The 119,732-nt window shown below is 41.8% G+C and overlaps 2 protein-coding genes across 5 annotated transcripts; both read left to right on the top strand.

The window, feature by feature from the left end:
• The first annotated feature begins 9,222 nt into the window (after positions 1 to 9,222).
• Positions 9,223 to 85,348, top strand: CBFB (core-binding factor subunit beta). Of its 3 annotated transcripts, none has more exons than XM_036275604.1 (6): positions 9,223 to 9,512; positions 9,730 to 9,816; positions 16,082 to 16,198; positions 40,303 to 40,419; positions 61,866 to 61,961; positions 83,153 to 85,348. In XM_036275604.1, the coding sequence occupies exons 1-6, from the start codon at positions 9,435 to 9,437 to the stop codon at positions 83,219 to 83,221; spliced, it is 564 nt and encodes a 187-aa protein (XP_036131497.1). In that variant the 5' UTR covers positions 9,223 to 9,434; the 3' UTR covers positions 83,222 to 85,348. The 3 variants fall into 3 exon arrangements, with proteins under 3 accessions (XP_036131497.1, XP_036131498.1, XP_036131499.1); XM_036275605.1 differs by having other exon boundaries at positions 61,866 to 61,992; XM_036275606.1 differs by lacking the exon at positions 16,082 to 16,198.
• A 7,100-nt stretch (positions 85,349 to 92,448) lies between these two features.
• On the top strand, positions 92,449 to 119,432 carry CUNH16orf70 (chromosome unknown C16orf70 homolog). 2 transcript variants are annotated; one of them, XM_036275107.1, is made up of 16 exons: positions 92,449 to 92,732; positions 97,844 to 97,926; positions 102,051 to 102,134; positions 106,915 to 106,958; positions 108,220 to 108,299; positions 108,583 to 108,677; positions 109,193 to 109,290; positions 109,372 to 109,481; positions 113,697 to 113,830; positions 114,214 to 114,297; positions 116,044 to 116,126; positions 116,950 to 116,993; positions 117,512 to 117,555; positions 117,694 to 117,752; positions 118,323 to 118,395; positions 119,075 to 119,432. In XM_036275107.1, exons 1-16 carry the CDS (start codon positions 92,519 to 92,521, stop codon positions 119,159 to 119,161), a joined length of 1,416 nt encoding a protein of 471 aa, XP_036131000.1. In that variant the 5' UTR covers positions 92,449 to 92,518; the 3' UTR covers positions 119,162 to 119,432. The 2 variants fall into 2 exon arrangements, with proteins under 2 accessions (XP_036131000.1, XP_036131001.1); XM_036275108.1 differs by lacking the exon at positions 102,051 to 102,134.
• Positions 119,433 to 119,732: the final 300 nt, after the last annotated feature.

Below are 119,732 nucleotides of genomic sequence, written 5' to 3'. Positions count from 1 at the left end.
TACAACTGTTCCCACTGCTGTGTGATCTCAGACATTCAGTTGGCCTCTCCCATCCTCCCTGCCAGAAGAAACCCTGACATTGCCTAGCTTCTAGGTAACTAATATATCTACAAAACTCAGCAGATCTTTTTCTGAGAGTGAGGATGCAACCATACCCAAACAAACCTTGGTAGTGGAGTCTAATGGGAAAAGCAGGGAAACTGCCTGGATATGGAACCCATCATCCTGGGTGGCACATGCCTCCTTCTTATAGCACCCAGATATGGCAGGGAGAAGAGCTGTTGCAGCGCCACTGCACCCCTTACATTGTTTACAGTGTGAATGAGCCCCTGAGTATAACATGAATTCCACGACCTGCCTCCTCTGGGTTTGCCACCTACACACACATTTATACCATGCATGCCTCAGTGATTAGGTGATTGCTAGGTCACAACCTAACTCACAACATCATGTTGGGCAGTCTTCACAGCCCAGTGTATTCCCTCCAGCTTATTCATGGCATCTTTGTGTCCATCTCAATCTCCAACACTACCTAAGTTGCAAAGGCATGCTGGGAGCTCCCCTTGGGCAGGAGGGAGCAAGATGAAGTTAGCATAAGGTGAGGATAGGGAAGCTACCAAGACTGTGGGGTGCCTTTGAGGAGGTTGGTTCAGTCTCTAGGGCAGGCATTGATGAGGAGATTCTGTGGGTCAATCATTCTGCCCAGTACAGTAGAGAGAGACTTCTCAGAGGCCTCTAGACCCACACTTAATGAAAAAGTATGAATTTGTCTAGCTGAGAAAGAGGAAAGAAGCAAGCTAGACAGAGGAAGCTAGCCAGGGCTGAAACTGAACTCCTTGCCTATTCATAAAAGTCTATGAGAGACAAACTGATGACATTGCTGAAAAGTAAGATTTCAAGTACTTATTGTTTGCCTTATTAATTGTTCTTGTGTATTTAGAGGAAAGGCAGGCTGTTGAGGTGGTCATAGGTTAGTAATTCTTATGGCCTGTTTACAAGCCAATATTACAGCATGATGGGAAACCTGATCTGCCAGGATGGTTAGAGCTTGGGAAATTTGGGAAAGAATCCAAGAACAGGGCAGGGTGTCAAGGTATCATCAGCAGGGAGACAAGAGGAGAAAAGGTAAAAGAGGAGGCATTTGGCTTCAAGAGTCAATAATGAGCTAGAAATGAATGTTGAATTATTCAACCTCCTTTATTGATCCATTGATCTCTATCTGCAGGTCTTGGTTGGCATTTCCTGTGTCTGAAATGCTGAGAAGAGCAATGTGGGGAGAAGAGAACTGATTTTTTTTTTATCCTCACCCGAGGACATTTTTTCCATTTTTTGTTCAGATAGAGTGGGAGGGAGGGAGAGAGAGAGAGAGAGAGAGAGAGAGAGAAACATCAACGTGAAAGGGACACATCCAGTGGTTGCCACCCGCACGACCCAACCAGGGCCGGGGACAAACTGCAACTGAGGTACGTGACCTTTGCGGGAACAGAACCCGGGTCTCTCTGGACCGCAGGCCGACACTCTTATCTGCTAAGCCAAACTGGCCAGGGCGAGAACTGATTTTTAAGACACAAGAAAAGAGAAATTTGGCAACAGTTATCAAGAACCTTTAAATGCCTGGTTCCAGAAGTAGTGGTTCTACTTCCTTTATAGTGGTTCTACTTCTGGAACCACTATTCAAAACTTTTAAGAGAAAGCCTTAAGCACTATGCTGTTCACAGAAGCCTATGTTGTAACAGTGAATAACAGGAAACAACCAAAATAAATGCCCAACAATAAGTGATTGGTCAAGATACCATTAGGAGTTTTATATGATTACATATAAAAATATTTATGCCATAGGGTTAGGATAATGGAGCATTCAAAACTGAACCTATAGTATGTCATAACTATGTGAGGAAATGTGGATGGAAGGAGGCCAAAGAAAATATACTGAAATGTTAGCAATGATTGTTTTGAGGTAATAGGACTCTCTTCTTTTCCTATATTTCCTAAAGTTTCCACCAAAAACATACACAAGTTTTAAATAATTAAAACAAATTCAGAGACACTCCTATGAAGACTGCACAGTAGTAAAATCAACACAAATTAGTGGGGAGCCAAATCCTCCCAGAACCCAGGGTGTTGCAGTGTTTTAGGTGTGCTGACCATCTCCCTGGCATATTGTATGGACCTAAATGATAGAATAAGGGGATGCTGTGGGGCAGTCACTCTGTGGAAGACAATCAAAGGCCCCTGAACTTATATTTAAAGAAAATGTATGATTTTTCCCAGCAGAGAAACAGGAAAAAGTCATGCTAGATAGAGAGAGCAGTAAAAGCAAAGGCCCTGAGGCATGTGGGAAATGCAAGCAGGCCAGTATGACTGGATTGCAGGGTGTCGTCGGGAGAAATGATGGGAGATGGGATTGGAAAGGAAAATATGACCGTCAGGGGTCATGAATGCTGAGCTGAAGGACTTTGCTTTCTGACACAGGCAAATTGGAGACTTGGGGGAGGGGGCTTAGGGAGGAGGGCAGTGTGGTTAGCGCTCACCACTGTCATTCTCTAGTCCCCTGGTCTAGTCTGTTTCTCATCACCCACCAGAAACTTAAGGGAAAGGAGAGTAGTCCAAAGCAACCCTCAAAGACGGTCAGCCAGGCCTCCTGACCCAGCCTGGCCTTCTTCCCACCACACCAGGCTCAGTCCCCATCCCCAGGCACCCAGACAAACATCTCGCCTCTCATGACAAAGAGGCTCATTTGGAGCCTGGGCAAGATTTGCAAATGTCAAACTTGTAATTACAAGGATGAAATCATCTGGTTCCTTTTAAGCAAACGGGTTTATTGATCCCAACGCTGAAAAAATGTTATTCTGGGGAAACTTGCTCCTCTTCCCTTTCCTCTCTCTCTGGAATGGCTTAGCTTGTGGGGGAGGGTGGCAGGGGAGCTAAGAAGGGGGAGAACCTCCTGGAAGGGAAATTCTTAAGGGCCTAAGGGTGAATTTTATGTAAATTATATCTCAGAAAAGAATTCCTTAGGGCTCAGGAAACTGCCTCATTCAGACAGATGACACCTCATCCTGGACATAGGCCCACCTCCATCCAGAAACTAGAAGATAGGTAGAGTTAGGGCTTTAGGTGCTCTGGCAGCCACTAATTTCCCTTCTCTCCCACCCCCTTCAGGTCTCATTTGTGGCTTCAGATCTTATTTCAAATCAAGATGGTACAATATTTTCTCAGTAACTGAAAGGAAATTGTTTCCTTAGAGAAAACGGACCTGAGTCATGGGGACCTAGGAGGACCTCACTCCCTTTTCAAGGACACCAGACCTGGATAAAGCCAATCTTTCTACTGGACTTGGGGTAGCAGGACATCTAGGCCTTGAACTTCCAAGTCAAAAAGGGACAAACAATTGGGCTGGGGAACAGGAATGCACCACCATCAAGGGCAAGAACCACATCTTGCCACAAGGCCCACAATAGGACCCCTTCATTCAACCTTTGGGGACTCTTTGGGAGCATGCTTGGGTGCTCCAGGAATGACCCCAGCCACAGCCCTCCAGGAGCTCACAGTTTAGCTAATGAGAAAAGCAAGACTTTAGTTGGGTTTTTTTTTATCCTTACCCGAGGACATTTTCGCACTTACCTTCAGACAGAGTGCGAGGGAGAGAGGAAGGAAGAGAAAGAGAGAAACATCGATGTGAGAGAGACACATTGACTGGTTGCCACCCACACAACCCCAACCGGGGCTGGGGACAAACTGCAACCAAGGTATGTACCCTTAATGGGAACTGAACCGGGATCTCTCTGGTCTGCAGGCCAACGCTCTAACCGCTGAGCCAGACCGGCCAGGGCGAAAAGCAGGACTTTTGGCATCTCCACCAGCAAAAGCCTTAGAGTGGAATAGTTAAGAGCATGACCCTGGGATCATCAGCTCCTCTGAGCCTCAATTTCTTCATCTGTAGAATAGGGTGAATAATACCAAACTTGCAGGGTTATGGTGAAAAGTGAACAGAGATAATATACTCCAGTGTTAGGCTGTTTTGTTATCTCTAATGTGTCAGGGTCTTGTCACTGTCCTAAGGTCACTTATTTACTTTTTCAGAGTCTCTATTTCCTCATTTGTCAAATGGGAACAAGAAGACCTGTCTTAGAAGGTGATTGTATGAATTAAGTGAGATAGGGTACATGTAAGCACCCAATTCAGAGCTTCACCGTTGGGCCAGATGACTGAGGGTTCCCATCCCTTGTTCAGTGTTATTGCACATTCCCACCCACCCACTCAAGATCAGTCTGGGAATCCTTCAGGAGCAGCTGCCCACCCAAGAAGGTAAGGAAGAGGAGGCCCTGGGCAGGCTGAATCCTTAGATTCAGAAAGGCTCCAAGCACAGGGGCTTCAGATAATTCAGCCAGATTTGGAGAGTGAGGAAGGTATTTCTAGGTATAAACAGATACCCTCAGGCTTCCATATTTGGGCCCAACCATAGCTGGCTCTTAGTAAATCCCTCTTTGGGGTAGTGCCTAGACCAGTCCAAACCCAGCTGGATAGAGCACAGAGCTAAACATGGGTGAAACTTTCCTTTATTGATTTCCTTTAATTCAGTTTTAAAAATAAGTGAAAAAAATTTTAACAACAACAACAACAAAAAGGCATGCAGAGGTCAGTTGAGGAGATGGCTTCCTTCAGCCTGTGGCTTGTTTCCCCTGGTCCTTGCCGGTTGGATGCCAGACAATGCCAAGTGTGGGTTACCCTGTGGCCTGGAGTTGCCAAAGGCTGTCTGTGGTGTTGCTGTTCTGGGTCAGCCTGCAGGCTTTCTCATTCCTTTCCCTCGGGACATCATTTCCCATTCCCATGAGGCTGACAGAGTACTCCGCCCTGCTCTGTACTCCCACCCCTCCTCTCCAGCTCCCTTGAACCTAAAAAGATTTGTCTTGACCTTGACCTTTTCCTTGTTAAAGCTCGTGGTGTCTGTCTGGGCATCTTAGCTACTCTTGTGATATTTCAACTTTTATTTATTCTATATTTTCCATGGCAGAAACAATTATTTATTTATTTATTTAATCCTTACCCGAGGACATTTTTCCATTTTATGTTCAGATAGAATGAGAGGGAGAGAGGGAGAGAGAAACATTGACGTGAAAGGGACACATCAAGTGGCTGCCACCCGCATGACCCAACCAGGGCCGGGGACAAACTGCAACCAAGGTACATGCCCTTAGCAGGAACCGAACCTGGGTCTCTCTGGACCGCGGGCCAATGCTCTAATCACTGAGCAAAACCGGCCAGGGCAGCAGAAACAATTATTACTAGAGTCTAAAGACCAGGATCAGCTGCAGGTCTCTGAGCCCCACTTGGACCTATTGTGGATTAAGAGTGCTGCCTTATTCATTTTTTAGAGACAGAAATGGAAAGTTTTACACAAAAGTCTACCTAAACAGAATATGGTGGTGTTGAATGATATCACAGATGATATATATTTTTTCCTACCATAGAGGCCAATAGCAGAAACTGCTTTCCTGATCTCTGGCCTTCAGACAGCTCTTGTAAATTATCTTCCTTTAATTTAGTCAATGGCTATGTTGCCCTAGTGTCCAAAGGTCTTAGCCAAATTGGGAAGACTTGAGGTAGAAGCAGCAGATGAATGAAAGTTTCTATTACAGTGATACCTCGGTTCTCGAACATAATTCGTTCCAGGAGGACGGTCGAGAACCGAATTGTTCGAGAACCGAAGCAATGAAACCAATAGGAAAGCGTGACTCCACAAAGCGTGACTCTCTCTCTGCACTCACACTGATGACGCAAGCAAGGCGCGCTGGGCCGAATGAACGCCATTCGGCTCAACTCGGCTCATCTCGGAAGTTCGAGTTCCAAATATTTGTTCGGATTCCGAGACAAAAGTTTCTCGAATCTCTGGTCGAATACCGATTTGGTCGAAAACCGAGGGGTTCGAGAACCGAGGTATCACTGTACTGTGAGTGACTTAGTCTGCCTTGGTGCCTTGGGGGTAGAGGTTGCTTCACCCACCTCTCAAAATAAGTTGCAGATGTTTTAAGGCTGGGTTTGTCTGCACTTTGCCTGTGCTGATGTGGAGTTTCCCCCTCCAGTTTTACCAGAGCCTTTAGGCAGAAAAATAAAAATGATATGCTTTGCCAGACGTAGCTGATACAAATTTTTTAGTGGACCCACAAGGCACACCCACACCTTCCTTTCGGTGAAATTGCTCTTTCCTTCTTTCAACCCTGAGGTTCTCTCTGAGGCTGTCAATCCCAGGCCCCCAATCCCAGATGGGAGAGCATGTGACATAAACTGGCCTATGTCATTACATTAGCCTGGACTTAGTGATTTGGTAGCTGGGAAAGTTTGTGACCCAGACTGGGCCAATCAAAATCCTTCCCAGGAATTTTATGACTTGGAGATGGAGAAATGGCTGCTCCCATCCTTTGCCAGGAAATTAATGCCATCAAGAGGGCTTGAGAGAATTAAGGAGTGAGAAGAAATGGAGAAACGGAAATAAAAGAGACTATTTGTCTCTGTGATTTATTTACTGAAAATAAAATGGACCCCTTTTTAGCTGTTTGCTTGAATTGGGTTTCTGTCACTTGCAATTGAAAAAGACCCAAGTCCAGCTCATGTGGCTCAGTGGTTGAGCGTCAACCCACACACTAAGAGGTCGCCAGTTTGCCCTGGCTGGTTTGGCTCAGCAATTAGAGCGTCGGCCTGCCCTGCGGTCCAGAGACACCCAGGTTCAGTTCCCACTAAGGGCACGTACCTCAGTTGCAGTTTGTCCCCAGCCCTGGTTGGGTCGTGTGGGTAGCAACCACTGGATGTGTCCCTTTCACGTCGATGTTTCTCTCTCTCTCTCCCTCCCACTCTATCTGAACAAAATATCAAAAAAAAAAAAAGTCCTCGGGTGAGGTTTAAAAAAAAGAAAAAGAGGTTGCCGGTTTGATTCCCGGTCAGGACACATGCCCAGGTTGTGGGCCCAATCCCCAGTGGGGGGACATGCAGGAGGCTGCGAATTGATGTTCTCTCTCATTGATGTTTCTATCTCTCTCTCTCTAAAATCAATAAAGGAAAAAAATTAAAAAAGAAAAAGACCCGAGAGGCCTGGCCAGTGTGGCTTAGTGGATTGAGCATTGTCCCATGGACTGAGTGCTCCTGGTTCAATTCCCAGTCATGGGGATTCCCAGAAAGATAGAGCCAGGGTTTCGGGGAGCCAGGGTTTCGGGGTCCATCCCCAGTGGGAGTTGTGTGGGGAGCAGCCCATCGATGCCTCTCTTTTACACAGATGTTTCTATCTCTCTCTCTCTAAAAAAAAAAAAAACAATTAAAAGTATTTTAAAAAAGAAAGAAAGAAAACGATCTGAGAGGAAGAGCCTTAGATAAAGGGAGGCCCAACAATAGTCATTGGTGACATCCATATCTATATCCTATCTGTTCGATAGCCTGGGGACTGTGCCAGGCAAAGTGCTCGACCATTGTCTCGCTTGCTCAGCCTTGCCTCCTACCCTGAACGGCTTGCCTAGAGCTTGTAGATTAACTCCCATCTTGCTCTTATCGATTCACATTCCAGAGGCTCCATGCATAGCCCCCCGTAGGGCCAAACCCTAAGGGACAAATTCCAGCTACAACAGGCAGATATAAAAGACACAAGCTCCTACATTGAGCGCGGCTTCTAGGACTCGACCCCCGGAGTCTGTGAACCCGCCCGGAATGTACCCAAACGGAGTGTACCCAATAAAGCCTGATCCCTGTTTATTCGGCTGATTGGCTCTCCAGTCTCTTCTCTGTTTTATTCGGCGGCGCCCCCGATTCCTTACACTATCTATTTGTGTACACATATACATTCATTGACACAGGCTTGGTGTGGAGAGGGGAGCATGCTCTTGGAAGGAATTGATTCTGTGTTTGCTATTCAGAAAGAGTGTGTTTGTTAAAACCACCAGCCTACAGGTTTGACTTTGCTGGAGATTCCCTGTGACCATGGGTGATGGATCACTCTTTGGACCTTGGCTAGGGTTACCAACCATACCATTTTGCCAGGGACTGGGTGATGTGATTTCCAGGGACATGGGAGTTGGCTAAAATAGAACAACTTCAGGAAAACCAGAACAGTTGGTCACCCTAGCTAGTACTATATCTGTAAAAATGAGACAGGACTAGACAGGGGTGGGAAATTCGTCTAAACTCTGCATTCACACAGACATTGCCAATTCTCCTGGGCACTAATTCCTGTGAATTTAGGTGTATCTTCACAATCCTTTGCAATATGGCCAGCTACTGTTGTCAATCAGAGTTGGCACCACTTACCATCCTTGGACTGAATTTTTGACAAGCTGCAATTTTAAGAATCAGAATTTATTGAGGATCAACTTTGAGTCCAGCTCTGTCATAAATCTAATGTCAGACTCTCTCCAGCTTGGGCTAAATTACTTTCCTAGAACTTGGGAAGTTTTTAAGGATTTGATTACATATTTGGATAAATACATGGACTGGCTATTAGGATATATTTATAAATTCAGCTTGTTATTCTTTAAATTAATTGAGTGCTCATTATGTGTTAGACCTACATAAAGGCTCTCATGCTAACACTGTGGGCTTGTTTGAATTTTGGAAATAAGCAAATTGAGGCTTAGCGGTCCAGTGCTTGTTCTCATCTAGGGCCGGTCTGACATCAACAGCTCCGACCTTTCCATCATGATACGGATTCACCGGGATGCTTTGGTCTATTTCCACCTTTAGTCTTTGATGTGCTCAGCTTACACCCATCCCCATCGGTTTGGGGACGCAGAGTCCCCAAGGACTTAAATTTCCTGGCATTCAGGTCACAATGTTGGGTTACTCCGCGCGACTGGGAAGCCCAAAAGTTCAAGACTATCGAAAGAAAGGACCCACTCGGGCAGCTCCAACTCCAAGGTCCCAGCAGATCCTCACAGGGAGGTTCCACAGTGAATGGCCCCTGACCCGCATGGGGAAGAGGGCCGCGCCGCGGTAGGAGTTAGGGTTCACTGCACTCGCGCTGCCCCGCAAGCGGGAGGATGGCGCATGCGCAGCGCGGGTCAAGGAGTTGTGAATGGTGCGTTTTGTTTGCTGGAGTTTGGGGCGGGAGGGCGAGCAAGGAGGGGTGGGGCCGACGGGGGCGGAGCCGACGGGCCAGCGAGGTGGGCGGTGAGAGGAAGTGGTGGCGGCGACATTGACGGCGGCCGGGGGGCGGCGAGCTCTGGGTCCGCGCGGGCGGTAGGGAGCGGCTGAGGCGGCAGCGACGGCGTGGGCTGGGCTGGAGTGTACCGCGGCACCTCAGATTCCTGGGAACGGGAGCCCACGCGGGCGGGCTCCTGAAACAAAGAGAAGCGAGAGTCAGGGCGCCGCGGGTGGGCGGTCAGTCGGTCAGTGGGGAGCCGGCCAGCGGGTGCCCGCGCAAGCCCGGAGCCCGGCCGGCCCGGTCGCAGGGCGGGAAGATGCCTCGTGTCGTGCCCGACCAGAGAAGCAAGTTCGAGAACGAGGAGTTCTTCAGGAAGCTAAGCCGCGAATGTGAGGTGAGGCGGCCGAGCGGCGCGGAGGCCGCGGCGCGCCCCGAGTGGGCCCGGGCGGAGAAAAGTTTGGGCGTCGCGGTGCCCGTGGAGGGGCAATCTCGCTCGGGCAGGCGTCTGCCCGCAGACTCTGCTAGTCCTTATCGGCACCGCGCGGGGCGGGCGGGCGCGCGAGCAGCGCGGCGGATTTGGCTCCTGATTTGGTGCGGTCTCTGCCTTGCAGATTAAGTACACGGGCTTCAGGGACCGGCCCCACGAAGAGCGCCAGGCACGCTTCCAGAACGCCTGCCGCGACGGCCGCTCGGAAATCGTAAGTCGGCGGGGCTGGGGGCGCGGGGCGCTGGGCACCGAGGCGCGCGCGGGTTACTTGTTGCGCGGGGACTGCCGCGGCCCAGGTCGGTTCCGGACGCCGCAGCTCCCGGAACTGAGCGGGCGCCGTCTCACTTCCTACTCGGGATTCAAAATGAGAAAGCAGATACTGGCTGGCCGCGCGTCCTCGCGCAGAGACGCTTCCCTGTGATCCTTGGTGGGTGGGCATGTTTCCCAGACACTACCCGGCAGTTTGTAGTCTGGAACTCAAACCGAAGGCCAACTAAACAAGGAGAGGTTATTGTGTAGGCTGTGACCCGACTAAGGGATCAAGTATTTATAAGGAAGAAAACACTAATTCGGAAAAATAATTGGGTTTCATTCAAGGATCTAACTCCTAGGCGATAGTTTGTTGGTAAGTCTATATGTGACGCCCGACTCACTCCCAGTATAGTTGAGAATAATAAATCTTTACTCCAGTTATCTATTGTCCTTATAGAGAAAAAAAATGCCCTAAAGAATGTGTAGTATTCTTTTCTTAGAATGGATGGATTTGCGAAAACCACAGTTGATATTCAGGCTGTGTTTTAGGTGATAGATTTGGTGCTTTGCCCCCACCAAACGTGATGTTAAAAAAAAAAAATTAAAGTGTCCTAGTTCCCCTTAATCACCTTTTGGTTTGTCCCGTGGAGGTGTTAATGGGGGAATGAAGAAGCCAAACAGTGGGTAGGAAGAAACGAAAGCACGGTTGATTATAAATTAAAAAGAAAAGAAAAGAAAAATGCTGTGTAATGGAATTCAATTATCTACTCCGAGATTGGGCCCATTGTATTTGAAGAGACTTGAAGCTGCTATGCAGTTTGAATTTGGGTTAACAATAGGAAGACATATTGGTACATTTACTTCTTCCACCTTCTTTATAATCTACATATTTTTATTGAAATATAATCCACATACCATAAAATTCTCCTATTTCATCACCAAAACCAAATTTATTTTTAAAGAATATTTCAGTATTTAAAATGAAGTTTTTTTTAGAATCATTACAGATGAGAAGATACTAGCTAGCTTTATCAGGGGCTTTAGAATAGTTGATTATTATTGCATGTTATGAAAGAAAATCTCCAGCTTTTAGCCCACTGCCAAATTTCTTGAAATTTGAAAGTTGTAGAAATCATATGATTAAAATGTGTAAGACAAATATTTTTGGTTATGGCCTTGAGTGGTAAAATAATCATGTATTAGTTGGTCCAGTAATTACATCATCCTTTGCCTGGGTTTCCTTTGGCAAAAGGTAATGGTATACCTGCCCTGGCTGGTTTGGCTCAGCGGTTAGAGCGTCCACCTGCGGTCCGGAGAGACCCAGGTTCGGTTCCCGCTAAGGGCATGTACCTCGGTTGCAGTTTGTCCCTGGCCCTGGTTGGTCGAGCGGGTGGCAGCCACTCGATGTGTCCCTTCCCGTCGATGTTTCTCTCTCTCTCTCTTTCTCTCTCTCCCTCCCACTCTATCTGAACAAAAAATGTCCTCGGGTGAGGATAAAAAAAAAAAAAAAAAAAGGTAATGGTACTGTATACCTAAACAATGGATTTCCTGGAGATAATTGATGTTAGTATAAAAGATGAGATACAGAGTGCTGTAAGGATTTTTTTAAAGCTGAGGGTTTTTTCGGTAACCAAGTAAAGAATAGCATTAGAATTTTTCTGTCATATCAGACTTGACTGTATATAATTATGAACTGGGAATATAATTTAACTCTGTATATCTGAGTTGCTGTACTATAATATTGCCGTAGTATTTTATAGGCTGCTTGCATTTGTCATAAAATTCTTTACAGGGATAAATCAGACAGCTGTTCTAGGTCTTCCTCTCCAAATATCTGATACTACAATTTTTTTTTTTTATCCACCCGCGGACATTTTTCCATTTTTTGTACAGATAGAGTGGGAGGGAGAGAGAGGAAGAGAGAGAGAGAGAAACATCGACGTGAAGGAACACATCGAGTGGGTGCCACCCGCACGACCAACCAGGGCTGGGGACAAACTGCAACCGAGGTACATGCCCTTAGCGGGAACCGAACCCGGGTCTCTCTGGACCGCTGGCGGACACTCTAACCGCTGAGCCAAACCGGCCAGGGCCAAATTTTTTTTTTTTTGTATGTGCCCCTAGCGGGAACCAAACCCAGGACTCTCTGGTCTATAGGCCGATGCTCCAACCACTGAGCAAAACTGGCCAGGGCTGATACTACAAATTTTAATAAATTCTTAATATTTGACAAGTATTAAAAGTTGAAGGTACATTGAATTTTGTGTAAGATTTGTTCTTAAAACAGTGTATGTGTCTTAATTTGTTTAATAATGTAGCTATTAGTATTTGGGAAGGAATTTCACATTATTCTTTTTTTCTAGTTTCCAGCCTTTAATTCAGTGTTCTCCACATTTAAATTACAGTGTTCTTATCTCCTAAAGGGTGGAGGATGTACTTGATTAGTTAAATTTAGAGATTACTTAATATAATGCCTACATTTGATCTTTTGACTTATAAACTGGCAATGGCTTTTGCTTATTTGGTTATGGAGAATAAATGTGGAAAAGGCATTCTTTGGCCTGTATTTTGACAACAGTTATATACGATAAAAAATATATGTATGGCCCTGGCCAGTTTGGCTCAGCGGTTAGAGCGTCGGCCTGCAGTCCGGAGAGACCCGGGTTCGGTTCCCGCTAAGGGCACGTACTGCGGTTGCAGTTTGTCCCCGGCCCTGGTTGGTCGTGCGGGTGGCAGCCACTCGATGTGTTCCTTCACGTCGATGTTTCTCTCTCTCTCTCCCTTCCTCTCTCTCCCTCCCACTCTATCTGTACAAAAAAATGGAAAAATATCCTCGGGTGAGGATAAAAAAAAATATATATATATATATATATATATATGTATGTCCCAAAATTATTTCCAGTTTTTTTATTCTTTTTTTTTTTAATCCTCACCCGAGGACATTTTTCCATTTTTTGTTCAGATAGAGTGGGAGGGAGAGAGAGAGAGAAACATCGACGTGAAAGGGACACATCGAGTGGTTGCCACCCGCACGACCCAACCAGGGCCGGGGACAAACTGCAACCAAGTTACATGCCCTTAGCGGGAACCGAACCCGGGTCTCTCCGGACCGCAGGCTAACGCTCCAACCGCTGAGCCAAACCGGCCAGGGCTCTTTTTTTTTTTTTTAATCCTCACCTGAGGACATTTTTCCATTTTTTGTACAGATAGAGTGGGAGGGAGAGAGAGGAAGAGAGAGAGAGAGGGAAACATCGATGTGAAAGGGACACATCGAGTGGCTGCCACCCACACGACCAACCAGGGCCGGGGACAAACTGCAACCGAGGTACATGCCCTTAGCGGGAATCGAACCCGGGTCTCTCCGGACCGCAGGCCGACGCTCTAACCGCTGAGCCAAACCGGCCAGGGCCTTTTTATTCTTTTTATATTGAATATCTCTTTAATGTATCAGTAAGATTAATGAAGAATTTATTTTGTATTTAGATGTGAAACAATTTAAAGATTGCGATGCTCATCTCTTCTTAACGATAAAACTTACCCAGGTTTTATCATAGCATGAATAAAAGTGGTTATGGGTGAAGGATAGAATCTATTTGGTAAACTGATTTATTCCTTGGATAAGTTCTTAGGGTAGTAAAAGTGTTGAAGATATCTTCAACACCAATGATTAATAAAAGAAAAAAATACTTGAGACAAGTCTGCTGACTCTACTGGGAGAACAGTAAAAATCATATATTAAAAAAAAATTTTTTTTAATCCTCACACGACATTTTTTTCATTTTTTGTTCAGACCGAGCGGGAGGGAGAGAGAGGAAGAGAGAGAGAGAAACATCGACGAGAAAGGTACACATCGAGTGGCTGCCACTCAGGCGACCCAACCAGGGCTGGGGAGAAACTGCAACCGAGGTACTTGCCCTTAGCGGGAACCAAACCCGGGTCTCTCTGGACTCTAACCGCTGAGCCAGACCGGCCAGGGCAAAACCATATATTTTTAATCCTGAAAATGGAAGGATAAAAGCTATGTTGGAGTATCACAGTGTGTACTGTTTATGAAACCTATAAAATATGGTTGAGACAATCTGGAAATCTTACATATAGACAGGGATACCAGTGTAGCATTTTTATGTTTTGGAACATAATTTTCCCAACTTATGTATGTGTAGGTATTCCATTAAAGAGTTCTGTGGTCAAATAAAATTGGGAAATATTATTCTAGAATGATTCATTTTTTTATCACTTCTCCTATCTCAGAGAAAGATCTTGATGAGATAATGGGCATAAAGTGACAAAGTAGGAAATCTCTTTTGAGGTTGGCCTTTAGACAGGAGGTGAGATAATAAGATCTGTAGACTGTTTTTACTGAGCACAGAGCTGATTTGGGGTACACTGGGGATGGAAGGATTTGTTGCTAGATGAATACATGCTTGGGGTGTTTTGACACAGGGCATTCATTTCATGGGCTGAATCTCTTACCTGCTGCCACCATTCTGCTCTGAGAATTTCATGATTTGAGGGTGGAAAAAGTTAGCTCAAAATTATTTCTCTTATTTTATTTAGCAGATACTTACATAGCATTTGGTTGGTACTGTTCTAAGCACTTTACAAATATTAATTTGTGAGGAAACTGAGTTAAGTAACATGCCTCAGGTCACACAGCCGAGGCAGTCTGCTTTTCATTTGAACTATTGTTCATTTCATTTCACTTGATAATTTTTTAAACTCAGGCTAATAATGGGATAAGATATATTTTTAAGTTAATATTGTAATGAGGTTTGTTCAGTGTCTGTTCATAGAAAGGGTAGCCCATTTGATTAGGGAAATGCTATCAAAACTAGAAATTTAGCAGTTAGGTTGACAATTGTATCTAATGGTACCGGTAATAGAAGTAGGAGGTATAGATTTTAACCTCTAAAGAATTTAAGCTGTTAATCATCAGGGGAACTAGAAGATAGTTGAATCAACTAAAGGCTTTAAACAAATTGCCAAAATGTGAACCCCTTGCTTTCAGATGAAGACTGTACTTGCTGGAAAACTTTGTGCTTTAGAACTTTAAGTAGTAAAATAAAACAAAAACATTCTATTGTGATTAGTAAAAGAAAAAATTTCAACAAAGAATAGTTTACATTTAGATGATAAAAAATGTGTTTATTTCAAATTGCTTTTTACTTTTTTACTTCTTAATTTCCCTTGGGAAGAGGGACAGTGTTATTTCCATTTTTTTAATTGGGGGAAATACAGTTAAATTGCTCAGGGCCTACACATGACACTTTATTGAAATGGATTTAGATTGTTCTATCTGTTGAGCTGTGCCATCCAAATATTTTATAAATATTGGATGAATACTCTTTTTTTTTAAATCCTCACCCGAGGACATTTTTCCATATTTTGTTCAGATAGAGTGGGAGGGGGAGAGAGAGAGAGAGAGAGAGAGAGAGAGAGAGAGAGAGAGAGAAACATCGACATGAAAGGGACACATCGAGTGGTTGCCACCCGCGCAACCCAACCAGGGCCGGGGACAAACTGCAACCGAGGAACGTGCCCTTAGCGGGAACCAAACCTGAGTCTCTCTGGACCCCAGGCCGACGCTCTAACTGCTGAGCCAAACCTGCCAGGGCAGATGAATACTTTTTTGTTACAGTCAGATTCAGGTACTCTAAAGTCAAATTTTAGAAAAAATTTTCATCACCCAAGGTTTTAGAGAGAATGGGAAGTGCTGTGACAGCACATGCTAATGTATGATTTAACAGAAGAGAGAGAGTCCCGTGCATTTTGAACATGGGTTTTAGAGCATAGTGTTTTCTTGAACAAGAGAAATCAAGAAAAATTAAAATGTTTCATTTACACAACTTTTAAGTTGTGGTATGTTTTAAATTCAATATGTTTAGATCTTCAGTGAGTTTCACATTTAAAAATGTAAGTTTTTAAATTCAGGGATAGTGGCTTCTGGTTAGACATTAGCAATGCACGATCCTAACGTCAGCAAAAACTGATCTGAAAGAAAGTATTGATTTTATATTTAAGCAGCCAATGGCAAATGTCCTCAAAATGGAATCAGATGTTTGTAACTTAATACTTAAGAAAAATGATGAGTGCATGTTTTTTACTTTTAAGTATTCTCTGTGCTGCTTGGCTTAAGACAGAAACTGATGTAAAAATAAATGACTGCCTGCATAATTTATGTAATGTCCTGCTTCTGATCCTGTTTGTATTGATTTTTCTAAAAGGCTTTTGTGGCCACAGGAACCAATCTGTCTCTGCAGTTTTTTCCGGCCAGCTGGCAGGGAGAACAACGACAAACACCTAGCCGGGAATATGTCGACTTAGAAAGAGAAGCAGGCAAGGTAGGAAACATTACTTTGCAATTTGAAATACTGTGGATTGTTTTATTAGAAATTATCTGATGATTTATATTATTAAAGAGACCAAAGTTCTGATTATACAGGGGTATGGTCAGATTTGTTTTCATATTGAAAGAATGTAGTACAGTTTTTTTTGTTGTTTTTTTTTTCCACTTTTTGTTCAGGTAGAGTAGGGGGGAGAGAGAGGAACAGAGAGAGAGAGAGAAACATCGATGTGAAAGGGACACATCGAGTGGCTGCCACCCGCACAACCGACCAGGGCCGGGGACAAACTGCAACCGAGGTATATGCCCTTAGCGGGAACCGAACCCGGGTCTCTCGGGACCACAGGCCGACGCTCTAACCGCTGAGCCAAACTGGCTAGGGCTGTAGTACAGTTTTTAAAAGTCAAACTTTTTTTTTTATATCATTCCATGACTGAGTTCGTGTGTATTAACATTCACCATAGAAAGTTCTAGCCTTTAAAGAGAGTAGTTTACTTCTTTTTTAAATATTTTTTTTCTTTATTGATTTTAGAAAGAGAGGAAGGGAGAAGGAGAGAGAGATAGAAACATCGATGAGAGAACATCAGTTGGCTGCTTCCTGCATGCCCCCCACTGGGGATCAGGCCCACAACCCGGACATGTGCCCTGACCAGGAATCGAACTGGCGAACTCTTGGTGCATGGGTCGAGATGCTCAACCAGTGAGCCACACCGCCCTGGCATAGTAGTATACTTGCTTACATATAACATTTAAAACTTAATTCCTTTAAAAGTGTTGATGGAATTTTTTTTTTACTAAAATGTGTGTGACTACAGTGCTGTAAAAAAGAAATCAAGACAAAAATGAGAAAAGGCTCTAAATTGAATAATCCTTAGAAGTAGCTCATGGGTAACTTTCTAATTCTGTTAATAATTTAATTTTGAAAAAACTATGAAAATTTTAACTTGGAAGTAATTTCTTTGTTTTGAGAAAAAGCTTCCGAGAAAACAAATATATGTTTAGGTTGAAGATGAAAAATGTAAGTGGAAATGTGTAAGCTAAGAGCCCTGTTAAAATCTGTTAATGCCCTGCCCAGTGTGCTCAGTGGTTAGAGTGTCGCTGAAGGGTCTAAAGTTTGATTCCCAGTCCAGGGTATGTATCTTGGTTGCAGGTTCTGTCCCAGGCCCCAGTTGGGGCACGTGCAGGAGGCAGCTAATTGATGTCTCTCTCTCACATTGATTGATGTTTCTCTTTCTCTTCCTCTACCCCCCTTTTCACTCTCTCTAAAAATCATTGGAAAAAATATACTTGGATGAGGATAAACAAAACAAAACAAAAATCTAAGTTGCCCGGCCAGTGTGGCTGAGTGATTAAGCATTGACCCATGCACCAAGAGGTCGTTGGTTCGATTCCCAGTCAGGGCACATGCCCAGGTTGTGGGACCAATTCCCATTGGGGGGCATGCAGGAGGCGGCCAGTAAATGTTCTCTCTCATTGATGTTCCTATCTCTTTCTCTCTTCCTCTCTAAAATCAATAAAGAAAAAAAAATTTTTTTAAATCTAAGTTAAATGTATTATATGATTTTGGTGAAATTTTAATGACTAATATCTTGGATTGGTTCATCTTTTATGAAGAAGTTGACTTCAATAAAATATTTTAGAGAAAGAAATTTTTAACCTTTTATACTTAATTTTTCTCCTGTTTCCTTTGCAGTGTTTCCATACCTGTTTTTATCAACTTGCTAAATTACTTAGAAGTGTTGTCATCAATAACATAACCTCTCACTTCATTTGCAAAACATTGGAAACATGTAAATATTCCTTTGAGGAACTTAAAAAAAATTTGTATTAGGATGTGTTATATAGGAAAAGGATTTCTGGTCTGTATATACAATGAAGATTTTTTTTGTTTAATTTAATGAAATAAGGTTTGATCTTTTGTCTGGGACAAACCAACAAATCTTTGGAAAGGGAGAGTGAAAATAGATTACAGAATGTTAAAAATTAGTAATAAGTAATTTGCTTTTCTATGTGTTAACTTGTATGCTTGGAAGAGTAAATGCAAATGTTCCAGCCCTGGCCACTTTGGTTCAGCAGTTAGAGCATTGGCCCGTGGACCGCAGGGTTGCGGGTTCAGTTCCCAATCAAGGGCATGTACCAGGGTTGCAGGTTTGATCCCCAGCCTCGGTTGGGGTCATGCAGGAGGTAACCAATCTACGGGTCTTTCTCACATCAGTGTTTGTCTCTCTCGCTCTCTCCCTCTTCCCCCTTTTCCCTCCCTCCCTCCCTTCCTTCCATTCTGTCTGAAAAAAAAAAAAAATCAGTGGAAATAATATCTTCAGTTGAGGATTAACCAAAAAAAAAAAAAAGCAGATGTTCCAGATCTTACTGTTTGGTAATTTTTATATATGAGAGAGTAGTTTTAAAGTCATTATAAGATGATTGCTTTTTTTTCTTTTTTCTGTCGATTCGATACATGTATGTGTGAATAAAAAAATTAGCTTTCCTTGTTCAAAATACTTTCTTACAGTTTGTTTAATATGGTAGCTCAGATACGACAGATATAGACCAAAAATAAATTTTTTCCTTTCAACTTTAATGCTGTTTTGACTTCAAAATTGACATCTTAATGTTACTGAAGTCTTCCAGTGTTTAACAACTATTAAATGGGTGTTAACTCTACTAAGAAGTAGGTTTGCTTGAATTAATTTAATGATATCTGTTTACTAGGTTGAAGACCATATTATCCTTGGATTTAGCCTTTGAGATGTTTTTAGTTATATGACCAACAATAACAGAAATGTTTTAATGGCGTATTCTAATATTTAGAGGATGTGTTTTCAAATATATCAGGAAAAGTAATAAAACTGATGTAAGGTATCAGGAAACTTGCATTTTATTAATGTTTGTTTTAGAAGTATTTTTTCTGTAAAGGGCCAGATAGTAAATATTTTCAGTTTTAACAGGCATATGCTCTCTGTTGAAACTACTTAGTTCTGCTGTTCGAATGTGAAAGGGGCTATAGACAACATGTAAGGAAATGAGTGTGGTTGTGTTCCAAGAATGGTAACACTGGCCAAAAAATCAGTTATCTTCATATTTAAATCTGTAAATGCTTATGTATTTCTTAAATATAATTTTGTCAACACCTGTACTATGCCAGTAGAATCTAGAGGGGGAAAAAACATTTTAAAACAAAAACAAACAAATAAACTGCTCATATTACTCCATACTACTGGGATAAAGTATGCCAGTGAAGTTGGAAAAAAGATACTGACCAATGTTTTCTCATCCATGGAGTTCAGGCTATGGGATCTTTTTCTCTTTCTCCTTTTTTATGGTGTCTTTCTGCTAACCATTAGCTTCTATTTCTGTCTCAACAGGGCTAGGACTAGAAGCAAGGAAAAACAGAAGGAAATGTCCTCAAATGTTAATTATTTTTCTCTGCTCCTTATATTGGATCACAAATCAGTGTGTTTTCTTCCACATACTCTGAACCAGGGTACTTCCTGAAGCAGCTTAGTTCTCTCTTCCCATTCACACCCAGTTTTGAGAAAACGTTGGGCAAATTATTTAATCTTATGGTTCTCAATTATAAAATTGAGGATTGCCCTAGTGATTGAAATAGTGAATATAAAGTGCTTAGCCCAGTACCTGACACGGTTATTCAAAAATTCATTCAGAAGATATTTCTTGAACACCTGTTATATCTACTGAACACTGCCCTAGGTATTTGTGATACATCAGTAAGCAAAACAAAGATCCTGCCCTGTTTGCAGTTTTAAATAGGATGGTCTTGGTAAAGAAGGTTATATTTGAGTAGAAACCTGAAGGGGTTTAGAAACTGATGAGCCAGGCACAAATGGAGAAAGGTGTTGGAGAGAGATGACAGTCATTGTAAAGGTCCCAGAGTGGAAGCAGTGTGTTTGATAAACAGTATGCAGGTCACTGTGGCTGAAGTAGACTGAGCAAGGAGAGTAGTAGGAGATGAGATGGGGGAGATAACCAGTTTGTGTGACCATGGTAGCCAATGTTAATGAGATAGACTTTGAGTGAAATGGGGAGTGACTTCAGGTTTTTGAGGGGATGAATGATATGATCTGCCATAGGATTTGAATTTTCTTTTTTCTTTATTGATTTATAGAGAGAGGAAGGGAGAGAGATGGATAGAAACATTGATGAGAGAGAACATCATCTGGCCAGCTCCTGCTTGCCCCTCACTGGGGATCAGGCCCACAACCTGGACATATGCCCTGATCAGGAATCGAACTGGCACGCTCTTGGTGCATGGGGTCAACACTCAACCACTGAGCCATACTTTTAGGATTTGAAAGTATCACTGGCTGCTATAACAATAGACTATAGGGGCAAGAGTGAAGCAAGGAGACCGGTTTGGCTATTTTAGTAATCTTGGTGAGAGACAACAGTGGTAGCAGTGGAGGTAGTACGAAGTTGTAATAGTATGCATGTATTTTGAGATGGAGCAAATAGGATTTGCTTATGGATTGGATGTGGATGTGAGAGTCAAGAATGATGCTAACATTTTTGGCTAGAGCAACTGAGGTATGGGATTGCTGTCATTTGAGATGGCAAAGGCTGTGGGTGGAACAATTTTGAGGAGTTTAGGACATGTGAGTTTGTGGTGGTAGCTTGTTACTACAGTTTCTGTTTTGTCACCAACTACCCTTAAGTCTTGGCACTGATTTTTTGTAAGTGACCCTTTGCTTATCTCAAGAATTCAGTGGCCTTTTAAAAAGAATTTTACTGAACTATAGTTTACATAAAATAAATAAAATGCACCCACTTTAAGTGTATAATTTGAGTTTTAACAAACCTAACCTACACACCCATGTGAAAACCTCCCACAATCAAGATAATGTTTCAGTCATTCCCAAAAGTTCCTTCATGCCCTTTTACAGGAATCTGGGAATGGCTTGGCTGGATGGTTCTGGCTCAGGGTTGGGACCGTGCAGTCTCTGAAGACTTGACTAAGGCTGAATGAAGGATCCACTACCAAGTTCAACTCATATGACTTTAGTAGGTGGCTTCAGTGGCTTCAGTTTGTAGTCATGTGTGTTGCTCCATGGAGAGAAAAAACCTGAAGTTACCCTGATTTTTTTATTTTATTTTTTAAGTTTTATTTTTGTTAATCTTCACCCGAAGATATTTTTCCATTGATTTTTTTTTTTTTTTTTAGATAGAGTGGAAGAGAGGGAGAGGAGAGAGAGAGAAATATCATCGATTAGTTGCCTCCTGCACAGTCCTGGGGCCAGGGATCGAATTTGCAACCCAGGTATGTGCCCTTAACTGGGAATCAAACCCAAGACCTTTGGGTCTGCAGGCTGACACTCTAACTGCTGAGCCAAACTGGTCAGGGTTTACCCTGCTTTTTATGACCTATTTTTCCATCACTTGTGTCTTTCTTACTCTGTTCATTGGAAGCAAGTCACTAAGTTTAGCCCTCATACTCTAGCTCACACTCAGCAGGGAGGGGGGAGATTTATTCACATACTTGGGTGTGAATACCAGGAGGCTGGGATTATTGGGGCCATCTTGAAGACTGGCTACTACAATATCTACTTAGATACAGTGACTTCAGAAAAAATTTGAATGTTAATATCAAACAGAAGCTTCATATTCTCTCTGACTTGAAATAATAACTTTATGATTTAAGAAAATAGGTTCAGTGAAATCAGTTCTTTTATTGCAGGAATATTTTCAAACCAAATGTCTTTAATAAGGAAGATTTGTTAAGGGATAACTGACTATAAATAGGTACTTTGTGTTCAATCAAGTCAGAGCACACAGTTTTATAATCTGCCTATCAAATATAGTTGGAGCTTTTGTACCCTGGTTGTCTAGTGAGCTGTTTTTGTTTTTGTTTTTTGTTTTATCCTCACCCGAGGACATTTTTCCATTTCTTGTACAGAGAGAGTGGGAGGGAGAGAGAGGAAGAGAGAGAGAGGGAAACATCGATGTGAAAGAGACACATCGAATGGCTGCCACCCGCTCGACCAACCAGGGCTGGGGACAAACTGCAACCGAGGTACATGCCCTTAGTGGGAACCGAACCGGGTCTCTCCGGACCGCAGGCGGACGCTCCAACTGCTGAGCCAAACCGGCCAGGGCTCTAGTGAGCTGTTTTTATTGGCTCTTAATAAGGGTCTTTCTCAGAAGGTTTAAAATAATACATTGTAGCCCTGGCTGGTTTGGCTCAATGGTTGTTAGAGCGTCGACCCATGGACCAAAGAGTTGTGGGTTCGATTCTGGTCAAGGGCAGTACCTCAGTTGCGGTTCGTTCTCTGTTCCTGGTCGGGGTCGTGTGGGAGGCAACTATTCGATGTGTCTCTCTCACGTAGATGTTTCTTTCTCCCTCCCTCTTTCCACCCCTCCCACTGTATCTGAAGATAAATGGAAAAGTATCCTTGGGTAAGGATTAAAAATAATAATAATAATACAGTATAGTGGAAAGAGCTTTGGATTTGAGTCAGAAGACAATCATAACCATTTTCCTTACCTGTAAATGGGAATCAGAATGCCTGCCTTATTCATATACCTCATGTATATGAGGATTAAATGAGGTGCCAGAATATGTGAAAACGCCTTTTAAATTATGACATTCTGTTCAGAGTTAGTCTCTTTGATGGTTTTGTTGGGTGAGAGTACAGATAACTTAATCATGGAGTTTTAGTGCTATAGCTTGCCTTTAGGTTATCTTCACTTCAGGTAGCTGTACAGTATTGGAACACCACATCTTTCCCAAGTGGTCCATTATGGTGCCTTAATAAACCCCAAAGCAAAAATGTTCTTAATTATTCCTTAATCTAAACTACTTTCCTCTAATTTAGCTGTCAGAGGACAAGGAAAGCAACTGATCAGAATTTAAATCATTCTTACATTAAATGTTTGTAGACCAGGCTACTCCAGTTCTTTTGATCTTTCCTCCTAGGACCCATTTCTAATTACTTTTTATTTCAAACAAATTCAATTATTATGGTTGACCAAAACTTGTTAGTCTGGAGTGGTAAGATTAATGGTTTTTGCATGCATTCTGTGTTTTATAAAGCCTCATTTGGGATTTTGAATTAATGATTGTATATCCGTACTACATAATCCTAATTTTTGAGTAAAAATAAAGGATATGAAAAATATAAAATGGAAAAAAAATGAACTTTACAGTACACTGTTTACTATTCTGTGGAAGTTGCATATACTTCTAGTGTTACTACATTGGCCCCAAAAAGAGAAAGCTTAAACTCTTTTTACAGTTGTTACATTCCTACTTATAACTTATGATTTTAATTGATAGTCAACAACATGTACCAGACATTGAGAAATAGTTATAAAGTATATGTCATTAGAGTAGATACTTTTTATTTTTATTTTTTTGTTAATATTTATTTTTTTGTTAATCCTCACCCCAGGATATTTTTTCATTGATTTTTAGAGAGAGAGTAGAAAGGGTGAGGGGGAGAAAGAGAGAGAAAAAGAGGGAAGGAAGGAAGGAATAATCTGCGATGTGAGACAGACAAACCGGCAACCCTTCAGTGCCTGATCCGATGCTCTAACCACTGAATTACACTGGCCAGGGCATAGACTAGGTACTTTTTAAATAAATGTTTTGTTTTGTTTTTCTTTTATTGATTTTTAGAGAGAGAGGAAGGGAGAAGGAGAGAAATAGAAACATCGATGAGAGAGAACATTGATTGGCTGCCTCCTGTAGGGCTCCCACCGGGGACCAGGCCCATGACCTGGGTACGTACATGCCCTGACTGGCAATCGAACCAGTGACCTCTTGGTGCATGAGTCGATGCTCAACCACTGAGCCACGATGGCTGCGCTAAATAAATGTTTTTATAAACTTTTTCTGTTCTGAACTTTTATACTTAAAACAAAAAAGGTTTTATTCTTATTCATGAGCATCAAATAAAGCAAAATTTAACAGCATTTGATTTAATGAATGAGGACAGACTTTTGTTTTAAATGACTTCTCAAAGATCTGTGACTGCTTCTTCTGGATCATTTTGTTTACTTGCCTGCAGGATCTTTGTCCCAAAATAAACATTGTGTCTGTTTATATACCATTCACAATTTGGCAGAGTTTGGAGGATTCCTTGATATTAGCTTTGAGAAATCCTATTCAAGTTCAACTAGTTCCTTCTCCGGACTCTGGCAGCCCAGTCACTCCAAATAAAAGATATCTGTGGTAAAGCTTTGGAATGTGATTTTCCTCTAGAGAAACTGAAGCAAGTCTACAACTAGCTTGTCAGATCTAAATTCTAAGTGTTTCAGTTCAGCTAAAATATGAAGTATATTTTCCAGCACTTAACAGGTTAGTGCATTAAAATAAATAATCTGGTTATTAAAACCATGTTTTAAGTATCCTATAGTAACTGAATTAGAAAATTTAGAATTGGAGGTCTTATGCTTATATTTTTAAAGAAAAGCTTTTATTTCAATACTTTTTGACTTCATGAATGACTAAGAATGTTTAAAATTAGGATGTCATGTCATAATACCTATGATAACTGTACGTCTGAAGTATTTGAAAGTTGGATGTTCTCCTTTTCCCTTCTTTTGAATTTCATTTTTGCCTGGATTTACCTTTTAGCATAAAGGTAAATTTTATGCTAACTGAAAAGGTACATTTTCAGTTTTGGCCCTATCTAAATGATATTTTCCAAGTTAAAGAAGGTAGATATAATAAGTCTGAGAGGAACATCTTAATCCCCCCCCCCCCCCTTGCTTCTACTCTCTACCCCAATATTTTTGTAATGGTTAATACAAGCACTGCAAGGATTAAGACCTTTGAAATGTTATCAACTGGCCCTGGCCGGTTTGGCTCAGTGTTTAAAGTGTTGGCCCGCGGCCCTGGCCGGTTTGGCTCAGCGGTTAAAGCGTCGGCCTGCGGTCCGGAGAGACCCGGGTTCGGTTCCCGCTAAGGGCATGTACCTCGGTTGCGGTTTGTCCCCGGCCCTGGTTGGGTCATGCGGGTGGCGGCAGCTCGATGTGTCCCTTTCACATCGATGTTTCTCTCTCTCTCTCTCTCCCTCCTGCTCTATCTGAACAAAGAATGAAAAAATGTCCTCGGGTGAGGAATAAATAAATAAATAAATAAAGTGTTGGCCCACGGACCAGAGTTGTGGGTTCTATTCCAGTCAAGGGCATGCAGTTCATCCCCAGCCCTTGTCGGGGTCATGTGGGAGGTAACTAGTCGATGTGTCCCTCTCACATTGATGTTTCTCTCTCTCTTCCTCCTTTTCTCCCTCCCGCTCTATCTGAAGATAAATGCAAAAGTGTCCTCGGGTGAGGATAAAAAAAAAAAATAGAGTGTGCAGTTCAGTGGGTTTTAATATAGTCACAGTGTGCAACCTTCACTACTGTCTAATTCTAAAACATTTTTAGAACTCTGGATCATTTTAAATTAATTTGGCAATCTGCAAACAAAATTTTCTTGTGATTACCATTACCAGGCACTGTGCTAGATGATTTATATTATTATTTATTTAATTTTAGAACATATTTTCTAATAGCTTGATTTTACAGCTGAGGAGATTAAATAAATCTTCAAAAGTCATGTAATCTGTTTCCTAGGTAGACCCAGGTCTTTTTTACCCCCGAGTCCGTGTTCTTTGCAGTATACTACATTGCTGCTAACAAATAAATTTTAGGTAAGTTGCCAGAAATTCCACATAACACCCTCCAAAGCCCTATATTAAGTTACTTTGGCCCACCAAGTAACTGTTACCATTAAAGTGAATAACCATAAATGTATTTTTTTATTGATATTTGTTTATTTATTTGTTAATCTTCACTTGAGGATATTTTTCCATTGATTTTTAGATAGAGTGGAGAGGTGGGGGAGGGAGGGAGAAAAGGGGAGAGAGAAAGAGAAATATAGAAACATAAACATTGATGTGTGAGAGATGCATCGATTGGTTGCCTCCCGCCTGACCATGACTGTGGAGGAGATTGAACCTGCAACTCAGATCTGTGCCCTTGACCAGGAATCAAACCCGAGACCCTTTGGTTCGAGGGCTGACACTCTAACCAAACTGTCCAGGGTTTTTTATTGATTTTTAGAGAGATAGGGAGGGGGAAAAGGGGGAGGAGGAGAAAGAGAGAGATGAGAAAGAAACATAGATGGGTTTCCTCCTGCAGAAGCCCAACCAGGGATTGAACCCCTGCCACCTAAGTGTGTGCCCTGACCAGGAATTGAACCAGGACCTCTCAGTCCATGGGATGACACTCAATCCACTAAACCACACTGGCTGGGCTAGTATTTGTTTTTTTATGACTGGTTTATTTCATTTAGCATAATATTCTCAAGAGTCATTCATGTAGCATATTGCAGAATTTCTTTCCTTAAAAGGCTGAATAACATTCCATTGTATGTGTGCGCCACATTTTGCTTATCTAGTCATCTGTTAGTGGACACTTAGGTTGTTTCCATGTTTCAGCTATGGCAAATAAAGTTACTGTCAACATGGGTGTACAAATATGTCTTTGAGATCTTGCCTTCATTTCTTTTGGATATATATCCAGCAGTGGACTTATTGGATCATATGGTAATTATTTTAAATTTTTTAAACATACTGTTTTCCACAATGGGTGTACTCTTTTACATTCCCACTAGCAGTGCATAAGAGTTCTAATTTCTCATCATTGCTAACACTTGCAGTTTCTGTTTTTTGGTAGTAGCCATCCTGATGGATGTGAGGTGTTATCCCATTGTAGTTTTGGCTTGCATTTCCCTAATGATTAGTGATGAACATCTTTTCATATGCTTATTGGCCATTTATATGTCTTCTTTGGGAAAATATCTATTCATGTCATTTGTCCTTTTTTTTTTTTTTAACTTACCTGAGGACATTTTTCCATTTATCTTGAGATAGAGTGGGAGGTAGGGGGAGAGAGGGAGAGGGAGAGGGAGGGAGAGAAAGAGAGAGAGAGAAAGGAGAGAAACCTTGATGTGATAGAGACACATTGACTAGTTGCCTTCTGCACAACCCCAATCAGGGCTGGGGACAAACTGCAACTGAGGCATGTGCCCTTGATCAGAATTAAACCCGTGACTCATTGGTCCAAGGGCCGACGCTTAAACCTCTGACCCAAACCAGCCAGGGCCCTTTGTCCATTTTTTAAATTGAGTTTTTTGTTGTTGAGTTTGTGGAGTTCTCCATATTAATGTTAAGTTTTGGATATTTATCCCTTAACGAGTGTATGAGTTACAAATATTTTCCACTCTGTGAGTTGCCTTTTTACCCTGTTGATAGTGTCTCGATGTATAAACTTAAAAAAATTTCATGGCCCTGGCCAGTTTGGCTCAGCGGTTGGAGTGTTGGCCCGTGGACCAGAGAGTCCCAGGTTCGGTTCCTGCTAGGGGCGCATACCAAAAATAAATAAATGAATGAATGAATAAATAAAAATTTTTAAAATTTCATGAAGTCCAATTGTGTATTTTTTAAAATTTTTACTTGTATCTTGGTATTATCTCCAAGAAATTATTGTTAAATCCAGTGTCATCAAGCCTTTATCCTTTGTTTACTTCTAAAAGTTTTACAGTTTTAGGTCTTTGATTCATTTTGAATTAATTAAAAAAAAAATTTTTTTAAAATTCTCACTCGACATTTTTTCATTTTTTGTTCAGATAGAGTGGGAGGGGGAGAGAGGAACGAGAGATAGAAACATCAACGTCAAAGGGACACATTGAGTGGCTGCCACCCACACCACCAACCAGGGCTGGGGTCAAACTACCACTGAGGTAAGTGCCCTTAGCGGAAACCGAACCCGGGTGTCTCAACCCTAGGTCTCTGTGGACCGCAGGTCGACGCTCTAACTGCTGAGCCAAACTGGCCAGGGCTAAATTTTTTTTTTTTTTCCTCACATTGATGTGAGAAAGAAACATTGATTGGCTGCCTCTTGCACACACCCTACTGGGGATCAAGCCTGAAACCCAGGCATGTGCCCTGACTGGGAATTGAACCTGGACCTCAGTCCATGGGATGACACTCAATCCACTGAGCCCTACCAGCTAGGCTTGAGTTAAATTTTTAATATGATGTTAGATAAGGGTCTTTTATTCTTTTGCATGTTCATATCTACTTTCCCACTACCAGTTGTTGAAAAGACTGATCTTTTCCTATTGAATGGTCTTGGCACCCTTGACAAAATTATTTCACTATATATGTGAGGGTTTATTTCTTGGATTTCTAGTCTGTTCCATGGGTCTATATTTTGTCTTTATGCTAATACTACATCATCATCATTATTATTATTGTCATTATTATTGTCTGGCTGGTGTGGCTCATTAGTTGAGCGGGGGTCCATGCACCAAGGAGGTTCAATTCCCAGTCAGGGCACATGCCCAAGCTGTGGGCCCAATCCCCAGTGGGGGGCATGCAGGAGGCGGCCATGGATGTTCTCTCTCATCGATGTTTCTATATCTCTTCCTCTCCCTTCTTCTCTCTCTAAAATCAATGAAGGAACAAAACAAATAAGCAGCCAACATTATTATTATTATTATTAATCCTCACTCAAGGATATCTTTTCATTGCTTTTTAGCGAGTGGAAGGGATGGGGTGAGAGAGAGAGAGAAACATCAGTGTGAGAGAAGATGCATTGATTAATAGCCTCCCACATGACAATCCTAACCAGGGCCAGGGAATGAACCTGCAACCCAGGTATGCGCCCTTGACTGAATCGAACCTGCAAACCTTTGGTCCTCGGGCCAACACTCTAACCACTGAGCAAAACTGGCCAGGGCTAATACTACACTCTTGATTTTGTAGCTTTGTAGTAAGTTTTATTTTTAGCATAAATTTTCGCACAAGGGGAATTTTACTTATAACACTATTTACTTCCCTCCCCAAAAGACCAGTTGTAACTACATGAAGTGAACATAGCCTTAAGATTTTATTGTCACATAATAAAACAAAATATCATGCTTAGAACTGGATAACTTGGCCCTTTCTTTTCCTATCTCCTCCAAGTTCAAAATGCTTGCATCTCTTAATATCCTAGATCTGCATTTGGGCTCAACACATTCAAGCCTCAGCACAATCTTCTTTGTAGTTTTAGCCTTTAGCCTTTTTACAGAAAATCAGCTTAGTCTGCCCATCATAGCCACTCTGCCTGCTTCCTGTCTTAATGCCAATTTCCCTATGCATACAGAGAATCTTTGTTCTTGTACTGTGTTACTTTGTGGGGGTTGATGCTTATTAGTCCAACAGGTTTTAGGAACGATCACTGTTTTCGAGAGTATCAGTACAGAAAGTGTAGTAAGTTTTGAAGTCAGAAAGTGTGAGTCCTCAAGTTTCGTTCTTTTTCTTTCTATTTTTTTTATCCTCACCCAAGGACATTTTTTCATTTTTTGTTCGGATAGAGTGGGAGGGGGAGAGAGGGGGAGAGAGAGAGAGAGAGAGAGACATCGACGTGAAAGGTACACATTGAGTGGCTGCCACCCGCATGACCCAACCAGGGCCAGGGACAAACTGCAACTGAGGTACATGCCCTTAGTGGGAACCAAACCTGGGTCTCTCTGGACCATAGGCCGATGCTCTAACTGCTGAGCCAAACCGGCCAAGGCAAGTTTTGTTCTTTTTCAAGATTATTTTGATTATTCACAGTCCTTTGAGATCCATATGAATTTTAGGATTTTTTTTGTTGTTATTTGGTTAATACATCAGTTAATTGAGTAGGTGTGTATACACACACACACACACAATCAAGTTCCAGGTACATTCTGTATTTATGTTATTTTTTTTAATCTTCACCCGAGGATATTTTTAAAAATATCTTCAGACAGAGTGGGAGGGGGGAGAGAGAGAAAGATCTACTGGCTGCCTCCTGCATGACCCCGACCAGGGCTGGGGACGAACTGCAACCAAGGTACATGCTTTTGCTCAGAATTGAACCCATGACTCTCTAGTCCGTGGGCCGACGCTCTAACCCGTGGGCTGACGCTCTAACCGCTGAACCATACTGGCCAGGGCTGTTAAGATTTTTGAACTATAGGAAGTAGATTGGTCCATTACATTAAATCACTGTAGCTATTTTTTTACACTTACATGCAACCCACTATGATTCAGAGGCAAATGAGATTGAATGACTGACTGTAGTGATTATCCAACAGGTGAGCAGCTGACAGTGCATTTATGAATGGGAAGAGCATGTGGCTAAAAGAGGATTAAGTCACAACCAAGTATCTTCTAAAGGAATCTGTTAAATAGACTATAGAAATGATTACAACTAAAAAGCAAGATATATTCTTCCGTAATGGAATGTTTTATATTCCTGGGTGCCCATGGTCATCCCAGTATCATTGTCTGCTTGTTTATTGATGGGGACATCTGTTCATTGTCTTGAAAAATTGGTTTCTTTCCCTTGGAAAGAAGTTACTGTATAAAATATTGGTGGAGCCCAGCTAGTGTAGCTTAGTGGATTGAACTTGTTCAATTCTCAGACAGGGCACATGCCCGGGTTGAGGGCTTGATCTCTGATCTCTGGTGGGAGGCATGCAAGAGGTAGCGGATTGATGTCTCTCTCACATCAGTGTTTTTATCTCTGTCCCTTCCCCTCTCTCTCTAAAAAAAAAAATCAAAAACATTTGTGTAAGCAATCAGTGTTTCTGTAGTATTCTATGTGGTTAATAAATTTTATGTAAGTTGACTTAAATTAATTTTTATTATCATCTATCGAAGAGGCATTGTTTAGGCCTGGTTTTAAAACTTTTTTTTTTGGTACGTGCCCCTAGCAGGACCCGAATCTGGGTCTCTCTGGTCCACAGGCTGATGCTCCAACCACTGAGCCAAACCAGCCAGGGCTAGCCCTGGTTTTATATGTGAGGAATCTGAGGCTTATTAGCAAACTTTAATAATTTGTATCAGACACACTGATAGAGCTACAATTTAAACCCAGGTTTTATCTGATTCTATGCACGTGGTGACTACACATATAGTTTTACACAGAATTCAGTAGGTTTCTGGTCTTGAAATGTATCCATAGCCCAAACTGCTCTAGGTTCTCTGAATTGCAGACTTTAGAACTCCTGCCTTAAATAAAAGCATTGCTGCCCTGGATGGTTTTGCTCAGTGGTTAGAGCATCAACCTGCGGTCCCGAGAGACCCGGGTTCGGTTCCCGCTAAGGGCCCATACCTCGGTTGCAGTTTGTCTCTGGCCGGTTGTGCGGGTGGCAGCCACTTGATAATGTACCTTTCACATCGATGTTTCGCTCTCTCTCTTTGTTCCTCTCTCTCCCTCCCACTCTACCTGAACAAAAAATGGAAAAATGTCCTCGGGTGAGGATAAAAAACAAACAAACAAACAAACAAACAAGCAAATAAATAAATAAAAGCGTTGCTAAAAGTTACGAGTGCCATAAGATCTCATAACATAATAGATATCTAAGTCATCCAACAAAGGGGAAATTTTTACTTGGGGACTTGTAACTTAACCTTTAGTTCTTAGGCTCTTTACATGTTTTTTTCTTTTTTTACTGACTATTCATAGTATGCTCTGCTGGATTCCTTTCTGCTACCCAGCATCTAAAAGTTTGATTTTTTTAGGGTTCTTCCTGGGTCCTTCCCTTTTTCTCCTACTTACTGCTTGGGAAATCTCTTCCTTTCACCGGGAGTTAAATACCACTGTATTGTTGATGGCTGTCAGACTTACATCATCACCCATATCTTTTCTCAGAGTGCTAGAATCCCATTTGCAACTGCCTTCTCAGAAATCTCCCATTTACATATCTCATAGGTGTCATTTATGTAACAGATAAAAGCTATTGCAATATTTTTTATGTTTTATCCTCACCAGAGGATTTTTTTTTTGCATTTATCTTCAGATAGAGCTGAAGGGAGAGAGGGAGGATGAGAGAGAGAGAAACATTGACATGAGAGAGACACAGATTAGTTGCCACCCACACAACCCCAACCGGGGCCAGGGATGAACTGTAACCGAGGTACATGCCCTTAGCAGGAATTGAATCCGGGATTCCCTGGTCTGTGGGCTGACAATTCAGCCTCAATTTGCATTTCTTTGGCCCATCTGGGTGGGGTTGAATCTCTGAGGGAGGGGCCACCTCCTCTTCCCAGAGCCCTGGGAAGGAGTAAGATTGCCACCATCCTGCGTGGCCACAACTCAGCCAAAGCTCTGTGTGCCCTCCAAATCCTGAGTGTACCCACACGGTTCCAGTCTAGTCCACCCTCCCTGTGCCAGAGCCCAAGGTGAGTGGCTGTAGCCAGTCTACTGCTCTAGTCCTCAACGCTGTGGAGCCCGCTTGGGATTTTAACCTGAGGGTGCTGTTCACAGCTAAAACCACTGCTGTTCATGGGTTCCCAGCCACCCTCTCACGCCTCCGCAGTCCTACCAGGATTGATTCAGTGTCCCTGGTTATATGGTCCTCCCAAGCTGCTTTTCTGTTGCTTTTTCCTGACAATTTGTCTTTATTTTAGTTTTAATTCCAGTTTGGTCCTGGGAGATGGTCTGTGTAGCTTCCAGTCACTCTGCCACCATTTTGTAATTCCTCACCACTCTAATTTCAAAACATTTCTCCCTGGCTGGTTTGGCTCAGCGGTTAGAGCGTTGGCCCATGGATCAATGAGACCTGGGTTCATTTCTGGCCAAGGGCATGTACCTCGGTTGCAGTTCGTCTCTGGCCCTGGTCGCGGTCACATGGGGGGCAGCCAGTTGATGTGTCTCTCTCCCATTGATGTTTCTCTCTCTCTTCTTTCCCTCTCTCCCTTTCTTCTAATCTGTCTAAAAATACATGGAAAAATTCCTAGGGTGAGGATAAAAAACAAAACAAAACATTTTCATCTATCCCTGAAAGAAATCCTGTATCGCCTGCCTGGTGTGACTCAGTGGTTGAGCGTCAACCCATGCACCAAGAGGTCACCAGTTTGATTCCTAGTCAGGACACATGCCCAGGTTGTGGGCCTGATCCCCAGTGAGGGGTATGCAGGCGGCTGCCAATCGATGTTTTCTCTTATTGATGTTTCTCTCTCTCTCACCCTCTAACTTCCTCTCTCTCTAAAACCAATAAAGGAAAAAAAAATTAAAAGAGTTATTAGAATAAAGATATTTTTAAAAATAAAATAGCCCTGGCCGATTTGGGTCAGCGGTTAGAGCGTCGGCCTGCGGTACAGAGAGACCCGGGTTCGGTTCCCGCTAAGGGCACGTACCTCGGTTGCAGTTTGTCCCCGGCCCTGGTTGGTCGTGCGGGTGGCAACCACTCGATGTGTCCCTTCACATCGATGTTTCTCTCTCTCTCTCTTCCTCTCTCTCCCTCCCACTCTGTCTGAACATAAAAAATAAAAAATAAAAAAAAAATAAAATAAAGAGAAAATACTTTTTTTAAAAAATAAAAAAATAAAGAAATCCTGTACCTGCTAGCAGTCACTCCTTTTTTCTCCCTCCCTTCAGCCCCTGGCAACTACTAATCTCCTTTCTGTCTCTCTGTATTTGCCTATTCTGTTTTATTTTATTTTTTATCCTCTCCCAAGGACATTTTTGCATTTATCTTCAGATAGAGTGGGAGGGAGGGAGGGAAAGAGAGAGAGAGAAACATGGATGTGAGAGAGACACATCGATTGGTTGCCATCCACACAATCCCAGCCGGAGTGGAGACAAACTGCAACCAAGGTATGTGCCCTTAGCAGGAACCGAACCTGGGACTCTCTGGTCCACAGGCCGACGCTCTAACCGCTGAGCCAAACCGGCCAGGGCTGTATTTGCCTATTCTGGACATTTCCTATAAATGGAATCATATAATATATGTTCTTTTTCTGGTGTTGTTTACTTAGCATTATGTTTTCAAGATTCATCCATGTTGTGGCATGTATGAATATTTCATTTCTTATTACAGCCAAATAATATTTCATTGTATGGCTAATGCCGCAGCTGATGGTGCATACATGTTTTTCTGAAGCTCTACTGCTACAGTGGTATGGAATTTAAAGCTACAGAATAGGAACATTAATTGGTATCGTATGTAATTTGGATTAACTATAACATCGCAAATACAGATATTTAGAGTTTGAGTTGATTAAAATTTGTGTGATACTAACTTTTGCATTATTTCTGAAAAAACACAAAAATGTGAGGCTATAGTCACTTGTAACTTTCTGTGAAGTATCAAACACATTTTCTGATATTTTACTTTTGGAAAGATAGCAGGCCTTTTTGTTGTAGTTTTGTGTATAATTTGCTTAATCTATTTAACCATTTTAAAGGCTTCAGAGAATTCATTTTGTATAATGTTATTGTTATTAGGACAATGGGTTTAATTCCTAGGTCATATTTTAATAAATTTTCTTTTCATAATATGAATTTTAAAAAATCATTATTTTCAGTGAAAAATGTCTTAGTGTTTCAATGACATTATTGAATTATATTACAAAATGCTAAACTGGTGAGGGACAGAATTTTGTTTTCTTCGTACTTTGAGGTTTGGTATTCATGAATGTATGAAAGTGGCAAACATTTACTTTGAAGGTCTACACGTAAAACTATTTATTTGAATGTGAACATCTAAATAAATCACCAGGGCCATGGCTGGTTGGCTCAGCAGTTAGAGCATCAGCCCACAGACTGAAGGGTTGTGAGTTCGTTTCCAGTCAACGGCATATACCTGAGCCTAGTCAGGGTCCTGCAGGAGGCAACCATTTGATGTGTCACTCTTCATATTGATGTTTCTCTCTACTCTTCCTCCCTCCCTTCCACTCTATCTAAAACTCAGTGGAAAAATGTCCGTGGGTGATGATTAAGAAAAAATAAATAAGTCACCAGGATCATTTAAATAGTATTATTGTTATTTAAAAATTTTTTTAAGTCCTCACCCAAGGATATATTTTCATTTATCTTCAGATAGGGGTGGGGGGGAGTGGGAAGGGAAAAGAGAGAGAGAGAGAGAGAGAGAGAGAGAGAGAGAGAGAAACATTGATGTGAGAGAGACACATCATCTGGTTGCCTGCCACACGATCTGACCAGGGCCAGGGACCAAACTGCCACTGGGGTTGTACCCTTGACCAGAATCTCACCCGTGGCTCTTTGGTCTGCATGTCAACACTTTAACCACTGAGCAAAACTGGACAGGGAAATAAGTTTTTAAAATTTATTTGAGAGAGAGAGAGAGAGAGATAGCAACATCAAAGAGAGAAACATCAACATTGATCGACTGCCTCTTGCACACCCCTGCTGAGGATCAAGCCTACAACCTGGGTATGTGCCCTGACCGAGAATCACACCGAAGACCTCTTTGTCATGGGTCAACCATTGAGCCATATTAGCCAAGCTAAATATTATTTTAAATTATGATTTTGTACACTGCACTAGCCTTAATGAAGAACCATAGCCATGTTCTGAACCTCTTTAGGAATTTCCCAAAACAGATCAGTGGTTTTCTTTGTCATGAGAGAACTTTTATAAAGAAGTAATAGTTTTGCCCTGGCTGGTTTGGCTCAGTAATTGGAGCATTGGCCTGCAGACCAATGAGTCATGGGTTCGATTCCATTAAAGGCACATGCTTTGGTTATGGTTTGTCCCCAGCCCTGGTCGGGAGGCAACCAGTTGATGTGTCTCTCTCACATCAGTGTCTCTCTCTCTCTCTCTCTCTCCCTCCCTCCCCTCCTCTCTCCTTCCTTCCCTCCCACTCTATCTGTTGATAAAATAGAAAAATGTCCTTGGGTAAGGATTAAAAATAAATAAACTATTTTTTTTTTAAAAGTAATAGCCTTTAGCTTTTGGCTCGGAGGAGGCTTATGTGCAACTTTTCCTTTGGTCGTCTTGAATCCGGATTCCTCAAACACCGGCTGCCTCCACCATGCCCTTGAAGTTTGGCCCCAATGAGATCAAAATTGTATACCTGAGGTGCACTGGTGGGGAAGTTGGTGCCACATCTTCCCTGGCTCCCAAGATTGGCCACTGGGTCTGATCCCCCCCCCCCCAAAAAAAAGTTGATGATGAAATAGCTAAAGTGTCTGGTGATTGGAAGGGTCTGATCATTCAGAACAAAAGAACAGACAAGCTCAGATGGGGTAGTAACTCCTTTGTTTACCCTGATGATAAAAGCCCTCAATAACCGCTAAGAGACAGAAAGAAGCAAAAACATTAATAAGCACAGTTGGAAATACCAGTTTTGGTGAGATTGTCAACATTGCCGTACAGATGCAACACCAATATTCAGCGATAAAACTCTCTGGAACCATTAAAGAGATCCTGGGGGTTGCCCAGACTGTGGGCTGCCAATGTTGATGACTGCCACCCTCATGACATCAACAGTGGTGCAGTGGAATGCCCAGCTAGTTAAATACTACAAAGAAAAGTATTTTAATTAAAAATTATTTGACAACTCCCTCCCCCCCCCAAAAAGAAGAAGCATTAAATGGGCTTTTAAAAAATCTAGTAATTTCTTGCCCTGGCTGGTTTGGCTCAGCGGTTAGAGCGTAGGCCTGTGGACTGGAGAGTCCTGGGTTGTGTTCCTACTAAGGGCATGTACTGGTTGGGGTCATGTGGGTGGCGAGCACTTGATGTGTCTCTCACATTGATGTTTCTCTCTCTCTTCCTCCCTCTCTCCCTTCCGCTCTATCTGAAGATAAATGCAAAAATATCCTCGGGTGAGGATTAAAAAAAAGAAAAAAAATCTAGTAATTTCTTAAAGAAAATTGGCTGTGGAAGTTAATATGAATAAGCTACATTTATGGAATCTTTTATTCTAAAAGATATAGACTCACTGATAAATATAGAATCAGATCATGAAGTTGACCTTTCTCTGCCATTAGAATTCTCTTTATGATTAGTATGAGAAGTTAAAATAGTGAGGTTATACTCCTCAGTGTGTAGCACTCTCCCCATTAGAAAGAGTAGGTGGAAATCTTGATTAGAAAATATAGTAAGTCAAGTTATATTGATAGGCAGTAGAGAGGGGTATTGTTTTTAGGTTTTGTGAGGTGTCAAATATGAGATCATAGTAACTTGTTTGACTTAGTTACATATCAGTGGAGTTTTAAAGGGAATGAGCACTTATCAGAACAGAAGGAAATGTGTGGTTAAACGGCTTCAGCTATAACTGTGGACTCTTTCCCTTTGTCCAAATGGGAGGAGAAATGGAACTCTGTGTTTTTGGCTTTTTTCAGATATAAGTAGAAATTGGTTCAGCATGGTTGATTGGAGTCCTTAACAGGAAAAACGGTTGTGTTTAGTAGTGGAGGGGAATTACACGAATGAATATGTATTAAAAAGGCATAAGTCCTATAGGTTTTATTTTGTAGGTGTCTTATAATTTTTCTAGCATATTTATAATTAGTGACAGTCAGTTATTTTTTTCAAATATATTTTTATTGATTTTTAAAAATTCTTTTATTTTTTTATCCTCACCTAAGGATATTTTTGCATTTATTTTCAGATAGAGTGGGAGGGAGAGAGGGGGGAAGAGAGAGAGAGAGAGAAACATTGATGTGAGAGAGACACATCCACTGGTTGCCAGCCACACGACCCCAACTGGGACCTGGGACAAACTGCAACTGAGGTACGTGCCCTTAGTGGGAATTGAACCCGGAACTCTCTGGTCTGTGGGCAGACACTCTAACCGCAGAACCAAACTGGCCAAGGCTGTTTTCATTAATGTTTTTTTAGAGAGAGCGGAGGGGAGAGATAGAAACATCGACATGAGAGAAACATCAGTTAGCTGCCTCCTGCCTTCCCCCTACTGGGAATTGAACCAATACCTTTCAATCCATGGGGTGATGCTCAGTCCATTGAGCCAAACCAGCTGGGCAAATTTACTTTCTTTTTTTTTTTTTTAATCCTCACACAAGGATACTTTTCCATTTATTTTTAGACAGAGTGGGAGGGAGAGATAGAGAGAAACATTGTTTTGAGAGAAAGACATTGATAAGTTGCCTCCCGCATGACCCTGACCAGGGCCAGAGACTGAACCGCAACCAAGGTGCGTGCCCTTGACAGGAATTGAACCCATGACTCTTTGGTCCACAGCCCGATGCTCTAACTGCTGAGCCTAACTGGCTAGGGTTATTCTTATTAAATTTCTATAAAAACAAGAATACCCCAAGATTCTTTGTTGAAGAAACTGATAAATTGAGTAAAGGAAAAGTTAATGTTTCCAGATTTTTCCTCAAAATGAGAACTTGTTTTACTGATTTTATATAATTACAGGTAATAAATAATGCAAAATTTAGCTCAGAAAAGCACTGAGATTATTCATAGAAAATATATTTGGTTTAGGCAAAGAACCTTATTTATAAAGATATATTTAATACCTAGAGTTTTGAAAATTCTTTTAAGTCTTGCTTCCTCTGTAGGACTTTAAAAATCTTGTTAAGGCAGTTAATGGTTTAAAAAAATCTGTGCTGAATTTTGTTTAGAAGCTTGAGTTAAATGAGGTAGTGAAGACCTAAAATAATATCACTCGGGGATATTTTTCCATTGATTTTTAGATAGAATGGAAGGGAGGGAGAGAGAGAGAGAAACATTGATGTGAGAGACACATGGATTGGTTGCCTCTCACATGACTCTGACTGGGTCTGGGAATTGAGCCTGCAACCCAGGTATGTGCCCTTGACTGAGATCAAACCTGAGACCCTTTAGTCAGTGGGCCGACACTCTAACTGCTGAGCGAAATTGGCCAGGGCCATAAAATGTTTTTTAACCGAAAATAAAGTTTTTAAAAGTTAATAAATTTTTTTCTAAATATTTTTTACTGCATCACAATAAAATACTCACCTTAAGATCATAGCATTAGAACCTTTCCTTTTTTGATGGATCTTTAATTGCTCTTGAGAACAATGATAGCTTCAGGCAATATAAGAATTAATTCGGTGATTGAAAATGAAAGTGATCTGAATTTGGAAATCATACCTAAAGTGACTTTTGTTCTAGGGTTAAAATAAATGTTGTTAGTTATGCTTCTTTGCTTAGAAGCAGGAGAAATCAACTCTGGCTAACTTAAGTTAAAAAAGAAAAGCAGCATTACCTACTTGACTTGGAGTGGTGAATACACAATACAACATATAGATGATATAGAATTGTACACCTGAAACATGTAATTTTATTCACTACTGTCACCAACAATACATTTAAAAGAAATTAAAAAGCAACATTACTTATCAAGAAACTACGAAGCCCTGGCTGGTTTGGCTCAGTGGTTTGAGCGTTGGCCTGCCGATCAGAGAGACCCAGGTTTGGTTCCCGCTAAGGGTGTATACCTCGGTTGCCCCAGTTGGGATTGTGTGGGTGGCAACCAGTTGATGTGTCTCTCTCACATCGATGTTTGTCTCTTTCTCTTCCTTCCTCTCTCCCTTCTGCTCTGTCTGAAGATAGATGCAAATTGGATGAGGATAAAAAAAAAAAAGAAGCTATGAAGTTGCTTATAAAACTGAAAGAAGCCCTGGTCGGTTTGGCTCAGCGGTTAGAGCGTCCGCCTGCGGTCCAGAGAGACCCGGGTTCGGTTCCCGCTAAGGGCACGTACCTCGGTTGCAGTTTGTCCCCGGCCCTGGATGGTCGTGCGGGTGGCAGCCACTCGATGTGTCCCTTTCACATCGATGTTTCCCTCTTTCTCTCTTCCTCCCACTCTGTCTGTACAAAAAATGGAAAAATGTCCTCGGATGAGGATTAAATAAATAAATAAATAAATAAATAAATAAAACTGAAAGAAAAGTGTAAAAGAGCCTGACCCTCCAGGGATCCAAATAGAGGGAAGAGGTGGCCCACTCTTTTCAGGGGCTAGTGAATTCCAGTTGTTTTCCATCTTTATATCTTTATACTCAAGGTTCAAAAATCAAGACAGAGTGCTTGACTGTCCTAGATTCAGCTGGAAGAGCAATTTCTATTTCAAGTATTATCTCACTATAGTTTTTACAAAATCTGTAAAACTTCCTTTTAAAAGTAATCTGAAAGAATTGTAACTAGAAATAAAATGCTAGCAAACCAGATGAACTTAATTTCTAGAATATGGTCAGAGGCTGTAGTTTATATACTTTTCTGTAATTCTTAATTTTGTAATTATATATATTTTTTTATTTCCTAAAAAATCAGTTTTCATAAGTGACTTTGACTTTCGTTTTTCATGTGTCTGATTGGTTTTCATCCTTCTTTTTTATGTCTTAGGTGTATTTGAAGGCTCCCATGATTCTGAATGGAGTCTGTGTCATCTGGAAAGGCTGGATTGATCTCCAGAGACTGGACGGTATGGGCTGCCTGGAATTTGATGAGGAGCGAGCCCAGGTAGGGCAACCTCAGGCTTTACCAAGTGTGGTCCCTTTACATACCCCTAATATTGCCTTTGTCTGGGGATCTATTTTACTAAGAGTAAATATAAAACGTCTCATGTTCGCCCTAGGCGGTTTGGCTCAGCAGTTGGAGTGTCAGCCTGCGTTCCACAGGGATCCGGTTCGGTTCCCACTGAGGGCATAATATTCACAAATCAATAAACGTGATACACCGTGTAAACAAAAAGATAAAAACCATAAGATCATATCAGTAGATGCTGAAAAAGCATTCGACGAAATCCAGCACTGATTATGATGAAAATGCTCAGCAATGTGGGAATACAGGGATTATATCTCGATATAATAAAGGCCATATATGAAAAACCTACAGTGAACATCATACTCAATAGGCAAAAACTAAAAGCATTTCCCTTAAAAGCAGGAACAAGACAGGGATGCCCACTTTCGCTACTCTTCTTTTTTTCTTGATTTTAGAGAGAGAGGAAGAGAGATAGAAACATCGATGAGAGAGAAAATCGATTGGCTGCCTCCTATATGCCCCCCACTGGGGATGTGGCTCACAACATGGGCATGTGCCCTGACTGGGAATGGAAATGGTGACCTCCTGGTGCATGGCTCGATGCTCAACCACTAAGCCACACCGACCGGGCTCACCATTCTTGTTTAACTTAGTTCTGGAAGTCTTAGCTACAACAATTAGACAAGAAGGAAAAATAAAAGGAATCCAAATTAAGGAGGAAGTGAAACTGTCATTATTTGTAGATGACATGATACTGTATATAGAAAACTCTAAAGAATCCATCGAAAATCTAGAGCTAATAAATGAATTTGACAAAGTACCAGGATACAAAATGAACATCAAGAAATCAATAGCAGATTTTCCAAAATGTCAGTAGAGTAAACGGAAGCTACACAGACCGTCTCCCAGGAGCAAACTGAAATTACAACTAAAACACAGACAAATTGAGGGAAAAAGCAACAGAATAGCAGCTTGCGAGGACCATATAACCAGGAACACTGACTCAATCCTGGTAAGCTTGCGAAGGCACGAGACGGGGGCTGGGGGCACACGGACAGCAGCTCAGCAGCGGCCTTAGCTGGATGCAGTGTTCTCAGGTTAAACTCCGAAGCGGAACAGAGGCTATAAAAGCCACAGCCACTCACCTTGGGCTCCGGCAGAGGGAGGGCAGACTGGACCGGAACTATGTGGGGACACTCGGGATTTGGAGGGCGCTCAGAGCTTTTGCTGAGTTGCAGCCACGCAGGACGGTGGTCATATTTCTTCTTCCCAGGGCTCTGGGAAGAGGCAGCAGCCCCTTCATTAGAGATCCAACCTCACCCTGTGGGCCATTGAAATGCAAATTGAGGATTACTAACAACCAGCACCTGCCCCACTCTCAGGAAATCCTCTTATGCTGAGCACCTGAGGGAGTTTTTCCATCAACTGACAACCCAAAACTCTTCAAGTAACCTGGACTGCTAGCCTCCAGGCAAATAGCTAGAGGATAACAGTACCATTCCAGGGCGATGAACTCTAACCAGAAAAGTAAGTCGTGACAGTGGTGTTTAACGTGGGTCCTCCCTCGCTCATCTAGACCCAGGGGAGAGAGCCACAAACAGTAGAACACCAATACCCACAGGGAATACTTGGCAGGCTTAAAAGCCACTGTGATAGCCAAAATGGTGAAACACAGAAATAAAAGCCAAATGAAAGAATAAGAGACCTCCACCGAAGATGATATCAATGTGGAGCAGTTAGGCATGTTAACAGTGTTAGAATTCAGAGCCCTGATCTTGAGGAAGCTCAACAGCATGAGTAAAGACAGAGATGCTGAAAATAAACCAATTGGAAATTAAAACCACCAGGAAGACATCAAGAGTGACATATCACAAATAAAGAACACATTGGGCCCTGGCTGGTTTGGCTCAGCCGTTAGAGCGTCGGCCTGCGGTCCAGAGAGACCCGGGTTCGGTTGCCACTAAGGGTACATACCTCGGTTGCGGTATGTCCTCGGCCCTGGTCGGTCGTGCAGGTGGCAGCCACTCTATGTGTTCCTTTCACATCGATGTTTCTCTCTCTCTCTGTTCCTCTCTCTTCCTCCCACTCTACCTGAACAAAAAATGGAAAAATGTCCTCGAGTGAGGAAAAAAAAAAAAAGAGCCCTGGCCGGTTTGGCTCAGCGGTTAGAGCGTCGGCCTGCGGTCCGGAGAGACCCGGGTTCGGTTCCGCTAAGGGCACGTACTTCGGTTGCAGTTTGTCCCCGGCCCTGGTTGGTCATGTGGGTGGCAGCCACTCGATGTGTCCCTTCACGTCGATGTTTCTTTCTCTCTTCCTCTCTCTCCCTCCCACTCTATCTGTACAAAAAATGGAAAAATATCCTCGGGTGAAGATAAAAAATAAAAAATAAAAATAAATAAATAAAAAAAAGAACACATTGGAAGGTCTAAACAGCAGAGTAGAGGAAGCTGAGGACCGGATCAGCGAATTAGAAGACAGGGTAGAAAAATCAACCAATCAGAAAAGCAAAAGGAAAAAGTGATAAAAAAAAAAAAAATAGGAAGACAGCTTATGAGAACTGTGGGACAACTGAAAACATAATGATGTTCGCATCATAGTAGTCCTCGAAGAAGAAAATGAGCAAGGGTTAGAGAATATATTATATTCACAGATAGTGACAGAAAACTTCCCTAATTTGGTGAAGGAAGACGGCATTCAAGTTCGAGAAGCACAGAGAGCCCCAAGTAAGAAGAACCCAAACAGGCCCACACCAAGACACATAGTAATTAAAATGCAGAAAATTAAAGACAGAGAGAATCCTAAAAGCAGCAAGAGATAAGTAACAGGTTACCTACAAAGGAAATCCCATAAGGCTCTCAGCTGACTTCTCACAAGAAACACTATAGTCCAGAAGAGAATGGCATGAAATAATTAAGGTCATGAAAATCAAGGATCTGAATCGAAGACTACTCTACCCAGCGAGGCTATGATTCAAAATAGAAGGTCAAATAAAGAGCTTCCCAGACAAAAAAAGGCTAAGGGTATACATTAGCACCAAACCAGTACTGCAAGAAATGTTAAAAGCACTGCTGTAATTAGAAGTTGAAATAGGAAGAAAAATATAACCAAACTAAACAAAAATGGCAATAAATAAGTACATATCAATAATCACAGCTCAAATGTAAATGGACTGAATGTTCCGATAAAAAGACACAGAGTAACTGATTGGATAAGAAAGCATTACTCATCTATATGTTGTTTACAAGAGACCCACCTCACAACAAAAGACTCACATAGATTGAAAGTGAAGGGATGGAAAAAAATTTTCCACACAAATGGAAAGCAAAAAAAAAGCTGGGGTAGCAATACTCATATCTGATAAAATAGATTTCAAAATGAAGGCCATAACTAGAGACAAAGAAGGCCACTACATAATATTGAAAGGATTTATCCAACAGGAAGATATAACCTTGATAAACATATATGCACCCAATATAGGAGCACCAAAACACAGTATTATAAATCTTCTGGAGGACTTCAAAGGTGAAATTGACAGCAATACAATCATAGCAGGGGACTTCAACACCTCGCTGACACCACTGGATAGATCCTCTAGACCAAAAATTAGCATGGAAACAGAGACTCTAAATGAAGCACTAGACCAAATGGATGTAATAGATATCTACAGTGAATTACATCCCAAAACTACAGAATTCACCTTGTCAAGTGCACATGGGAACGTTCTCAAAGATAGACCATATGATAGGACACAAACTAAATCTCTACAACTTCAAAAAGATGGAAATCATATCATGCATCTTCTCAGATGACAATGGCATGAAACTAGAAATCAATTGCAACAAAAACATGCAAAGTCATTTGAACACATGGAGGCTGAATAGCATGTTATTAAACAGTGAAAGGGTTACCGAGGAGATCAAGGAAGAAATTAAAAACTTCCTGGAAACCAATGAAAATGAACACACAACAACACAAAATCTATGGGATGCAGCAAAACTAGTTCTGAGAGGGCAGTTCATAGCACTACAGGCCTACCTCAAGAAACAAGAAAAAGTTCTAATTGTCTAACCTCACAAGTTAAAGAATTAGAAAGCAAACAAAAAGTAAACCCCAGAGCAAGTAGAAGGAAGGAAATAGTAAAGATCAGAGCCGAAATAAATGACATGGGGAACAAAAAAACAATTCATAGGATCAATGAAACAAAGAGCTGGTTTTTCAAAAAGATAAAGAAGATTGATGGACCCTTAGCTAGACTCACCAAGAATCAAAGAGAGAAACCCCAAATGCACAAAATCAGACATGAAAGAGGAGAAGTAACAATTGACACCACAGAAATACAAAACATTGTTAACAGCTACTACGAACAATTATATGGCAACAAATTTAACAATCTAAGGTCAGTGGACAAATATCTAGAAACACAGTCTCCCAAAACTGGACTGGGGAGAGATAGAAAACATGAACGGACCAATAACAACCAAGGAAATTGAAGGGGTAATCAAGACTCTTTCAGCAAACAAAAGTCTAGGCCCAGATGGTTTCACGGGGTAGTTTTACCGAGCATTCAAAAATGAACTAACACCCATTCTCCTCAAACTATTTCAAAAATTCAGGAAGAAAGAAGACTTCCAAACTCGTTTTATGAGGCCAGCATAATTCTATTTCCAAAACCAGAAAAAGACACTATAAAGAAGGAAAACTACAGGCCAATATCTCTGATGAACATAGACGCCAAAATCCTGAACAAAATACTAGGAAATCGGATCCAGCAATACATCAAAAAAATTATTCACCACGACCAAGTGGGATTCATCTCAGGGATGTAAGGTTGGTACAATATTCTCAAATCAATAAATGTGATACACCACATAAACAAAATGAAGAATAAAAACCACATGATCATATCAATAGATGCTGAAAAAACATTCGACAAAATCCAGCATCCATTTCTGATAAAAACATTCAGCAATGTGGGAATAGAGGGATCATATCTCGAAATAATAAAGCCCACATATGAAAGACCTACAGCCATCATCATAGTCAATGGGCAGAAATTAAAAACATTTCTCTTAAGAACAGGAACAAGACAGGGATGTCCACTTTCGCCACTCTTATTTAACATTGTACTAGAAGCCTTAGCCACAGCAATCAGACATGAAGAAAAAATAAAAGGGATCTAAATTGGAAAGGAGGAAGTGAAGCTGTCATTATTTGCAAATGACATATTATACATAGAAAACCCTAAAGACTCCATCAAAAATCTACTAGACTTAAATGAATTTGGCACAGTAGCAGGATACAAAATTAACGTCAAGAAATCGACGGCGTTCTTATACGCCAATGATGAACTCACAGAAAGAGAAAGTGAAAAAACAAACCCATTTACCATTGCGGCCAAAAAATTAAGATACCTATGAATAAACTTAACCGAAGAATTACAAGACGTATTTGCAGAAAACTACAGGACACTGAAAAAAGAAATAGAGGAAGATATAAAAAAGTGGAAGCACATACCTTGTTCATGGATTGGAAGAATTAACATCAGTAAAATGTCCATATTACCCAAAGCAATCTATAGATTCAACGCAATCCCCATCAAAATACCAGCGACATATTTCACAGAACTAGAATAAATACTTCAAAAGTTCATATGGAACCAAAAAAGACCCCGATCAGCCACAGCAATTTTGAAAAAGAAGGACAAAGTAGGTGGGATCACAATTCCAGATGTCAGGTTATACTACAAAGCGACTGTAATCAAAACAGCCTGGTACTGGCACAAGAACAGGCATATAGACCAGTGGAACAGAACAGGGAACCCAGAAATGGACCCAAGGGAATATGCTCAATTAATATTTGACAAAGGTGGCAAGAGCATACAGTGGAGTAAGGACAGCCTCTTTAATAAATGGTGTCAGGAAAATTGGACAGCTACATGCAGAAAAATGAAACTAGACCATCAACTTACACCATACACAACAATAAACTCAAAATGAATAAAAGACTTAAATGTGACCCGTGAATCCATAAAAATTTTAGAAGAAAATGTAGGCAACACAATTGCGGACATCATACGGAGCAGAATTTTCAATGATACATCACCCAAGGCAACAGAAACAACGGAAAAAATGAACACATGGGACTACATCAAACTAAAAAGCTTCTGCACAGCAAAAGAAACAACCATCAAAATGAAAAGGCAACCCACTGTATGGGAAAACATCATTGCCAATGATACATCAGATAAGCATTAATTTACAAAATATATATAGTACTCATACAACTCAACAAAAGGAAGACAAAGATCTCAATTTAAAAATGGGCAGAGGAGCTGAATGGACACCTCTCCAAACTGGACATACAAATGGCCAAGAGACATAGGAAGAAATGCTCAACATCATTTATCATCAGAGAGATTCAAATTAAAACAACAATGAAGTATTACCTCACCCCTGTCAGAATGGCCACCATCAACAAATCATCACACAGCAAGTGCTGGTGAGGGTGTGACGAAAAGTGGACTCTAATACACTGCTGGTGATAATGTAGACTGCTGCAGTCACTATGGAAACCAATGTGGTATTTCCTCAAAAAATTAAAAATGGAACTGCCATGTGACACAGTGATCCCACTTCTTGTACTATATCCTAAGAAGCTTGAAACATCAATCAGAAAGCATATAATGTACCCCAGTGTTCATAGCAACACTATTTACAATCGCGAAGATCTGGAAACAGCCCAAGAGTCCATCAATAGATTAGTGGATAAAAAAGCTGTCGTATATATACACAATGGAATACTATACATGTATAAGAAAGAAAGATCTCTTATCCTTTGAGATAACACTGAGGGACCTGGAGAGTATTATTCTAAGCAAAACAAGTCAGTCAGAGAAAGACAGGTATCATATGATCTCATTTATTTGTGGAATATAATGAACAATACAAGCTGAATAACGTAACAGACCCGGAGACATAGAAGTAGGGTGCAGATTGACAAACCTCAGAAGAGGGGAATGTTGGAGAGGGAAGAAATAAACCACAGAACTTATATGCATGTGTTTGTAACCACTGGACAGAGACAACAATGCTGGGGGGTGTAGCCGGATCGGGAGGATGGTCTCAATTGGGTAAAAAGGATAAATAACTGTAACAGAAATAAACTTTTAAAAATTGTAACTAGCCCTGGCCTAATTTCTCAGTGGTTAGAGCATCAACCTGTTGTCCAAAGAGACCCCGGTTCAGTTTCCGCTAAGGGCACGTACCTCAGTTACAGTTTGTCCCTGGCCCTGTTTGGGGCATGTGGGAGGCAGGCACTCGATGTGTCCCTTTCACGTCGATGTTTCTCTCTCTCTCTCTCTCTTTTCCTCTCCTTCCCATTCTATCTGTACAAAAAATGGAAAAGTATCCTTGGGTGAGGATTTAAAAAAAAAAAAAGTAAATAAAAAGAACAAGGATTTGTAAGTTTAGAAGAAGAAAGCTCATTTTAAACAACCTTTGAAGTTTTTAAAAAATAAAAATTAAGTAATTAAAAAAATATATCAGCTGAAATATTTTCATAGGTATTGTCTTTTTGCCTTTGTTCAGAGTACCTTGGAAAAACTGTGGCAAGGATGTGGAGCAATAGTTGATGTGTTGTTTGGTTATTTGGAAAACTAGTAATAAATACTAAAATCACATACAGAAGTAGGTAAAAGTAGGTTTACAGTTGTAAAATAAATAAATAATACAATAATTAGTAAATAAATCAGGAATAAACTTTTGCATGCTCACAGCTGTAAACCTACTTTTGCCCATCCCTGTATGTATACCTGTGATCAAGCAGTTCTACTCTAAAGTGTGGTATGTGCTCGGCCCATGTGGCTCAATGGTTGAACATTGACCCATGCACCAAGAGGTCACCAGTTTGATTCCTGGTCAAGGCACATGCCCAGGTTGTGGGCAAAATCCCTAATGGGGGGGCATGCAGGAGGTGACCGATTGATGTTGTCTCTCATCGATGTTTCTATCTCTCCCTCTTCCTTCCTCTCTCTCTAAAATCAATAAAGAAAAAAAAAAAATCAAGTATGGTATGCAAGAGGAATGATTACATCTATTCATCAAAAGCTATATACTGGCCCTGGTAGGTTTTTCTGAGTAGTTAGAGCGTCAGACTATGGACTAGAGGGTTACCACTTTGATTCCTGTCAATGACATGTACCTGGGTTGCAGATTTGATCTCTAGCCCCAGTCAGGTTTGTTCGGGAGGTAACCAATTGATTTCATTCTCTCACATTGATGTCTCTCTCTCTCTCTCTCTCTCTCTGCGCTCACACTCTCCCTCCCTCCCACTCTCTCTAAAAATCAGTGGAAAAATATCCTTGGGTGAGGATTAAGAAAATATAAAAATAAAAATTGCTTATATACTAGGACATTTGTATAGTGGCATTATTAGTAATACTGTTAATCCCTCGCCACTTCTCACTTCGACTTTCATGGCTTCCCTCTGTCATGGTTTTTTCAAATATATTCATTAACAAGTTGATCAAGACAGTGAAAATGATACAGCATGCACTCAGTTATCTGAGTCAATTATACACCTCTGTATTACAATTAAAATTACCGTATGTATGGACTGTAGGCCTATGCAGGAATCCTTCAATACCAGATGCAACCGCTAGAGTCTGGAACAGATTTATGGTGATAAACGAGGGACGCCTGTAGCCAGAAACTGTTAACTGCCCAAATGCCCATTAACAGAATGGATAAATTACATGTCCACACAAAGAAATACACTGAGACTGAAAAACTACAAATATATCAATATGGTTGAATTTTACAGATAATATCAAGTGTACCAAACAAAGCACAAGCTGTATGAATCCGTTTATATAAATTTATACAAATGGGTAAAACTAATATTATAAGTAAAGATAGTGGTTTATCCTTAGGAGAGGGGATTAGTTACTGGAATGGAACAGAAGGAGTTTTTTGAGATATTGGTACTGTTCTTTTTTCACATGGAATCTTGTTACATGGAACATTCGGTTTGTGAAAATTCATCAATCTATATTTTGGGACAGTGCTGTCCTGTAGATTTCAAATGAGAGCCACATAGTATAATTTAAAAATTTCTAGAAGCTACATTTAAGAAGGTAAAAAGAAGCAATTGTAGTTAATTTTATATTATATCTTATTTAACCCAAAATATTGTCATGAATTTATAATCAGTATAAAAATGTAGGGATGTTTTACATTTTTTGATAATAAGTATTTAAAATCCACTTAGAGCCCAGCCAGTGTGGCTCAGTGGTTGAGTGTCGACCCATGCACCAAAAGATAGCCAGTTTAATGCCCAGTTAGAGCACATGCCCAGGTTGTGGCCTGATCCCCAGTGGGGGACATGGAGGAGGTGACCAATCGATGTTGTCTGTCATCAATGTTTCTATCTCTCTCTTCCTCTCCCTTCCTCTCTCTCTCAGATCAATAAAGAAAAATTATTTAAAATATAAAATAAAATCCGCTTAGACTCAGAATGATGTATTTTCCACTTACAGATTCAGACTAGCCACATTTCAAGTATTCAGTAGTCACATGTAACTAGTGGCTACAATATTAGACAACATAGCCTTAAGCTGTGTGTATTTTTTTTGTATGGATATTAGGTTAATGATGGACTGAATATATACTATGGTGGTCCTATAAGATTTTGATGAAGTTGAAAATTCCTATCATCTAATGATGTGGTAGCCATCTTAACATCATAGCACAGCACTTGTGTTTGTGGTGATGCTGGTATAAACAAACCTGTGCTGTCAATCATATAAAAATATAGCACATAACAGTTACGTGTAGTACATAATACTTGTAATGAATAATTATGTTGCAGGTTTATGTATTATATTACACCTTTCATTGTTATTTTAGAGTATTTAGAGTTATTTTACCTTTTTTTTTAATCTTCACTCAAGGATATTTCTCCATTTATCTTCAGATAGAGCCCGAGGGAGGGAGAGAGGGAGGAAGAGAGAGAAACATCGAGGTGAGGCACACACATCAATTGGTTGCCTCCCGCATGACCCCAGGGGACGAACCACAACCAAGTTACCTGCCTGTGACCGGAATCAAATCTGGGTTCTTTGATTCATGGGTCATCGCTCTGACCACTTAGCCACACTTGCCAGGGCAAGTATATTTTATATATATGTTTTTAATCCTCACTCGATATTTTTACATATATCTTCAGACAGAATGGGGAGGGGCGAGAGAGAGAGAGAGAGAGAGAGAAACATTGATTGGTTGCCACCCGCACGAATCCAACTGCGGCCAGGGACGAACTGCAACTGAGGTATGTGCCCTAGGCTGGAATCAAACCTTGGACTTCTGGTCTGCAGGCCACCGCTCTAACCACTGAGAAAAACCAGCCAGGGCTATCCTACTTACTTTAAAAGTTTTCTATGGCCCGGCCGGTGTGGCTCAGTGGTTGAACGTCGACCCAAGCACCAAGAGGTCACCGGTTAGATTCCTGGTCAGGGCACATGCCCAGGTTGTGGGCCCAATCCCAGTGTGAAGGTATGCAAAAGGCAGCCAGTCGATGTTCTCTCATCCTCTCTCTCTAAAAATCAATGAAGTAAATAAATAGATAAACTGTTGCTATAAAACAGTATCCCATGTTATGCAGGAAGCAGCCTCATACATCTCACGTTTACTGCATCTCTTGTTTGCATTATTTTCTCTTGTACAGTCATCCCTTGCCACTTCGCACTTCGACTCTCACGGCTTCACTCTATCACGGGTTTTTCAAATATATTCATAAAAAGTTGATCAAGACAGTGAAAATGATACAGCATGCACTCAGTTGTCTGAGTCCATTATACACCCCTGTATTTAATTAAAATTAAAATTACTATACGTATGGACTGTAGGCCTATGTATTTGAGCACCTTAGGAGCCCTTCAAGACCAGGTGCAACCGCTTGAGTCTGGAACGGATTAACCGTGGTAAACAAGGGATGACTGCATTTGATTTAATGTTGTGTTGTTTGTTCATCATGGCCCCTAAATGTACAAAATCCACTGCTAATGTTACCAGTAAGAGGCCACATTAAGCGATTGACCTGGAAATTAAATTAAAAGCGGTTAAGGTAGAAAATCAGTGATGCTTATTGCTTGCTATTTAGGTAATTCCCAATTCACCATAGCTGTGATCTTGAAGAACAAGAACAGAGTAATAGGTGTTAAAGGATCTTGTTGATGGCAACAAGAGTAACAAAAATTTGGAAAGGGCCGTCATCAGACGTGGAGAACCTTCTAATGATCTGGATTAAAGACCATACATATAAGCATGTCTCTCTCAGCACCATGGAAATCACCACCAAAGCAAAAAGTGTGCAATTTTGAAAGAAAAGGCTGGCCCTTGCCGGTTTGGCTCAGCATTTGGAGCATTGGCCTGTGGACCAGAGAGTCCCAGGTTCGGTTCCTGCTAGGGGCACATACCAAAAAAATTAATCAATTAATTAATTAATTAATTAATTTTAAAAAGAAAAGGCTGGACTTGACTACAATGTTGAATTTAGTGCTAGCTTTGGGTGGTTTAAATGATTCAAGAATCATTATTTATTACATAATGTGAAAGTGAGTAGTGAGTCTTTGAGTGCTGATATGAAGGCAACTCTAGATAAGCTGATTGGGGAGGAAAGTTACTTTCCAGAGCAGATATTCAATATGGATGAAATCTCCCTATTCTGGAAACATTCTTTGAAAGGACCCATCCATAAGAGGCCAAGTCATTGACAGGTTTCAAGGTTCTTAAGGAAAAAATAAGTAATAGTTTTACTAGGGGATAATATTGCAGGCTACATATTGAAACCCTTTGTGATCTGGCATCGTGAGAACCCCAAGGCCTTCAAACATTATCAGTAAGCACACATTGCCAGTCTACTAAAAGAGCAGTAAGAAGTCATGGATGACCCAGCTGCTCTTTGTGAAGATTTCCTCCTGAATTGTTATGCCAGCAAGATGGAGTGCGGTTTAGAGAATAAGATGCCTTTCAAGATTTTGCTTATTGTTGATGATGCTTCTGGACATCCTTCTTTTATTGGTGATCTTCATTCCCACTATCAGAGTGGTGTTTCTCCCTCCAAATACTACCTGTTTGATCTAACCAGTAGGTCAAGGAGTTAGAGCAGCTTTTAGGCCTACTGTCTGCAGAGGACTAGTCTTGCTGCAACTGAGAAAGAAACTGAGAAGACATTGATGCAATTCTGGAAGGATTACAACATCAATGACTGCATTAAGCTTGGGGTGATGTCACCAAGGAGTATATGAATGGCATATGGAAGAAGACACTCAAGGGGTTCATTCATGACTTCAGAGGATTTGCCACGGATGAAGGGTTTGCGTAAATCAACAAGGCATGGTTGAGATGGCAAACAACTTTAACCTAGGTGTGGGTAAGGATGATATTGAGGGGCTCCTAGAAATATTTCCTAAGGAGTTGATTAATGAGTTGTTGGAACTGGAACAGCAATGCATAGCTGAAGAGGAGGCAAGAGAAAAGGAAACTGCAAGAGAAGAATAAAGAGAAGAACCCCAAAGAAAGTTCACAGTGAAGAAAGAGTTTAGCAGAAGCTTTTATTTTATAGATCTCAACAAGCTCCTTAAAAAGTTTGAAAACATGGATTCTAACATGAAAAGGTTTTCATTAATAGAGAGAAATGTTTGTGGTTTATTATCTTTCTACAAGCAAATCTGTGGTGGAAAAAAAAAAAGGAAACCCCTAGCAAACCACTGTGGACATACTTCTGAAAAGAGCAGCACCTCCTTAAGAAGAGCCTCAGGCAGGTCCTTCAGGAGGTATTCCAGAAGAAGGTATTGTTATCATAGGAGTTAACAGCTCCATGCATGTTATTGTCCCTGAACACCTTTTAATGGGACAAGATATGGAGGTAGAAGACAGTGGTATTGATTATCCTAACCCTGTGTAAGGCTAGGCTAGTGTGTGTGTGTATGTAATAGTTTTTATCAAAAAAAGTTTTAAAACTTTGCCCTGGCCAGTTTCGCTCATTCGAGCATTGGCTTGTGGACCAAAGGGTCTCGGGTTTGATTCTGGTCAATGCCACGTACCTGGGTTATATGTTAGATCCCTGGCCCCAGTTGGGATCGTGTAAGAAGTAACCAATCAATGTGACTCTCACATTGGAAAAATATTCTCGGGTGAGGATTCACACAAAAGAAAAATTTTTAAGTAAAAAATAAAATAAAAAATTTAAAAGGTAAAATAGAAAAGCTTATGGAATAAAAATATAAAGAAAGAAAAAAATAAGTATGTATATATTTTTAACCCTCACCCAAGGATACTACTCTTCATTTATTTTCAGACAGAGCGGGAGGAGGGGAGAGAGAAAGTGAGAGAGGCATGTTGATCAGCTGCCTCCCACATGACCTTGACCAGAGCCAGAGACCTAACCACAACCAAGGGGCATGCCCTTGACAGGAATCAAACTCGAGACTTTTTGGTCCATGGGCTGATGCTCTAACCACTGAGAAAACCAGCCAGGGTGAGAAAGAAAATATATATATTTTTTATTTATCCTCACCCGAGGACATTTCTCCATTTTTTGTTCAGGTAGAGTGGGAGGGAGAGAGAGGAACAGAGAGAGAGAGAGAGAGAGAGAGACATCGACGTGAAAGGGACACATCGAGTGGCCGCCACCCTCACGACCAACCAGGGCCGGGGACAAACTGCAACCGAAGTATGCGCTCTTAGTGGGAATTGAACCTGGGTCTCTTGGGACCACAGGCTGACGCTCTAACCACTGAGCCAAACCGGCCAGGGCGAGAAAGAAAATATTTTTGTACAACTGAATGTGTTTGTATTTTAGCTGTTATTACTAAGACTCAATAAGATTTTAAAAATCAAAAAGTTTATAAAGTAAAACATTACATTAAGCTAAGGTTAATTTATGATTGAAGAAAGAAAAATATTTAATAAATTTGGTGTATCTGAGTGTACAGTGTTTAATAACATCTACAGTAATGTACAGTAAATGTCCTAAAGCCACTGGAAACAGCTGGGTGGGATTGAAGGTTGGGTTGGGCAGAGCCTCAGGGAATCATCAGGGAGGCGCATACGCAAACTGAGTGAGCCTGGTTGCTGGAGTCCCAGATATGGGGGCAGTGTGTTGCACCAGGCAAGAGCTCACCAAAGAAACAAGTGTGTCCAGGAAAGAGCTGCGCCTCCAGCTCTTGCCCCAATGCTAAACAATTCAGTTCTTCCCCATATGTCTCTGGTGCCTTTCAAGCTGCCTCCCCCACCCTGGAGCCCAGTAGGAGCGATTCCAAGTAAGTCAGTGTGTGGGCCCTTTTAGAGGAGCTGCTTGGGGCTTCAGTAGCCTCAGCCTCCCTGAGCCTCGCTGGTATTACAGCTAGAAGTGATAGACACTTCTCTCCCAGGCACTAGAACCCTGAGCTGGGATCCTGATATGGGACAGGGACCCCCTCACTCCTCAGGGAAGACCTTCACAGCGGAGGTGGCCTCCTGATTTTTATCCACCACACTTGGGTGTGGGACCAGCCCGTCCACCCCTCCTTCCCTCCTCCCTTCCTCCCCTCCTCTTCTCCTCCCAGTCTCCATGTGGATTCTTTAATTTTGTAGTTGTAGGACTTCCATTCAACTCGATGATCAGTGTTCGGTGGTTCTGAATGATGGTTGTTCTGTAGTTTAACTGTAATTTTGATGTGGTTGTGGGAGGAGGCGAGTACCATGTTTACCTACACCACCATCTTGACTGGAAGTCCTTATTTTACTTTATTATTTTTTTTTTTGTTAATCCTCACTTGAGGATATTTTTCCATTGATTTTTAGATAGAGTGGAAAGGGGTGGGGAACAAACATAGATTGGTTGCCTCCCACGTGACTCCGACCAGGCAAGAGATCAAACCTACAGCCTAGGTGCATGCCCTTGACCAGGAATTGAACCTGAGACCCTTCAGTCCTCAGGCCGACACTCTAATGACTAAGTTAATACTGCCAAGGCTATTTTCTGTAATTTATAAGGATACATTTCATGTTTTCAATAAGTACAATTCTCCAAAAGCTTGAAAAACTGAAAATTTTGGCACTTCCTTCTAGATTTCTATTCTATAGTTTTTTTGTGTGTGTATGTGTTTTAATGTGTTTTTTACTGATTTTTTTAGAGAGAGAGTAGAAGGGAAAGAGAGATGGAAACATCGTTGTGAGAGACATAAATCAGCTGCCTCCTGCACGCTCCCTATTGGAAATAGAGCCTGAACCTGGGCATGTGCACTCACCAGGAATTGAACTGGGACCTCTCAGTCCTTGTGATAACGCTCAGTCCACTGAGCCACACCAGCCTGGCTATTTTACAGTTTTTAAAAATTCACCAAGAATGTTATTTTATACAAAATGTGTGCTCCACCAACATTGTATTGTCAATATAAGAACCAAAAATCCTATCTTCGTTGTTACATTCTTTTTTTTTTCTCTCTTCCAAGGATATGTATATTGATTTTGAGAGAGAGAGAGAAAAACATCAATAGATCAGTTGCCTCCCTTACAAGAAACAAACCTGCAACCTAGGTATGTGCCCGGACCAGGAAACCAACCTGCAATCTTTTTTGTGTATAGGATGACACTCCAACCAATGAGCCACCCGACCCGGGCTTCATTATTATACTCTATTTACTTTGGCAGTCAAAATAAGATGTTATATCTGTAACGTAATGACCTTTCAAAACTTTACAGGCATACCTTGGGGATATTACAGGTTTGGTTCCAGACCACTGCAATAAAGCAACTATTGGAATAAAGCAAGTCACACCAATTTTTGGATTCCCAGTGCATATAAAAGTTACGTTTACACTGTACTGTAGTCTAGTAAGTGTGCAATAACATGTCTAAAAAAACAATGTACATAACCTAATTTTAAAATACTTTATTGCTAAAAAATAAAAATACTTTATTGCTTTAAAAAATGCTAACCATTATCTGAGCCTTTAACGAGTTGTAATCTTTTGTGGCAGGGTTGCCATAAACCTTCAATTTGTAAAAAATGCAATAAAGTGCCCTGGCCGGTTTGGCTCAGCGGTTAGAGCATCAGCCTGTAGTCCAGAGAGACCTGGGTTCGGTTCCCGCTAAGGGCACGTGCTTCGGTTGCGGTTTGTCCCCAGCTCTGGTTTGGTCGTGCGGGTGGCAGTCACTCGATGTGTCCCTTTCACATCGATCTTTCTCTTTCTCTCTTCCTCTCTCTCCCTCCCACTCTGTCTGAACAAAAAATGGAAAGATGTCCTAGGGTAAGGATTAAAAAACAAAATGCAATAAAGTGAAACGCAATTAATGAGGTATGCCTATATTTTGATTCTATGCTCAGGTTACAAAAATTGAACCATTGTTGGAATTTACATATTTTATATTCGAAGTATTTGGTGACATTGGTTTAAAACTGGTGTCCTTTAGCCCTGGCCAGTTTGGTTCAGTGGTTAGAGCGTCGACCCGAGAACCAGAGTCCCGTGTTTGATTCAGCCAAGTGCACATACCTTGGTTGTGGTTCATCTCCGGCCCCGGTTCGGGTTGTATGGGTGGCAACCAGTCGACATCGATGTTTCTCTCTCTCTCTCCCCTTCCTACTCTGTCTGAAGATAAATGTAAACATATCCTTGGGTGAGGATTTAAATAAATAAAACTGGTGTTCTTTAGCTTTTGGCCAAGTGTTTTGTGTTAATGAAGCCAACATATAAACAGCTTTGCTTTTTGTATGTGCTTGGTTAGAAAAGTCATTTGCTTTAAATTAAAAGTTATGTTCTGCAGAATGATGTTAAATGCACCATTTGCAGCTGCATGTTAAATTGTCTTTGAAGCATATGTTGATGCTTCTTCAGTAGATTTATTTCTTTTGATTTTCATGTGATCAGTGATAAATTGGTCCACACAGAGAATATTAAATGTCATTATTTTGTGCATATTACACATTCATCATCAGCATTCTTGGAAATGAATTTGATTTTTAAATTTTCATTAAACATGCAGTTGTTCTATTTTTAAAATTTATTGCTATAGAAAAGTATTGCCAAACTGTAAGATAAATATAATTAAAGATTTATGCAATACTATGAAGACAAAATCACTGCAGCAACAATGGTCAGAATATTCTATATATGCTCTATGAAGCACTGCTGGACCTTTATTTCCCACATGGGTTTCACATACACCCAACCACCTTTTATGATGACCCTACCTGACTACTTGGTGTGGATTATGGTACAGACCATGGAGTAACAGACTAGTATAGAACATGTCGCTGGCAGGCAGTGGAGTGTTAAGCCTCTCCCACTACCACTTGAGACTGGTAGAGTTAGTTGTCCAAAGCCATTTGAGTATGCTTTATTGGGTGAGTGTGTAGTTTTATCAGCAAGTGCCCTTTATGCTGACCTTGAAAGGGAGGTGTTAAGTGCAACAGGAAAGGATCAGGATAACATTGGTTGGTAATGGCGCATTGTCTTTCAGATTTAACCATTTATTAAAGTGCACATTGTTTCTGCACATACATTTTATATCTCACTAGAAGAGACCAAGACAGAAGCTGGAATTAGAAAGTGGAGGGCTACTAAATTTCTTATTGTACTATAACTATTAATAGTAATACTTTTTTTTCTTTTAATGAAGGAAAAATCTCAACCACCCTGGCCAGATAGCTAAATTGTTTGGAGCATCAGCCTGTACACTAACAGGTTGCAAGTTCAGTTCCAGTCAGGGCACACACCTAGTTGTGAGTTTGAATCCCCAGTCAGGGTGAGTGCGGGAGGTAACCAATCAGTGTTTCTCTCACATCAATGATTTTCTTTTCCTTTCTCTCTCTAAAAAATCAATTGTTAAAAATATCCTCAGGTGAGGATTTAGAGAAAAAAAAAACTCCAAACATTGCTAGAATACATATTAGTGGCTAATAATTTCCTCAGGGAATTAGATCACATCTCATGTTTTATGCTCTCATTTCATCTTGTAATTTTCCTCTACTGTATTGAATCATAGTTGATAATTACATATTGATTTTTGTAATTATTTGTTCATTGTCCACCTGTTTCACTAGGCCAGAAATTGTAAAGAAAAGCACTATTTGTTCCCTCACATTGTACTCATGACACCTAGCACAGTGGATTTGGACCTAATAAAGACTCACTAAGTATTTGCGGAATAAATGAAAAAGTGAATGGGGGAATGCATAGGAGAGGAGGGGTATCCTGTTATCAGCAGATGTGTACTAGATGATACCTAGCTAAATAATAGAAATCCCTTGTTCGTTGGGAACAGTGTTTCTTTGCAGGTACTTGGGGCTTATATAGTACCTTCTGAGAATACAGTAAGTATGTGTAATTGTTTGGTCAAATGTGTAAATTTTTGTGCAGCCAGTGTGGCTCTGGTTGAGCATCAACCCATGCACCAAGAGGTCACCAATTAAATTCCCAGTCAGGGCACATGCTCAGGTTGTGGGTCCAGTCCTCGGTGGGGGTCATGCAGGAGGCAGCCAATCAATGTTTCCTCTCATCAGTGTTTCTGTCTCTCTCTCCATATCCCTTCCTCTCTAAAAATCAATAAAGAAAAAAAATTTTTAATGTGTAAATTTTTTTATATTTATAAATGTAAAATAACAGGACTTATTGAGTGCTGTCAGGTAGTATACTTAAGTACATTTTTACTTTTTTTTTTTCATTGATTTTATAGAGAGTAAGGGAGAGGTAGAGAGAGATAGAAACATGGATGAGAGAGAACATCAATTGGCCTCCTCCTGCATGCCCCCCACTGGGGATTTGGCCCACAACCTGGGCTGCGCCCTGACTGGGAATTGAACCGGCGACCTCTTGTTGCATGGGTCGACACTCAACCACTGAGCCACACCGGTAAGGCTTAAGTACATTTTTAATGTTACCTCATTTTATCTTCACAACAGTCTTGTGAAGTAAATATTACTACTATGCCCAGTTTACTGAAGCTTGGAGAAATGAAATACCTTTTCCTGGGACCTAAAGCTAGTAAATGCATCATAAAAATAGCAATTTGATCACACTATTCAATTTTGTTTGTTACAGATGTTGTGTCAGTGAAATTGACAAAGGATTTATTACACAGAACAAGATCTCCAGCAGTACATAGTCCATGCCTGGTATAGCATTTAATTATATTACCAGCGGCTCTAGGACTTTTCATCTTCCTGCTGTACTATGTTGATTGTGTGACTACATCCTTATTATTATGTTTGCAAACTGGTTGCTCTATCTCTAGGCATTTACATCAGTTCTCAAGAAGGAGGAAAGGTGAAATGTCTCATTCCCCCCTCCCCCATCACCATTTATCCTCCCTATACTCTCATCCACTTCTACCCCCTCCCCCAGGTGAAGTGTCTCTTAAATCACTTTAGAAGCTCCATTAGGTTGACTTATGTTTCTGTCTCATTGATTAAGAACTAAGTTACTTGGCCACCCCTTGTTGCAATGAATCTAGGAAGGTGAATATTAATTACTATTTTGGTATTGTTTTTGATCTTTTAGTTTCTTCAGTTGTACCACCTAAAATTTTAGTATTGAGGATTGTGTGACTGCAAAGGTTGAGCATTCTGTGATGTAGGCAGGGAACTTTTTTAAGTTGAAGGATATTGTGGTCAGATTGTGCTGTAGAAGATGTGCTCTGATGGCTGTGTGAAGGGTTGGGGAGTGACAGAATGGAAGCAGGAAGAGACTGTTTAGGTACAGTGTTTTTCAACCTTCCTAAAATTATTTTCGTTGCTAATTCATAACTAATTTTGCTACTTTATGTCTTAGGTGACCCCTGTGAAAGGGTCGTTCAACTCCCAAAGGGGTCATTACCCACAGGTTGAGAACCGTTGGTTTAGGAGACCTTTGCAGTGATTTAGGTAAGAGATCTTAGGAGCCTGAACTAAGAAAATGTTTGTAGGAATAAAAAGGAGACTAAATATTCCAAAAATATTTAGGAGGTCGAACGGATAACTTGGTTGTTGGTTGGCTCTGTTTATATAGGGAAGAGTAAAGAGTCAGGTGGCTCAGGTTTCTGGCAGAAATGAATGAGGGGTGCTGCTAACTGAGACTAAAGAAGAGGAAAGGAGGAAGGTTAAATTGGTTGCCTTTTTAGACACTGAATTTGAGATACAGTGATACCTCGGTTCTCGAATGCCTCGGATTTCGACCAAATCGGTATTCGACCAGGAGATTCGAGAAACTTTTGTCTTGGAATCCGAACAAATATTTGGAACTCGAACTTCCGAGATGAGCCGAGTTGAGCCGAATGGCGTTCATTCGGCCCAGCGCGCCTTGCTTGCGTCATCACTGTGAGTGCAGAGAGAGAGTCACGCTTTGTGGAGAGAGTCACGCTTTACACTGAATTTAACCCTTAGACATACTGTACACTTTTATTTCTTGTTGAGACTTATGTTTTTCTACATATTATATACAAATTAGGCCAGTAAATAGGCATTTTCTGGGGCTTGGAACGAATTAATCCAGTTTCCATTATTTCCTATTGGGTTTCATTGCTTCGGTTCTCGAACAATTTGGTTCTCGACCGTCCTCCTGGAACGAATTATGTTCGAGAACCGAGGTATCACTGTATCTGAATTTCCTTCATGTGCAGATATTTATTCATTAATTGGGAAAGGATTAGGATAGATTTGTCCTATGTTACAAATATGTTTCTCTTGGTAATACCCCATGAATTTCATTTACTTTTTGTTGTCTAGAAGTTCTAATATTTATTTAATCAATTCTGTTAATATTCTCTTTATAGTTCTGGCTTTGGTGTTGAAATGGGAGGGCCTGGTCTGTTTTATCTTAATTTATAGATATATATACCAGATTATTTTCTTGTAGTTCTATGGTTTAAATATTGACTTGATCCTGATTTTATTTTAGTGAATAGGATGAGGTAGGAAGAAAAGAGAAGATCATTTTCATTTGTAGAATATGACTGAACACAATTACTATTCCAAGATGTAGTATAAACCATGAAAATACTGAAGTTTCTTTTTAAAGTAGCTCTGACATTAATTTTTTTTATGGTTTTGATGTTTTAAGAAATAGTTTGCTATGCCCTGGCAGTTTTTTTTCAGTGGTTAGAGCATTCCGCCTGTGGACCGAAGGGTTGAGGTTTGATTCCTGGCTTTGGTTCGGGGTTGTGCAGGAGGCAGTCGATTGATGTGTCTTTCTCATATCCACATTTTTCCCCCTCTCTCTCTCCCTCCCTCCCTTCCTTCCACTCTAAAAATCAATGGAAAAATATACTCAGGTGAGGATTAACAGAAAAAAACAAAAAAGAAAGAATCTTGTTATTTTCTTCCACAAATAAAACACCCTCAAACTTTGATTTTTTTTTTTTCATTATAAATCAAAATTAAAATATCTACTTGTATTCTTCTAATAGCAGGAAGATGCATTAGCACAACAGGCCTTTGAAGAGGCTCGGAGAAGGACACGTGAATTTGAAGATAGAGACAGGTCTCATCGGGAGGAAATGGAGGTGAGAGTTTCACAGCTGCTGGCAGTAACTGGTTAGTACTTTCCCCCAAACTCTCAGGTTTTATTTGTGATGTTTGTGCATAATGTTTTTAAATACTTTAAGTTTAATTTTGGCTTTCACTTTTAAAAGTTGTACTTCGTGACTTTGTGTTTATTAAATATGTAATTGCTATAAAGAAACTTATTCTTAATTTTAAGGTCATACATGAATTCCTCATTTATTGGTCCTTAAATCAGTTAACATGTGTATTTTCTCTTAATTTTTAAACCTAAATATTTTACCTATTTTTTCTTAATTATTTTTCAGATTATTTTTTTTTAAATACCTTGTTACATATTTTTTAGAACATGATTAAAACTCTTTGGGAGTAATATTTGTAATTTTTCTATGAACATTTGTCTTGATTTTGTAACAGTATAATTTTTGGTCATTTGTGTATTCTCTTTACAAACTATACTTTCTTTTAACGTTTTGTGGTAAAATAAAATACAGATACACAAAAGAAATATGTAGCTTAATTATTATAAGGTTGACACCCTTAAAACTATTGTCCAGGTAAAAAAATAAAACTTTGACAGCTACCCCAACAGCCCCCTCCATGTATGCATATAATTAGGACCCTTTCCCTCCCCTCAAAAGTAATCATTACCTCAATTTTTATTATTTATTTTTTTGTAATCCTCGCCTGAGGATATTTTTCCATGGATTTTCAGGTAGAGTGGGAGGCAAGGAGGGAGGGAGAGAGAGAGAAACATTGATGTGAGAGAGACACATCGATTGGTTGCCTCCTGCATGATCCCAACCAGGGCCAGGGATCACACCTGCAACTCAGGTACGTGCCCTTGACTGGGAATCGAACCCACGACCGTTTGGTCTGCAGGCCATCACTTTAACCACTGAGCCAAACCAGCCAGGGCTTATTTTTTATTTTTTAAATATGTTTTTAGAGAGAGAGGAAGGGGGAGAAAGAGAGAAGAACATCTGTTGGCTGCCTCCTGCACGCACCCAACTGGGGATTGAGCCCATAATCTGGGCTTGTGCCCTGACCCGGAATCTAACTGAGATCTCTCAGTCCGTGGGACCATGCTCAATCCACAGAGCCACACCGGCCAGTCTCCTTACTTTTTATAGTAATCACTGTCTTCTGTCTTTATATAGTTTTTTGTGTTTTTTTTTAGAGCGAGAGGAAGGGAGAGGGAGAGAGATAGAAACATCAGTGAGGGAGACCATTTACTGACCACCCCCTGCACGCCCCCCACTGGGGATTTGGCCCACATCCCAGGCATATGCCTTGATCGGGAATTGAACCAGCGACCTCTTGGTGCATGGGTCCACACTCAACCACCAAGCCATACTGGCTGGGCAGTCTTTTTATAGTTTTATTATCCATGTATACTTCAGTCTTAGACAGTCAAGTTTAATCTTACCCAGTGTTTAAATTTGCTATTACTTTTAATTGCCATGTATGTTTACTGTTTTGTACATAAAATTGTACCCTGCTTTAAGCAGACTTCAGTTATAAAAATTAATAAAATATCTGCAAATTGTTCAGAAATTAAAATTCTATAAAAAGTATACTCTAACAAAACAAAAATAAACAAGATAATACCTAATGTTTAAAAACAAGAATGTTAAATGTTAAAAATTTGTCATGTGGTTCAAATTTATATGCTTAGTTATCAACATGAACATTTTACACAAGAAATAAAACAGCACATTCATCCTTGATAGTCAAGAGAAATGTAATTAAAGTATAATTATAGTTTATCAATTAAATAGAATAATTTTTAGGCATTAAAGAGTTTTCACGATTGGTTGCATAGCAGTGTGAATGTAATTAACCCTACTGAACTCTGCACTGAGAAATGGTTAAGATGGTACTTTTGATGTTATGTGTATTTTGCCTCATTAAAAAATTTAAGTCAGTGTTATATAATACAGAAAACTTTTAGGTTTTTGATGTACAACATTTTATGTACCCAGTTACTTAAATTAACATTAGAGAGAGAGAGAGACTGTTCATTATATTCCATATATAAATAATGAACATAACAGTCTGAGGAATACGGTAGACCCAGAAACATGGAAGTAGGGTACAGACTGACAACCCTCAGAAGAGGGGGTAGTGGGGGTGGGAAGAGATAAACCACAGAACTTATATGCATGTATGCATAACCAATGGACATGGACATCAAAGCCGGGGATGGGGCGGAGGGGCTGGAGAGGAGGGTGCCAAGGGGGTAAAAAAGGAGAAACATCTGTAACAAAAATAAAATTAAAAAATAAATTAAGCCCTGGCCGGTTTGGCTCAGCGGTTAGAGCGTCGGCCTGCGGTCCGGAGAGGCCCGGGTTCGGTTCCCACTAAGGGCATGTACCTCGGTTGCAATTTGTCCCCGGCCCTGGTTGGTCGTGCGGGTGGCAGCCACTCGATGTGTCCCTTCACGTCGATGTTTCCCTCTCTCTCTCTTCCTCTCTCTCCCTCCCACTCTGTCTGTACAAAAAATGGAAAAATGTCCTCGGATGAGGATTAAAAAAAAATAAAAATAAAAAAAAAAAATAAATTAAAAAAGAAAAGATGAAAAAAGAAAAAAAGCTAAAAATGAAAAAAAGAGAGAGAGTGAGTGTGCGGGCGTCTGCGCGCGCTCACACAGACAGAGAGAGGTAAAGAGCCCAGACTAGAGCCAGACCACAAGATCTGAATCTGGCTGTGCCATTTACTTTTGTTACCTCGGATAATATATTTCATGTTTCTGTAACTAAGTATCCTCATCTATAAAGTAGGGCTAATAATTGTGCCTATCTCATAGGGTCGATCATTGTGAGGATTATATGAGTAAATACACATGAAAGCACTTTTTAGAGTACATGGGACAGACTAGGTGTCACCGGCTATTATTGATATTTTTTTTCCTACTATATATCAATTTATTTTTTTTTAGAATGAAGGAAAAATTCAGGCTATTCAGTGGATAGTGTAAGAAATAAAGTTATTATTTTTTTTTATCCTCGAGGACATTTTTCCATTTTTTTGTTGTTGTTGTTTAGACAGTGGGAGGGAGAGAGAGAAACATTGACATGAAAGGGACATATCGAGTGGCTGCCTCCCGCACGACCCAACCAGGGCTGGGTAGAAACTGCAACCTAGGTACATGCCCTTATCCGGAACTGCACCCGCCGGGCCTCTCTGGATCGCAGGCCGGTCCTCTAACTGCTGAGCCAAACTGGCCAGGGCCAGAGTTATCTTTTAATGATTGATATGTCGCTTTGTCAATGAGTAAATTGATGTAATAGACTAATGATGTCCCTAAGAATACTTATAAGCTTAGGAGAAGAGACAGGAAGGAAATAATGCAATAATACATTTGTTTTATTTGAAGCTTTTACAGTTCTTGTGATTAAATACCCCATAGCATTTTCTTTCAGAATGCTTGTTTTCTGTAATAGTAAGAAGTTTTTAAATGTATAATATTTATTTATTATATTATATTTCTGAACCTTTTTGCTCATACTGTTTGTTCCCTGGCCAAGAATGTGCTTTTCTACCCATTTCTCAAGGCCCAGCTCAAATGTTATTTGTCAATCCCTTCATCAGTCTTCTTAATTATAATTAGCCTTTCTACTTTGTAGTTTCCAGAGCACTTCTTATTTCTAGTATTGTTCTTACTGAATAATGTCCAAACAATTACAAATTGTCTGTTTTCTACTCTAATGTGATCCCCAGTGAGAGGGGGACGCTGGTTTTTTAACTTCCACACTACCCACCGCAGTGTTTTTGTATATTTTGTTTAGTTGTAAAATGAAGATTGTAAAAAAATTCTCCTATCCTGCCTGTCTGAAAGCTAGAGTTACAAGATAGCCTGTAGATTAGTTAGAGCAGAGTAATCCATGTTCGTGGTCTCTAAAGAGATTTAGAATGTTTGTAATTTATTCGTTTATATTAATTATTTATTAAGTAATGAACCCCAACTGTGTTGTGCTGGATTCTGCATCAGGGACTAGGAAATAGATGAAAATACATGGTTACTGTTCTTAAGCAGCTATCAGTCTTAAGGGAAAATAGATGTATACACAGATAATTGCAGTCTATTTTAGCAGTAGCCATACACAGTAGAGGTTCAGAAGGGGAACAGTGGCAGTGTGGAGGATGGGACACTTACTTCTGCCTCTGCTTGGAGGAGTGATAGGAGAATACACTTGCAGGGAGTTTGAAGGACGGTTATAAATTTGCCAGCTCAACAAATGAGAGAGAACATTCTGGGAAGAAGGAACAGTATATACAGAGGAGTTGAATGAATAAGATATCTGCCATGTCAGAGAATATGATTGGTCAGGCTTTCTGGAACAAGTTTAACATAGCTTTAAAGTAATACAAGAATTATTTTATAAAAAGTATTCTTCAGCTATATTATATTTGAAGAATAACTAACAATTAATGGAACAGTTATATAGGAAGTTGTATATATTTTCCTTTAAATAAAATTCTAGATTCATTTAGACTAAGAATTGCCTTTCTAAAATGTTAGTTTGATTGTTCTTATCAACAATGTTACTTGAAGAGAAACATTTTGGTGTGTGAGTTTATATTTGTGTATGAAGAAAAATATAGTCTGTTGATAGAGGTGTCAATTTATTGCGCAGATAGATTGTTTTCAGTTGGTTTCTTTTTTTTAAATCCTTACCTAAGGATATATGTATATATTTTTTTGCATTTATCTTCAGAAAGAGAGGGGGGAAAAGAGAAAAAGAAACATCAATGTAAGAGAGACACATAGACTGGTTGTCACCCACATGACCCCAACCAGGGATGGGAACAAACTGCAACTGAGGTACGTGCCTTAGCGGGAATCGAACCTGGGTCTCTCTGGTCTCATAGCTGATGCTCTAACCCCTGAACAAAACTGGCCAGGGCTCCAGTTGGTTTGTATGTCTGTAACTTGAGAGCATGGGCTTCATAGTCAGGCCTTGTTGAGATTCCTCCTCCATCAGTTTCCAATCTCTCTTAAGCTGGTTTTCTCATAGAAATTGTTGTGCAAATTAAATAGGAAAATGCTAGTAAAACACTTAGTATGGTGCTCAGCATGTGTTTGCCTTCAGTAAATAATAGATCTAAAGTATTTTCACATTAAAAGCCCTACCACAGTGCTGGTTCCAGTTAATTCAATTATATGGCTAATAAGAAAGAACATCCTTTTAGTTCTCTAAAGTGTATCAGGGCACTTTCCTTTAATTATGACCTAGGGCCTAGAGCATAGAAAAAATGGTTAGATTTTCATCAATGATTTAAGATAATGTAGTTCTTCATAGCAATAATTGAAAATGTCAGTTCTTGTAGAGAACTGACATCTAGAAAATTGTACTGGAATTGGACTCCAAAACTTACACTGCGAGTCACTTAGGGGAGTTTGGGGTTTGCATGTCTTTTAGCACTTTGCATGTGCATATTTTCTTTTTATTTTTATATATGTTTTTTAATTACAGTTTACTTTCATTATTATACTGTGTTAGGTGTTTAGCGTAGTGGTTAGACAATCATATAGTTTACAAAGTGATGCCCCCAGTATTTCAAGTACTTACCTTGCCTCATACATAGTTATTACAATATTATTGTCCTCTCTCATTGATATTTATCTTATTGACTATATTCCCTGTGCTATAATTTACATCTCTGTGACTAATCTGTAACTACCAATTGGTTCTTTTGCTTCCTTTTTAAAAAAAATCCATAACAAATATCTTATGTCAGCTTATTTTCTTGCAATTTACCTTTTTTTTTTTTTTTTTTGTTCTGGTAGAGTGGGAGGGAGAGAGAGGAACAGAGAGAGAGAGAGAGAAACATCCATGTGAAAGGAACACATCGAGTGGCTGCCACCCGCACAACCGACCAGGGCTGGGGACAAACTGCAACCGAGGTACGCGCCCTTAGCGGGAACCGAACCCGGGTCTCTCCGGACCGCAGGCCAACGCTCTAACCGCTGAGCAAAACCGGGCAGGGCACAATTTACCTTTTTTATTTTTCCCTAAAAGGAGAGCATTAGAGAATAATGTTTTCTCCCTGTAATTAAAACATCTGTTAGAGGCTTTATATCATCTTTTCCTTTGTTTGTTTTGGTTTAGTTTTTTGGTTTTTTTTCTTTATTGATTTTAGAGACAGAGGAAGGGAGAGGAAGAGGGAGAAAGAGATATCAATGAGAGAGAACATTGATAGGCCACCTCCTGCATACCCCCCACTGGGGATCAGGCCCACAACCTAGGCTTGTGCCCTGACCGGGAATCGAACCCACCTCTTGGTGCATGGGTCGACGCTCTGAGCCACATTGCGTGCAGGGTTTTGATTTTTTTTTTAAGTTACAATTTTATTTTTTTAAATTTATTTTTTGTCCGGCCAGGTGTGGCTTGGCTATTGAGTGTCGACCCATGCACCAGGAAGGAGGTCATGCACCAGGAGTTCACCATTTCGATTCCTAGTCAGGACACATGCCCAGGTTGTGGGCCTGATCCCCAGTGGGAGGCATATAGGAGGAGGCCAGTTGATGTTTCTCTCTCTCTCTCCCTCTCACTTCCTCTCTCTCTAAAATCAATAAAGGGGAAAAAATTGTTTTCTTACATTGCACTTAACATTCTTTTTTAATCCTCACCCTAGGACATTTTTTGATATTTTGTTCAGATAGAGTGAGAGGGGGAGAGAGAGAGAGAGAGAGAGAGAAACATCGACATGAGAGCGACACATCGAGTGGTTGCCACCCACACGACCCAACCAGGGCTGGGGACAAACTGCAACCAAGGTATGTGCCCTTAGCGGGAACCGAACCCGGGTCTCTCCGGACCGCAGGCCAATGCTCTAACTGCTGAGCCAAACCGGCCAGGGCTTGCACTTAACATTCTTATTACAGTTGAAGAAACAGACCTGAACCCTGGCCAGTTTGGGTCAGTGGTTAGAGCATTGTCTCTCAGACCAAAGAGTCTCCGGTTTGATTCCAGTCAAGGGCACATACCTCGGTTTTAGTCGGTCCCTGACACTGGGTAGGGTCGTGTGGAAGACAGCCAGTTGATGTGTCTCTCGCATATCTATGTTTTTCTCTCTTCCTCTCTCTTCCCTCTTTCCCTCCTTTCCACTCTGTCTGAAAATCAGTGGAAAAATATTCTTAGGTGAGGATTTAAAAAAAAAGGTTTCCACAAATATAGGATAGCACTGGGGAAATGAATTTTCACATCACTGTAAAGATTATTTAGTTGAAAATAAAATCTGCCAGGAGCGGTTAGAAATCATTTTACCTGGAAAAGAAAAAGCTGAGATAGAATAAAATAATAATGGTTCCAGTGGGTGGTCCTGATGCCTAACTGGAGATGGGGTCAAAGCAGTGGTAATTCATGGGTGGCAGTAACCCAGTAGTATATGGTCCTTGGAAGCTTAAGATTCTGGCAGCACATAGGTTTTGGGATGTCCCATCCCTGTTTGGGTAACCTTTGTGACCTCTGGCCCTGCTATGCTAAACTTGTAATGGTGGTGCTCATGAGCATTTAATGTATATATAAGGTTGAGGTTCCTAACAGTGGGAATAAGAACTCCATGTGGTTAACAGCCCAAAGGGTTTGATCTTCGACAGCATCTTTTAACCTGAAATCAGTTAGAAAATTTATTGGACATATTTCTATTTTACCATTTGTAAAATTTAGAAAGTTTCAATCCATCATCCATGGTAAGATTTAGCATTTTCTTTTTCTGATTTTTCTGGAAAGGGATATTTTAGTAGTCTGATACTCTCTTTACCTCTCAGAGGTAATGACAGATTATTAATTTGGCAAATGAAAAACCATAGTGAAATGAAGAAACACTTTATTTTAGTAACCTTGTCCAAGTACTGTTAATTCTTTGGTATAGCCTTCCGGTCAAGATGGCGGCATAGGTAAAGGCGGTATTGCGTCCTCCCACAACCACATCAAAGTTACAACTAAACCGCCCTCGCCATTTTGGCTCAGCGGTTAGAGCGTCGGCCTGCGGTCCGGAGAGACCCGGGTTCAGTTCCCGCTAAGGACACGTACTTCGGTTGCAGTTTGTCCCCAGCCCTGGTTGGTCGTGCAGGTGGCAGCCACTCGATGTGTCTCTTCACGTCGATGTTTCTCTCTCTCTCTCTCCCTTCCTCTCTCTCCCTCTCACTCTATCTGTACAAAAAATGGAAAAATATCCTCGGGTGAGGATAAAAAAAAAAAAAAAGTTACAACTAAACTATAGAACAACCATCATTCAAAACCACCTGAAATCAAGCTGAATGGAAGTCCTACAACTACAGAAATAAAGAAGCAGCCGCATCAACACTGGTAGGAGGGCGAAGGCGGAGGGGCTTGCCCCACACTCATGTGTGGCAGATAAAAATCAGGAGGATACCTGGGCTGGGAAGGTCCTCCCTGAGGACTGAGGGATCCCTGTCCCACACCAGGCGCCCCACTCAGGGTTCCAGTGCCAGGAAGAGAAGTCCCCATAACCTCTGGCTAGAAAACCAGCCGGAACTGAGTCTCAGGGAAGCTGACGCGGCTGGAGCCCCAGGCAGCTCTTAAAGGGTCCTCATATGGACGTATGGGACTAACTCCCTCTCAGCTTGGAGGGGAGGGAGCTCGAGGGGCATCAGAGACATACAGGGAAGAACTGAGTTGTTTGGCACTGGAGCAAGGGCTGGAGAAGGGGCTTTCTCCTGGACAAACGTGCTGTCAGAGGCCTTTGTTCCTTTGGTGAGCCCTTCCCTGGGTTGGCAGAGAGCCGCCATATCTGGGACTCCAGCAAACCTGGCTCACACTGGTAGCCCCGCCCCACCCAACTTTTAGGCCCACCCAAGCTGTTTCCACTTGCTTAACCATAGGATTGGCCTTTCTCGGATCCTGCTTCAGGTTTCTCCTAAATTCTTTCAAACAAGCAGCGTCTGGTCTCAGATAGCCCCATACCTCTCGTTAAGTAATACACAGAAACAAACAGAGGGAGGCAGCCAAAATGAGGAGACAAAGAAACAGGTCCTAAATGAAAGAACAGAACAAAACCACAGGAAAAGATCTAAGCAAAATGGAGATAAGCAACCTAACAGATGCTGAGTTCAAAACACTGCTTATAAGGATGCTCAATGGGCTTAGTGAGAACCTCAGTGAACTTAGTGAGTGCCTCAAGAGCATAAAAAAGGACCAGTCAGAAATGAAGGAGGCACTAACTGAAATAAAGAATAATTTATACAGATTTAATAGTAGAGTAGGTAAATCCAAGAAGCAAACCATCAATTTGGAATATAAGAAAGCAAAAAACGCCCAATCAGAACAGGAAAAAGGAAAAAGAACCCAAATAAATGAGGATAGTGTAAGGAGCCTCTAGGACAACTTCAAGCGTGCCAACATTCACATCTTGGGGGTGCCAGAAGAAGAGAGGAAAAGAAATCGAAAACCTATTTGAAACAGTAATGGTAGAAAACTTCCCTAACTTGGTGAAGGAAACAGACATACAAGTCCAGGAAGCACAGAGAGTCCCAAACAAGATGAACCCCAAGAGGCCCACACCAAGACACATCATCATCAAAATGCAAAAGGTTCAAGACAAAGAGAGAATCTTGAAAACAGCAAGAGAAAAGCAGTTAGTTACCTACAGGGGAGTTCCCATAAGACTGTCAGCTGATTTCTCAAAAGAAACTTTGCAGGCCAGAAGGGAGTGGCAAGAAATATTCAGAGTGATAAAACACAAGAACCTGCAACCAAGATTACTCCATCCTGCAAAGCTGGCATTTAGAATAGATGGCCATATAAAGAAAGAGTTTCCCAGTTAAGAAAAGCTGAGGTTCATCACCACCAAACTATTAATATGAAATGTTGAAGGGTCTTCTTGAAGAAAAAGATAAAAAATATGAACAAACAGCCCTGGCCGGTTTGGCTCAGTGGTTAGAGCATTGGCCTACGGTCCGGAGAGACCCGGGTTCGGTTTCTCCTAAGGGCATGTACCTCGGTTGCAGTTTGTCCCCGGCCCTGGTTGGTCGTGCGGGTGGCGGCCATTCGATGTGTCTCTTTCACATCGATGTTTCTCTCTCTCTCTTCCTCTCTCTCCCTCCCACTCTATCTGTGCAAAAAATGGAAAAATGTCCTCGGGTGAGGATAAAAAAAAAAAAAAATATATGAACAAACAAAATGGCAATAAATATATATCTATCAACAATTGAATCTACAAACAAAATGAACGAGTGGAACAAAAACATTCTCATAGATACAGAGAACATTTTGTTGGTTGCCAGATGGGAGGGGGGTTGGGGGAATGAGCGAAAAGGTGAAGGGATTAAGAAGTACAAATTGGTTGCTAGACTGACAAAGCTGAAAGGGAATCGGGGTTGGGAGGTGGGAAGAAATAAACCAAAGAACTTATATGTATATATGCATAACCAATGGACACAGACAACAGTGTGGGGAAAGGCAGGAGGGGGACGGGAGTAGGGAGGAGGGGGACGGGAGTAGGGAGGAGGGGGTCAATGTGGGGGGGGTAATGAGGAACATCTGTAATACACTCAATAATAAAGATTAAAAAAAAACTTTGGTATATAATAAACTGATACGCAAAAGGTACAGAACACTGTATTATATCTTGTTACCCTGTGGGTGTTTTTGGAAGGAATATATACAAATATTTCTTTGAATGTGTACAGCCTATTAGGATATGTTAAAAAACTGAAACTGGAAATTATGGAGGGGAATCTGGTATTGGGGCCACATGAGAGAATTATTACCTTTCACTGTTTATCTTTTGTACCGTTTGATTTTTTTTTTTATGCATTCATCTTCAGATAGAGGGGCAGGGAGAGAGGGAGGAAGAGAGAGAGAAACATCAATGTGAGAGAGACACACCCACGAACTCTTTGCCACCCACACGACCCCAACTGGGGTTGGGGACAAACTGCAATCGAGGTATGTGCCCTTAGCAGGAACTGAACCTGGGCCTCTCTGGTCTGTGGGCCGATGCTTTCACCTCTGAGCCAAACCAGCCAGGGTCGTACCTTTTGCATTTTTATATCGTGTACATAATACTACCTATTTAGAAAAGAAGTAAAATTTGTTTTTAGTGTTAACACCGAATGATTAAAACCGAAAATTCTAGAACTTGCTATCTGTATTCTCTGGCATATAGGTTGCTTTAAAAAATGTGAAATCTGCCCTGGCTAGATTGGGAAAATTGCTTATTCTCTTGAGTTTCATCTGTAAAACAGGGTTAACACCCTTCCTCCTGGGTTGCTCAGTATCTGACACTTACACTGTGGCTATGTGCAAGCTAATGTTTTCACTTCCTCATTCTCTGCACCTTGGCTCACAATGTATCAGGACTAGCAATAAAGGTGGGCATATTCTAACTTCAGATATTATTTTGCCAAGCTACTGTAGATTCTGGTTTTGTTTGTTTGTGTATTTTTTTATCGAGCTTTAGAATGTGAGGAAGGGAGAGAGAGAAACATGATTGTGAGAACGAAACATCTATTGGCTGCTTCCTGTACACACTCCACCAGGGATTGAGCCTGCAACCCAGGCATGTGCCCCAACTGGGAATGGAATCTCAACCCTCTGGTGCACAGGGTAATGCCCAACCAACTGAGCCACACCAGCCAGAGCTGTTTGTGTACTTTTTAACAGAAAAGGATTTTGTACTTTTCTTGGTTCTTTGGAGGTCAAGATAGCAGTTACCCCAGGATTTGAATAGTGCCTGGGAGAAGGTATAAGGAGAACTTTCCAAGTTTCGGTAGTTATGTTTCTTGATCTGGATGCTAGTTACATGGGTGTGTTCACTTAGTGAAAACTCATTAAGTTATATATTTATGATTTGTGCACTCTTCTGTACTTTAATAAAAAATAGAATTAAAAAAAATATCACAAACATTTATTCTATGAAATGCCTGGCCGGTTTTGCTCAGCGGTCAGAGTGTCAGCCTGCGGTCCAGAGAGACCCGGGTTCGGTTCCCGCGAAGCGCATATACCTCGGTTGCAGTTTGTCCCCGGCCCTGCTTGGGTTGTGCAGGTGACAGATCCATGTTTCTTTCTCTCTCTCTCTCTCTTCCTCCCACTCTATCTGAACAAAAAAATGTGCAGGTGACAGATCCATGTTTCTTTCTCTCTCTCTCTCTCTCTCTCTTCCTCCCACTCTATCTGAACAAAAAAATGGAAAAAGTGTCCTTGGGTGAGGATTAAAAAAAAAAAAGCCAGTTCCTTTAGTGTCTGTTGCCACATAGAAGTATCCCAGTGCCTTTTCTACCTGAAAATTCTTCCATGATTTCAAAATGTTGACATGTTACCCATGGCAATTCTCTTCAGGTAATTATAGTTGAAATGCCTTACTTTTGACTTTTGTGAAGGGAGATTGAGGTTAATAAGGGACAGACTAAGTGTTCTCTGGTCATAGATAAATTGCCTGTCATCAGTTTGATACACCTTGTACACACTCTGTCTGGAGACAGCTTGCAACTTGATTGGCCTCTTAACCAAAAACTGTAATATAGCACTTTTTGCTCCTAATTTAGCTGCAAAGTGTCAGTGCTGAAAGATATTTTCTTTATTACCTAGAAACTGATTTCATTTGTTTAGGACTCTGGGTTGGGGAATGTCCAGCCCACTCGCCATATAAGGCCCAAGAAACCAGTACCAGCTAACATCACATGCCTCACCAAATTAGCCTGACCAAATACAGCATGCTAATTTTTAAGTTGATAATTTTGTATGGCCCATGAATGATGTTATAAATATCCAAATGTCCCTTGGCAGAAAAAAGGTTTGTCTTTAATGTCAGAGAATGGGTAAATAATGATTGCTTATTCTACTTTAGGCAATTTTAATGCAATTGAGCAAATCATAGGAGAATTTTATGTGGAAACTATTTGGAAATAAAAACAGGCAAAAGGCTTTATGTGGTTTTTGTATTCGTGTGTTGTATGTTTTTGGAGCCTTCTACTCTGTGTGGTCCGAGAAAAAAATTTCCAACCTTACTTATTTTAAATTCCCACAGACTTCAGTTTTCAGATCACTTAACTCTATCAACATTCGTTTGTGTAAAGACCAATTAACATATGTGTGTTGACTAAAGGCATTAGATGAAAATAAACTGAGAATATGAACTATGAACTAGGACTGAGAATGAGAATCAGAAGATGGTTAATGAGGAAGAGGATACTAAATCTGTCTTCTCCCACATTGAGAGAAAGAGAGTCTTAGTTTGCTGTCATAAGAAATATAGACTTTACTAAAATTTATTTTTGTTTTAATCTTGTTTTAGTTTGTAAAAATTACTCTTAACTGTAGGATGCAGATTTTTTTAGCATTTGAAAAGTTCATACAGATAAACTGGGAAGTGATGAGTAGCTTTGTTCTAATAACAACAATATGAGTGCTAAGTGTGTGCTACACATGAGAAGTGATGACATAGCTGGATATACAACAATATTTGCATTTTATACTTGATTTTCATTGATCTTATAAGCTGTTTCTTCATTTTGAGGAATTGAGGCTAAGAGAGGATAAGAAACTTGTCTAAGATTGCCCTGACCGGTTTGGCTCAGCGGTTAGAGCGTCGGCCTGCGGTCCAGAGAGACCCGTATTCAGTTCCCGCTAAGGGCATGTTGCAGTTTCTCCCCAGCCCTGGTTGGGTCGTGCAGGAGGCAGCCACTCAATGTGTCCCTTTCTTGATGTTTCTCTCTCTCTCTCCCTCCCCACTCTATCTGAACAAAAAATGGAAAAATGTCCTCGGGTGAGGATTTAAAAAAAAAGAAGAACCTTGTCTAAGATAACATAGCTACGGTGGTAGAGCCATCCCCATCCAAGCCCAGAAATGTAGATTATTTTCACTATCTCTTTTATTTTGATGTGGTTTACTTTTATAAGAATTATATTTTGGATGATGCCTGTTAGGCCAGCTCTTTCCGTCTATTTATCATACGGGTGTTTATAATTGACTGCTGACTTGGTTTTTACTGTTTTTTTTATCCTCACCCGAGGACGTTTGTGCATTTATCTTCAGATAGAGCAGGAGGGAGAGAGGGAGAGAGAAACATCAATGTGAGAGGCCCGGGGACAAACTGCAACCAAGGTATGTGCCAACAGAAACGGAACCCCGGGGCCTCTTTGGTCTGTGGACCGAAGCTCTAACCACTGAGCAAAACCGGCCAGGGCATCTTTTACCTTTTTAATAATGGGTCTAGGGAAAGTACATTTCTTTTTTATATAAGAGAACTGAAAATTTCTGCTTTGTGTCTCCTCCAGCCTTAAAAGCGGGGAGAAAATCCCTAACCGGTTTGGCTCAGTAGTTAGAGCATTGACCTGTGGTCCAGAGAGACCCCCATTCGGTTCCTGCTAAGAGCACATACCTTGGTGGCAGTTTGTCCCCGGTCCTGGTTGGGTCGTGCAGGAGGCAGCTATTCGATGTGTCTCTTTCATGTCAATGTTTCTCTCTCTCTCGCTCTCTCTTCCTCTCTCTCTCTCCCACTCTATCTGAACAAAAAATAGAAAGATGTCCTTTGGTAAGGATAAAAAAAATGGGAAGAAATAGCAATGACTTAAGAGACTAATATTAATGCTAATTGTGAGTTAAAGATTCATCTTTTCTAGAGGTCTGGCTGCCGTCAGCTAACTGTAACCTAGGGAATCACTTAACCTTCTTGGTCTCAGGTTAATCATGTGTAAATGAGAGTTGAACCAGCTATCTGAAGTACTGTGCTGCTTTAAAATTTTATAATTCTGTGTTTTTTTAGCTAAGTATGAAACAAAATTATTAGCACGGTATCTGGACATAGGATACATTCAATAATTTATAGCTTTTTTTTTTTTAATCCTCACCCGAGGACATTTTTGCATTTACCCTTAGATAGAGTGGGAGGGAGAGAGAGAGAAAGAGAGAGAGAGAGAAACCGATGTGAGAGAGACACATTGACTGGCTGCCACCCACACGACCCCAACTGAGGCTGGGGACAAACTGCAACCGAGGTACGTGCCCTTAGCGGGAACCGAACCCAGGACTCTCTGGTCCGCGGGCCAACACTCTAACCACTGAGCCAAAAAGGCCAGGCATTTTAGCTATTTTAAATTATTAGGGCTTTTCTTCATGAAGAGTGTTCACCAGTTTGATAATCTTGATAATAAAAGAATGGAAATCAACCAAGAAATTTTATTCTTTTTTATTTGTTTATTCCTGCTCTTGGCTACTCTACACAGGCCTGACCAGTAGGGAAAACTTCCAACATCTGTTATTTTTTGTCTCTTCATTTTGGACTCATGCCATGGTTGCCTTTTAGAAACTATTTGCCATGTTTCTGGGTCATATATTAAAAGAAAGAAAACAGGAGCAACTGGTAGAAAGAAGTCTCTAGTAAAATGATCTGGATTAATTCTTTATAAATATTAAGACATAATTGTATTCTGAATAGGCTAGTGGGTATCTGTTTTATATTAAAAACCTATTCTGCCTGGCTATTGTGGCTCGGTTAGCTGAACCATTCTCCCATGCCCCAGGAGGTTGCTGGTCAGGGCACTTGTCCAGGTTTTGGGCTCAATCCCTGGTGGAGGTATGCAGAGGGCAGCCGATTGATGTTTCTATCTCTCCCTCTCCCTTTCGTTCTCTGAAATCAATGAACAAAAAAAAGTATTTTTTAAATCCTGTTCTGAAAAACTTAATAAAAAGTTAGAATCAAGAGTCCCTGTATATTGACTAGGGAGAAAGAAACTAGAAATTATGGACTTTATGCTTTTAGATTAATTGAGTTCAGAGTTTCTTTGCCATCATGTAATCAGGCTTTTTATCCACAAAATAATTCCTTCTAAAACATCCAGCCTCCATTAGAAAACTGCCACAGTAGAAAGTATTGCTTTTTTTTTTTTCAATTCTCACCTGAGGGAGGGAGGGAGGGAGAAACATTGATGTGGGAGAAACATATCGACTGACTGCCACCCACACAACCCCATCTGGGGTTGGGGCCAAACTGCAGCCGAGGTTTGTGCCCTTAGTGGGAACCGAACCCGGGTCTCTCTGGTCCACGTGCCAATGCTCTAACCGCTGAGCCAAACCAGCCAGGGCGAAAGTATTGCTTTTAAGACAGCTCATCCATTTGTTGAATCCAAGTCACTGAACCTAAATCTATTTTTGTATTTGTCTTCTTCATGTGACAGCCCATACATCTTCCCTTCTAGCATTAAATTTCCTCCCAGTCTCCCAGCTCTCTAATTCTTCCTTCTTCTGCTCACTCATTACTCTATCAGACTTCCCCTGTTTTAATTTTCCTATTGACCTTCCTTCACATGTCTTTATTACATCTTATTCCTTCTTAACAATGTAAATAGAAACTAACATCACAAGCAAATAGTTAAAGGACTTTATTCATCATGCTTATACCAAAAATATAAACAAACTTATGGCAATCTCTGCATAGCCATGATCAGGGAGAACTCTCAACTGCTGATAACTGTTCTTTGTGCTCCTTTGTACTCCATTATTATTAAAGTAATTTGAAAATTATTGTTATCTCAAGACAAAAGATGAAATAATTCTATTCACAAAATATTGGTAGGTTAGTAGTGATTTATAAATATATAATTAGGATTGATTTTTTTCATGGTTTTTTCATTGCTCAACCTCTTTCTAACTTTCATTGACTGAAACCAGATACTCATATCATCATCTCTGATTTTGCAGAAATGATCTATCCTTATACTATATTTAAGATTGATTCTGTATGGAACATAACTTATTTTTCTGATCCATATGTATTCTATAGCTCTTTCGGTCTATAACCATACAGCATAACTTTAACCTCACTAGTTCATTGAAAGGAATATGCTAAAATTTAGTCAGTATACAGTCTGCTGATAAAAAATATTTAAAATCTGCCCTGTCTAGTGTGGCTCAGTTGGTTCAGTGTCATTCCATATATTGAAAGGCTGAGTTCGATTCCTGATCAGGGCACATACCTTGGTTGCAGGTTTGGTCCCTGGTTGTGACATGTGTGAGAGGCAACTGATTAATATTTCTCTCTCTCTCTTTTTTTTTTTAAATCCTCACCCTAGGATATTTTTCCATTTTTTGTACAGATAGAGTGGGAGGGAGAGAGAGAGAGAAACATCGAGTGGCTGCCACCCGCACGACCAACCAGGGCCGGGGACAAACTGCAACCGAAGTACGTGCCCTTAGCGGGAACCGAACCCAGGTCTCTCCGGACCCGGGCTGACGCTCTAACCACTGAGCCAAACTGGCCAGGGCAATATTTCTCTTTCAAATCAGTAAACATATCCTTGGGTGAGGATAAAAATTAAAAATAAAGTCTGCTAGGGAAATATAAAAATTTATAAGAAAGACTACAGAAGTTAGTATTGGATTTTATTTTATTTTTTTTTCTTTATTGTTTAGCGAGAGGAAGGGAGAAAAAGATAGAAACGTCGATGAGAGAGAACATCAATTGGCTGCCTCCTGCATTCCCCCCACTGGGGATTGGGCCCACAACCTGGTCATGTGCCCTTACCAGGAATTGAACCGGTGACCTCTTTTTTTTTTATCCTCACCCGAGGATATTTTTCCATTTTTTGTACAGATAGAGTGGGAGGGAGAGGGAGAGAGAGAAACATCGACGTGAAGGGACACATCGAGTGGCTGCCACCCGCACGACCAACCAGGGCCGGGGACAAACTGCAACCGAAGTACGTGCCCTTAGTGGGAACCGAACCCCGGTCTCTCCGGACCGCAGGCCGATGCTCTAACCGCTGAGCCAAACTGGCCAGAGCTGAACCGGTGACCTCTTGGTGCATGGATCAACACTCAACCACTGAGCCACATGGGCTGGGCATATTTTATTTTATTTAAAGTGAATAAAGTAGTGTCATGTCTATCTAAATAACATAACCCTCTTGAGAAATGACATTGCTGGAGCTTCTGACTGAATTTGATCCTACAGTACAAGTTCAGACTTGTTGAGATGTTTCTTTGAAGGTCTAGAATGCTCTAACCACTGTTTTAGATATTAAGAATTGAAATCAGCCCTGGCCGGTTTTGCTCAGCGGTTAGAGCTTCGGCCCGCGGAGCAGAGAATCCTGGGTTCAGTTCCCATTAAGGGCATGTACCTCGGTCGTCCCCAGCCCCGGTTGGGATTGTGTGGGTGGCAACCAGTCAATGTGTGTCTCTCACATCAGTGTTTCTCTCTCTCTCTTCCTCCTCCCTTCCTCCTGCTCTATCTGAAGATAACTGCAAAAATTTCCTTGGATGAAGATAAAAAAAAATTAAAAAGAGAAAAAAAGAATTGAAATCATATTTAGATTTTTGATGAAATTTGTTTCTAAAAACTGACATAGGCAGTTGATGTAGTTGTGATATTGCTATATGATTCCATTCATCTAAAGATTGCATAGGTAATTGCAGTTACTCCTAATTGCTGGTATGTAATAGACTTGACTAAAAACAAGATCCAGAAGGAAAAAGGTGGTGGCTTGGACTAGGGTGAGAGTAGTACAGGTAGTTAGAAGTGGCCAGATTTAGGATATATATAGATTTTTTTCTCGAGGATATATTTAAAGGTAGAGTTGTCATATTTGCTGTTGGGTGTGAAAGAAAAAGATATTATGGGTGACCTCAAGGTTTTTTGCTTCCAGGGATGGGAAACTTTTTTTTCCCCAACGACCATTTGTATATTTATAATATCATTCATAGGCCATACAAAATTATCAAGTTAAAAATTAGCCTGCTATATTTGGTCAATGTTTAATTAACTCACCCCTAATGTAATAGCTGGGACTGCTTCTGTTTGGTGAAGTGTGTAATATTAGCTGATATTGATTTCTTGGGCCTTATACTTGGGCCAGACGTTCCCTACCCCTGGAAACAATTGGTAAAATGGAGTTGCCTTTATCTAATATAGGAAAACTGTTGCTGAAGAGGCCAGGTTCTGTATACAAACAGATGTTTGTGCTTGGCTAACATTTATAGTCACTAAAGAAAGGTTATGGGGCCCTGGCCGGTTTGGCTCAGCGGTTAGATCATTGGACTGTGGTCCAGAGAGACCCGGGTTCGATTCCTGCTAAGGGCATGTACTGCAGTTGCAGTTTGTCCCCGACCCTGGTTGGGTCGTGCAGGAGGCAGCCACTCGATGTTTCCCTTTCACGTCGATGTTTCTCTCTCTCTCTCTCTCTCTCTCTCTCTCTCTCTCCCACACATACACACACACACACTCTGTCTGAACAAAAAATGGAAAAATGTCCTCAGGCGAGGATAAAAAATAAAGAATGGTTATGGGGAAGCATGCACTGAAGTTCTTGTAATAGACTGAAAGTAAATGTGTGTGGAACAAAGGGGCACTATGTTATATAAAACTTCATTGTATTAGCAGAGAGTATCGTGCACAGTATGTTAGTTCTTAGATGTTCTTTATAATTTGCCATAAATAGTTTAACTAGGAAATCTTTATTATAAAGTAAAGAAATTCTTAGAGTTTGTAATTGTCAAGCCTCTTAGTTTTTAAATATTGTTGTAAAGATACTTCTGGGTATGTAAGTGCACCAAGAATTCTAATTTTACACATCTATTTTTGCATTTGAGACAATATTTTATGCATAGTAATTCTGGATTTTATTTCTTTTTCTTTTTCTTTTTTTTTTTTATCCTCACCAGAGGACATTTTTCCATTTTTTGTTCAGGTAGAGTGGGAGGGAGAGAGAGGAACAGAGAGAGAGAGAGAGAAACATCCACATGAAAGGAACACATCGAGTGGCTGCCACCTGCACAACCGACCAGGGCCGGGGACAAACTGCAACCGAGGTACGCGCCCTTAGCGGGAACCGAACCCGGGTCTCTGAGGACCGCAGGCCGATGCTCTAACCGCTGAGCAAAACCAGCCAGGGCCTGGATTTTATTTCTTTTTTTTTTTTTTTTTAATCCTCACCGGAGGACATTTTTCCATTTTTTGTTCAGGTAGAGTGGGAGGGAGAGAGAGGAACAGAGAGAGAGAAACATCGACATGAAAGGGACACATCAAGTTGCTGCCACCCGCACAACTGACCAGGGCCGGGGACAAACTGCAACCGAGGTACATGCCCTTAGCGGGAACCGAACCCGGGTCTCTCAGGACCGCAGGCTGATGCTCTAACCGCTGAGCCAAACCGGCCAGGGCTGGATTTTATTTCTTGAGGTGGAGATTTTTAGTTCAAGTTCAGTTGGCAGAGAAGGAATTCAGTCAGAGATAAAATTCATTATATTTTCAACCATTTTTCTTTATTTGTAAAATGGATAAATAATAGCAACTATGTAATGGGTGGTTAGTTCATTCGTGGAAAGTGCTTAGAACAATGCCCAGTATATATTTGGTGCTTAATAAATGTCAGCTATGACTAAAAGGGAAAGTTTGCTTCTAAGGTGATTGAATGATGTGTTAAAGTTAAACCCTTAAGTCCCAAATCTACAACAAATGTAGATTTGTTGTTCTTTTATACATGATACATATTTCAATAATGCTCTTTTGAATATAATGAAATTTTGTTCTTGCCTTTTTTTTTTAATCACTCGACATTTTTCCATTTTTTTTTTGCTCAGATAGAAGGGAGAGAGAGGAAGAGAGAGCGAGAGAAACATTGATGGGAAAGGTACACATCGAGTGGCTGCCACCCGCACGACCAACCAGGGCCGGGGACAATCTGCAGCCGAGGTACGCGCCCTAAGCGGAAACCGAACCCGGGTCTCTCTAGACCGCAGGCTGACGCTCTAACCGCTGAGCCAAACTGGCCAGGGCTGTTCTTGCTTTTTTTTTTTTTATCCTCACCCGAGGATATTTTTCCATTTTTTGTACAGATAGAGTGGGAGGGAGAGAGAGGAAGGGAGAGAGAGAGAGAAACATCGACGTGAAGGGACACATCGAGTGGCTGCCACCCGCACGACCAACCAGGGCCGGGGACAAACTGCAACCGAAGTATGTGCCCTTAGCGGGAACCGAACCCAGATCTCTCCGGACCGCAGGCCGACGCTCTAACCACTGAGCCAAACTGGCCTGGGCCTGTTCTTGCTTTTTAAGGAAACTTTAGCCAAATATTTCATACATAATTTAAATTGTTCTTTTTCCTCCTACATGTGGAAAGATACTGGCTGAAAATATTTTAGTTGCAAACTTATGTGTCTTTTACTTATGTAACACTTTGATTTTCAAGCATGTTTTGACTCCAAACTATGATTTTTGTTTTTGCAGGCAAGAAGACAACAAGACCCTAGTCCTGGTTCCAATTTAGGTGGTGGTGATGACCTCAAACTTCGTTAATTAGTAGCACAGCAGATGTGCCCCCCAAATCTTTACATATCCATTGTTTCTAGTCGGCAAAAATAATTGATTAAAAGACCAGAAACTGTGATAACTGGAGGTACTACAGTCTATTTCTCAACCTTAGGCAGTAACAAGACATCACAAACTGCCATGGTTTTGCACTATGATTATAATACCTGCATTTCTAATTTTGTATGCATGTAGCCAGTAATGATTTAAATTTTTTTTCTATGCAAGCTTACATATTGGCATTATTTTAGTGAGTTGAAACTGTCTACTGGTAAAGCTTTTATTTGTCCTCCATTTTAATTTAAAAGTTAATGTCATTTAAAAACAACTCAAGAAATTAAAGTTATTATCAGATGGTTTTTCCCGTAATTGGTTATTCTAATTTTTCTTTTTCTGTGATTTTAGATGTGTTGGTTATACAGCTGCATTTTAGCTAGGCATTCTTGGTTTTTTGTTTTGTTTCCCCCATTTTCTTTTGTTTTTATTGTCTGGCATTTTAAAACTGCTGATGTGTTTGCATTATTTACAAGCTAAAAACCTAGTAGCGTAGAGCTGTCTGCCACAGCCTTCTAACAAAGTTTACAGTTGTTAAAGTTGCAGAGTATCCTTTTAAATGTTGATAATCAGCTCCTTTTCTTTCCTTTTTAAACATAAAATTTTTTAATTGGCATTGACTCTAATCTTCCCCAGATTTGTTTTAGATTCTGTTCTATCATGAGTTTGTGTGGAGATATTCTCCATAAATGATAATATTCTACTGAAATGCCTAAAGAAGTCGCAGGCTGGCTTCTGTTTTATTCAGGGATTTTTTTTTTTAATCAATCAGAAAAGGGATACTGGAGCTTCTTCATGTATGTAACAACATATTAAACTGGAGACAGTGATAAATCAGCTACAAAGGTAATATTGTATTAAAATCATGTTTAAGATAGCTGCTTTTGTGTGTGTTTTATAATGCATGCTTTTGTAAAAACAATGCTGGGTGATAAAAGATTAGTCTTAGAGAGAAAATGTTCATCTGTGCAGAGGATACATTTTCTTCCATTGACATGGAAAAAATTCACAGGTTATATATATGGTATTTTGCAAAAGGACTATGAATGGAACCTTTTGACATGAATTAGTATGAGAGTATTTTTAAAATAGGCTTATTGTCGAATTGAATGCAGGCTCACTGTCGAATGCAACTTTTTTTTTTTTTTTAATACAAGACTGGAAAAAGTGCTAAATCATTTGGCACCTCCTTACAAATATTTTTCATGGTCACATTCATTAAATGTTACTACATTTCTGAATTTTTGCAAAAATGTATTTTATCATAATAGAATGGCATTATTTTAAAGAGTTTGAAAAACTGACATCAGTTCAGAAAATGAACTGAAGTCTGAAAAAGATCATGCATTTAAAACATATTTACTTGATTGATGATGGAAGTGTGACTTTTCATTGTACATAGGTCTTATAATTCATAAACATATTCTGTATCTCAGAATAAAAATGTTACATATTTGATGTCATGCATGGTAAGGAGTGTGTTTAAATTGTTATAAACAATAAAACATCATAAAAGACCATGCTGATCTTGTGTAACTAAGTACTATGAATGAATTTGGTTGTATAGCTCATATGTTTACACACTCAGAGCCCTAATTTCCCCTGAGGGAATCTCCCCTTTTAAGTTGTCCTTACAGTGGTGTTTTAAAGTTATTTTATCACAGAGCTTCTTGGTTTTTTACTTCTGCACTTAATTTTTTTTTTAATAACATGATGATGATGGTACATTTTTCTCTATTGCTTCTAGCTAAGGACTTTTAGTCCACCAGTAACTATGATCAAATGTTATGAAATGTTCATGTTGCCATTTTTCTGTAAATACTGATTTTTTTTCTATCATTTAGCACTGTGCTACTTCCATCTGTCTTAATGCTGGCATTAAGATCATAAGCCCTTTTTCTCCATTAGTGCAGGCTTTGAAAACTACTTTTATTAAGTTATTGATGCAGTCTGATATTTTTTCATAATCTATATTTAAACAAAATTACATCATTGCATCATCTTTTCTAAATGCATCTTCATTAAAACTTGCCTTAACCTACCAGATTGCTTTTGCCACCATTAGCCACACTATGTGTTTGTATGTTTAATTTACTTTCACAATAAACTTCTGTGTAGTGAAAACAGGGTCTTGGCTCTTTATTGACATAATCCAACAATTTTTGTTCTGGTGTTTATTGTAACATGAAAATTGATTTTGTTGTTCTTTCATCCTACTCGGTAACCTTAAGAAAACAACAACAGTGGCATCTAGTGGTCATTTATCCTAATTCAAAAAGAAAACCTTGAAAATATCATAAAGAATACTAATTTCCCAGTATATATTATGGTTTTCAAAAGTCTGGCTTAATTTACCCATCCAGTGAGATAATGACTATAAAGTAGTGATGTCATCTTGGAGGGGAGGAGGAATTCAAAAAATTACATATCCAATTTAGTACCATCTTTCATTTTAGCAATATATACTTAGTTTGTGCTGGTATTATATCAAACATTCTTAGGACTTCTCTTTTTTTTTTTTATTAATTAATTTTTGTTACAGATGTTTCTCCTTTTTCCCCCATTGATTCCCCCCTCTTAGGACTTTTCTTGGCATTTTCCTACACCTGTAAATTAAGCCTTTTACTTTAGAAGCAATCCTTAAGCTTGGTCCATATGAAATATTTACTTATCTGCCACCAGACTTACTGTAAATGATAAATATCTTTAAATGCTGAATTGGAAACATTAAGCAAAATTCCAAAGAATAAGATTTATATTCTGAGGGTTTATTTCAAATGTTGTTATATCACCTCTAGAAACAGGTATTTGTTTATCTTTAATTTTTTTCCTTTATTTTATTTATTTTTTTATCCTCACCCGAGGACATTTTTGCATTTATCTTCAGACAGAGCAGGAGGGAGTGAGGGAGGAAGAAAGAGAGAGAAACATCAACATGAGGGAGACACATCGACTGGTTGCCGCCCACACGACCCCAACTGGGGCCAGGACAAACTGCAACCAAGGTACGTGCCCTTAGCGGGAACCAAACCAGGGACTCTGGTCCACAGGTTGATGCTTTAACCGCCAAGCCAAACCGGCCAGGGCTCCTTTATTGATTTTAGAAAGGAAATGAGAGGGAGAGAGATAGAAACATCAATGAGACAAAATCGATTTGCCCCCCATTGGGGATTTTGCCCACAGCCTGGACATGTGCCCTGACTGAATCGAACCGGCAACCTCTTGGTTCATGGGCCAATGCTCAGCCACTGAGCCACACTGGCCAGGCTGCAAACAGGTGTTTGGATATGCTCATTTGGGGCTGCTTGGGAAGAGAAATAACACTTGATTTATGCTTCATTGGACAATGAGCTTTTTTAAACCATAAGCCATTGTATGAGTTTTCCATTGCTGTATAACACATTGCCCCAAAACTTAGCAGCTTAAAACAATAAACATCATCTTACAGATTCTGTGGGTCAGAAATCTGGAAGAAGCTAAATTCAGTGGTCTGGTCAAAGGTCTCTCCTGAGGTTAGAGTCAAATTGTCAACTAGGAGTTAGTCATTTTAAGGCTTGGCTATGGTTAAAGAAGTCATTGGCCTCAGTTTTTCGAAGACTATTGGATGAAAGCCCTAGATTCATTGTTAGGTGTTGGGATGGAGACCTCCTTCACCGGGGCAACTCACAGCTTGGCAGCTGGCTTCTACCAAAGCAAGTGATCCAAGAAAGTGTATGGCCATGATGAAAGCCACAGTCTTTAATAACCTAGTCTTGGGTTGCCATATTCCATACGTTAGAAGTGAGTCACTGGGTCAGGCTCACACTCAAAGGGAGGAATATTAAGCTTCATCTGTTGAAGGGAAGGGATGTCAAAGAGTTTGTGGATATATTTTTAAAACTACCACAGCTACATTGCCACATCTATGTGTATATACAAGACAACATTCTTTTTTTTATTTTTTTTATCCTCACCCGAGGACATTTTTCCATTTTTTGTTCAGGTAGAGTAGGAGGGGGAGAGAGGAACAGAGAGAGAGAGAAACATCGACGTGAAGGGACACATCGAGTGGCTGCCACCCGCACGACTGACCAAAGCCGGGGACAAACCGCAACCGAGGCACATGCCCTTAGCGGGAACCGAACCCGGGTCTCTCTGGACCGCAGGCCGACGCTCTAACCGCTGAGCCAAACCGGCCAGGGCAAGACAACATTCTAACCATTAGAATGTCAGCCCAAGGACCAGAGTTGCAGATTTGATCCCCAGCCCCAGTTGGGGTTGTGCTGGAGGCAACCAATCGATGTGTCTCACATCTGTGTTTCTCTCCCCTCCTCAAAACTGCTTTAGGAGGACTACATTTCACTTTAGCCTTTGAAAATTTAGTGTCCAAGTTGAGATGCACTGCTAGTGTAAACCACCAGTAGCAGAGATCTAGTACCCCCAAAAAAGGAATATAGGATAATTCATTAATTTTTTATGAGTACATATATTTAATATACCGAGTTATATTGGTATTTAATATATTGAGTTAAGTAAAATATATTTAAATTGTCTTTTTAAATTTCTTTATTTTTAAATGTTTTTATTGATTTTTTTTTTTTTAGGGAGAGAGAGTTAGAAACATCAGTGTGAGAGAAAAACATCAATTGGCTGCCTCCTGCATGCCCCCTACTGGGAATCGAGCCTGCAACCCGGCCATGTTTGAACCAGGACCTCTCAGTGCATGGTACAACGCCCAATCCACTGAGCCACACCAGCCAGGCTGAATACACACTCATCAGTCCACCGATAGCCAGTTCAATATTTCTGAACATCCTCACCCTCTATCTGGGTCAGGGGTTCTGACATTCTCCCAAGTTGGCCTACTTCCCTGAGGCACCTCCTGCTTCTACTCTGTACCAACCTCTGGGCTATGGCCTCCTCCCAGACCACCATTCCAAAGCTGTAATTCTGATTCATGACAAAAAGCTGGGTGGATCACACTTAAGTCAAAGGTTTGGGAATAGCACAATGAGCAAAGAACCTTTTGTTGACTAACATTGTTCACAGAAACCTGCTTATTAAGCCAACAGGACATTTTTTTTTTTTTATCCTCACCCGAGGACATTTATTTTTTGTTCAGATAGAGTAGGAGAGGGAGAGAGAGAGAAACATCGACGTGAATGGGACACATCGAGTGGCTGCCACCCGCACAACCCAACCAGGGCCGGGGACAAACTGCAACCAAGGTACGTGCCCTTAGCGGGAACCGAACCCGGGTCTCTCTGGACCGCAGGCCGATGCTCTAACCACTGAGCCAAACCGGCCAGGGCCAACAGGACATTTTTTACAGACCTCTTCCTCTTTCCTGGGTTTTCCAAACTAAAAATTCTTTCACATTGTTACTCAGAATGTGTGGCTTTCTCTTTCTCTGTCTTTCCTTTCCCATACCCCACCCTGCTCTGTGCACGAGAAATAAGCCCTTGAAGTGTTGTTTGTTTGTTTTTTAATGTTTTTATTGATTTTTTTTTTTCTTTTTGATAGAGAGGAAAGGAGAGGGAGAGAGAGAAATCTATCAGCTGCCTCCTGCACACCCCATACTGGAGATCTAGCCCACAACCTGGGTGTATGTCCTGACTGGGAATTGACCTGGCAACCTCTTGGTGCATGAGTCAATGCTCAACCCACTGAGTCACACCAGCTGGGCTCTCCAAGTGTTTTTTTTTTTAATAAAAGAACCCTTCCTTGTCTGGTTGGATTTGAGTTCAATTCAGACATTTTAAATTGACTAAAATTATCTCTAACCCAACTGTGGAACTTTTTTTTCCCCAGGTATTCTTACCATTGCCATCTAGGCCAGCAGTTCAATTAACTTTTCCTAAACACATCTTAAATGCTTATCATGCAAGGTAAGAGGTAAAAGTGCCTCTAATTGCTGCCCCCTGTCACACTCCCAATGTTAGGTATTATTTTTTTTTATGTTGTTTTGTTTTGTTTTGGTACATGCCCCTAGTGGGAACCTAACTCGGGACTCTCTGGTCCACAGGCCGACGCTCCAACCACTGAGCCAAACCAGCCAGGTCATTTTTTTTTTTTTTAACTTTTATAAGAGTTTATTTGAGCCAAACTGATGACATGCCAGGGAGCAAGATCTCAAATGCTCCCCAATGTTAGGTATTATTGATAATTTTTTATCTTTCTCCCTTTTTGGTATAGCCAATGTTCCTTTCACTAATGTTTTACAGAAAAAAACATTCATACCCATATAATTTTGCCACCTGGATTTTTTCTTTTAGAGCTCTTTCCACATCCGCATATAGGGATATACTTCCATTTTTTAAACATATCCTATTATATATCAGAGTTTAGTTAGATTTCGTTGTTTGGGCATACAATGCTACAGTGGCATCCTCCATGTTTTTATTGTTTTTAAGATTTAAAAAAATTGATTATGCCCAGGCCGGTTTGTCTCAGCAGTTAGAGCTTTGGCTTGTGGACCGGAGAGTCCCAGGTTCGGCTCCCACACTAAAGGCACGTACCTCGGTTGCAGTTTGTCCCCGGCACTGGTTGGGGTCGTGTGGGTGTACACGATACAACTAGTCGATGTATCTCTCTCACGTTGATGTTTCTCTGTCTCTCTTCCTCTCTCCTTGCTCTATCTGAAGATAAATGCAAAAATGTCCTCGGATGAGGATAAAAAATTAAATAAATAGATTATTAGAGAGAGGAAGGAAGAAACATCAATATGAGGGCAAAACATCAATTGACTACCTCCTGCATGCCACCTGCTGGTGATCGAGTCCCCAACCCCAGCATGTGCCCTGACCAGGAATCAAACCAGCAACCTTTGAGTGTACAAGTGGACACCTAACCAACTGAACTACACTGGCCAGGGCTCCATATTTGTTTTTGTTGTTTTGGGGTTTTTTGTTTGTTTTTGGTTAATCCTTACTAGAGGATATTATTTCTATTGATTTTTTTTTTTTTTTTTTTTTTTTTTAGGAGAGAGACTAAGAGTGAGGGAGGGAGAAACATCCATGTGAGAGAGACATCAATTGTTTGCCTCCTACATGACCCCAGCTGGGGCTGGGGATCAACCGCAAAACCCAGGTACATGCCCTTGACTGGAATCAAACCTGAGATACTTTGATCAGTGGCCGATGCTCTAACTGCTGAGCCAAACCAGCCAGGGCTCCGTGTTTGTTTTAATTCCAGTAGCAGTGACTTCAAGTTTTAATGGAGCCTCCCAAGTTATACTCCTACTAAATCAATTAGAGAATTTAGTATTATTACTCTCTTCCCTGCTACAAATCTTCAAGGGGCAATGCAAAAGAAAGAACTTGGGTTCTACTGTTACCTGAAAGGGGACCTGGCCCTGAGCCTAGATCCAACTGGTAGTGTGTGGGTTCCTGACTTCGTGCAGGAAAAGTATCACAACAGGAGTCCAGGTGAAATTTAGAGGACGTATATTAAAGCTGGGGACAATTAAACAAAGAAGGGCTGGGGAAATGAGCCAAAGCTGGTCTCCTTTGGCTCACAAAGAAGTTAAAGTGTTCCTTGGAGACATGCTCAGGGGGTTCTCGAGGGATGAACTACTTTCCATTGCTGCCCTGATTGCAAGCCTCCTGGGGTCCCCTAGGCAGCGGTTCTCAACCTGTGGGTCAAGAACCCTTTGGGGGTCAAACGACCCTTTCACAGGGGTTGCCTAAGACATAACACTAGCAAAATTACAGTTATGAAGTAGCAACGAAAATAATTTTATGGTTGGGGGTCACCACAACATGAGGAACTGTGTTAAAGGGTAGCGACATTAGGAAGGTTGAGAAACACTGCTGGAGTTTATGAATTGCATGCCTTGAGGGAAAGGAGGGGGAGGTGCAGGTGTTTAGGGGAGGATCTCAATAGAATATCAGCTTTATGTCCAAGGGTGTGGTTGGCAAATGTCACTAATTGGATTTCTGCTATCTGTCTCCCTGAGTAGGGGTGATTTAAGCTATTTACCCTCTGGTTGGGGAGAAGTGGAAACCATTTATTCTTCCCTGGCTGAGGGAAGATAAGATATACTAGATGGCTGCAAACTACTTGGTATGTAGATTTTCTAGATGGCTGCAAACAGCTGTTTTAACTGTCTCAGTTTCCCTATTCTGCTTGTCCTTGCTTATTGGCCTTACTACCAGTAGGACCACAAGACCTACCTCTCTGGGCCTCATTTATTCACCTGTAAAATGAGGTATGAGTTTATGTCTCAAGTTGGTTGTGAGAATAGCTTCCCTAAAGGCTTGGATCCAGAATAGACCTGGTTGCCTTTTAGTTTTAGAGTGCCTCAGGGCAGAGGCCAAAAGCTCAGGCTGAACAGGTTAGAGGAGCCTCTCCCCAGACTTGTAGAAACTGAGGCACAAAGAGCACTAGAGGTTTGGTCTAGACCATACAGAGTTGGCGGCCAAGCTAGCCCTGGTTGGAGTCTGAGCTGCAGCTCACGACCTCTGCCCCAGGCCCCGTTTGTGGAAGAAGGGGGGTGAGGGTTGTGTGTTTGTGTGTGTGTGGAGAGGAACTCCAATCTGGAAGTGGTCAGCCGAGAGGCCCGCACTAGCTCCTCCCACTTCTGCCTATTCCTCGTCCCAGCTCCACCAAATACCAACACTGGAACTTGGGCACATTCCTCACTCGCTCTGAGTTCCACCTGAGCCCCAGGAGCAGCTGGGTGGGCGAGGAGTCATTCATAAATAACTAGAGGCACCTGCAGACGGCTTCAATCTCGGCCCCAACCGTGGGGTGGAAGGGCTCACACGGGCCGTGGGGCTCCGGGACTTCGTATCCTCTCTCCCTCCAGGGCCTCAGACGATGCACCCTCGGAACTCGCTTTTTGCTCCTATTGAATGTGAGTGGGACGTGCGTGTAGACAGCAGAGGGAGATTGTATAACCATATCACATGTGTGTTGAATGGTGTACACATCCTTGTTTAGACTTGTGAAATGTATGCTCGGCAGAGTGCAGATGTAGGGTTCACGGAGTACGAGGCTTCCGGTTCTAGCCTTCCGGTTAGTAACGCCAGGCCTCCTTCAGCGTTCGCCCGGACGGTCGCAGCCTCCTGATCCAGGGTTTGCGCGTGCGCTGACTCCGCCTTAGGCTCCTCCCCCGCGATTGAGTCCCGCCTGCGCCCCGCCCTCGCCACACTTTACGGCCCGGCACGCCACTTTTGCTTCGAGACGCTGCCGCTGCCGCTGCCCCCGCAGCTTCTACTACCGCGACTGCTGCAGGTGAGGTGAGGTGTGATGTTGGGCAGGTGCCGCCGGCGACCGGGAAGGAGTTGGGGAGCAGGACCGCCGAAGGGCGACGGGACGACGGGTCAGCTGCTGTTTTGTCTTCTCAGCTCCGGTCTCGTCTGCGCTGCCGCAGGGAGGCCGCCCCGGCGAGCCGAACCAATGCTGGATCTGGAGGTGGTGCCCGAGCGTTCGCTGGGGAACGAGCAATGGGAATTCACACTGGGTAAGTGTGGAGTCCTCCCTCGCTACCCTGTTCTCTGGTTCTTACTTCCCAGCGGGCTCTTTCCGCCTCTGATTTCTGCCCCGTACTCCCCTGCGCCTCGGCTCGTCGCCTCTTCCGTCCTATTGCTTTTGGAGCTCCAGGTACTAGATACCCGCTCCAACCGGCCCGACCCGCCAGTCTTTCGCTCAGCTGGGCCCGGACGCCCTCGCCTCAGGCCTTAACAGGGCCCCTCCCGGGGCAGTGGTACAGTAGTAATAATAATAACAATGACTGACACGCCCCAAACACTCGAGGCCAAGTTCTGGTGCGTAATTATCTCTTGTTCACCTTCTTGGGGTCGAAGGGTCGATACTATCGTTATTCCTATTAACATTTTACTGATGTAAAAGCTGAGAAAAGACTGACACTCCTAAACGTCACAAGTCCGTCTCCCTTAGCTTTTCTGGGCCATGGGTTGCCTCTTCGGAAGGAGAAAGCTAGGCCCCCAACGCATAATCATATGTTGGGGGTCTGGTCAAAGGAGTTGAGGATAGTCTTGTGTGTGTTAAAAGAATTTCTGACTTGTTTTCTTCTTGTTTTTAATGTGGTCGATGTGGCGTAATCCTAAACCCATACTTTAGCTGAGAATGAAACAGGAGTTCAGGGAAACTAACATTAAGTTTGTAGAAAATTCAATTTGGTAATTTTATGGTTTGGGGTTTATTTTTTGGTCCAGTTTTCCTCATCCCTCAATGTCACTACCCTTATGTGTACAAGTATTTGCATTCAGTAACCCCAGTGTGTGTTTACTTTGATGTTCCGGCACTAGGAAAAGGGAGGTGGGGAGCAGGTAGGTGTTGGTTTTGTTTGTGTAGGCCTGAACTTTTGTCATACTAATATGGGCTACTGGACTGACACAGCTGCCCTATTGGACTGTAACTAATCCTTGAGTCTGGAAGACTCATATCTATGAAGACAGGGTAGGTGAGAAACAGCGGGTGACAGATTATAGGGCCCTGCTGGTGCTCACCTCTGGGTTGTAGGAGCCAGGTTTTTTTTGTTTTTTTTTTTTTAATCCTCATCCAAGGATATTTTTCCATTTATCTTCAGGCAGAGTAGGAGGGAGGGAGAGAAAGAAACATCAATGTGACAGAGACACATCGACTGGTTGCCTCCCACATGACCTGAACAGGGCCAGCGAGGAACCGCAACTGAGCTATGTGCTCTTGACCAGAACGAACCCACCACTCATTGGACTGTGGGCCCATGCTCTAACCACTTAGCAAACCAGCCAGGGCAGAGCCAGCTTTATAGAAAAGACTTGGCCAAATTCTCTCATAACACCACTCCTGCAAAGTTCTTCCCAAAATTTTAGCTGGTATCAAGCAACAAGAGCTTTTTTGGGAGGTTAGGGATATCTTTGCCTCTAGACCCATTCATCATGCTGGTGCTATTTGGCTTCTAGTTAGGGAAGAACCTCCTCATCCACAGCTTCTGCTCACACCAAGATTTAAAAGGCCAGAGTGAGCCCTGGCCAGTTTGGCTCAGCGGTTGGAGCGTCAGCTTGTGGTCCAGAGAGACCCGGGTTCAGTTCCCGCTAAGGGCACGAACTTCGGTTGCAGTTTGTCCCCGGCCCCGGTTGGTCATGCAGGTGGCAGCCACTTGATGTGTCCCTTTCACATCGATGTTTCTCTCTCTCTCTCTTCCTCTCCCTCCCTCCCACTCTATCTGAACAAAAAATGGAAAAATGTCCTCGGATGAGGATAAAAAAATAAATAAATAAAAGGCCAGAGTGAGAACCACAACCATAGCTTCGAATTGTGCTTGCTGTGGCAACTAAGTTGTGGATCTCTGTGAGTCTTCTTGGCCAAAAGTAGTGATTGGGGTGTCAGTTGAGATCAGGGTTTTCAAAAATCTTAGGTGGGAGAGCAAGGCTTCTGTCAACTTTTGTTTTAATACCATAACTCTCCCACTTCTAACTTTTGCCAGTTTGCAGGAGTCAAGGGTGGTTTGGGTAGTTATTTCAAATTGTCTAAATAGCAACTGAAAACAGTGAAAAAAGTTATTTTTCCCTCTTAATCTTCACCACAGCCCTCACACATAGCAACTGCAATTGGGACTGATAGGTAGGACTGGGTCTAATTAATTCAAGTCACCACAACACTGTAAAGTAATCTTCATTTGCCAGGTGAAGCTTAGAAAGGTAGAGATGATAAAAAGTAGCAGACCAGGATTTCTTGCTTCCCACTGCTCTACCCCTATGAGGATGGGCTCAGCTTTGTCTCTAGGTTTCTTTTTGGAAAATTGCTATTGCAAATGTATCTAGAGCTTACCATCATCTGCCTGGCATCATAATAGGGAACTGCATCCAACTTCTTGGCTACTTGCCTGGCCTTTATTTTATGTTGGGAGATTAGAGAAATGCCAACAATACAGGGACAGGAAAACCTAGGCCAAGAGGAATCTCTAAGAATGCCACTAATGACTTGATCAGTGGTGGAATAAAGGCAGTGCAAAATTGAAATGTTTTCCATGAGATTTTCAAATGCATTGGTGTGGAGGCATGTCTGAATTTCTTTGTTTTAATCCTCACCTGAGGATATTTTTCCATTGATTTTTAGATAGAGTGGGAGGGAGGGAGAGAGAGAAAGAAAGAAACTTTGATTGGTGTCTGACCATCCCAGTCCCCTATCTGGTCCCGTGGGTTGTGTGTCGTCGTCATTCCCCCCTCCCGCCCCCCATGGGGCTGGGATCAAGCCTGCAACCCCAGGTACATGCCCTTGACCTGGAATCAAGCCTCTGACCATTCTGTCCTTGGGCAGAATGCTCTAACCGCTGAGCCAAACCGACCAGGGCTGAATTTGTTTTTTAAATAAGTGTTGAAGCCCTGGTAGGGTAGTTCAGTTGGTTAGTGTTGTCCCCACATGCCAAGTTTGCTGGCTTGATCCCCAGTTAAGGCACATACAAGAGGCAACCAATGAATGCATAAATAAATGGAACAAAAAAAAAAATCGGTATTTTCTCTCTCTCTTTTCCTTCCTCTTTATCTCTCAAACCAATATGAAAATAAATTAGAGTTGAAATACCCAAAGAGGGTAGATTTAAAGGGTCACTGGAGAATAGCCTCTTCTCTGAGATTACCTTGTCCCAGAGAGACTGAAAGCTCACTTTGTTGAAGACAGCATGTACCTCTGTGGACTCTACTTACAAACATGGAAAACTGAGTAAGAATGGTCACATGCCCTAAAGAGGTTAGTCTAATGGAAAGGAAGGATTACAGAAATAGTGTGATTTATTGTAATGAGGTGAAGGTTGTATAGGTGCTATGGAAAGGAGAGGAGAAGGGACTTGACCTAGGGGGTTTGGGGAAGGCTTCTATCATCCTATAGGAACCAGTACCATTCCTGGAGCTGGTGAACACCAGGAAGGCCCTATGAGATTGTTACTGCCAGATTTCTCAGCAAAACTCTTCATACATATAAATCTTCCAGTCAAATTGAAACAAAATAATGGGAAAGATAGATGGTTTGTAGGGAACTATAAAAATTGGGTATTAAAATTAGAGCGTGATATACTGCTGCAAGAAGAAAATAGTTTCCCTAGATTTCCAATTGTCTTTAGTAGTAGCTGCCTGGGACACTATCAAGGAGTCTCTGGGTTCACTGGAAAAGGGAATATCTGTAGTAAAGTGTGTTATGGGAATGGGTGTAGGAAGAAAGTTTGGAGATTAGATTTGGAGAGATGGGCATGGAAGAGGAATCTAGAGGTTTCTGGCTTGAGTGACTGGGATAGTTGTTAGAGGTCAGAATACAGAGAAGAAACCAGATTGCAGAGAGTGGTGAATAACACATTTTGTTCTTGTACTCGTAAAGCTATAAGTCTGTTTTTGGATTGTCTGAGACTTTGTTTTCTATTGTCTCTCTGTACATGTCTTCTTGTTTGAAACATAATGGACTTTGAAAACATACCTTTTGGTGTTCCCTGAAACTTTTCAGAGGCTACTGGGATTTGGATTTCTTTAAATAGGGGGCATATATAAATCTATTTATAATGAGCCATAAGTTCAAAAATCAAGTGTTAAGATTTAGAGGATATTAGTGAGTAGATTGTAAGGGTCCAATAAAAATCCTCAGTAAAATAAGTTGATTCTGATAGATGTGTGATTTTTAACTCTTTAAATTTTTTTAAAATATGTTTTTATTGATTTTATTAGAGGGAAAGAGAGAGATCAACGATGTGAGAGAGAAACATTGATCAGCTGCCTCCTGCACAACCCCCACTGGGGATCAAGCCCACAACCCGGGTATGTGCCCTGACTGGGAATCAAACAGGGACCTCTCAGTCCATAGGATGACGCTCAATCCACTGAGCCACACTGGCCAGGTGATTTTTTTCTTTTTCTTTTTTTTCCTTCCCTTTATTGATTTTACAGAGAGAAGAAATGAGAGGGGGAGAGAGAGAGAAAAACATTGATGAGACAGAACATTGATTGGCCGCCTCCAGCATGCCCCCTACCAGGGATCAGGCCCACAACCTGGGCATGTGTCCTGAGTGGGAATCGAACCGGCGACCTCTTGGTGCATGGGTCGGTGCTCAACCACTGAGCCACACTGGCCGGACTGGCCAGGCGATTTTTAACTCTTTTTAATTAACCCTTACAAGTCATGTGTTCTTGCAGATTCTCTTTTGAGAGATGAGGAGACAGATGCCACAGAGGAAGAGAGGAAGAGACTGCCCAGGAATTTATGTAGTCTAATGCAGGTTGAGAAACAGAACGTTGATCTCCAGAGTCATGCAGTCAGTGCTTTCTCACTCTGTTTTTTGATTCATGCTGACTTTGCCTTCTCAGAGCTCTTAGCCTGCTTGGGATCAGCATAAAAGTTTCTATCTTTTTGTATATTAACTCCTTCCCCTTATACAATTCAGCTGTTTTCTTAGTGCTTTCTGCTAACTTTATTCCAGCTCATGTTGCTTATTGAACTTTGATTTACACATATCTATAGACCTTAGTGAACCCCCCACCCTCACTCCCACCCCAGACTTGACTACAGGGACTAATACCTAGCACAGTGGTAGATGTCAGTAAGTGGACAGGTCAACTAACCCACCCTGGTGTCCTTGCTTGATTTCAGGAATGCCTCTGGCTCAGGCAGTAACCATTCTTCAGAAGCACTGTCGCATCATCAAAAATGTCCAGGTTCTCTACAGTGAACAGGTGAGTGGTGGCTGATTTGTTGACTGAAACAGCATCCCTAATCAGTGAGTCATCTCCAGAGGTTGATGATCTGGGAGAGACTGACTAGCAGGGATTATTGGGTTAGTGTATTCAAATGGGAGAATCTTCAGCACTGGTCAGTTAGTTACCAAGCACTTTTGTTGTTTTTATTCTGAAATTTTTAGTCTTGATAATCTGGTGCTGCCAGATTTTGAGGAGCAGTAATAACTGAACTTGTTTTTTTATTGTGCTTGACTTACATTCTGGCCCTGGAACAGGGCCTTTTCTGTGTGAGGTCACCTCAGGGACTATCTGGTCTTCTAGGGCACTTGTTTTCCATTTTTGAGTTTAAAATACTCTCTTTTGCTTTGTTGGTTACTTGGGTTTGTGTTCAGGGTTATTGTAGTGCAGATTTCTTCCTACCAGAGCATCCCAGACTTGAAGGGATTATGCCTTACCCCTTTAGTGAGAATGATCCAATACATGGAAATTGCTAAATATTGGCTTTCAATTAATGGACATATTTTATTTTTTGTCCAGTTTATGGTAGTCTCTATTAAATGTTGGTCAGCTGTACCAGGAATTAACCCCTATAGTATAAATGTTGCATGTATCTACGAAGACCTTTCCAGTTTCCAGAAAGAGTGTAGTATTTTAGGTTAGCACCAGAGAAGAACTTCCTGCCCTGGTCATTTTTGCTCAGCGGTTAGTGTCAGAGTTGAGCCTGTTACCTATACCCAGAAATTACATTCATACTGTACCCCTCTGCATCGTCGAGCAAGTGCTTAGCTATTCTTGTGGTACCACAGAACAAGGGACTTATAGGAGTGGGCAGGGGCTTCTTGAGCAACAGAGCCAAAGTGACCTGGCATTTATAAAGTGAACGATGGTAGCTTTCCTTCTTTGTTGCATTCAGATCATTTGTAACCTAATCTGACTTTCAGGATTAGACCATGAGGAAATTACTCATGACAAGTAGCAGCCTTCAAAACAGGAAGCAGCTCAAGAAAATTGGCTTGCGCCCTGGCCAGTTTGGCTCAACGGTTGGAGCGTTGGCCTGCGGACTGGAGAGTCCCTGGTTCGGTTCCCGCTAGGGGCACATACCAAAAAAAAATTCTTTTTTGCCCTGGCCAGTTTGGCTCAGCGGTTAGAGCATCAGCCTGCGGACCAGAGAGTCCCCAGTTCGGTTCCCACTAAGGGCATGTACCTCAGTTGCAGTTTGTCTTCGGCCCCAGTTTAGGTCGTGTGGGTGGCAGCCACTCCATCATGTGTCTCTCTCACATTGATGTTTCTCTCTCTCTTTTCCTCCCTCTCTCCTTCCCACTCTATCTGAAGATAAATGAAAGAAGAAAAGAAAATTGGCTTGCTTCTTGAGCTTATAGTAACTTATAGATTCAGTTAGATTAGCTTTGGGCCCCCCAAGATTGGATGCATTTGAAAATAGTCTTTAAACATTCTTAACCAATTTTTAAGGGTGTGTTATATTTCTTATATCACTGTCTTTGTTGTCATTCCAGTTTTGGAGTACAAATAGTAGTTTTAGCATTAAACTGATTTTCCCCAATATCTTTTAAGCAACTAGAATAAGTTAGAAAACATGAGTTTAATAATTAGCCTGGTTCTCCTTCTGTGAAATGAATATAGTTTCCTTATAATAGAATAATCTTTTGATGAGGATCAAGAGAAGATACTTTCTCGGAGTTCTGATATGGTGCTTCTTACTTGTGGTCCTTTACTCTTCTGCCCTTCTTCCATTCCGTTCCCATTTGTCTCCTTGCTTCCCATTAAGTGCAGAGAATAGTTTGGCCCATTAAATGTTTCAGAAAGCGTAGGCCTACGGTCCGGAGAGACCCGGGTTCGGTTCCCGCTAAGGGCACGTACTTCAGTTGCAGTTTGTCCCCGGCCCTGGTTGGTCGTGCGGGTGGCAGCCACTCGATGTGTCCCTTCACGTCGATGTTTCTCTCTCTCTCTCCCTTCCTCTCTCTCCCTCCAACTCTATCTGTACCAAAAATGGAAAAATATCCTCGGGTGAGGATAAAAAAAAAAAAAAAGTTTCAGAAATATCTTGTCTCCAGCAAATCACACCTTGGAAATGAAATGTGGATGTCAAGTAAGCCCCATCTTTCTTAGAGAGGGGAAGTGTTAACAACTTGCAACAGACAGCTTTACTGAACTGTTTCATATGGAGTACCGCATAGTACTGGGTTACTGGAAGGACCTGTTTAAACACCACATAGTATGTGTGTATTTTCATTCTGGAGATACAAAGTACTGATGAAATGTTGACTGTGAGGATGATTTATTTGCTTCCTTTAAAAATGTGCTTATTTGCAACAATGCCAGGAAGGAGAAAGTGTAAGAAAATCCAGCCCTATCCGGTTTGGCTCACTGGTAGAGCATCATCCCGTGGACCAATGAGTCGCGGGTTCCATTCCAGTTAAGGGCATGTACCACTGTTGAGGTTCGTCCCTGACCCTGGTCAGGGTTGTTTGGGAGGCAGCCAGCAGATGCATCCCTCTCATGTTGATGTTTCTTTCTCTTTCCCTTTCTCTCCCTCTCTCCCTCCCACTCTATCTGAAGATAAATAGAAAAATATCCTCAGGTGAGGATTTTTTTTTTCAGTTTAAAAAAAGAAACCCAGATCCTCCCAGCATTCTTCATCCAAGTGTGGATCTTGAAAGCTAAAATGTTGCTTCATCCTGCTTACCCCTTTGGAATGGCCCTCTCAGAAATGGATTGTGTTCTGGGTTGAGAATAGGGTTCATAAGTCCATTATCTTGTCTTGCTTGAGACCTAATGGTTTAGACATTTGTACAGCATTCTTTCTTCTAGTGTTTGCCAGGCATGATGGTGCTACCATGGTCTGTTATCTTGTGAAGATCAGTGAAGTGGAGGGGAGCAGACAGTCTGAGCTAATCCCAGAAGGCTTTTTGGAGAGAATTTTTCTACTAAGCCCCCACACCAACAGTGACGCAGGCTTTATTTCTCTGACAGCCACACCTCTGTCATTCACTGCCTATTTTGAGAAGTTCTATAAAGAAACTTCTTTAAATTCTTTTGAGAGCTGTGTGTCAATTTCAAGAAAGGGCAGAGTTTTGGATGGTGCTGTTTTTCTTTTGCTGGGCAACCTGGTTAGGGCTATGAAGAGTCTTCAGATGTTGGGTTCTTGAATTGATTGCATTGGACTAGAAGCAGGCAGGTGGGCCTACATGAAGGAGTGCAGTGTGCTGAGCTTAGTGCTTTATGACCTACTACCTATTCTCACAGCAACCCTGGAAGGAAGGGAATGATGGTATTCCCATGAGTAAACTAGAGCTCAGAGAAGTTTTGAGAGTCACTTAAGGTTCACCAGCTTACCTGAACTCAAAGTCAGCTCTGTCCACTATTCTGTGCTGCTACTCCCTTCCCCCCAGGACTCAGAAGGGGCAAATGTAGAAATGTGAGTGACTCCTTAGGTCTTAGACTTGGGCCTTTCAGAAAGAAGCACATATAATATAGGATGATGGGAGGAAGGGAGGAAAGAGTAAGAGTGTCATCTCATACACAATCAGATCACAAAGTACTTCTTCGCCCTGAAATATGGCCTAAAACAGTCAAAAGAATAAAAAGTGTTCCCTGTGGATGGTACAGCCTGGGAGTGAATGGACATAGGTTCAGCTGACATGCATTGAGCATTACCTTCTGAGTTTGAATCCTTATAAGGCTTTACCATGTGGTTTGCATTCCTCATCAGCTGCTCTGTGGGTTTGACAACAGTAAATCCATGCTTCAGATTTGAACCCTGAACCCTCAAAAGAAAGTGGCCTCTATGCTCACATAATTTTGGCCCTTTTCTCCAAGTATTATTACTCAAAGCCTGTAGTAACACAGGCTTTGGAAAAGACAGGCTCTTTTCAGCCAATATTATAAAGTATCAGCTGGAGGCTGGAAATAGAGCACATTGTACATGCATGCAATAGTTTGTTTTTGGCTTCCAGGCCTTGTTAGTTGGGGGATGGGATCTGTACTTAGATATTCCCTGTGTATTACATTTATATTATAAGGCTTTCAGTAGGTGCTGGTAAGTAAATTAATTGTTCAGAGTGTGTGTGTGTGTGTTTTTGTTTTTGTTTTTTTTTTTGTAGTCTCCTCTAAGCCATGACCTCATCCTTAACCTGACTCAGGACGGGATCAAACTACTGTTTGATGCTTTCAATCAAAGACTTAAGGTAACTAAAGTTTAATGTCAGGCTGATTAATATGTGCTCTTGTGAGATGTTCTCAAAATTCCTAAGTGGGAGTCAACTATGATTCAGAGACCACTAGGAGATAGGGGACTGAAGCCATGCCTGTTTCCATAAAAGGAGAAACTGGGCGCTGGCCAGATTGGCTCAGCGGTTAGAGCCTCCGCCTACAGACCAAAGGGTGGTGGGTTTGATTCTGGTCAAGGGCACGTACCTTGGTTGTGATTCAATCACCGGCCTTGGTTGGGGTTGTGTAGGAGGCAACCTATTTGTGTGTCTCTCTCATATGATTGTTTCTCTCTCTCCCCTCCTTCCCACTTTATCTGAAGATCAATGGAAAAGTGTCCTTGGGTGAAGATTTTTTAAAAAATAAAAATAAAAGTGCTGCGTCTAAAACAAGAAAAGAGAAAGAGAAACTGGGTCTAGTGGTTGGAAAGATTTTGGGAAGGACTCTAGCTCTGGGCTTTAGAGGTAAAGGGGAAAGAGTATTGAGGATTCAGGGAACATTCTATGGGGAGGGGACTTTTATACTGAATAGGAAAATGGAGCTAAGTATATGGAATAGATTATCCTGAATCTTTAAAAAGGTACTAAAACTCAGCAATCTCAATCCTAGGTTTCTACTCAAAAAATGAAAACACATCCACAAAATATAAAAAATAACATAACATTCTTAGCATAAGCAGAAATGGATCTAGCAGCTTTATGCATAATAGACACCAGATGAAAAACAACCGTGTTCATCAGTGGGTGAATGGATGAGCAGAGTGAACTATGTTCATACAATAAAGTGTTAACAATAAAAAATGGACAATTTCCTCCTACCTCAACATAGATGGATCTCAAAAACATTATGCAAAATAATTAAGTGAAATAAAAACAGCCCTGGCCGGTTTGGCTCGGCGATTGGTGTGTTGGCCTGCAGTCCGGGGAGACCCAGGTTCGGTTCCCGCTAGGGGCATGTGACTTGGTTGCAGTTTGTCCCCGGCCCTGGTTGGGTTATGCGGGTGGCAGCCACTCGATGTGTCCCTTTCGCGTTGATGTTTCTCTCTCTCTCTCTCTCTCTCCCCCCCCCCCCCCCCCCCACTCTATCTGAACAAAAAAATGGAAAGGTGTCCTCCGGTGAGGATAAAAGAAAAACAGTCACAAAGGACCACCTTAAGAAATAATAATAAAGGTACTAAAATGAGGCCTGACTGCAGGATAAGACCAAAAGATTTTAGTCAAGCTTATGGATCTTTTTCTACTTCATTCTTGGATCATATACTATAACTTAGAAGATGGAAATTGGAACTCTTCTTAAAATTCTGGAGCTTGGCGGTTAACACCACCCGTAAATAAGTTGATTCTTGAACTCCTTTGAGGAAATATAAACAGACAGCTTGCTGATGTGTAGGGTCTTAATTGGTGCTCAAGTGCAATTTACTAACACCTATTTCAGTTCAGGATGTTTTTAATATGCTATTTACAAATGCCTTGGCTTCACAGGTTAGTCATGTGACATCAGACTCATGCTCCAGAGTCACAAGGTTGAATGTGGCTCTGGGCAGTGGCATGCCAGAGCTGTCTTCCTAGTTAGGTTATGGAGTTGCCTTTCCAAAAGACTTGGGTAATTCCTAGTTCTCAGCATCCCATCACAGGTGAGCTGCTGAGGAGACAAGATAGAATATGGAAAAATAATCTTTACATAAAATGAGAATTTCTCATTTATGATGATTTTTCAAAAGCAGGGTTTGATGTGAACATTCTTCACCCCGCATCTCCCTTTCCTCTCCTTGTGGACTCAGTCATCCTGTCCTCACTGACCTGCAGTTCCACAATGGGAAAAGGTAGAGGGTGGCCTTCAATGTGGCTTCATCACAAATTGGGGGAGATTAATCTGGAAACGCCTTTACAAAGAGTAAGTGGTGAATCCGCTTTAAGAAGCATAACTTAAGCCCTGGCCAGTTTGGCTCAGCGGTTGGAGCGTCGGCCTACAGTACAGAGAGACCCGGGTTCGGTTCCCGCTAAGGGCACGTACCTCAGATGCAGTTTGTCCCCGACCCTGGTTGGTCATGCGGGTGGCAGCCACTTGATGTGTCCCTTCACATCGATGTTTCTCTCTCTCCCTCCCGCTCTGTCTGAACAAAAAATGGAAACATGTCCTCGGGTGAGGATTAAAAAAAGAAGAAGAAGAAGCATAACTTAAAAAGGTTATGGGGAATGTAATATTATCAGATATTTATAGCAGGGCTTTTCATAGTAATGAAAAGCTGGAAGTAACCTAAGTAGACAACACAAGGGGGTGGCTAGGCAGCCCGTCATAGAATCACAACATGGTGAGGACAAAAGCATGTATTTAGTGAGCACTTGGTGCATATTAGGCCATGGCTGAATGCTTCCCATGCATTTCCTAATTTACTCTTAATAAGCCTGTGAATGGTATGGTTTACCAGCAAGACAGCTGAGGGGGAGAGGATTAGTGTGGTCTGCCTAACTAAGCTTTTAACCCTATATTACCAGTATGTGGTGACTAGCCACTGAGAATCAGAGTGGCTTAAGTTCTGTTGTTGGGTTTGGGAAACAAATGTGATAAAGCTGAAGAAAATGGTGTGAGTACATTATGCAGAAATGTGAGGAGTGGGAAGTACATTAGAATGAGTAAATAAGTAAAGTCTTCTGCCTCCTTGTGGTCATTATGAGTAAATAAGTAAAGTCTTCTGCCTCCTTGTGGTCATTATGACAGAGGAGGGTCTAGGGCCTTGCCTGACTCTCTGGAAACTGAGGAAGCTATCTGTCAGGTGCCCTTGCTTGGCACCAGGTCTGATCTGACCCATCTGCCTGCCCCTCCATCCCAGGGTTTCAGAATCTACCTCTCTCTCCTGCTGTTCCCTGCAGTTTCCTTTTCCCCTCACTTGATACCTGTGAGAGAGCTCTGTGGAATGAGGCTTCACCAAGTCACAACCTTTACAGCCATGTGTCTTTTGTTTTCCTATCTTGGCTGCTGCCATGTCTCCTCCTCTCTGGCTAAATCAAGGACTTTTCCAGCCCAGAGGATAGAAAATCATGGACTTCAGACTTCCCTAGCTGCTAATTTCTATGGCCCAGCAAACTCAATGGACTAAAATCATGAATTTTCCTGATGACATGAAGGACTCCCAGATGGTCAGCACTCTGGGTTCCTTGCCACTGTGCCACCCTGTCAGCTCTGGTCCACTGAGCAGGTAGGGTTGAACCACCTATAAGTGTTGGTCTGAGCTGCAACAAGTGGGTGATAGTGACATAGGAGAAACATCCTGGAGACACCCCCACAGGGTGAGTGGTGGGAAGTCCTGGAGGTGCTGTTGGCCAACTGTTAGGGTAGTAATCAAAGAGGCAAAGTGCCTGCCTCTGCTAATATAAGCAGGGCCCTCGCCTTGGTCAAATGGCATACCAATTTGGCATGATAAACTGCCATGGCTAGGCTTTCTGAAGGGGACACTAGGTGTCTTATGAATCATAGCTATCTCCCTGCCCTTCCTTGCATGACCTCTCTTGGCATCTCCATGCTTTTGAGCTTCGTGTTCCTCTTAGCTAGCTTCATACCAGACCGACTCACCTGACATGTTGATTACTTCCCCTTTGCTAACTAAATAAGCCAGACCTTAGGGCCCTTAACTTAGTGGGATCAGTGGACAGCACACATACATACAAATAGTGTAGGAAAGTGTTGTTTTATGTGTTGTGATGGCCCAGCAGAGGGAGCAATTCTTAGTAGCAGGTTGGATCAGAATGGCTGCATTATAGTTGAGAGGTGCCTGTCCAACTTGTAAATTTAGTGTTATGATCTCTAAACAAAGTTAGAGACAAGGTCTAGCCAAGAGTGAATTGTATATTATGTCTCAGTTTCTGTGACAAGGCCTGATGCTCCTATACCCAATGCTCTACAGCCTCTTCCAGGGTCGGGTCCAGATTGTGAGGGCAGACAGACATTGAACCAGCTCTGCTTGTGACTCTAAAATGAAGCCCAAGAACTCCTAGCAGGAGAATGGTAGATGGTTCTCCAGGCCCCAGCCAGCCATCCTGCTGGCTGCAAAGCCCTTGACACCATTGGCACAGAGGACTTGGTAGTGCTTACTACTTGGCGTCATTTGTGGCTGAGTGTTTAATAATTTTTTCTTTGTCTCTGCCCTGAGTTCTGGACATTTCATTTGAGGCCAAACCCATTGAAACTTCACCAGGGTTTTGAGGCTCTCTGGGTTTAGCCAGATGCCCTTCATTAAGGATATATCTGAATATTGTCACAGTTGTCCTAAGCTAATGTATTGTGGATTGTTTTCTAGCAGGGTAGACCTCCCTCTCTATATTTTTGTTTTGTACACCACAATATTTTTAAGCTATTTTTTAAATTGACTTGATTTGGGTTTTTATATGCAGCAAAGTATGAAATGGAATGGGGCTCTGTATCCAAGGTTGCAACCTTAACAAACTGCATGAATTTGTTTCTGTGTAGGGTTTCACTGTCCTGTCGGGGTAGTATGTGCAGTCTTCTCTATGACCCAACAGTAGATGAGGTACAAGAACCTTTACCTAGAGCATCCACAGATATCTGTTGAACAATCTGCTGGAAGAGGGGGAAGGAGAGGTTGTGCTGTGTGTGGTATGGGTTTTTCCTCCAGATTAAAAAATGAGAACTAAAGGTAATGTGCAGTGTTTCAGGAGAATTTCAGCTAGTGATAGATTTTTTTCTTCATTATTCTATAAATGTTGTCATATATATATATATATATTTTTTTTTTTTTTTTAGGTGATTGAAGTATATGACTTGACTAAAGTAAAGTTAAAATATTGGTGAGTTTTATCCCTTGCTGGTATATATCACAGGCTTGGTACATGTGGGCTTTATCACACTCATTACATTAGTAAAGGAATGCCATCCACAGCAGTTCCAGGATTAGAGCCTGGTGCCATGATTTCCTCAGGCAGCCTTGAAGCCTACTCAGTTTCCAGGAGAAGGAAAGGAAACCTTACTGAGAACATGCTGCGTGTAAAACACTTATATGTGTGTCAAATTATTTAATCCTCACAACAAAGCAGGACCTCAGCTCAGAGGTGATGTGACTGGCTCTTGGGTCACAGCTGGCCTCCCCTGCATAGCATCTTTTGGCACCTTTTTATTCTTTCATGAGCTACAGAATTGGGACATTCCAGACAGGTCTGACTCCAAAGCCTATGCTAAAGAAAATGCCAAAACAGCCACTATGGGGGCCAAAATCTGCTTTTCAGAATGATGTCTGTATGGTGCACAAATATTTGACCACCGTTATGGCATGGTACTGTTCTAGCATCTAGAGTGTTCTGTTCAGTAAGCTTCCAGGGTCTGGCTGCCCTGGGCTTGAGTTATGGCTTCATCATTTTATTAACCTTTTGTGACCTTGGGCAAGTCACTTAACCTTTTTGAGCTTGTTTTCTCATCAGAGAAATGAAACTAATAATGTGGCTGCTCAGTTAGGAAGATTGCATGAGATAGTGCTGGTAAATAAAGCACAAAGCACAGTGCCTGGTTAAAAAAGAGATGTTCCATAAATAATACTAATTTCCAAAAAAATTATTCCTAACCTTTAAGCGTTTTCCTTAAAGTCATAAATTCCTTGTCTTCATGTTCATCATCTAAATAATTTATGCCCCTCTTTACTCCCAAGCCCTCCGTGCCCCCCACTTGTTTTTTCTGCATGGGATCTATCCCTCCCCCACCCATCTGTCCAGTCACCCGTTTTATCTGCCTTTTAAGAAAATAAGATGCCTTGCTTGGCTGTACCCTTCTTTTTTAAGATCTTCATCCCTTTTTAAGGAAGTTTCTTTTTCAAGCCAATTACTAGTAGGCATCCTGGAAAAACAAACACATTAACATTTTATTCATGAGGCCACTCTTTGTCTAAGTTTGGATGCCTGGAGCTGAGTCTGGTTAAAAGTTTTTAATTAAGCTTTTATTTTGATATATTTGTAGACTCACCTGCTTGTGTTTTAAGAATAACTCTTCTAGCCACCGTCTCCAGTGATCTGTGAGCCCATCCTTGGGGACCTGGTATTAAAAAGTATCTTTGTTTTTCAGTGGAGTACATTTTAACTCTCAGGCCATAGCTCCCACCATTGAGCAGATTGACCAGTCTTTCGGGGCAACCCATCCTGGAGGTAAGCTAAGTCCATCTGATGGTCATCTGTGGCAGGCCATAGTAATGAACCTGGCAAGTGGTACCATCCCAGCCACAACCCATGAAGACTGGTTCCTGTAGTGTATGGGGGTTGGTACTTGAGTGTAAGGGAAAGCTCCTCCCTCTTGTTTTCAACCTAGTAGGTCAGTTCAGAAATGAGACACAAGGCAGCGTTGCCAGTCATTACTCCCTGCCAGGCTGATTTGTGTTTGCAATTTCTGATGCCATTCAACCATGCTGTTTTCTTCTCCCCGCTCCCACAGTGTACAACTCTGCTGAGCAGCTCTTCCACCTCAACTTCAGAGGACTGTCTTTCTCTTTTCAGTTAGATTCGTGGACTGAGGCTCCCAAGTACGAGGTTAGCCCTTCCCCTAGTATTTTTTGCCCAGTGCCCAGGTGATATGGGTCAGCAGACAGTGCTATTAAGGTAGACTAGATAGGTGCCCTTTCTTTGGTTTCCTTGTCTCTGGGGTCTTCAGAGGTCAAGGGGATAGAGTGGGTAGGGTTGACAGGAAGAACAAATCCCAAGCTGACATTCCCAGGGAGAGGACACTTCCAACTTGATTGCTTTTAGCAAAATGTTGTTCCTTAGGCAACAACACCCTTAGGGTTATGAAGTGATAGCTTTTCATGAGGCTTACATTTTATTAAAGGGGACATTCCTGCATTTTCTCCCAAGCGAAAGAAAGGGAAGAAAAACAAAATTAAAGATGAACTTGCATGGTTGGGGTATTTATTCACCCAGAGCCAGATTTAACTATGTGCTTTGATCTGGCCAGTTCATGAAGACCATGAATGCTGGGGAAATGCCAGAGCCTGAATTACATGACCTGCATTGTGCCCTTAGTAAAATTCTGGTCCTGTGTTTTGCAGCCCAATTTTGCCCATGGTCTAGCTTCTCTCCAGATACCCCATGGAGCAACTGTGAAACGGATGTACATCTACAGTGGAAACAGTCTACAGGATACCAAGTATGTGTTGGAAAACCCAGGCTTCACGCTAAGTCTTGGGGGGTAAGGCAAAGCCTGTGCTCATTCTTTGCCTGCCCCCAGGGCTCCGGTGATGCCCCTGACCTGTTTCCTGGGCAATGTGTATGCTGAGAGTATAGATGTTCGAGATGGAACTGGACCTTCAGGTTTACGGCTTCGCCTACTTGCTGCAGGTCAGTTGCTGGCTTTGTGGTGGTGGATTTCCTCTCTGTCCATGTTGAGATAGTCTAAAATCCCACATACTTAGGGATAGTTGGTTGAAGACAAATTATGCCAAGTGTTTATGGTAAAAGCTTTCATTTAAATTTGTGAAGGGACAAGATATAGTCTTACCATTAGCATATTTTAATAAACAACAATAGCACCACTTTCCTCAGCATATACATAAGCCACTGTCAGCTTATGTAGCTTTGCATTGGTTCCCAAGCTGTTTCCTGGAGATATATGAAAACATATTTATTTATTTGTTTGTTTTCTGCTTTTACTTTTATTGTTATTTATTTTGTGCTGAATTCACTCCTGGGCCATAAGTTTTTGTTTCTTTAGTTTTTTCTGAGATCTCTTTTTCTCCTGTGCAACCTTCTCTTTTGGTTTAGGAACAATCTGCTCTTTTTCAGTGAGGATCATCTCAATGTGGCAGGGAGAGCTCATGTATGGGTTAATCTACCCATGAGCTCTGTAAGTTCTATGCTACATCTTAGGAGCTTTCTTTACCTGGATGTGCTCAATGACCAGAGACTCTACATCTAAACTCTTAAGTTCAGCCTTGCTCTCTGCATTTTTAAGCATGTGTAGCAAAAACTCAGCACTCTTTTTGGTCCACCAATCTGGTGTTCAGCCCCACTGTTTCACCTGGGCACCTACCAACTCCACCATTGTAAAGACAGAAAGGCACACATTGCTTCTGTAAAATGACACCCTTCAGATACTTGGTGGCTTTTCAACTATGCATGCTTTTGATGGCCTGGGCAGTTTCACAAGTGTTCTTACAGTGAACATGAAGATTTGAACCTCTTGTCCTGGCTAGTTTGGCTCAGCAGTTAGGCGTTAGTCCGCAGACCAGAGTCCCAGGTTTAGTTTCCGCTAAGGGCACGTACCTCAGTTGCAATTTGTCCCTGGCCCCGGTTGAGGTCCTGTGGGTGGCAACCAGTCGATGTGTTTCTCTCACATCTATGTTTCTCTCTCTCTTCCCCCCTCTCTCCCTCCCGCCCTATCTGAAGATACATGCAAAAATGTCCTTGGGTGAGGATTTAAAAAAAAAAATTTGAACCTCTTGATTTGCATGATTTTGTGGGGGTTTTTAGGTCAAGTGATAGCGAAACAATTTTCAGAGGTCACCTCTTGGTCGCTTTTGGGAAGAGCTATAAAAACATATTTTAAATTTTTTTAAAAGATAGAAACATCAAGGTGAGAAAGATGCATCAATTGCTTGCCTCCCGCATAACTCCGACCTGGGGTCACATCAAACCTGCAACCCAGGTACTTGTTCTTGCTAGAATCGAACCCAAGACCCTTCGGTTGTAACCGCTGGGCCAAACCAGCTAGGGCTACAGTGATGCTTATAACAAGGAAAATCAGTTCAGTTTTTGGTCCCCGCAATAATTTTTAGGAAGACTCACTTCCAGGAATCAGAAGCTAAAATCATTTCTTAAAACTAAAGGTAATTTTACCAAGGTAGGCTTCGGGCAGAAAAGAAAACTCACCTGTGAAGAATGCCTTTCCTGTAGTCCCATCTGGACATCACAAGTATCTGGTACCTAGAGATTTTGGGCACACAGTCTAGCTTGACAGGACTTTTGGTGGGTTCCAGACTTGCCTAAGATACAAGATTTGTGGACTATGCTTTTCTCAGGACCTAGTTAATTTAAACATAGTTTTATTTGTCAGTGTATGTGTGCTGTGAATAAAGACTTGGGTTAATTGGAGAATTCAGCACCTAGTATTTCATATTTTGTATCCCTGAAGTCTTCTATATGTAACAAGTGGATTGTTATCCATGAAGGAGCTTTGTCAATTCTAAGGCCCTGTGCAGTAAGGTGATGGTGGTGGTTATTATGGTACCAGGAATTACAGCCCTCCTCAGATTCTTGGCTTTTTTGGGGGAATGGGGGGCAAAATACTTTGTCTTCCCATCCACAGAATGGGGAAAATTTTACTAATAGTGTGTCTGTTGCTATTCCACAACAGGTGTGTGTGTGTTTAATTGAAGCTATTTCTGAAATGTATTAGACAAAGTCAGGGTTTAAAGATTCTTCCCAAAGAAGAAACTTTGCAAATCAGAAAATTTTTTTATTTTTCCGATTTCCTTTTTGGTCTCCTGAAGTATTAGTGTGTCTGTCGGGTGTTTATGGAATTGGAGTGAGTTAGTGGGTGCTTCATTCTTGGCTTTTATAGAGTGATCTTGAGATCTGATCCCTTGTTGGGTGTTACCACTTAGAAGTACCTCCTAAAGCGACTGTAACCAAAACAGCCTGGTACTGGCACAAGAACAGGCATATAGACCAGTGGAACAGAACTGAAAACCCAGAAATGGACCCAAGGCAATATGCTCAATTAATATTTGACAAAGGTGGCAAGAGCATACAGTGGAGTAAAGACAGCCTCTTTAATAAATGGTGTTGGGAAAATTGGACAGCTACATGCAAAAAAATGAAACTAGACCATCAACTTACACCATACACAAAAATAAACTCAAAATGGATAAAAGACTTAAAGGTGACCCGTGAATCCATAAAAATTCTAGAAGAAAATGTAGGCAACAAAATTTCGGACATCATACGGAGCAGAATTTTCACTGATACATCACCTAAGGCAACAGAAATAAAGGAGAAAATGAACACATGGGACTACATCAAACTAAAAAGCTTCTGCACAGCAAAAGAAACAATCATCAAAATGGAAAGGCAACCCACTGTATGGGAGAACATCATTGCCAATGATGTATCAGATAAGGGGTTAATTTCCAATATATACAGAGTGCTCATACAACTCCACAAAAGGAAGACAAAGAACCCAATTAAAAAATGGGCAGAGGAGCTGAATAGACACCTCTCCAAACAGGACATACAAATGGCCAAGAGACATATGAAGAAATGCTCAACATCACTGATCATCAGAGAGATGCAAATTAAAACAACAATGAGGTATCACCTCACACCTGTCAGGATGGCCGCCATCAACAAATCATCAAACAACTGTTGGCGAGGGTGTGGAGAAAAGGGGACTCTAATACACTGCTGGTGGGAATGCAGACTGGTGCAGCCGCTATGGAAAACAATATGGTGCTACCTCAAAAAATTAAAAATTGAACTTCCATTTGACCCAGTGATCCCACTGCTGGGAATATACCCTAGGAAGCCTGAAACACCAATCAGGAAGAATATATGTACCCCCATGTTCATAGCAGCACTATTTACAATAGCTAAGATCTGGAAACAGCCCAAGTGTCCACCAGTAGACGAATGGATCAAAAGCTGTGGTACATATACACAATGGAATACTATGCAGCGGTAAGAAAGAAAGATCTCTTATCCTTTGAGACGACATGGAGGGACCTGGAAAGTATTATCCTAAGTGAAAGAAGCCAAGCAGAAAAAGACAAATACCACATGATCTCACTTATATACGGAATATAATGAACATAACAGTCTGAGGAATACAGTAGACCCAGACATATGGAAGTAGGGCACAGACTGACATCCCTCAGAAGAGGGGATGGGGGGTGGGGGGGTGGGAAGAGATAAACCACAGAACTTATATGCATGTATGCATGACCAATGGACATGGACAACTAAGCCGGGGACAGGGTGGAGGGGGGGGGGTGCCAATGGGGTAAAAAGGTAAAATATCTGTAACAAAAAAATAAATAAATAAATAAAAATTTCAAAAAAAAAAAAACAAAAAAAAAAAAAGAAGTACCTCCTAACATAAGGTACCTTTTATCTTGTCAGGACCTGCAAAGTGGCAAGAAATAATAGCACTTTATTATATGCTTCATAGCACTTGTGCTACTGTTTATTGTACCTCAGGTGTGTGATGATCTGATTGAGATCTTCATCATACCATAAACTCCCCATGTGGGCAGAGACTGCACCTGTTTTACTCAACATTGTTTCCTCAACATCTAGCAAAGTGTCCAATAGCCTATGGTGATTAATAGTAAATATTTGGTGAGCGAGTGAATGATGTTTTCAGAATTCCATGTCGTTTTTGTGGAACTGAATGAGTCTCTGGCATTATTTTGAGGAGATAGTGGTCTCTGGTAGCATGTCAAGGCCTGGTGACCTGCTTGCATGCAGTCAGTGGCCTCTCTGGGTCCCCCAGGGCCCTGGGCTACAGGGTCTAAGGCCTGACTAGGAACCTGACTACCTCTCCCTCGTTCTCTGCAGGGTGTGGACCTGGCCTGTTAGCAGATGCCAAGATGCGGGTATTTGCACGTTCAGTGTATCTTGGTGATTCTTTCCAAGATGTTCTTAGCATGCTTGGTTCTCCACACAAGGTCTTTTATAAGTCAGAAGACAAGGTGAGTGAGGGAAATATGTTTATAAAGTGAATAGTGGTCTCTTAATATTTTTTAAATCATTAACTTAATATTGAGTAAATATAAAAAAAAAAATGTTTGCTATTTTCTCATAGAACCTGTTCTGTTAAAGCAGATGGAGAAGTAAATTGAAAGCTCTTTTCTGACCCTTGTTGGTCAGATTGTCCTGCCTTTCCTTGGAGACCAGAGCCCAGTCTATAGTCATCCACAGCTGGCTGGGTTGGTTGGCACCAGCAGCAGGGACTCCCACACTCTTGCCTACCCAACAGCTTAATGTCGGAGAAAAAACACAATTTGTGGACTTTCATTTAATCTAAGAACTATTTTAAGGGGTTGGGTTTTAATTATTATTTTTTCACCAACAGATGAAAATTCATTCTCCTTCCCCTCATAAACAAGTTCCGTCCAAGTGCAATGACTACTTTTTTAACTACTTTACTCTCGGAGTGGTAAGTTATGATTCCTTAGAGCAGCATTTCATTTCTGTGCACCCTCGACACACCTGTCTGGACATATGCAGCTGTAACTGTGCCTGGCAGCCAGGAACCTAGCCTAGCTGGCTTTGCCCAATGTTGTCTTGTATGGCAGGCCTTTTCTGTCATCAAGAATGCTGAGACACCGGGTTCCTTGGTTTATCTTTTCTGACAGAAACCTGTGGAATCTGTGGGAATCATTCAGGTTAAGGTGTTTTGGGAACTGCCCTTTTGTAGAGCATAGGAACCTATTCTGGAGTCACACTGGGAGATTTAAAAGGCTCAGAAACAGTGGAGTGTGCTTATGTATTGAGGGGATACCTCAGGCATTATTATAACCCTGTGCTGTGGACCTAGAGCGCTAAATGGAGCTGATGGTCAGCATCAGTGCTGACAGTCCAACTGGTATATGGATTTCATGTGTAAGAAATGATTGTGTAGCCCTGGCCGGTTTGTCTCAGGGGTTAGAGTGTCAGCCCGTGGACCAGAGAGTCCTGGGTTCAGTTCCCACTAAGGGCACGTACCTCGGTTGCAGTTTGTCCCCAGTCCCAGTTAGGGTCGTGTGGGTGGTGACCACTCGATGTGTCTCTCTCATATCAATGTTTCTCTTTCCCCCTCCCTCCTGCTCTATATGAAGATAAATGCAAAAATGTCCTCGGGTGAAGATTTAAAAAAAAGAAAATTATTTTGAGAACACTGCACCAGCAGCATACATCTCTGAGGGCAGGGCTAACCTGGACTTTGGGTCTTCTAAACTTAGAGCTTTCTGGGTCCTGAAGCAGCAAAGAAAGGGTAGATTCCAGAGAATGAGAAAGGATAGACTGGGTCTGCCTATGTAGGAAAGACCAAACAGGAGCTAGAAGTAGTCAGAGGGCAGCAGTGGAATCATAAACTCTTGAGGCTAGGCTGGTGCCAGAAGGGAATGTCACTGTCTTTTGAGTTCTGGAGCCAGTGATAGGTGGCAGGGAAGGTGGAGCAAATGGATTGACCCTAATAGGACTTAGTGTAGCTATTGATGGAGGGTTGGAATCAGGGGTAAACTCGGGATCACAGGCCTGAGCAGTTGGCAGGGTGTGAAGGATAGGGGGGAAGTGTTCAATAGGCTGCATCAAATCTAGGTGTGAGTCCTGGTAAGAAGCTGGAACTTTTGTACCAGGGGTTGCTAACACCCACTAATGAAAGCCAGAGGGTCTGGCAGGTCATGGCTTCAGAATAACTAAGTACCTTGAGTTAGATGGCCCTGAATCTTCTTGGTAGCTATTAGGTCAAAATCTATGCTTAGATTTTTTTTGTGTGTGGTACATGCCCCTAGTGGGAACCGAACCCGGAACTCCCTGGTCCACAGGCCGATGCTCAACCACTGAGCCAAACCGGCTAGGGCTATGCTTAGATTTTTTTTTAATCAGCTACTTACTAGGAAAGATCTGATGTGTTGGAGTCCCCCAAGTAGTGAGAGCTGTAGCCACCTATGCCTGTCAGGACTGCTGATACAAGATTTGGAATGGGGAGGCCTATAGACGGTTGGGTGCCCCCCTCACTAAAAATGTCCAGTTAAGGCTGCTTGGCTTCTGCTGTCCCCTTGATTGTTGCTTGGGAGAAAGCTCTTGCCTGCAGGCATCCTCACTGAAGAATGGGTATCTGTGAGCTGGACATGCCCTAGGAAAGGCCCCTGCCGTGCCTCTGTCACTTTCCTGACTTGTGCGTCCTTGTTTTCTATCCCAGGATATCCTCTTTGATGCGAATACTCACAAAGTGAAGAAGTTTGTCCTTCACACCAATTACCCTGGGCATTATAATTTTAACATGTGAGTATATCTATACCTGCACCTCTGAAAAGTGAACTTCAGGCTAAAAATCCCCTGGAAAGTGAGCTTATGGTTTGGGTGTTTTTTTGTTTTGTTTTTTTTTGGTAGTATGCTTTGTTTTTATTTTTTAGAGAGAGAAAGAAACATCAATGAGAGAGAACATTGATTGGCCACCTCCTGGGGACGTGCCCACAACCTGGGCACGTGCCCTGATCAGGAATCGAACCGGCAACCTCTAGGTGCATGAGTTGACACTCAACCACCGAGCCATACCAGCCAGGCTTGTTTTTGTTTTTAGAGAGAGGGAGGGAGAGAGAGACATTGATCACGCTGCCTCCTGCTTGCCCCCTACTGAGGATAAAGCCTACAACCTGGCATGTGCTCAGACCGAGAATCGAACCAGGACCTCTCAGTCCATGGGACGACACTCAGTCCATTGAGCCACACTGGCCAGGCCGAGCTTATGGCTTTAGAGTTAACTAATTTATCTACTCCTGAATTCTTGCTGCTTCATGGGAAGGGAACATTTCCTGAGTGTTTGCTCTGTTCCTGGTGTAGTGTCCAGTACCTTGTATCTCTCCATCTGTACCCATTTTAAATAAAAAAAAACAGATTCAGAAAGCAGACCCCAGAGCCATACCCTTTTCTGTTCAATTCTAATGCCTAAATCTGGCCTCCCCAATGAATGCTGTGTCAGGCCCAGTTCCAGGGCTTTGGACAGGTGTGCTTGATTCTGTTTTTCCTGGGGTGCAAGGTTGAGGTGTGGAGGTAGTTAAGCCTCTCAGAGGGCCCAGCTTTTACACATCTGTCTTCTCTCTCTCAGTTATCACCGTTGTGAGTTTAAGATCCCAATAGCCATAAAGAAAGGTGAGTAGTGAGAGTCTTCAGGGTAAGAAAAAATTTGGGGGGGTCAGTCACTCATGATGAAAAGGGACACATGATCAAAGTAGAGAGGATGGTAGTGGGTGGGTTTGTGGAGTCTCTGCCCACCTGATCCTTCCCATAGCCTCAACTCCTCTGGGCTGTGCTTATTGTTGGGGGAAGAGGGCTGTATTGTTCTCAGTCTGTAGTCTTGTGGAGGCCTTCCAGGTCTTTTCCTGTGACCGTGGATTGCTAGTCTCTGAGAGGGAGAGTTTCTTATCTACAGATGATCAGGTACTCCCAGCCCAGCCTTGTGACTGTTGTCCACTGCTGGTTGGTGTCACTCACACCTGACCGACCTCCCTTTAACCCTTCACTCTCTTCCATTCAGGAACTCTAAAACTGTCTCTCTCCTCCCTCCATACTCCAACCCCAGAGCAAAGGGTGGCCAGGTCTGGACTCTGCCTAGGACGGGAGTCACAGGTGGGCTGAGCCAGCTACCAACCACTCTGTTCTCTTTTCAGAAAATGCAGATGGTCAGACAGAAACATGTACAACCTATAGTAAGGTGAGCTCCTATTTTCCCACCTGATGCAGCCTGAAAATGAGGTGGGCATGAACCTGCCAATAGTCTGGGGCCCATATTCTCTGGGTCAGCCATTGGTCAGGCCCTGCTAACTCCCTGCTGCCTCCATCCCTCTTGCAGTGGGACAACATCCAGGAGCTCCTGGGTCACCCTGTGGAGAAACCTGTTGTCCTGCACAGGTGAGTGTGGGAGGTTGCTGTCTCTGACCACCCTGTCAGAAGGCTTGGGGAAGCCTAGCAGTGAATATTGCATGGAAATGTCATACACACATACTTCCTGCCCCAACTGTGTGCATTAGTATTAGGCCCACTGTTCTGGGTTCTGTTTACCTGTACCAGAGAGATTGCCCACTGGGAATAGTTCCCTCTCTCCCCCTCCTAGCTCTAGGTTACGAGGTCCTTTTCACCCGTAGATTTCAGAAAGGGAGGCAGTTATGACTGTTGTGGGGTCTTTTCCCATCAAAGCCTGTTACCTGCTATAGTCCACAGCCCAATATCCAATACCGGGTTGCCATGCTGCCTGAAGCTCTATCCCTCCTGACTTCTTACTACCCGAGTCCACTTCTATAGTAACTTTCTGGGCCCTATTGGGCTGTGTAGGATTCAGAGCTGAGTGAGGCCTTTTGCTACCTCTAGGACCTCAAGGGCCTATGTGGGACTCATAGAGACCACTTGCCAACAGCCCCATATCAAAAGGGACTGGTTGCCTGGTCTGGCCTCAGTCTCTAATTCTGGCTTCCCTGGCCTCAGGTCTTCCTCCCCAAACAACACCAACCCATTTGGTTCCACATTCTGCTTTGGTCTTCAGCGGATGATCTTTGAGGTAAGCCCTGGGGACTGAGGGGCTGGTGTTGATGGCAGGGACAGGCAAGTCATTGAGAGAGATCAGGGAGGACCTAACAGCCCTGCGGGGCAGGTTAATCCTTCTTCAGCAATTCTGTGTGCTGAGAACCTGGCCTATCCAATTTAACAGTGAGGTTTCAGAAATTATGTTGGAGAAATTCAGAGTCACAGCAGCTAAAGCAGTGGTCTATATCCAATAAGATGAAGGGTAACAGGAATCCCATATTTATATCTAAAGACAGTACAGCAAGGAAGGGAACCAGAGGGCAAGTGGGGCTCAAATGGTTATAGAGGCCCTGTTGGCATGGAGGAGACTGGGCTGCCCCTGTTTTCTCTTCTGGGTGCCATAACCTTCAGCAGGCCCCTAAGAGTTCCTGAAGAATTGGACAAATGGGTGTGGTGAAGTTTATGTATGTCCCATGAGGCACAGGCAGATGCCAGGGCCGAGATGGACCCTAGCACGAGATAAGGGATGTTGAGGGATTGGCTCAGCCCTGTGTGCATTTGTGTTGTACACAACCTCCACGCCCATGTCAGGACCTTCTTTGGGTCCCTTCTCTGCGGTCACAGCCCCAGTGCTGATCCCACTGGAGGTTTTTGTGGGTCTGATTGCTTGCTCTGCTCCGCCCCTTTGACTTGCTGTCCTCTTCTCACACCAGGTTATGCAGAATAACCACATTGCCTCGGTGACTCTGTATGGCCCCCCCAGGCCTGGTGCCCATCTGAAAACAGCAGAGCTCCCCTAGGGACATCACCACCCATGCCCCTGTCCCCCCTGGAACTGCATCTCATCGTCCTCAGCGGGCCTTCATGTGCCACCTGTGGGTTTTCTTGGACACCTTGCCAGTGTTGAAGGGCTGTTGTGATGTTCTGAGATGGGGCTCAGGCTGGGCGCTCTACCATGGGGTGAGAGACCCAGATATTCTTCTGTCCGTCCTCAGCCTGCTGGTGCCAACAGGAGACACAGACTGCAAAGAGAAGCACAAACTCTGAGCCTTGATACCTGGACCCAGGAGCTTTCGACTAACCAGTAAGGAGGCAGGGTTCTGTCTCCCCTGTCCCACACACATTGGAAAACTTGGGACTCTGTGGCTGAGGACATAGGCACCCAGAATGAGGACACCCTGCCTTTGGCCCAGCATTGCCACATGACCCTTAAAGTAAGCAGGTAGCATGTCCATAGTACTTGGTTGCGACTTTTGCACTACATCCACTTTAGTTACTTGATGAGCTGGCTGCTGCCAGTGTGGCCCACCTCCCCTACCTTGTTCCTTTCTTGTACGTGTTCCCTGCCTGGCCCATTAGGCACACCCAGCT

This window comes from Molossus molossus, unplaced genomic scaffold (assembly GCF_014108415.1).
Source record: "Molossus molossus isolate mMolMol1 unplaced genomic scaffold, mMolMol1.p scaffold_m16_p_21, whole genome shotgun sequence".
In the NCBI taxonomy this organism is placed as follows: domain Eukaryota; kingdom Metazoa; phylum Chordata; class Mammalia; order Chiroptera; family Molossidae; genus Molossus; species Molossus molossus.
Note: the sequence above shows the minus strand (reverse complement) of the source record. Positions and strands in the feature narration are given on the sequence as shown.

What these genes read in the sequence shown, in the direction of transcription:
- CBFB (XM_036275604.1), top strand. Translation starts at nt 9,435, where the DNA reads ATGCCTCGTGTCGTGCCCGACCAGAGAAGCAAGTTCGAGAACGAGGAG. An exon ending in GCGACGGCCGCTCGGAAATC is followed by an intron (nt 9,817 to 16,081) that starts GTAAGTCGGCGG and finishes TTTTTCTAAAAG; the next exon opens with GCTTTTGTGGCCACAGGAAC. An exon ending in CTCATCGGGAGGAAATGGAG is followed by an intron (nt 61,962 to 83,152) that starts GTGAGAGTTTCA and finishes TTGTTTTTGCAG; the next exon opens with GCAAGAAGACAACAAGACCC.
- CUNH16orf70 (XM_036275107.1), top strand. Translation starts at nt 92,519, where the DNA reads ATGTTGGGCAGGTGCCGCCGGCGACCGGGAAGGAGTTGGGGAGCAGGA. An exon ending in AAAGTAAAGTTAAAATATTG is followed by an intron (nt 106,959 to 108,219) that starts GTGAGTTTTATC and finishes TTTGTTTTTCAG; the next exon opens with TGGAGTACATTTTAACTCTC. An exon ending in CTGAGGCTCCCAAGTACGAG is followed by an intron (nt 108,678 to 109,192) that starts GTTAGCCCTTCC and finishes TGTGTTTTGCAG; the next exon opens with CCCAATTTTGCCCATGGTCT.